The sequence below is a fragment of the Astatotilapia calliptera genome, chromosome 8 (assembly GCF_900246225.1).
Source record: "Astatotilapia calliptera chromosome 8, fAstCal1.2, whole genome shotgun sequence".
Classification (NCBI taxonomy): Eukaryota; Metazoa; Chordata; class Actinopteri; order Cichliformes; family Cichlidae; genus Astatotilapia; species Astatotilapia calliptera.
Genome location: NC_039309.1, coordinates 9,227,475 through 9,371,653, shown reverse-complemented (window position 1 = coordinate 9,371,653; position 144,179 = coordinate 9,227,475). Strand labels below are relative to the sequence as shown.

At 41.0% G+C, this 144,179-nt stretch overlaps 4 protein-coding genes across 10 annotated transcripts; 1 reads left to right on the top strand and 3 right to left on the bottom strand.

Annotated features, from left to right (window-relative positions):
* Nucleotides 1-34,038: 34,038 nt before the first annotated feature.
* Nucleotides 34,039-89,305, bottom strand: usp54b (ubiquitin specific peptidase 54b). The gene is made up of 20 exons (XM_026178623.1): nt 88,623-89,305; nt 77,890-78,487; nt 69,000-69,092; nt 60,954-61,088; nt 59,589-59,702; nt 59,371-59,453; nt 57,500-57,605; nt 53,926-54,072; nt 51,199-51,348; nt 50,447-50,639; nt 50,039-50,221; nt 49,489-49,708; nt 47,213-47,593; nt 47,003-47,130; nt 46,742-46,900; nt 42,091-42,238; nt 39,055-39,887; nt 36,837-36,964; nt 36,615-36,744; nt 34,039-34,289 (listed from the first exon to the last, which is right to left on the bottom strand). The coding sequence occupies exons 2-20, from the start codon at nt 78,043-78,045 to the stop codon at nt 34,039-34,041; spliced, it is 3,738 nt and encodes a 1,245-aa protein (XP_026034408.1). The 5' UTR covers nt 78,046-78,487; nt 88,623-89,305.
* Nucleotides 89,306-91,736: 2,431 nt separating this feature from the next.
* myoz1b (myozenin 1b) lies at nt 91,737-103,562 on the bottom strand. Of its 3 annotated transcripts, none has more exons than XM_026178371.1 (6): nt 103,400-103,562; nt 100,695-100,781; nt 94,248-94,414; nt 94,083-94,152; nt 93,783-93,966; nt 91,737-92,264 (listed from the first exon to the last, which is right to left on the bottom strand). In XM_026178371.1, exons 2-6 carry the CDS (start codon nt 100,777-100,779, stop codon nt 92,033-92,035), a joined length of 738 nt encoding a protein of 245 aa, XP_026034156.1. In that variant the 5' UTR covers nt 100,780-100,781; nt 103,400-103,562; the 3' UTR covers nt 91,737-92,032. The 3 variants fall into 3 exon arrangements, with proteins under 3 accessions (XP_026034156.1, XP_026034157.1, XP_026034155.1); XM_026178372.1 differs by having other exon boundaries at nt 93,783-93,969; nt 94,083-94,149; XM_026178370.1 differs by having other exon boundaries at nt 93,783-93,969; nt 103,400-103,561.
* Nucleotides 103,563-107,214: 3,652 nt separating this feature from the next.
* LOC113028235 (synaptopodin 2-like protein) lies at nt 107,215-120,207 on the bottom strand. 2 transcript variants are annotated; one of them, XM_026178346.1, is made up of 5 exons: nt 119,945-120,207; nt 116,280-116,431; nt 115,892-116,185; nt 115,170-115,558; nt 107,215-110,688 (listed from the first exon to the last, which is right to left on the bottom strand). In XM_026178346.1, the coding sequence occupies exons 1-5, from the start codon at nt 120,044-120,046 to the stop codon at nt 108,041-108,043; spliced, it is 3,585 nt and encodes a 1,194-aa protein (XP_026034131.1). In that variant the 5' UTR covers nt 120,047-120,207; the 3' UTR covers nt 107,215-108,040. The 2 variants fall into 2 exon arrangements, with proteins under 2 accessions (XP_026034131.1, XP_026034132.1); XM_026178347.1 differs by lacking the exons at nt 115,170-115,558; nt 115,892-116,185; nt 116,280-116,431; nt 119,945-120,207 and adding an exon at nt 112,363-112,682.
* A 2,150-nt stretch (nt 120,208-122,357) lies between these two features.
* Nucleotides 122,358-143,653, top strand: sec24c (SEC24 homolog C, COPII coat complex component). 4 transcript variants are annotated; one of them, XM_026178342.1, is made up of 25 exons: nt 122,358-122,573; nt 124,544-124,722; nt 124,989-125,069; nt 126,544-126,670; nt 127,964-128,130; nt 128,227-128,967; nt 129,052-129,182; nt 130,485-130,553; nt 132,487-132,595; nt 132,768-132,895; nt 133,606-133,744; nt 133,850-133,965; nt 134,855-134,979; nt 135,083-135,274; nt 135,378-135,471; nt 136,845-136,961; nt 137,047-137,217; nt 137,369-137,465; nt 137,549-137,694; nt 138,302-138,440; nt 138,798-138,916; nt 139,245-139,424; nt 140,029-140,214; nt 140,386-140,475; nt 141,756-143,653. In XM_026178342.1, exons 2-25 carry the CDS (start codon nt 124,563-124,565, stop codon nt 141,894-141,896), a joined length of 3,765 nt encoding a protein of 1,254 aa, XP_026034127.1. In that variant the 5' UTR covers nt 122,358-122,573; nt 124,544-124,562; the 3' UTR covers nt 141,897-143,653. The 4 variants fall into 4 exon arrangements, with proteins under 4 accessions (XP_026034127.1, XP_026034129.1, XP_026034128.1 ...); XM_026178344.1 differs by lacking the exon at nt 124,989-125,069; XM_026178343.1 differs by lacking the exon at nt 130,485-130,553 and having other exon boundaries at nt 122,359-122,573.
* Nucleotides 143,654-144,179: the final 526 nt, after the last annotated feature.

Below are 144,179 nucleotides of genomic sequence, written 5' to 3'. Positions count from 1 at the left end.
GAAAGAAAGCTATCATTTATTGAATAGAGTTTCTGTGGAGCACATAATTGGACTTTGCACTAACATTGGTACAGCTGCGATCTTCCTCCTTTTCTCACTTTCTCTTTATGTGGGTGTCTTGTGCATCTGTATTTAAGCATCATACCAAAACTCATAACTGAATAATTAGCAGAATAATAATAACGTATGGACAAATTGCCCTTGTTGATTTAACAGTGGCTTTGACTTTATTTAATAGCACTCTTTTATTTAAGTGTCTCCAAAATTATGAAGTTACTTACGGTAGCTACATTATTGGTGTATTGGTTTTAATTAAGTTGTTTTAAGTTGAATGGAAGGAGAGTGTTTGACTCCACAGGCCAACATCCAGGCTGTGAGGAACATGACAAGTGGCAACAATGTTTCCCTCTAATGAGCAACAAATGAGCAGCAAAGTGAAACTATACTGTCTAAGTATATCATATTTTTTAATTTATCCCCACTTTAACAGATCATAAATTTTGTGTCTAATTGATGTATTACTGGGTCTGTTTGCTGCCTAATAAAGAACCTTTGGTGTAATTTAGCACAAATGACTTGACAGTTTTAAAGCAGTTGTAAACTTACAGTTTACAGTAAATTAATGTGCACATCCATTAACTTGGATGATGTGGTGCAAGGCTTGTACAGTTAGGGAAGTAATTATTTAATCCCCTGCTGAATTTGTATGTTTTCTTACTTACAAAGAAATGAACACTTGTTCATTTTTAGGGTAGTTTTCGATTTAATGGCGACAGCAACCCAGTTTCACGGCAAAACGTGCAATAGACACGCCAGTTCCACTGTGTCTATTTCTCCCTTTGCTTCTCTAAATGGTGAAAATATACGCATGCAGAAGTTGCAGTAACATGAGAGGGGGATATGTTATTTCAGTCCAACGTGAAAATAATCACAGGAAAGTGTTTAAACAGACATTATTGACACATTTACACATAAATACGTATTAGCCGTATAGCTTAATCACCTCCAGCGATTAAGGACCCTGGAATGCACTTCATAAATTTTTTGCCCACTACCAACTTTGTGGCTTTAAATATATTATCTCCCCCTGCCGGCAATGCAATTTCCGCATGCATGTTCACTTCACACTAATGGACACACTGGACAGGCATTTCTATTACATATTTTGGCAATATCGAGTTGGAGAGAGACAGAATATAATATTCTCTCTCCATTAAAATTAAACTACTATAAAATAGACATTGTTCATTTCTTTGGATGTTACAAAAGCAAATAATTTTATTTCCCCCACTGTGTGATTAATGCTTCATTTGTATGTCTGTGATGAATTTATGTAGAGTGTATGAAGTGTTCGACACTGTTTAGTATCTGTTTTTCAATATTGGACTGCTCACTAACCCTCTTGACATTCAGCTCCATACATACTAATAAACTCAGCATTAATGATCATGTTTAGAAAAGGATGCACTCAGCTGAAAAAAAAGATCGCACTAACCATTTTGTTACATTTTGGGCTAATTTTTCTCTAAAATGAACCCTAATCTCAATAAACCCTCTTCAAAACTGCTACAACCCAATTATGTTTGCTGCATTGAATGTCACACTGACCCTTTTGACACTGAGCTGTGCGCATACTAATGAAATGTGTATGTTTAGAAATGGACACACTGAAAAAAGCCACAGGTAAAGACAACAATGTGCACTTGACTGACTGCATTTACGTAACTCAGGGGGAAAAAAATTAGATTATGACCATTTTATTACATTTCTGTCCCTTGGGTTCATTTTTCGTTACTTGTAACCTTATGAGTACTGGACCTGATTAGATTACTCAAAGCTTCCTGTATTTGTCAACAATTTAAGTATTGTACAAATTATGCTGCAGTGTAAATCTGCTCGCTTTCCTGCCCAGCATTAGTGAGGATTTACTAAGCAATCATTCTGGATCCTAAATTCTGAAGTATGCAGGTCAGCATTTGCCTACAGAGAGCTGGATTTAATTTACTAATTTCTAGGGCTGATCGTAATTATCTGTGCCCCCCTTTTTTCAGAATGTTGGTATTAGATAAACCAGCTAAAACAGACATCTAGTGCATTCTGCTCACACATTCTTGACTTAGACAATCAAGCCAGATGCTAACAGTAAAACTGACCTGTATTTGGTTGTTGTGTGTGCTTGCATGTGTGCACGCTTGTGCGTGTATTCCTATGTGGTTGCATAAGTGGATCTGGCAGAGGCAGCAGATAGATGCTGACACTATTAAGCTGCTCTGGGACCTGGAATCAGTCCAGAACAACCAGTTCAACAACACACCAGCGATGATGTCCGAGTTTCTAGGACACGACAGCTGACATTGACAGAATTATCTGATCTGTCACACACACGGCCTCAAAGTCCATCTAACTCAACGCATAAATTACTGTATTTTTTAGAAATACGTCAATGTTGCATAAGAATTTGATTGTAGATTAGATCTAGAGCCAAATTCTTGATGCTTAAAAACTTTGGTACTTAGAAAAAATACTTTTTTCTAAGTATCCAAGGTTGTCATATAAACTGTTTTGCCTTCTTTTTGACCAACAGTGTTTCCGAGGCTCACAGCCTCTTAAGCCACAGCGGTGTGTGGGTTGTTTGTTTGTTTGTTTTTTCATTTCAGTTCTACAGATGGGGCAAAATAAATTCAAGGAAAACAACATTTAAATCTTTCTCAGTAAGACAGCGTTTCTGTGAAATAGAGCAACATTCTTCAAAAACAAACTGTGCAAATCATTTTTTGTTTCTTCAAACTGTTTTCACCTCATGTGTTCAGCAGGATCTGGGCCTCATGCATAGAATTTTACTTAGATAAACACAATCACCTGTCCCTTTATTAGGGATAACTATTTAACTGCTGTTAACACAAATCAGTGATGCAAATGGCAGGAGTAGTTAAGATGACCTGCTGAACTGAGCATTAGAACTGGTGAGAGGATTTAAGTGGCCTTGAATGTGGCATACCTTAGTGTCAGATTGGCTGTTCTGAATATTTCAGAAACTGCAGATCTGCTGGACCTTTCCCACAAAATCATCCCTGAATACTTTTATCTAAAATTTACATCATCATGTGCTACCACATGCTACACTTAAACAAATGTTTGACATGGTCTGCCATCTTATTGTAGAACCTTTCCAGTTTCTTGCCTACCTGGAAAGATTGGTTAACTTTCAGCTGATTAGCTTCAGTGAAGTTTGCAAGCCACTGTTTACTGATAAGAGATAATTACATAAATTAAAAGGTATATCAAATGCCTCATGGATGCTGCTGCAGAATGCTGAGCACAGCTAAACAAAAGGCTAGTCTATTTAAGTCCAGCCCACAAGTCAGCGCACGTGCCGGCCAATCACCTCATTGAGGTTGATATGGAAACAGAGAGCGCCAACACAACAGGGGTAAAGTGTTGAAGAGAGGAAGTAGCAGAAAGACAGAAAAGCAGCATCTGCAGTCACAATAAAGAAGTCTGAACTTCTCTTTCATACATTTACAGTTTAGGAAACATGACAAACTAGGCAAACACTGTTGCTTACTGCTTCAGCTGTATCTTAGGAGAAAGAGCAGGTCATCTACTGATTAGAAGGTTGGTAGTTTCCTGGATCCGTGGCTGTTCCAGGCTGCATGATAAAGTATCTTTGGGCAGCATATTAACCCCAAGTTGCTGTCCGATGCATCCACTTGAATATGAATGTGTATCGGTGTTAGACAGAACGCAGTTACATAGAAAAAGTGCTTGTATAAATGGGTGTGAATGGGTGAAGGCAATTTGTATAAAGCGCTTTGAGTGATCAGGTCAAGTAGATTAGCATTATATAAGAACCAGTCTATCTTAAAATAAAATAGTTATGTATTGATTCTCCATCTGTGGGTGTTTTAAAAAAAAACCCCATTAAACAGATTAAAGATAAATTTTTAAAAACAGACTGTTTGTTCTCACCTAAAATTATTGTGAGCACTCAAAGTGTATCCAAGTTGAGATCCTCATATATCCCTATCTATATATATATATGTATATATCCAATGGTTATGCGTTGGTGACAATACTAACAGAGCATTTTTACACAGGGACTCGCATCTCCTTCAGATGCTGACAGATTGCTATTGAACCCTGTCAATCTGCCCTGGACACAAAGTGATGCTACATAATGCTCTCTTCAGTGCATTACAATATACACAACATGTGGGAGTGAGAGCATGCTGAAGTGGCAAATTTCCTAAAAGCATTGAGATTATAAAACAACATCTCATCTAATAGCATAACAGGAACTGTGGAAAACATTGTTTCATTAGAAGAAACAAGAGCACCACCAATCAGTAAATATCTGGAGACATTTTTAAAACTCCATGAATGAACTTTAGTGTCCAACTGCAGTGTCAAGCATCATCATTCCAATATATTGCATAAAAACCTGTTATGGTTGTTTATCGCTGTCATCATTCTGGTTTGCTTTAGTTGAACGTTATCATATAGGCTGCAGGCAAAGCTGTCTGTCATCACGTCCACTGGGTCCTGTGGGTTGTAGGCTGATGCCTCCGTGGATCAGCTTTGTTTTGGTGCTACTGTGGATGTTGGTCGGAGTGGGATGTGGGAGGCTGCAGCCATGTCAAAACCTCAGACTCTTTTTGTTTTGTTTTTGTGTTTTGGCAGGGCATGTTATTCTGCTGGGGTGCTTCTGCTTTCTTGTTAAGCCACAGAAGCATAGTGCATGTCAAAGTAAGCCAGGGCCCAACTATGAACTAAACAAGTGGCGTGCACATTAGTGACATTTCATAGACGGGCAAATTACAGTGATGTGGCACTCCTCAGTGATAACACAAATTAAGATTTTCATACTTGTAATTAAAGACATTATTGAGTGTCTGTTAAACGGGGTGTAGAAAAAGAGTAAATAAGCACAAGAGCACGCTCTTGACTCGAAATTAATTGCTTCATGAATGAGTGACAGCATTAATTATACCTGCATTTCCTTTTGTTGTGCTGTTGCAGAGCTTTGTTAGTGTGGCTTTTGCTGACTGACACAACTGGATGAAAGGAGCTACCATTACTGTAACAGGGCTGCAGGCACAAATACTCGAGACTTTGCTGCGAAAAATGCACGGATATTTAGAATGAGTGAAACAAAGCAGAATCACAGCGGTGGTCTAATGTCAGACATGAGAGGGATATAGCCATAGGCAAGCTGGCATTTGCAGACTATCTCTCTGCACCATTTATTATTGCAACATCTGAGGCAGATAAGCTGTAAGACTATGCACAAAAGACAAGTGGGAAAGGCAGACAGTTCAAGTCTGATGAACAAAAATCTGAGCTGTCGAACATAATTTTTCATATTATTCTATTATTCTGTCCTGTTATTATTATAATAAAGTATTATAAAGCCTGTGTACAGTATTCTGTACACCACATACTATTGATCAAAATTTGATCGTTTTTTTACAAAAAGGGAAAACAAGACACCGTAAAAACACATAATCATTTACTGACACAGGCACAGTTTAATTACAGACTTTTGGTAATAACTGCTACAGTTCATTTCATGATAGTATTCCCTGATAAAAACATTTTTAAAAAAAGCTTTGAGTCTTTATTTCTTTTCATTTCAACATAAAACAAACTCATTTCTAATGTCTTATTAGTCAAACATATGCAAAAACCTAAAAGTTTGCAGTGTGTTTAAGAGGATGTGGCAAAATATTATCATGAGAGAGAGTGGAGAAGACGGGTGGGATGGAAATATTAATTTGTGATACGTTATCATTATTATTTTTTACTGGGTTTATAACAGCCACAAATATGCCACAGTTCAGTAAAAAGTCATTAGATATATTCACCCCTTGCAGTACTGTCATCATTAGGCACATTTTTTAAGAAGTGTATTTTATTCCACATGGTTACAGACTGTCAGTATTGGAGGCTTCAAGTAAGTTTAACTGTTTAATCGTCAATTTGAGCAGATATACAGCAGAAAGGTCAACACATATTAATTCCTAGTGTTGTGACATGACAATAGCTCGGCCAGTATTAGTCACACTTCAGAAACTAAGGAGGCTAAATATCACTGGCCCTCAATCCACCTGTGCCAGCTCACCACCTTTCTATCTTTTGCTCTCTCCTTAGTGCTCTCTTTGTTCTTGCTGCTGTTGCCATTGTTGCTGGCACCACCACCCTGCCCGTTCCAAATAAGCTACTTACTTTGTTTATTCTTCTGAGCAGAAATCCCTGCAAGATCATAGAGCTGAGAGAAAAGTTTGGTGAAAGAGAGTCTGTGGAGAAAACGTACTTGTTGAATAACCTGCCTGTCTGGAATATCCACTGCAGCCTCACAGTGCACACAGACATATAGGGCTCACACACAGGCATGCAACTGCTCTTTCATATAAGTTCATGAGCACACATATAGTCAGACGATACTAAGCGCCACTCATGTCTACATATTGCACTCTTACTGAACCTTTCACCACTCCAGAGAGAAGAGGTTAACCAGCTATACACCCAGTTATACACCCAGAGGGTAGCTTTCTAAAAAAATTATCTTTTGTCATATATATAACCAAACGTTGATGACAACTCATTCTACCACGATTTTTTTATTACACTCACTGAACACCTAAATTGCTCACTTGTTCTTAAGGGCGACCTCAACTTTAGACTAAATGAAGAAATGGACAGGCTCAGTACAGCAGGAACTCACTGCAATTGTCAGTCCACAAATATAGTTAAGCCGTACATCTGGATTATTTCCTAGTCAGCAGCTCACTGTTCAGTGACATTTCAGACACTGAGATGCTCCCTATAGCTGTTAAAGATTATGGTCTTGTATCTTTAGCTCTAGGAAATAAGAAGGTCATTACGCCAAGTAAAAACTGGAGACTTTATTAAAAAATTTTTTTATAAGCATGGACTTTATATTTAGACTATAATTACCTGCCTGGAACATCAGAATCTGCTCTCTGAGAGCCAGGGAAAGTTGTGAAATAAGAAGGTAATTCCACCAATAATTTCAGTCTCATCACAGAAGAAAAAAAGAAAAACAAAACGTATTCAGGAATTAGAGGAAACCATTAAATCCTTAGCCTATGGCTCCTTGCTGGAATGCTGAGCAAAATACATAAAGCAAAACTAGATTAATTGAATTATTGATTTAAAAAAAATTAATTCTTAGTACAAAGACTTCGCTTGCAAAATCTTGAACACAGTAGAAAAAATCAGGTTGATTTCTAACTAACCAGTTAAAAATAAATAAAGAAGAAACAACTACATGTTCTGTTAAAGACTTAAGTGGGAATACAGTATATGATCGTGGAAGAACGCAGAACACTTTCTGGGACTTTTACAAACCTTTATATTAATTTTAAATAAGCCTATTTAAAGATAAAAGTTTTTTGATAGCATAACCCTTTCAAAATGATCAAAAAAATGTCATCTATTCTTATCCTTCTTTTATATGGTCTATATGTTTGACATTATGATTATTTCTATTTCTAATAGTGTTCTTATTGTTTTGTGTTGAAAGGCACCAAAATGCACTTATTAGACTAAATGAATCAAAAAACACAAAGAAAAACTTCAAACGACCTTCAGAAAGCCTGGAGAACTGTTGCACAAGACGACAGTCAAAATTCCAAGAAAGTCAAGCTCCTTGGAAGCAAAATATAAACAAATGAGTCATTGCTCAAGACCTTTGCAGAGTGCTGTATGTCGATGATGCCAAATGTGTTCCTGAGAATTATCACAAAGGTGGTTTTGAGTCCTCTGACAGATACTTATATGTCTGCCTGTGGACAGATTTAATGTCAGAACCATCCGAGATACCCACACGGGCTTTGACAGGTGTGCAGTTAAGATCAAAATAAAGGTCGAAGAGGGATGTGGTCTGAGTCATGACTACTGAGAACCTATAAAATAATGTAGTAATGACTTGAGTTATAGTGAATTTGATTGTCATGGGTATTGTATGAGGAAATATAAGATACTATACTCTCTCATGTTACATTAGATTGTTTGAAAAAAAAAAAACAGAGAAGTGAATAATGTAAAAGAGACGAGAAACAGGGAAGTCTCTAACCTGTCTGTTACATGGCCCACATTTGTGTTTCTTTTTTTAGCTGTTAAATTACTGAAGTTCAATTTTATATCTTTAATATAGATGCTTTTTTTTGCCATGGTTTGTAATTTTGCATGGATTTGAGTTGTAGGTATGTGTGGAAATGTATGAATATATATATATATTGGGACGAGCACTCAAAGAAGACTGATAAAGAGTTGGGAATGCACTTGTTACTAAGTGTTACTAAGGTCTCTGAGCTCACCAGCAGGGTCGTCACAGGGGATTAGGAAGTCCAGGGATTACCAGCAGAATGGCAAGATGGGATCTGTGCATTTTATCAGAATTGTCATTAATCCTGAGCTAAAACCGTCCACATCTCTGTGCGACAAAGACGCAGACATCTATATTCCCTATAAAAACACCTACACACTCACACGTGTGATGTATTGACAGAGACCACACAGTCCGATATTTCCTATGGTGAAATTTGTGCATTTGTGATTTAGAAAGCAATCCTTTTTCTCACTTAAGACAGAAAACGGTGTGCTTTCAGTGAGAAGAGAAAGAGAGTTTTTAAAAGCAAAGATGAAACGAGATGATTCATTTATGTGTAAAATCTGTTTCTTCTGTACCTGTAAAATAATTCTTCTTTTTTCTTTTTTTTGGTTTTATCAACTAAAGAATCTATTAGTGTCATGGACTATATCATGATTATTATTAGTAGTATTGTATTGTTGAAGGATTATTAATCTTGAGTCAGCTGTGGGTAGTCTGCTATGGTGCATATGCTCATAAGCATCATATGTGAAACTGTTAATTAAAAGTGGGTACACACATAATCATGCAACAGTATATCTGTGTAAGAAACAAAAAAACCAAATAAACCATTAATGGGAGGAAGATTGGCCTCCCAGTTTACAATTCCCAGAGATGCTCTTATAAAGGCCGGAATTCTTACCTACTGTAAACCAGGAGAACAATCGCATTTAATCAAGGGTCAGTATCCACAAGTGCTCATGCCGTAGCCTTAGTTTCATTGCACGCTTAGTAAAACCTCTGTTTTGCTGATGCTATGCTTTGGGTAAATTTAATATTGTATTAATAGATTTTCTCGGATGCTTTGGAGCAGCGATATCTTTAGATATCTAAACTCCTGGGGGAAATTTTTGCTAAACACTTGGCTAGTTGGCATTTCATCTGTCTTTGCAACAAAATGAATAGTCCCACATGCCATTAATCATAATGGCATGTGTCTGACATTCTCCACCCCTTTACAGTGGGGCAAAAAAGTATTTAGTCAGCCACCGATTGTGCAAGTTCCCCCACTTAAAATGATGACAGAGGTCAGTAATTTGCACCAGAGGTACACTTCAACTGTGAGAGACAGAATGTGAAAAAAAAATCCATGAATTCACATGGTAGGATTTGTAAAGAATTTATTCGTAAATCAGGGTGGAAAATAAGTATTTGGTCACCTCAAACAAGGAAAATCTCTGGCTCTCACAGACCTGTAACGTCTTCTGTAAGAAGCTTTTCTGTCCCCCACTCGTTACCTGTATGAATGGCACCTGTTTGAACTCATCATCTGTATAAAAGACACCTGTCCACAGCCTCAAACAGTCAGACTCCAAACTCCGCCATGGCCAAGACCAAAGAGCTTTCGAAGGACACCAGGAAAAGTATTGTAGACCTGCACCAGACTGGGAAGAGTGAATCTACAATAGGCAAGCAGCTTGGTGTGAAAAAATCAACTGTGGGAGCAATCATCAGAAAATGGAAGACATACAAGACCACTGATAATCTCCCTCGATCTGGGGCTCCACGCAAGATCTCATCCCGTGGGGTCAAAATGATCATGAGAACGGTGAGCAAAGATCCCAGAACCACACGGGGGGACCTGGTGAATGACCTGCAGAGAGCTGGGACCAAAGTAACAAAGGTCACCATCAGTAACACACTACAACGGCAGGGAATCAAATCCCGCAGTGCCAGACGTGTTCCGCTGCTGAAGCCAGTGCATGTCCAGGCCCGTCTGAAGTTTGCCAGAGAGCACATGGATGATACAGCAGAGGATTGGGAGAATGTCATGTGGTCAGATGAAACCAAAGTAGAACTTTTTAGTATAAACTCAACTCGTCGTGTTTGGAGGAAGAAGAATACTGAGTTGCATCCCAAGAACACCATACCTACTGTGAAGCATGGGGGTGGAAACATCATGCTATGGGGCTGTTTTTCTGCCAAGGGGACAGGACGAATGATCCGTGTTAAGGACAGAATGAATGGGGCCATGTATCGTGAGATTTTGAGCCAAAACCTCCTTCCATCAGTGAGAACTTTGAAGATGAAACGAGGCTGGGTCTTCCAACATGACAATGATCCAAAACACCCCGCCCGGGCAACAAAGGAGTGGCTCCGTAAGAAGCATTTGAAAGTCCTGGAGTGGCCTAGCCAGTCTCCAGACCTCAACCCCATAGAAAATCTGTGGCGGGAGTTGAAAGTCCGTGTTGCTCGGCGACAGCCCCAAAACATCACTGCTCTCGAGAAGATCTGCATGGAGGAATGGGCCAAAATACCAGCTACTGTGTGTGCAAGCCTGGTAAAGACCTATAGTAAACGTTTGACCTCTGTTATTGCCAACAAAGGTTATGTTACAAAGTATTGAGTTGTATTTTTGGTATTGACCAAATACTTATTTTCCACCCTGATTTACGAATAAATTCTTTACAAATCCTACCATGTGGATTCATGGATTTTTTTTTTCACATTCTGTCTCTCACAGTTGAAGTGTACCTCTGGTGCAAATTACTGACCTCTGTCATCATTTTAGGTGGGGGAACTTGCACAATCGGTGGCTGACTAAATACTTTTTTGCCCCACTGTATCTTCCGCTGCTCTCTCTCTCATTCCCTCTTTTCCTTGCTATATGCATGTGGGAGATGCTGCGTTTTATTTACCTCGATGGTTGGGTGTTGGAACTCGGACTGATAAGGCTCCCAAACTGGGGACGTTCCACTAGTAAAGTCGGAAAAGCAAGGAAAATTTTGTTCCTTAGCAAGATAGAGCCATTCATGCATCACCTGGTACCTGTTTTTCTGCACTTCAGAACACTGCTGCATGTTCATGGGTAGACCCTGGTCAGTGTGCTGTGTGTGGCGCATTTAGCCAGTAACAGTGAAAATTAGAAATTTTAAAGTTTCACTGCTGTTTACGTGTACTGCCCTTATCTTGAATTGTGACGTTGGGGTTGGTGGGGCTGCTCCGACTTGCCAAGTCTGATTCGCCACACATAAGATAGTGTTCCAGAGTCAAAGTCAGATATATATATATATATATATATATATATATATATATATATATATATATATATATATATATAGATATAACACCCTTAAATTGCTTCCTTTAAAGCATTAGAACAAAACAAAAATACGATAATTACAATAAAATTGTGGAATGGAATCATGGAAAGGCTTCGGAAAATACAAAAGTTTCTAATCCTGCACACCAGAGTTGTGAGTAGAGATGGACCGATCCGATATTACGTATCGGTATCGGTCCGATACTGACCTAAATTACTGGATCGGATATCGGAGAAAAATAAAAAATGTAATCCGATCCATTAAATATCACGAAAGCACCTCACAAAACTTGCAACACGCAGTAACTCACCTCAGAACGTTAGCACGTCGGAGCAGTATGCATCACGTGATAGAGCGGCTGTGGCATGCAGGACCGGTCGGTGGTCTGGAAAGCATTTGGAGCTTCGCTAGCAACCCGGCATTTCATCTCCGACAAAGTTATCCCCGAGAGAAGTAAAGCAAGTGTGTAAGTCCATCTCTGAATGTTTGTAAAGCATTCCTGCGTTAAGCTTAACAAACGACTGCCTCTCTCTCGGCTGCTACTTCAATCATGAAACTGCTTAATGATCAGCTGATCGGCTTTTCTGTCGCGAGTCCGTGTCTCTTGTTTGCTTTTGGCCCACTTTGCACCAGAAAGAGGAAACCAGTGGATAAACAACAGCAGCACGTTTAAGCTTGATCAGCTGTTGTTAGAATTTATTTATTATTACTTTCTACACCAGGATCTTTTTCTACGTAGCTGACGGCTGGTAACTGTGCAGGGGCGGATCTAGCAAAGTTTAGCCAGGGGGGCCGATAGGGCATTAACAGGGAAAAGAGGGCACAAAGACATACTTTTCTTTCTTATTCTCATTTAAAATGTCGAGCTTTTAATTATTTAATATTTATCTGAATCTTACACCCAAAGTTTTAATAGGATGTAAAATGTATAGAAGTCCATTATTGTATATAGTAACTGTTAAGTCTAATATACCCTAGTAAGCTATAGTACTTTTTCCTTTGGGAAGGTACCATCTGTGCAGTCTGCAATTTTGTTGAAGAAAGATGTTGAATCTATTTAATATTTCTTGAAAAATAATTGATTTCTGTGTATTTTTTTTCACACTGCATCAAATTAAGGTTGATTACGTCGATTAAGCATCATGAGGTGGAGCGTGAGGGGTGGGTCCCTATTTTTTATTTATTTATTTTTGTTGTTGCTGGGAGTTGGAACCCTATTAGTTAGGTTGCTTAATATTTATGCTAAGTACTCTTTAAAATACCAGAATAGGGAGGATGGTGTAGGTTTAAGTTTATTAGATTGATCAGTATTGCTGAACTATGAAATATTTTTTTTTGCATACAGGTATAACAGAATAGCTTTAGTGTAGTTGTTGTTTTAAACTTGAGTATGAACTTATACAAAATGCAGAAAGATATTTTAAAAACAGTTTTGTTGATTAAAAAACACTATATCGGATTCATATCGGTATCGGCAGATATCCAAATTTATGATATCGGTATCGGACATAAAAAAGTGGTATCGTGCCATCTCTAGTTGTGAGGGGAGATTATTCCACAAGTGAGACACATAAACACTAACCTTGTTTGGTTCCAGTCCCAGGAATATTAAGTACACCCTTGGCCAGGACCTTAGCAGCAGCATTTTGAATAAGCTGCAACTGATTAATCTTTTTTTATTATTATTAAGATCAGTAAAAACTCTAAACTATTACAATGATCTAACCTACTGAAAAAATGCATGTGTAAGATTTTCACTATCTTTCTTTACCACGCGACCCTTAGTTCTTGCAATACTTTTAAGATGGTAATAGGCTGATTTAGTAATGGTCTTTATATGGCTAACCATATTTTTAACTTGATCTGTAGTTTTGAGATTCATTAAAGAAATTTGGGAAATAACTTCAAGCCTTGCATTTTTTTTACTGCTGTTTTCTCAGCATTGAGCTGAGGAAAATTCTGGTTCATCCATACTCTAATTTGTTAAATACATTAACCTCATAAGTCTAAAAGACCAAAGTTATAAGGTGACACTGAAATATACTGCTGAGTATCATCAGCATAACTACGGTACAAGATATTATAATGCTCCATAATCTAAGCTAAAGGAAGCATATAAATATTAAACAGAGGTGTTCAAGAGCAGAACCCTAGAGGACCCCACACGAAACCTTTCTTTGGTCAGAATTATACTGTCGTTGCAAAGTGATACAAAATAATCTCGATTTGTCAAATAAGATTTAAGCCAAATAAATGCACCTTAGAACACACATGCATCAACACTACAATGAGCGGGTGGAGGGAGGTTTGGAGTCTTCTCTCACCCCCATTCTCTGCGACCTGCTGGAGCGGGGGGGCTAGGAGGAGGAGTTGGCCGTCCGACTGCGGTCTGGAGTGTGGGGCCTCCCTGCTGCTGCGGAGTCGGGGCGGTCTGCCTCCCCCCACCGCAGGGAAAAGGGTAACACCACCTGGGTCCGGGTGCAGTTCCCCCCCCTCCAGGGGCAAGGGTACCTAGACCCGGGGCTTAGAGTACGCTTGGGGAGTGTGATCGTGTGTACAGCGTCTCTTTATGTCTGTCTCCACGTTGGTTGAGTGTGGAGTAAGTGTATATGAGAGCATGAGGGTGGGAATGGATGTTTGTATATGTGTGTGCCTGTATTTCTGTGTCTATATGTCAGGTTGGGTGTCAGGCGCCACCTCTCTGGGGACATCTTAGGCCCTCCAAGGTATGGAGGCCTATCTCCCCCCACCACCACTTCCCCTGCCAGTGGTGGACTCCCTCAGACGTCGGTGCGTTGGTGGTTCTTTGTGTCCGGGGATGGGCGTCCAGGTACACACCGGCTCACTCCTTGGCGGCCGCTTATCGGGGCCTGGAGCCTGGGGCTCGCTCGGGCCACTTCGGAGGTGGGGTGCCCCCGGCCTCTCGGCCTGGGGCTCGGTCACTCAGGCACGGCTGGCTGCCGGCGGAGCTCACGGGCGCGTCACTGCAACTCCCCCTGGCTTCTGCTCCGCGGCTGCTGAGTGAGCCCTCATCTGGGACTCTCCTCAGCTCTTTCTGGGACAGTGGCGCGGCTGCCCCTCTGTTGGTCTTCCTTGGTCTCTTGTGTTCTGGGGGCCTCTGGATGTCTGGAGTTTTGATCTCCTCCATACCTGCTTCATGCCCTGGAGGACGGGGCTGTGGCCCCCCCACACCCTCTAGCAGATCATTACATGAAGGAACCTTTTAAAAAACAAAAAACAAAAAAAAAAAAACAAGCGCGTCCATGCTCACAGGTGTACACACGGGTGATCACACCCACAAACTATACCCTTTTTGGCTCCTACCTCAAAGCACACTGTGTTCTGTTGATCTTATGTGCTGCACAATAATGTTTAACATTTAGTATTTACTGTCATATTCCCATATATCATTGTGATGTTGTTTATTCTATTACTCTTGTTCTCTTCTGCTTGTTTTCTTTTTTCTTTCTCAGCAGGTGACCCAGGTGATTGATATATGCATTTTTTTTTTCTTTTTTTCTTCTTTTTTTTTCTTTCTCTGCCCGTTCTGTTGGTTTTTGTTTTTTGCCCTTCTCCCCCGTCCCTCTTCTCAGCTGTTTCTCTTTCCCTCTTTCTTTCTCCCCTTCTTTCCCCCAGTCAAGTCTGTCCCATGTTCAGTAAGTGAAAATAAAATAAACAATAAAAGGTGAATCAAATGGACCATTATGGCAAGGCTGGGATGGTCAATTTGGTAAAGTAAATCCGTTGGGCATCTTTCTTTGCCTTTAGACAACAATTCTGATGGCAAAAGAGCCAAACGGGACAGGCCAAAAAAAAAAAAAAAAGATTTAAACCAAATAAGCACAGTTCCTGAGAGTCCCACCCATTGCTCTAACCTGTTAAGCAGTACGTTAAGATCAACCATATCAAGTGACAATTCTGATTGGGAATTCGGAAAGTCTGACTTTTGATTCAAATACAATGCACCAAGAGTGGCAAGTTTCCCACTTTAGTGTGGTCTTCCTGGGGGTGTGGCTTTCAATCAGCTGCTAACAGTGTTTCACCTGTTCTCTGTTCCCTCATCAGCTGCAGTGTATTGAAGGACTTGTTCTCCCCTCTATTCTGTGCAAGATTGTACAGCTTCAGTAAATTAGGCTCATCTTGCTTTTTGGTTCTTGTTTACCTTATGTCCTCAACTTGGAGTCTCCATTGCTTCTCTGGGTTTCCTTTCAATGTGTTGGACAGTTTTCCTTGGCCTGCTCAGACAAATTGAGTTTCTAGATCCAAACTATCACTCCGAGGAGGACTTGAAATGCTCACTTATTTGCCCTCCACTCTGCTGTCTTTTAGTAAGAAATTCTTCAACTTGTCTCAGTTGTTCCATGTCTGCATTTGAGTCTACCTGTTTTAATTAAATCTGACAAAAGGAGACCTTGTAAGTATCGTTGCAACTGCAGCAGCAGCTGACAGAACGACAGGATGTGAATAGAGGAGTAAAATGCCTGTGCATCTACCTTAACCTCCTCTCAGTCTTTTAACAACAGAATAACAGCAGATTAAAGATCTTTCTATGGTATCCCACCCCTTTTTCACATCCACATAACTACCTGTGAGGTCCCAGACATCTGAACCTCACTAAAATATTTTTCAAAACAAGACAGTAAAAAATGAGTGTTGCTAGGTGGCTTTTATGGAATTCCATAAAATTGTTGCCACCCTACAGTGATTCAGATTAGTTTGTGTTTCAGGGATTAGGTTGATGCAGAACTCATGAGCAATGGTTTAGGCACAAGAACTGAATATTAATTGATAATCATAATTTAGGGAAAAATTATGATTTTGTTTCAACAAAACAAACAAAAAAAGGCCCAAAACGTACTTTTAATAGTTCCTAAGTGGTCAGTGGTCAGTAGCATTTCCCATTTTTGGATCATGCTGCTCCTAAGTTGTTTGCGGAATAAAACATATGTTTTTGCCACAAAGGTACAAGAAGCAATAATTATTCTTATGACTGGACACACAATACAGCTGAACAATGCCATGTTTTTGCACAACAGTGAAATTATTGGTGCTGAGAAAATTATAGTTTGCTCGGCGTCTGTGGTTTGGAATTATCTCAGAAAGATGGTTACGTTATCTTGCAATCAAATGACCGAAGCAGAACAAGTGGACAAAAGCTTTTTATCTTTGAATTCTGTTAAGACGAAAATAAAAAACACATCAGGATAGGCAGAGCAGGAGTGATGCCTGAGAATAAGTTAGGAAACTGAGGGTTTAGTTGGTTAAAGAGTGTAGATTGTGCCTGATAATGATTTTAAGAAAATTGCAGTATTGATGGTTGACTGTTTATAAAGTAATTTTCTCCTCTGTTGGAGATGTGTAGGTGGGTAGACTATTACACAGCTTTCAGCTGTTTGTGTACCTATATTACCACCTTTTGTTGAAACACTAATGAGGTACTGACTTGAAGGATGGCAGTGAATGAAACAGCTGACACTGCTTAATCACTACATGAGGACTGTGTGTCTTCATCTAATGGTGTTACCAGAAAAAAAGCATCTGCCCACCCTCTGTACTCCTCACAAACAGGGCAAATAAAAGGAAGATTAGTTTAAAATGGTGTACTACAGATTAAAATGGAACAGTGGGTGAAGAGATTTCATCCAGCTGGCTGTTGAGATGAAAAGGGAAACTAACAAGCGGTACCTTGGACTCTTTCTCTGCATGTATGTGTGTATGAAAAGAAGAGATTAGGTGAGAGGGACTGAATGAGCTAAAGGAAAAAAATAATCTCCAGGTTTTAGAAAAGAGTGGGCAACTAAATTTACGAACACAGATGAACAGGAAAGTAAAAACTGATTTTCAGTGAGGTTAAAGGCAAAAACTGATAATATGTTAAAGGGCACGCAGATTTTTCCAAAAGAGGCTTACCCGATAAGCCTTCCTGCCCTAGGTGACCCCTAAAGTAAAGCATTCTGGAGCAGAAAACATTGTGGCTAGTCGACATAATAGAATATGTTTATAATAAATTCACACTTTGTCATAGTCCCGTCCTGCTGTGCTGGCTCACAACATTGTATGTCTCTTTCCTGTCGGGGTGTGTGTGTCTGTGCGTGTCTGTTCATTAATCTTGCATTTCAGGGGGCAGGTTCAGTACCTTGGTTCCCACCTTCTGGTTCTACGCAACAAGAGGGAATCATCTCACCTGTTTGTAATCACCCGTCACTATGTGCTGTTTAAGATGGAGAAATTGTTTCAGTTCCAGTTGTTGAACTAACCCCGTGGTGTTGGTGAAAGGCTGACTCCTCATGTTCAGCAGTTTAGCCCTTGTGTTTGCTTCCTGTGCTCTTTGCTCACCCATCTCTCTGGTGTGGAAAAAAAAGAGATAATCTGCAGAGAATCCTGTGGAGAAAAGGAAACAGTGAACTTACCTGCTTCGCCCGGCCTTGAACCTCACTGCATGAAAGCTTCTCCATTGGATGTTTGAACTCTTTTGTTGCACGTAAACCTGTGAACGTTTACTCTACAGTCCCCTATTTGAGTCAACCTTTGACTATCAGTTGTGACAACTTCAGGGACTCTTTACTAAAACATTTGACAATAAATAAAAGAGAATATACAGTTGTGGTCAGACATACATCTTTAACGAATTTAAAAACCAAGAATTAGATTTTTAATTCATTTAGGATTTATCTAAACCACACAAAGATCAAAATTATGCATACAGGCTCAAATATACACATACACCCCCAATAATATTTGGTTAAATGTCCCTTAGCAATATGCATTTTCTCCAGACTCTTGTGGTAGCCATTAATAACCTTCTGGCATAATTCTGGCTGCTATTTGATTGCATTCCATCCACACAGCTACAACGCCATGCTTGACAGTTGGTACAATGTTCTTACGCAAGCCTCATCCTTACTCCTCCAACCACATGTCTTGTCATTGTGGTCAAATAGCTCAGTCTTTGTCTCGTCTGACCATGAAACTTTTGTCCAGAAGCCATTTGTCTTGTAGGCAGCCGCAAATTTCAGTTTGAGTTTGAAGATTTCACTTTTGAAGGACCTTCGTTTTTGGTTGATACCCTCTCAGTCCAAAACGATGTAAAACTTCCTTCACTGTGGACAATGACAGTGGTGTCCCAGCAGTTTCCAGTTTATGGCAGGCTTGAATTTTAGTGGTTCCTGATCATCCTAACCAGTTTCCTCTCATTGGAGGGTGACAGTTTAGGTCAATCAATCACACCATGGCAACATGGCGACACATCTGTATAATGTGTATTTTTGACCTCGACATCTGCAGTTGTTTAGAAATGACACCAAAAAACCATCCTAACTTGTGCAAATCTACAGTTCTTCTTAGATCTTTAATGAATTCTTTGGACTTTCTCGATGTTCTGAATGTCGGTCAGTCCAATGACTACTGTCAAATAAATCCTTTCTATGCTGGCAAACAAAAACTACCGGTTGTATTCAATCATGATCACTAACAAGAGGTTAATTGACCTGTAAGATACTGTGAGACACTGTAGAACCTTCATCACAAGACCAAAATTACTATTACATTAATTTACATGACACGTGTCTGTAAACTTTCGACCACAAAAGTAAATGAGCTCTATAGCTGGGATAATTTGGGTTATTTTTTGGCCAAATAACTTTCAGGGGACTTTAAAGGACATATTACAAACAATGTGAGCATTTTAATTAATTCCAAATTTAAAGCTGAACTAAAAGGCCACTGGATCTAGCTTCTTAAGTACTGGACAGATAAAAGAAGGACTGATCTTCTCATCTAACTCTCAGCAAGAAAATAGGTGTGTTTTCCAACTTGGTCCATTATTTCTTTAATCACTCATTTAAAAGCTCGCTTTACAATACTGACAGGCACGTGGCATGCAATGCCTTTTGTGTTCTTATAGGATCAGACAGCATTTCCTTGTGGGGTAAACGGACTGCTGACTTTATTTACATAAACAGATGAGTCAACTAAAAATGCCAAGGGTAAAATCTGGTTTTTGGCGTGATATCAACATTATCTAGGGCTCTAATGTAAACATATCACACTGAGGGTATTAAATGGGGTTTACAAGCATCCACACTGGAATCCTTATGTCGTCAAAAATCTTTTAGGCATCTTAATCCAAATAAAAATTGCCCGTTATATGTGACATGCACACTGCACACACACACACACGCAAGCGCACATAGTCTCGATGGTGTCCTGCTGCTCATCCAATTATGATTGTGCCATGGGGGATAGGGATAAGGGCAAATAAGCTGGTCAGCATAGATGAGTGGAAGATGGAAGTAAGAAGGGGAGATAAATGTCACTTGAGGAATAAGAACTGGCCAGCATGTTCTGGACTGAAAGATCCAACATAGTCAGTCATTAAGAAATAGCTAGAACTTTTTTAGTGCACCAAACTGCCTCCAGTGTCTTAAAGTGATGCTGTCACCCTTTGGAGGTGCCAGTATAGTTTTAAAACAGTCCAAAAGTAGAATTAGCACTTGGCATTTGTGTGAATCCATCAAGCAATTAAGATGCAGTTTACATTGTGAATGTCAAATATCAGCACTGTAGCTTCAATATCTAAGCAAATATGACATATGATAATAATTTAACCTTCTGTTCTTGTCACATGGTTATGGCTAAAACGAAGGGGGTCACAGTGATCAGCTAATGTTTGAGTTCAAATGAACATTTGTACTGGATGGATGGATGAGCTCTATCGCCTCTGTCGTGTGGAGTGCTATGGGTTGTTCTTGATGTGTAGCAGTTTGCTCAGTGACCTCCTGTCCCTCACTGACTCAAATGCCTCCAGATTCTGGCCAGTGATGGTTACAGCCTTGTGGATTAATTTGTAGATTCTACAGGGACTAGAAAGAGAGAACATATTTCTCCTGTTTTGGCTTCCCTTCATTGGCTTCCTGTTAAATCCAGAATTGAATTCAAAATCCTGCTCCTCACATACAAGATTAGGCTTAAAGCATATAGTTAGGGCTGGACCAGGTGACCCTGAATCCTCCCTTAGTTATGCTGCAATAGATGTAGGCTGCCGGGGATTCCTATGATGCATTGAGTTTTTCCTTTCCAGTCACCTTTCTCACTCACTATGTGTTAATAGACCTCTCTGCATCGAATCATATCTGTTATTAACCTCTGTCTCTCTTCCACAGCATGTCTTTATCCTGTTTTAGCTGTCTAATGTTTGTAACATCTAACTTATGATGTTTAGTCACATTTTTTTCTTCCAGAAGTCAACCATCATCTCTTTTGCAATGTTATCAGAGAGGTGGGTGGGTCATTCACTGTTATAGTGCAAATCAGGACTGCCCCCTGCGGTGCTGCAGGATTTCTAACCACTCCTTCAGACAGCAGGCCCCTCCAGCCGTACAAATTGAAGCCTCTCTGACAGACAGGCAGCAATCCACATGACAGAAGAAGTTAAGAGTACACAAATGGGACCAAAGATAATAAAAACTACTGAAGCCTGGTGCTTTTAGAAATGTCACTCATGTCCGCCGTTCTGCCAGACATAATTTTACATCTGCAAACTCACAGAGCGAGCACAATATCTATTGTGTTCATAATCACAGAATAAATTTACAATTGTAAGATAGGGAGCAGAGCTACAAGAGACAGCCACTTCCTATTTATTTCCTTTGAGAAGAAGAGATGTTAAAGAGTATGACAAAAATAAAAAGCAGGCTGCATGAAGAGCAGAGTTCAATTCATTGAACTGTGGACCAGAAGAGAAGGAGAATATTGGAGTAATAAATTATCACACTTGATATTCATCATCTATTTCTGTACAATACATGTGTAAATGTGAAGTGCAGTATTTTCAATGTAAAATCTTAATTTTCTTGACCATTTTAATTCAATGAGAATTAACTTGATTCTATAATGAGCGTCAAGTGTCCATGCCAGGAACTGCAGTTTTTGGCGCTTGCTCACAGGCATCATTTTCATAATGGAAGCTGCAACTTAGTGACCCATTGCCTATTTTTTTCTGACCCCCATCCTCTTTGTTTGAAGACATTAGAAAAATTCTTTGCAAATATTTTTTGTTTGACAGGAGAAACTAATTTAAATTCTAGCAATCACAGTATTCGTTTATGGAGAAATCATACATTGTTTATCCATTTTTATGGCTCCCCAGCAGCTCATCTGTGTTTTTTCTAGAAATAATTACTGTTGTTAAAAATATTGGCAGCGTAAAGTAGACTCAATTTGATCTCCCCTGACTTGTTTCCTCAGTTTGCCAATTTTAATGATAAAATAAGATTTCTTTGCATGCCAAATTTTAGTTGATGGCTTCATAATATTAATAGTAACATCTCTGGCTGTTGGGGCAATGTGAATGACAGGAAACAGCAAACCCACTTGTTCTGTGGGGATGAAGTGCAGACATGTGCAAGATGTTGGAGAATGCCTGATAATGGACAGGATGTGGGTTTGAAGATGGTGAGAAATGGGAAGGATTTTTGTTACATGAAAAAAGTGTTAAGAATCAGAGAGATTTAGAAAAGATTTAGAATGACTTAGAGGGCAAGGAGTGTGTGAAGAGCAAGTGAAACAGATTGCTGGAGTCACGAATGACAATAAGCCATACAGAGGTAAGATATTGATTAGCTGTCCTCTTTGATGTCAGTGTTATCCATTAAAATAAATGTCGATAAAATGTCTGGATTTTGGTGATGTGGTGGAAAACAGATAAAAGCAGGATTGATGGAACAACAGAGATCAGTCAAAAATAGAAAACAGTACAGGAGTGAATGGTTCTGATACGTTAAGGGTTTAACATCCAACTAGCGGCTCTCAATAGAAGAGTGCAATACATCATGCACACATGCAGAGAGAGGACTGACTGTGTTGCTGTGACCGAGGGCTGAAGTCAAAAGCAGCAGTTGTGATGATAATAATCGCAGTGATTGCTACTTGTTCGCATATCTCCCAGGCTTTATTCAAATGTCTTTCCCCCCAAGCCAACTGCATAGCCTCCATTAAATCTCCTCAATATCTCTCGCTCTCTCAATAGGGATAGCTGAAAAGAAAAAAAAACAATGCACTGGAATCACAGATGGACTGCAGAAAATGTCATCAAAACCCCTGAAAGGCAGATTTGACTTTTATTTTGTAAAATAAATAAATAAATGTCCAGTGCATGTGTGTATGTGTCAGTGTGTTTGCTATTATTGTGAGGACTTGTTTGGGGTTTTGAGCTTAGGGTTGCGGACATTGATGCAAATCCTTGCTTTCCAACATCAAAGGATGTTTGAGGGTTAGGTTTTTAAGGATTGAGGTACTTCATAAGTAGGCTTAGATTAGGGTTTTAGTGAGGAACTCTTTGTAAATTAGGAGCGATATAGAAATGTATGTGCAACATTATTTGCTTATGTTGTGAGAACTAGCAGCAACTTGTTGTTGTGAACACATTGTCACGGCCCAGCGGCACGAGGGAACAGAGATGGACACAGGTGCAGAAACCAACCCGGAAGCGAGACGGTAAGAGAACAAAGGATTTATTTCCGCCCGCAGGCAAACACAAGCAAAAATAAAAATGACGCCACCACACTAGTGACGCGTAGGATAACTAAGGGTGACCTAGATACCTCTAGGAGACAGCTGAACAGCAGAGGCAGCGGGGAGGTGGAAGCAGGACTATGTAGGGGCCGGGGCACTGGAATGAGAGGAGATCACGGTCAGTGGGATCCAGCAGACAATCAACAATCCTCCACAGTTAAACTGAGTTGCCTTACTTGGTTTCAGGTGGAGGGGACAGGTGGGGCGGAAGGCCCAGAAGCGGTCGAGACGTGGTGAGCGGTGGGCCAGCAGGCAACGTCGTATCAGCAGCAAGCGGCCCAGGTCCAGGAAAGCGGGAATGAGGGAGACAAGACCTCCACTATATACACTCACCAGCTATTTTATTAGGTACACCTCTTCTACTGCTTGTTACTACAAGTATCTAATCAAGCATTCACATGGCATCAACTCAGTGCATTTAGGTATGAATGAGGATGGAAGGTGATGTTGAACATGGCGTGCTTGTTGGAGATAATTGAGTTACTGTTACCTTCCTATTTGCTTGATGCCGCCTGGCCATTTTCCACCAACGTCTGGCATCTACAAAGCATTTCTGCCAAGAAAAGCTGATGTTTTCTGGATATTTTGTCATTTTTGGATTATTTTCTCTATAATATATGAAACACAAGATATAAGAGCATCTTTGAACATGCAACATGTCAAACCTTGAAGCTGATTGAGTAGGAACAGGAAAACTGAAAAAAAAACTTGTATCTGTCATGCAGGGAAAAGGGATTTTATTTTAAAAGTGCATTCAAGGTTTAGTGGGTACGGGAAACCTGAGATCAGTGCAGTGGCCCAGCACACTGAAAAGAATCAAAGCTCACAACAATTTCTCATGTGAGCTTCAGTAGGTTTTCTTTGTGTACATGCTGTGATCAGCTGACCTTTTGCTCTTTGTGGATTTACACAACAATTCAACAAGATGTCAGCAGACTGAGAAACTATCGTGGCTGATGTCCATCCTCTACACTGACACTCCAGTTTTTTTAAACTGTCTTTATACTAGACAGTATACAGTTGGTATAAAGTTGTAATTCAGTTAATTAATCTAAGTATCATTAGCTTAAATGCAAATTCATCTCTGCTGCACCTGAAGTAACCTAAATCTGACCATGAGGACCACAGCCACTGTGCTCCAGTCCACCACAGTGCTTTATTGTGAATTCACCCCAGTGCTGCAAAATAACCTTTTTAACCTGCACTAAACTACCCTGTATTTACATGCAACATTTGAATAACACAAGTTTGTATCGCTTAGTTTGTTTAATGTTATGTTTCACAATACAAAATTGCAGAATTTATGAAAACACATCATATACATAACCAATATGTAATTAAAAGTGTGACATTACATGCAAGGTTTAAATTTGCAGTTTATCAAGCGTCACTGAAGGGTCCTTACCTTTTAAATCTAACCACTCTTGTTCCTGTCCTGTCCTGTCTTTCTTATCTTTCTCCATCTATGAGTGAAGTTAGCGCCCTTTCTTTTCTCTACCTGGAAATAACTGTACCTTTAGCTAGTCACACACTGTCCAACATACTGCACACAAACAGTTTGTGTGTTTTCTGATGTTTGTTGAGCTGACAGGTTACATTTGCCTGCCACTTGTCAAAATCTCACCCCCTTCATGTTTTCTAAGGAGCTTGGAAAGAAAAGCGTCTGGACTTCTTTAAGTTGCTTGAAGACGTTTCACCTCTCATCTGAGTAGCTTCTTCAGTTCTAGGGTCAAATGGTGGAGAGTCCCAGATTTAAACCCAGTGGGAGTATCCCCCTAAAGAGGGACAAAGGACCCCCTGATGATCCTCTACCTAATCACATGAGCCAAGGTGTGAAAACGGGTGTGGGTCACAATCAGCCAGGGTTTCGGGTGAGCTCATTGTGAAACCTGGACCCACCCTATCATGTGATTTTCTGAGGTCAGATGGCCCAGGGTGTGAGTGGGCATTAAGGCGTCTGGGAAGGGATCTCAAAACTGGATTATAGATCGCAGACAGTTGGTGTCGTAAACCACCGCCTCTGTTCAAAGATGGTCGCTCACAGTGGACATAGATGGCTTCTTTCACTCCTCTTTCAAACCATCTGTCCTCTCTGTCCAAAATGTGAACATTGGCATCCTCCCTTCATGTTTCCTAGTTGTTGTATGGATGGTGATAAGACTGTATGTGCCCAGCTAAACCATGCCCTGCAAACTTTTCACCAGCAGAACAAACCAAATTTTGGTGGTGAAATCTTCTCAACCATTGTTTGGATTACCATACTCTAAATCTAACTAAGCCTGCCAACCAAAGCATGCAGCTTGCTAATATTATAACTCAGACAAGTGGAACGCAGTTAATTTTTACATTCTGTGACGCCATTATGAGTATAAGCCTCTACTCACATGTGGAAATATGCTTTATTTTGTTGATTTCATTAGAAAAAAAATTTCATTAGAAAAAAATGGGTCCTACATGAAACTGTTTCATAGGTTTGTTGAGCTGTTGTATGTGTGTAAGATGGTCATGAGTTTTCTTTTGGTGCTTTGAGGACCATTTGATTCATTTCCACTATATTTCAGAAAGGGAAAGACATCTTTACATATAACATCTGCAAGAGTAACCCTGACTCACACCTAAATAACTAAAAAGGTATATTTGGTTTTGGAGTGGAATGTCCCTTTAAGTCATCCCATTTTTTTTGACACTATAGCACCACAAAACTGGACAGTAAGTATTAACCTACAGTATTTTTCAACAGTTACAACATCGCTGCGTGTTTAATATAGTTCCACTTTTGTTTCAAACAAGTTCCTGCAACTGTCGATAAAACAAATACACTTCTAACTTTTGCAAATTTACAGCCAATGCACCTGAACAACAGCATACTACAGTCCCCCAAACAGATCAGCAGGCACGAGGATGAATGAACAGCCTCCTGACACTTCTTCACAAAGCTACCGTTTGAATTATTTATTAGATTGTCATCTATTCTTGCCCAGTGTCCTCAAACCCACACAAAACCTTTAAGAGAGAAGTAAACGAAAACTGAAAAACAAACAAAAACAAATGAACAGTTCAATGCATCAGTGCATTAAATATTACATTTATTGATGAATGGATAATTGAGGAGTGAGGAAATTGGAAATGAATGGCTGAGTCTGTGCACGTGTAGTGAGTTAATGGGTTTAAGTCGCGGTTGCTATGGTAACAATGCTGTCAGCTGCATGCATACTGTAACTGCGTATTTTACCCCCTTGTTAACGTTCATTCATTCAGAACTACACGCACACACATTACGGTAAAGTACAGTGTTTTGTCCGAAACCCTGAAACTGCAGCCTAGCCGTAAGATTATAAGAATGAGTCACCGCTTCATTCACGAAAAGAAAAATACAAGTTCAACTTTAAAAAGAATGTAATTGAGAAAAGACAAAAAACATAAATAAATAAATACTTATGGCACAGGGGTTTACAGAGGAGGAGAAGAAGTCACGCCTGGGTGCAGCACAGGGACGCGTGAGGTAAAAATACCCCAAAGTTTCTATTTCTTTCTCGTGTAGGCTCCTCTCCCTCCTCCGCTCTGCGCTATTTTTAGCTCACGATGACACGAGCGTCTGTCTGCCACCGCACCGATAACCGCACGTGAGCCCTCCGCACGTGCACCTCTCCCTATGACAGGCAGCTTTGGCGTCAGACACGACTCTCACCGCTGCCAGCACCACGGAAGACGAGAAGGGAGAGAAAAGAAAGACAGCGAGGAGAAGGAGGAAGAGGAGGAAAGATTACTTCTCATCAAAGAAAGCAAACAACTAAAAATATAGCCGGCATTTTCAGCCGTGTTTTAGCAGCTATTTGTGAATGTAGCTACATTGCTGGAGCCTGGCTACCTGGTGTATGAGGCTAATATACCATGTCGTGCTGTCGAATATAAAAACAGCCTCCTTGTGTAGACATGAATAAGTCATTCATGGTTTACAAAAGAAAGAAAGATAGATAACAGATAACCCACTTGTCTCAGTTAAGGTCACTTTTTATGAATTAACAATAAGGAAGAGACTGGACAAAAATAAAATCCAAGGAGAGTTCCAAGGAAAAAACCACTGCTGACAAAAAGGAGCACACATCTTATTGATCCCCAAAACTTGGGAAAATATTCTGTTGACTGATCTGAGGTCTGAGTGATTTCATAAAAAGAGCATCATACCAGCAGTCAAACATGGTGGTGGTAGTGTGATGGTCTGGGGTTGCTTTGCTGTAACTGATCTCTACAAGAAATTCCTGAAGCAGAATATCCGGCCACCAGTTCATTCACAGATGCTCAAGCGCACTTGGGTTATGCCTCCACAGTGCCAGTTATTGACAACACCTGCTTAATAGGATTTTGTAATGAAACACCTTTATATTTTGATTGGAACACACTGGGTAATGCTAAGTCAAACGGATGATCAATTATCAGTGGAAAATGCGGATGAATAAATAATAAATATGCAAATTATTTTTCAGGGGCCATTAATGCCACAGCTGTTGGTGCTTCGGGCAACAAATGCCAATAAAAAAAAAACATTGCCGCATCTGGAAAAACAACAAAAACAATCAAAAATCAGCACTCTGATCAGAAAGAAGGATTTTAAGTAAAAAGAAGCTCTTTTATGAAGTTAACAGTTTGGGGGCATCAAGTTGCAAAGCTGGCTTACTCTCAAACCGTGGATTGAAGTTTGTTTACAATAAAGTGCAGCTCTGTTTGCTCACTTAAGGGTTTGAGGTTCTCCCTGAGCCGGGGACCACACATGTCTCTCTGCATAATGTGGGTTGGAATTTGTTCTTTCTTATCACTGTGTTTTGATTTGGGTTCTTGGATTTATCCTGGAATTCCTGTAGGCCATTCATTTTCAAAGCTGATTTTCTATTTTGTGCACTTGCCCATGTGGAGTTTGCACTATGTGTGACCTGGTATCACGGTAGTTCCTTTAACTTCCACAGGACTCCTGCTTCTCTCTGAGCATATTATCTCTCCAGTAAAGAGCTTCTCCAGACATTTTTAAGCTTGGCTTTGACAGGTTATTGAGTTTGCTGTCATCTGTATTTGTGGTGATGTATCGTGTTCCCACACTTCATTACTATGTGCTTCCTTTAGCATGAATGAGAAATTTCAAAATTAAGTTGACTCTAGGCTCTTGAATCAAATCCTTCACTGTTCTTGTAACTTATATCCAAAATAGAAGCTTGCCTTCCAGGGAAGGTAATTTCTGTCGACCTCTTGAGCCAGAGTGAAATATGTGAAAGGTATTGGAGAAATTCCTATAAATTTTCTGGTCATCAGAGGGTAAGTGCTGTTGACTGATGACCCTTTGACTTGTCTACTATCAACACAGGTTGGCACTTTGGTGTTTATTCGAATATCCTGGCAGGTCAAAAAGCCTGTGTATTTACAGTCAGCACGGCTTAAGAGCCTGTGTAGGTTGAAGCTGTTTCCTTGCTTAGGCCTGCAGCATTATTAGAGCTCAGAACAGCTTTTACATATTATCACTGACTGTTGTTATACATACCCGACAGAAGTGAATGTGAGATCTCAAATGTCTAGCACAGTAGGTTCACATACAAGCCAGTTTTTAACCTGTGAGCTGTCTGTGATCTCTTTTTGTACTGTAGTCCAATTAGTGCAGCTAATAGTCCAGATCATTTAACTGCTAGCAAAGTGGACATTGTGTGATGTCACCTGGAAGGTCTTACCGATACTAAACCTTAAACACGAACCATATGTCCGGCAGTGGAAACTCATCTGAAGTGGATTTTTTTCCTGCTGTGGAGATTGTGAGAAAGGAAAATTCTGGAAAATAAACTGACCTAAGTCCCAAGTATCATTTTCCGGTGTGTAGACGTTCCTAAATTAGATGCTAAAGGATAATGGCTAAACTGTGTTTTTTTTCTTAGACTTAACCAAGTAGTTTTGGTACTTAAATCCAACCAAACAAGAACTGAACAAGAAAACCTAAAATTAAAAAAAAAACTTATGATTCATGCCACCTCTCTCCCCAGCTGTGTGGAATTGTTTCTCCACTTCCTCAGTGAAGAAAATGCCAAGATTGGGATTTTTACCCTGCACAGCAAAAGAAATTTTCTTCCTGCTGAGCTCGGATGACCTGATAGTGTCACAGATGTATTGACGTCATAGTTGCGTTTTTTTAATACAGGTGCAACAGTTCACACTCATTTTCGAAGTGCCTCATCACACCTCTTGTCTCAGTGCTGTGCACTGACCTCGGATCAGCATTCAGGAGTTAAGATGTTCCTAATTACCTTCAGGTTGTCTGGATTAGTTTCAGCCCATCGTCAAGTAATTTTATTTTCTCAGTTTTTTTCTTTTCTTCTTTGAATTGTTCGCTCTGGCCTTCTGCAAAATGGGATTCATGTAACTTCATAAAACCTCACACCAGTATGCGGTGTTAAGAATCAACACTAAGTGGGGCTATGAGTGTGAGCAAGTGAGAGCTTTTATCATTACAGACAATTATCTTCCCCAAATTAAATGTATTGTCATCCACAGTTGGAAGCTGGCAGCAGTCTTGTTTTTTTCCTGATGTAGATTTCATGGCTCACAACAAATTCTTTGACTTGCAGTTAGCTTTGCCTTTTCAGTGTTTGCGTTTGCTCATCCAGGGGCTCATCAGTCTTCTTAACAATTCTGTTTTTCCCCTTCTTTCAGTTATCCATCGGCGGCACTTTTGTTTAAAAGGTGAAAATGTGGCACTGCAATTTCCTTCAGTGTTTTTTGTTTTGTTTTGTTTTTTTCAGAAAACCAAAGCCTTGAAAGACACTTGAATCATTTATGCTAGTATCTTTGTTGAAGGCACCATCTCCATTTATTCTCTTTATTCTGACCCACTTCCTTTAGTGCAGCCTTATTGTCTTTACTTTTCCTTTCACTACTGTTCTCAGGTTGAAATTACTTCTAACTGCGGTTCTCACTTCAGTTCTATTGTTTAGTTTTATAAGAATGAAGAGATAAAGTGCTGCAGAGAGGATGCAGGCAGTCTAACAAGGTGTAACCGAAAATTAAAACTCAGAGTTTACCTGACAAACTGATAAAGATTAATCTTTACATGAATATTTTTCTGCAGTGCTGTGGTGGTCAGACTGCTTGACTAATGCTGAAGACATTTGCAAGGAAGATACACACTTCTCTTAGCAACATCTCATTAATTAAATTTGAAAGGATCCCACTTTCTATTCTGACTCCAACTAGAAACAGTGGCATGACATCAAATTAATGCAATGTTGTGTGTTTTATATGTGATCAATCAACTTTCTCTGAGTAGCTATATAAAAATATATTTTTCATGTGTTCATTATGGAAGCTCAGTTGTGTTCTTGATAAATAATCATCACTTATACAAAATTCACTTCATCATCAGTGTGCATCTTCTTGATTATTGCACTGTTCATGGCTTCCGTCATCTCTTCATCTCACTCTGAATCTTTTGCATTTGCTAAAGATGTAAAATATTTATTTCCTCAACACACAGTTTCATACGTTCAGTAGTAATAATAAAAGGCTGCCTGGGTAGGTGCAATGTGTGTGCGTTTGTGAGGGTGCTTATGAATTATATCAACACTACTGTGCATGAGTGGGAGTGACTGATTGTAGCGGGTAAATGCAAGTGGCAGGCCAGCGTATCACTGCTTACATCTAGTGGTAGGCAGGCTAACTGCAGACTGACCTAATGGAAGACATTAGTAATATAGCTTCACAGTTTCACACACATTTAAACACTGTTTAAGAGAAATATGATGCAAAAAAAATTTTGTAGCAGTTTTTTTTTCAAGTACTGCAGGAACTAACGCTGGTCAGTTACTGATCCCTAAACAATATAAATGATCCCTGAATAAATTAAAAAAAAAATTGTATTAGAATATACAGAATATTTTTTATTTCGTTTTTGAATATTTAAGTGATTAAATAAATCCATCAATAAACTTCTGGCATAATTACAGCTGAATATTTGACCACTCTTCTTGGTAGAACTGGTAGAGTTAATTCAAACTGGTTGATTTCTTGGCAAAAACCCCGCTTTTAAGCACAGACCATAAATTTTAGGTAGGGTTGAGAATCAGCACTATGGAACGGCCATTCCAGAAGTGTAACGTCATCCTGCTTGATGGATTTGAAAACCAGTTTTGGATCACTGTCCTGTTGGAACAGCTAATTATGTCTAAGTTTCAAGCATCTAGCTGTTAATTTGCAGTAAAGCTGAAGAATTTGGAGATCGTCCTCCTTCTTCATTATTCCATCCACTTTGTGGAATGTATCAAGATTACTGACAGCAAAAAAAAAAAAGTCTCAGAGCACGCTACCACCATGCTTGTCTAACCTTAAATCCTCCATAGATATGTCTTGTTTTTTATTTGGTTTGTCCATGTGGGCAGCTGGAAATCAAGCTTGAAGGTATAGAATTTGTAGCTGGGACATCTTTCTTGGTTGGCATGCTCTCGGTCCATAGTGATGTACAGAAAAACCTGCTTCACTGAGGACAGTGACGCTGGATTTCCAGCAGTTTCCAGTTCATGACAGACTTGAGCCTTGGTGGTTGCTGGGCTGTTCCTGAACATCCTAACCAACTTAATTTGAGGTTTTAGAGGGCAATTAGTTTTTTACACAGGGTCATGTAAGTTTGGATTTTTCCCTCCTTAATAATAAACACCTTCATTAGAAACTGCATTTTGTGTTTTCTTTGTGTAATATTTAAATTTGTTTGATGAGCTGAAACACTAATTTTAAGCATTACTATTAGTTTCACTGACCAAAAATTCTTAAATTTTCTATATTTGAGGAATATTTTAGCTGTAGATTAGTGTATTATATGTAAATATATGAAAAACACTGCTTAAGAGCTTAATTAGTTTTCCTGTTAATTTGGATTAAGACCAGACTGGTGTTGGTTTCTTTTTTCTTGAAAGTTAAGTTCTTTTCGCTCTCCTCCCCACAAACAAATAATGAAACACATGTTACGGTGGTTACGCCCCCTTTGGGAGTGCATTGTTAATAACTTTATTGCAAAAATACAGGTTCCCTCTTTCCCCGAGCAACACCACCCCAGAACTGACACATAAAGTCTACACACACCCACAAATAACCATCTTTGTCAGTTAGCTTCCCACCCTCCTCTAACGCAAACACACACTTTCATCCTTTAGTTTACATTCATTCGCTCTTTCTCCCTCTTGCTCTCTGCGTCCTCGTTGCTCTCTTTTTGCATTCCATTGGTTGAAACATAGCAGTAGATGCAGAACAACAAAGTTCACCAGCAGCAATAAACATGAGATCTTCTCTTCCTCCTCTCCGTGTCTCTGCCAGAGTCCATGAGAGCACCCGTGAGGGGTGGGCGTGTCTGCCTCCTGACTGTCTCCAGTAAAGGACTGTGAGGGAAGGTTGATTTGCATAGCGGACTCATGCGCTACAATTGGCTACATTCTCCCACATCCAAAAAAACAACAACAAAAAAAATCCAAAAACACAAAAAAAACGAAGAAAAAAACAAAAATACAACCACAAAATCTGAACCTAAATGGAAAAATAAATTCTTACTTTAACTCTCTGAGTTAGGTGCCATCCTTTGGTTTAGTTACAACGTTCATTCAACATCAGTAAATTCTTAAAGAACATTACATTGGCCTTTTGTTTAATAAGGACTTTGTTAGTTTATACGATATTTAACAGAATAAAGCATATAATAAAAGTACTCTACACACGTCAGAATGCTACCCAATAAAGGGAAGAGTGAATTAAGTCGTAATAACTGTTCATACAACTGAGGAATGGTTGACATCTCTGATAGCTCACTGGCTGAAAATATACCTCTAATACATATCTATCATATAAAGCATGTTCATATTAGACATGTCACTGTCTTAGGTTGAAGATGAGCATTTTTCTGAACACATCTGAGGTCTCAAAACCAGTTTCAGTGGGAGGAGGGAGGGGAATAATAAAGTGTGAATTCATAAGTGTCACTGAAGTTCACCTGAGGCCTTGGAGTGAAAACAAACGGCATCGACTTCTCTCCAGCTGCTCCACGTTCAAATAGCCTTCAGAAAGTGCACTTCTGCCGAGTCACCTTGCAAAGTGCACTTGAGTCATCTGTTTTCATTGTTAAAAGCCTAAGAGAAGGGTTTCCTAACCTACATTCTCTCATTCCTTCTAGACTTTCCTCCGCTGCTGGCCTATTTCTGGTGCTACTGTTTCCTGTTTGGAACAAAGAAAGCAAGCGAGAATATAAGAGAGCAAGAAAAGAGGAGCAGAAAGAAAAGAAGAGGGAAAGAAGCAGAGAAAAAAGGAAGCGCTTTTCTTGTTCAAGCTCCCGGTAGAAACGGGAGAGCTGTCATTAGGTCGGCGAGCGGTTTGGGGGCAGAAACTCCAGCTAGACACTTGTGAAGTGCACTCCACTCCTATTTGAAATGCAGACATGAGGAAGTATCACTTTAAGTTTATCAATATTTGTTAATTATCATTATCAACATTCCATAAGGTCTTATTAATTAACATACAGGTTTCATATGTGAGTTTTCTGTACACGACTTAGTTATTAGAGAGTTCAGTCTCGGCAGATTAACTGTGCGCACACACAGGAAGAAAAACAAACCCAAAAACAAAAAGAGAAAAAAATATGGCTGTCCATCTGAAACAGACCTAGTTCAGCTACGTGTGCGTCCAACAAGAAATGCCCGTGAAGAGAGAGGAAGAGGCGTGGCTACTTGGTTAGAGTCCCCCCCTGAGCTAAAGGTCCTGTGGGTTGGAGGGCGAGTCTACAGAGAGCTCTAGTCCTAGTTGGATGCGGCTGGTGAGCGACTGCTAAAAGCAGCAAGCTCACCTGGAAACCCTCTGAAAACCCCAGGGGGAGACGAGAAACAGTCCCGGAAAGCAGGGGGAAAGGTTGAGGTTGTAGTTGGGGGTCAGAGTGACTGCATAGACAGAATAGTAGGGGGAGGAGGAAGGGAGGAAGGCAAGAAGGGGCTAAAGCAGGGTGCTGCAGGCGCTGAGGGAGGCTCTACGTCAGTGCAGATGTGCATGTGTGCGTGCATGTGTTTGCGTGTGCATGTCGTCTGAAGGAGGAGGAGGAGGAACAGGATAGGAGCTGAGTCGATCCTCCTGAGCCGATTCCAGGTCCGTCAAGGTGAAGCGGTTGTGGACCCACGTGGACGGGTTGCGGTAAGATATTAGTGAAGCACTGAAGGACCATGGTCTGAGGAAAGCTTGACCCCCGTCAGACACAGCCAGAAACTCCCTGAACTGTCCGACAGCTCCTGGACATGAAGATAAAAGGTCAGATTAGTAAGAAGGTGCACGTCAAACATGACAGATGTGGTCATTCACAGGAATATGCACACATGCTTCGATTTTACACATGTATCTTCAATCATGGGATTTACAGAGTGTAAAAGACACAAACTGTCACACACTGATGCTTTAAACACAGTTTTCAAAGATCTCAAGAATTATTTCCCCAAGCTCTACTTAAACTTGTCCCATACAATCTGATAAACTATAGCTGTACAGCATCCCAGGGGAAATCCCTGTGGGACACCTTAAAAATACTACGCTATCTTTTCTTTTTGTACATCGATACAAAAGCAGAATCTTATATATCTATATATATATATAAGATCTATATCAAACAATGCAGGATGCAGTGACACCTCTTTTTAAGATGTCATTAACAGATATTTGACTGTTGATAAATAAAAATTTAAAAAAACCTGTGGTGATAGAGGCTAAAATTTCAGAACAGCCATGCTACTTCTTTATAATCAGCATTTATTTGCTTCTTTGGCCCAAATGGGGAGATTAAATTATAAACTGTGAGTATGGATGCAGAATTTCCCAATCAGTGCATCACCCTCAGCTTCATATAATCTAAATAGTAAAATCTGTTAAATTCCACATTTGATTCTTTTTATATGGAACATTTAAAAACTGGTCATTCTTCACTGTGTATACATGCATATTCTAAACAGTGCACGGTTTATTTAGGATCTTTTGTATCTAGCATATCCTGGTTTCTGAAAACAGCATATAGCACTGTTTATGCATAAAACTGAGGCAGTCTAAAGACCTGCACATGTGAATGAAGCGCAATGCAAGACAGCCAAGAGCATTTGGCAAGTAAAAGCATAGTGCCGGGAGGCAGGTTACGCATAATTTCACCTTGAATTTAAAACAGAAAAGATCAAAAGGACCAACGTGCATGCTTGTTGATTCTTTTTTTCCCTTGCTTGTTTATTATAAGCTAATAACAGCTCAGATGCATAACTTTTCCTATAACATACAACCAACCATAAGACATAAAGAAATTGTATGTTAAAAACTACACATATATTCCAATATTTAATGCATGTATATTTTTAGATTAAGAAGTTGAAGGAAACCTGATTACTCAATTGCTGACTTTTTTAAACCAATTGTTTTAAGCCATGATTTAGTGAGAATTTTGAATGCACTGCTAATTAATTACTAGAAATTATCATTTCTTCTTATGTTTTTCTCTGCTAAGAGAGACCATTGGTGTGTGACATGTACAGCAGCTTGTAAAAATACTTTGGATCGATGCGCATTAGCTTCAGCTCCCACAGCGAGGTGTTATTTTTGCACTGTGAAGCTGAAGTGTAAAAACCTGAAACGACACTTCTGCCTGTCAAACTATTCACCACAATTTGAGTTTAAAAACTAATATGATGCAAACAGAGCCGACACATCTGCAGATATGTCGTGTGTAATACTGACGTAACAGAAAACCTAACAGGCTGAAATGTTTTTGCTTCGGGGGCCTTTTTAAGACATCCCTCTTGTTTTCAGCTTTTTTCCTTATAGAGAGTGGGAAGGTGTCTTTTTTTAACCTCTAAATCAAGGTATCAGTGTTTACTTTTCAGAATTTCAAATTTCCTTCTGTGAATTTTAGATGAACTGGACACATGACAGATTTGCAGGCCAAATTTCTTTTAAAATCACCTTTGGGTCTTCACATTTTTTGCAAATCAGTGAGGATTCCCTGGTTTTAGATATATGGATATGCAGCCTACTTTTGTGCCAGATGAGCCCAATTTGCCAGGAGGCGAATATTCACGAGAAAAATAATAAAAAAAAAAAAGAGGAGAAGACTTTTACTTTGCTCTAAAACAGACTTATCTGGCACATAAAGTAGCCAGCCAAAAATCCACTCTTGATGCAGGCGAAACACACAGTGCAACATCATATGAGCCAGCGCGGTGTTTACCTGTGAAGCAGTGGAGGGAGGTGGTGATGAGAAGGTGTTGGTGATGAGGAGGATGAAGGAGATGATAGTGGTGGAATAGCAACAGGGACTCAGAAGAGAGGAAGTAAGCAAGGAGAGGCACTGACATCAGCCTGCTTCACCTTTGAGAGAGACAGAGGACAGAAGAGGAAGAGAAGAAGAGAGCGGGAGGACAGATTGCAAGTAGAATAGCAGGACAAAAGGAAGAAACAAGACAAACAGCGGGGGGGAGGGAGGGGGGAAGAAGAGCACAGGGAAAAGCAATGTGACCGCAAGACATCAGGCAGGTGCAGTTTAACAGCATAGCCGCAAGGAGGCAGCAGAGCCCAAGTAGTCACACTCACAAAGCTGCGGGTTGCAGTCAGGCGGCTGCGGCGCGAGGTCACTACTGTGCCGCTCAGGCTGCGTCCAATTCTCCTCAGGTTTTCCCCATCATCAGGCTCCACCCCAAAATCCCGCAACATCATTGGCTGCAGAGGGAGAAAATGTCTGTCAGACGCTGGAAAATGGATCCAACTGATGACCCATGAACAGTTTCTGCAAAGGACTATGTAGGTGTTGCCTTGTTGAGGTAGGTGGGGGTGCTGGTGCAGTCCGCCCCGTACGCACTCCTCTCCATGTCTGCGTTGGGGGTCTTGGAGCGAGCCTGCCCTCCCACCCTGGATATGAGCCTCTCCGATGGGCTGCAGCCTGGGAACACACAGATGGTGAAAATATGAACAGAGCGTGGTCTGCAAATTATGTCAGACTGACAGCTTACATTTCCTGTGTCGTTCATGAATTCATTAATAAGTAACTTAAACAAACTTTGCTTATGATTTGACAAATGTTTACATACAGTATATATCAGGCGTGTCAAACAGAAGGCCACAAGGGCCAGAATCATCCCGGAAAAGACTCAAATCTGACCCAGTGGATGGCTTTGAGAAGGAGGTAATACATTTTGGACTATATTTTCAGAAATTTTGCAACTTTTCCCACTAAAGCAGACCTCCCACATGGCCATTTATACTACACCAATGTAAATAAGTAATAGATAATCAGTTACAATCATAGAAATTTCTGGGGTTTTTTGGGGTTTTTTTTACAATGGATCCACGATAAAAACGAATAAAAAGAAATGTTCTGTGAATGAACAACCTTATAATTACAGCACAGTCTGGGCAATGAGCTACATTTTATTCATTTTAAACATTTATTTCTTACAATTTATGCCCAAAAAGTTATGCAGATTTCTTTCATTTGCTACGGCAGCATTTTTTTTATCATGTAAAAGACAGTTGAAATTGCACGTCTTCTTTTTTTTAAAATTGACATATTTAAGAGATTAAATGTGTAATTAAACTTTTTACACTGGCTAAAAGGGGAGTTTCACTGGTTTGTCCTATTTAAGATCAAAGTGGGAGATACAGTGTGGTGCCCACAATGTAAAATAAGTTTCACATCCTTGGTATATATTTAATGAGCCAGCGCGATGTTTACCTGCGAAGCAGTAAACAGACCGAGACCTTCACTGAAACTCCAAAGTTTTTTTTAAAGCATTTCTTTAATGTCTCTAAAATTTTACATTTAACACAGAGAGAAGTGACCCTATAGAAAAATCAATATAAAAGTGGAAAGCAGTAACATCTGCTGCAGTAGCCTGTTTACTGCAGTACTCTTTACTGTGTCTCAGTTCCATACTACATACTGATATGCACAGTATATAACATGAGGTAATCTCAACAATATACTGTTGTGCATGTTGGAAATTAACAGCTACCACTGCTAATTACAGTAAACAGACCAAAAAAAATACTGAAATTGTTAAATTGTCCCCATGTATAAACCAGTGTAAAATCCTCATTTTCAGTTCACAAAGTTCTGTTGATCGTACATATAATTTTGTAGCGGTTTTATACTTGAGGACATAAATTAAAAATGTGCTTATAGTTGGACTACAGCTGAATAAAAAAATCTATGGAGCATTTTAGCTTGCTTCAAAAAGTGAGCCTACAAGCAAAAAGAGTTTTCTATGTTGTAAATAAAAGACATGCGGTCACATTCCTTGTAGTCTCCACCATTTAGTTGTTTCCTGTGTTATTATTGTTTTCACATGTGCCTCGCTGTGGTTCTACATTTCCCTCCTTTCTGTCTTTGTATTTAGTGTTTTTCACCACTTTGCCAATTTTCTTAATCCATAAAACTTGCAGAGATTGTCAAAAATCTATCACAAATTTCTAAGATCTTAAGAGTCTATGTATGACATCCTTAATTCCTTTCTTTATCGTACATCAAAAGGCCCAAACACACTCACTACATGTATTGAATCAGCCATACAATATGAAAGCAATAAAACGTGGTCAAAAATGTGAACTTAAGTTCAAATCAAATATCAGAATGGACAAAAATACAAATCTCTTTAAATATGAGATGTTTCTGGTGCCAGACAGGCTGGTCTGAGTATTTCAGAAACTGCTGATCTACTGGGAATTTTCCCACACAACCATCTGATGGCTACTTCCAGCAAGCACAGAGCTCAGATCATCTCGAACTGGTTTATTCAAATGCCCTACACAGTCACCAAATCTCAATCCAACAGAGGCCTTTGGGATGTGGTGGAACAGGAGATTTGCATCGTGAATATAATTTAAGTTGATAGTGAAAATTAATAATTTAGTCATTACGCCACAACGGTATGTCATATTCTGAGCACAATTAATTTCACTGAATGGTGGGTTTAAATGTTCCAATAGTTACAGATTGTGTTATGGTGGCTATGTGTGTCTGTGTGTGTGTACCTGTCTTTCCAGCCAGCAGACTGGCCTGGTAAAGGGAATCAAGCTCAGAAAACTCAGCCTCTTTGCGGTCACAGCAGGGATTACTGTGTCGCCCTGGGGCATGCTGGGAGCTGTAGTGACCTGGAGAGGACTGGCAACTGTAGCTGTAGTTTTGACTGGATGCCTGCGGCCTGATGGGAATGCAGCGGTCTGGGGGTGTCTCGTACGGCGTCACCACTGCGTCGGGGCGGTCCAAACTCCAGGAGGACCAATGACGTGTCTCTGAAGCAGCTTCTTCCCTCGGCCAATGCTGAGCAGTGCCCGCGGGGGAATGGGGCCGCGGTGGTTGCCAGAGCGGCGTGAGAGGTTTCCTTTGCCCGGAGGCTTCCAGAGGGGAAGACAGGGGTGGATTAGAGGTCGGAGGGGGAGGAGGTGGGGGAGGCTGTGCGTGAGTGGGTTCAAGGTGTGCGGAGTGTGAGGTGTGTGTGACTTGTGTATCCCAGAGACGCAGAGGAAGAGAGGGCAGAGAGATGGCTAAGTGCTTCCCCAGTGGTCTGACACTCACCCCCCCTGCCTGCAGCAACTCACACAGCCTCACCCCTGTCCCCTCCCTCCCATCCTCCTCCTCCTCCCCTCTCCTGCCCGCGCATCCATCCTCCTCCTCCCCTTGGCTGGAAGGTGCGCAAGGGTGAGCGATGCTGAGGGTGAGCGGGGGTCGAGGGGGAGGGGGGCGATAGGGCGGAGGGGGCGGGTTCTGGCCTTGGCCCAGAGCAGCATCCCTGTTGGGCGTTGCCTGGTCCTCTTCCTCCTCCTGATTGGGCGTCAGCAGTACTTGGACCGGGCCAGGCTGTTCACTGGAGGACACAAAAGAGGGAGCGCGTCAGTCAGCCGGCAGCAGGACAGAAAAACAAAGCTGCTCTGACGTCAGGTGAGTTACTGCATAGAGGGAAGGTCACGACAGCACATCAGGTAAACAAACACACACACACACACAAGCTCACTTACATACCGGACAAACAGCCTTGTGCAAGCATCGCTTCGTGTATGAGATTTCACAGCCATGCTGTTTATGAATCAGGCACAAGCTCAGGTGCACTGACTGACTGATGACAAACTTAAGTGTCTGATTTGAGCATTTCCATCTTACACAGAATGTAATCAGATTTCCACTACTCTGCACTGGTGCAGTATATCAGCACTGAAAACAATCTATGACATAGACTAATTCAGTCTCATATCCTTTTATTGATTTGCATATATTGATAAATGAGGGATATGATATATGTTGAACATTAGTGGATTTTCTCAGAGACATGAGACACTATTAATGTTTGTGCGTGTGTGTGTGCTTGTATGTGTGAATAGAAAGTCTGTACATTTCTGTGTAGTGTGCACAGACACACGTGTGTCTATGTGAGCGCCCACCCCCGTCCCCCACTTTAACTTTCCTGTCTCTTTTCAGCGTTAGTAATTACCCAGCAGGCTTTGCAGCACTGAGCTATAAATCAGAGGCTTATGTTGATCAATAGAGGAGAGGAGGAAGGTAATAAAAGAGGCAGAACACTGAGAGCTTTGCCTCCACCTCCTCTTTTCCCTCAGTCTCGCTGTTAACAGTTTGGATATACAATTTATTATTTTAGAAAAAAAAAAGTTTTACTCCAGTTTAAGTTCAGTTTTAATGAAACACAGACTAAAATCAATATTAACATGGCTTAGTTTGCACATTCAATCAGTCTCTGGTCTGTGCTGGTTCTTCAGAGTGGAGCAGCAAAACTAATTACAAGATCTAACAAAAGAATATTTGAGGTTTTAGGAGTTTAATGACCGCCCTTTAAGGCACATTTGAGATTATACATCTAATTTCCTGACTCAGTAAGAATCTAAGATCCTGAGAAAAGACCAGAACTTCACAATAAAGCTCACTATATTCATTCTTTTTTTCTAGGACATTCTGTACATTTTTTGCACTTGCATATTTTTAAAATCTAAAGACATTCAGGTTACTATAAACAAATTAACAAACAAATGCAGTGAGTTTTCCTAGGAAAACAGTTGGGATGATTAATTGGCAAAAAATCTGCAGGTCAATAACCAAACTGACCTTTTCAACTAACTTTCAGTTCTATTCTTTTAATGTTTTCATCATTAAGCCTCGTGTCTCTTGCATGTGTTGCATCCAATTGGGAATTTTTAAAACTATGTGTGTTTGGCTATCAAAAGTCATCAGTGCATCTCAGATTCTTAATACTTTGATTTCTGAATATTAAAACTGATGAAACTGATGTTAAAACTCACTTTCCCCTCCTTACGCAACAAAACTAACACATCAGTAGGAAAGCAGACTGAATTTTTGTAACAGACAAACATAGAAGCAGAGAGCACGGAAACAAAGCGCGGCACAGGATCTGTGACTGCAGTCGCGTGGCAGCACACAGGACAGAAACACAGTGATGGACTGCAGCTTTGCAGTGCACAGAAGGACAGATCAGCAGCACACAAAGAGCAGAGGAAAGCCTTGGCAGCACAAAGCTACAAAGAGCAGCACAACAACAATGAAGGGAAGCAGTGAAGCACAGAAAAGCCGAGAGAAACTCTCTCTCCCTCTCCCTCTTTTTCTTCTTGATGGCAACACAGAGAACAGCAAAGCAGCTTTTTACTGCATTGCAACAAACACACAAACACAAAGCGGATAATAAGTTGCTGTATATAGTCAAGGGTGTGTGTTTGAGAAAACGTACACATTCAGACACACACACACACACACACACATACACAGAGCTGGATGTGAGAGTGCAGTGCTGGGGGAGTGGGTTACAAAATCAAGCTTTCTGGGATTTTGTCCAGCCAGAGCTGAAGACGCACACATGAGGGTGTTGAGGCGTTTCTACACAGCCAGCACCCAGAGGACACACACAGCGGAGTCCTGAGGTGGGTTTGAGGACAGCTTGAGCTTGGACAAACACGAAGTGAGGGAGGAAGGGGAGGGAAGTGAGGGGTGTTGAGGTGATTTTGAGACAGGCACCGCTGTGGATACATAAGGGTTGACAGTGGTGGTACCTGCGTGGGCCCTGTGGGCGGGCGCTTCCTGTCTCCCGTTCCATTTCCTGTTCCTGCCTGCGTTTGATTGGGGCCCCAGTGCTCCTCATGCACGCAGCTACAGCCAATCCGCTATGAGCGTTAGCCTCATGCAGGGGTCTGAGCACAGCTGAGGATGTTAACAACAGAGCAGGAGATAAAAAGGAGAATAAGACAGAAAGATATAACGACAGAGTGGAAGCGAGAGAAAGTTTGAGGAACGGAACAAGAAAGGAGACACGAGGAGGGATGAGAGTAAACGATTATAATACAAAAGGAGAGAGAAAAGAGAAGCAGAGCAGAAGGAGTGTTTGTGAGGGGGCCAGCATGCATTACACTCTGCTGCTGTAAATCAATGTGTGAGTATTTTACATAAGTAAAGAGTTGCAAAGTGGGATGTCCTCAAAACCTAACCTAACTTCAATCCCCAATCATTTTGGTGAGAAATATCCATTCACTTAGAAGCTTACAATTCAGGTTTTTGCAGCAATAACAACAAGTTTTTACTATTGTGTTCAGAAGAAACTGGATCCAACACTCAACAGCTGCAATCAGTGGCTTTTAGATAAATGTAGAAACCATAGTGCTGTGTTTCCTCCAAATTTACTGCAAATTTCTTCAGTGCCACAGCTACTGCTGCTGGTACCGAGGGTCACAGATGTCATAGCATTTTGGCATTTAGTGCCTATTCCAAAGCCAAACTGACAGAAAATGCTCTAAATAAAGCAAAAATCTCACCTGACTTAAATTTGACTGCTCCCTGTTTCAAGGCAGTCTACTTGTCAGACTCTTAGCTGCCTCAAAAGCTGGTCTTTACTTAAATCACTCTGTGGAGGTCTCATTCTGACCACTTGCATGTGCCCATAATGTTCCTTACACTACCTACCCTCACTACTATGCTCGCCTGATTTAAATCCTTGCAGCCCCTTCACCAAAATGAAACCCAGACAGAAGGTGCAGAAGGAGACAACCCTTTAGGGAAGATTAACAAATTGCACCACATAAACCTGTTAAATCTTTAAAACTGAGATTGTGAAACCATGAAAGAGATAAAAAAAAGCGAATGAAAAGTTATAGATGCATGAAAGAAAACAGACCCCCGCTCCGTTTAATGCACTCAGATGTTTTGCTTCTTAAGTCTTCCTTTGTTTGGTATGACAACCAGTTTATGCAGGCTCACTGTCAAGTCAAAGTTTGTGCCTCTTCTCTGCCTGGGCTACATTGTTTACCCTGATCCTGTGATTTCAACTTGCACAAAACTGGCAGTTATTTTTTCTCTGAGGACACCCTCTTGTTTTCAAGCTGACAGACACTGGCAATATCATAAGAGGAAACAATAGGAAGATTTCATAGCAGGGACCCAGCATCTTTTCCCACTTAGCAACTCTGATGTAATCACATTAATATACTAACTTGTACTGTTGGTGACTCAAAAATTGAACATTAGATAAATGAGTTGAAACTGGGGCTGCGTTCATGAAGCCACACACACCAGACAAGGGAATAAACTACAAAGATATTTCTAAGACCAAGGTTTTTTTTTAGTGTGCACTCTCAGTGGTGCTAGTTGGTTACAAAGAATGCACAAGTGGACAACAAAAGAGCAGCCATCATCCGTTTTGGCTTGAGTTTATAGACTTCAGATTGATAGAGGCAGAAGAAAGGAAGGCGGATGGCAGCTCTGTTGTTGCTGTTGGCTGTAACCTCTGAAACACTGAGGCAGATTGTTTGAAGTATGCCCGAATCCATCGATACGGGTGTGGGAACCCAAATTCTGTTACACAATAGCACTGATAGTGATGCCATCTGTTCGTTCACAACTCGTCCTTTCACTTCATCAAGGTTGAATGTGCACACAGGTGAGTGTCAGGTACATGAGACTAAACACAGTGAAGCAAACACAGTAGGGCAGACAGGACACAACATAATAATCCCTGATGTAGATTTAGTTAGTTCTGAGTAGGAGGGGAAAACCTGAACACCTGCGGTTTATATAAAACTCTCACTTACACACACCTAAACACGTCTTCACAATAAAACATGACAGAAAAATATCTTTTGTGGATGAACTGATCAAATATTCATGAAAAAGTCACACACACAGGAATATGGACACATACTTTGGGAACACCATGTGTTCCCAAAGTCGATCTAAAGTCAAGCCTGAAGTCACACAGACCGTGCCCAAGTCTTTAATTTGAATGTTGAGTCGAGACAAGATGTGAACATAATTCTTTCACTGCTATTTATAAAGCTGGTAGCTGATTTGCAGCTGAGGTTGTTTTAGGTATAACTACTTAAACAGCATGAATGACTTTGTAAGTGGTGCCCGACACGAGCTTATTTGTTTTTAATTGCATAAACAACATTTAAGATGTTGATTTTGTGTGTGAGCGTGTTAACATTTGCTAAATAAAGCTAAATAAAGAGGCTGAAAGTATGAGAAAACAAAACATTTGACTCAAGGAGCATGCTAAAGGAAAAAGTAACTGATGTCATCTGCTTTCAGCAGAAGTTATACTATTTCCATTAACACCAAAATGCCTAATTGACATTGCTATCCACAGAGCTGCATTGCTGTTGTGGCTAAAAAGCATGTGCAAAATATAATACTCAGACCTGATTAAAGGAATAACTGAAAGTTTTTGTGATTCTGTGTATAACAGGTAAAAATGCATGTCTGGCTAATTTCCAGTTTAATGCAGTCTCCCTGTGAAGCACTGCACCAGCACTGGGTGCTACTAGTATGGAAGTCCCATTCTGACAAGCTGCACATCTGCAGTGTGTGCTGGATCCCCAGTTCAGTTTAATTCAATCTCATTTCTATAGCCACAGATCACAACAACAATTGCCTGAATGAACTTTATATTGTAAGATAAAGACCCTGTAAAAATATAGAGAAAACCCCAACAATCAGATAACCCCCTATGATCAAACACTTGGCAAAAGTAGGACAGAAGACCTCCCTTTTAACAGGAAGAAACCTCCGGCAGAACCAGGAGCAGAGAAGAAAAGCCATATGATGCGACTGCTTTGGGGTAAGGGGAGGGGGGAAAAGGGTGAAGGATGCCTAGGCTGCATCACCTGATCCACTATAAGCTTTATCAATAAAGTGGATTTACAGGAAGCAATCTTAAAACCGAAGAGGTGCAAGCAAAAGCTCAGAAATGCACAAGGAAGCAACCTTAAAGTGAAAGTTAGCTGTACTTTTACCCACGAAATGAAACTCATAAGATTTAGAATTTAATTTCGCATGATTCTTTTTTTTTTTTGGCAGAAGAAATTGAAGCTTTCAAAGAAAACCGGGCATACACGCAGAGAACGTGCACGCCAAAGTTAGAATCCAGAACCCTCTTGCTGTGAGGGAATAATAACTAAACCAGGTGGAATTATAAAACTTTGTGATCCCACTTCATATGAGTCAGGCACCACAGTCTTCTGCTCTCCCCATGAAGCAACTCTGAGAGTCTAATATTAGAACCTCACGTCCTGGTACATACCCAAATTTTGAAGTCCATATGCACAGTTTATTATAGACATTTAAAGTCTCAGAGGGCATCAGTTGAGTAATTTATCCCAGAGCCGATACCGATTCTCCAGAGACGGAGAAGAAATCACAGAACGTTTTGTTACAGGCCACATAGCAATACTCATAAACTAACTGTAAAATTAATGGAATGACCCTTAAAGTGTGACTCGAGTCAAAGAAAGACACAATCTAAAGCTCACACCATAACACACAGATACCCACATCATTATAGACCACACAAGAACGAAAAAGGTAGAGAAACACATTTTTGGAAGCAGAGGAATACACACACTGTAAACTCTGGAGGATAGCCAGGATATCGGAGCACTGAACTTGGATTGTGCTTGTGATTCTAAATAGGAATCACCCAGAAAGAGTTTCCTGCTCTGTGCCGGTCAGTGAACGCCCCACAGGAGTTTCCATTTTTGTAAAAACTCTGCTCTGCTCTGTTCAGCTACACTGAACACAGCTGGAACTGCTAGATCCACACACACAAACACACACAAACACACACGTCCTCTGAAATAAAACACACTGAACTAATTGACGGATGAAAAAAAAAAAAACATCAGAGAGAGACAGATGGAGAGACAGACCAACAGATGGGAACGAGGACAAAGACGAGGTCAGACAGACACATGGACATACAAGTCACTGTGACTGTTAATCTAGACACAGGTGACCTCAAAACTGCACCAGGCAAGATTTTAGCATAAATATACATGTTATCAGCATAAAGCATAACATTTTAATACCAAAGATATATCCACCTTTTCTTTTTTGGAAGCACAAATTGAGACATGGAAGTGTCTAGATGGGCCTTTGCTATGCGGGTTTCTGCTTGGCGCAGCTTTAAATGCAATTTTGAGGGGTAAAGGTTTAAACACATTAAATTTACATAAATGGTTTCTTACTCATCAGCTGTTGTATAAGTAAATCAGTGTTGATGCGGGCAGTGAAATATCAGGAAAGATCAATTAAACATAGGCAAATGAAGCCCAAATTGCATTCCGCTGGAAGTATTTCATAAGCATATAACTCCCATACATATTCACTACCAACTTCCAGCTGCTGATTTTCTATGTTTCCATATTTCATCCATACCCTGGTGTTGGAGCTGGTCCAGGTCCATGAACTTGCTGGGTTTGGGATTAAATCCCATGGCTGCCTCCCGCTCCGCCTCCCTTCGCTTCTGCTGCTCCTGCAGGCGGGCTCTCCTCACTACCTCCTCCTGAAGCTCGTCTAGCTCACTACGCCCTGGGCCTGAAAACACACACACACACACACACACACACGAGAAATATGGGGAATGAAAATATTCATCAATTTAAATGCATGTTGAAGAAATTAAGCAAAAACACACACCTGCATTAGTGCCACCACTCCAAGTAGGTGGGGGCAGCTCCTGCAGGATGGCACTGCTGCTCTTGGACTTAGGCACTGAACGCCATGAAGGACCTGACATCAGCACCCGTTTTTGTTGCCCCACCTCCCTGTAAACAAAGGAAAAGGGTAAACGAAAGGCATAAATGTTGATAATGCAAACAAACTAATTTGTATCTGTAAGTTTCCTACCTGTCGGGGCTGCTGCTGTTCCTCTCGCTGCTCTCGTAGCCACTCTCCATCCTCTGAATCAGACGTGGCTGGTGCTCCACCCCTCTCAGAGGTGGAGGGGCAGGGGGACCCATCGTCCGCCCACTGCCCAGAGACCTGGGCTGCCCAACCAGCCCAAACCCTGCCTCCAACTCCCCAACTTCTCTGGCTTCTACTTCTTGCAATCCGAGCAGTGGAGCAGGTCCCTCTAAAGGGAGTGAGTCCTGAGGCCCTGGAGGGAGAGGCGGGCCAGGCACAGTGTTATAGCCCACAGAGGAGCCTCTCTGTCGGGTGAAGATGCTGTCGATGTTCAGCGCTTCTCTCCTGGGCCTCCAAGTTGGCCTGTAGCGGCCTCCAGAAGAACTAGAGAGCAAAGAACAAGGATTCAATGCTGAACATGTCTACTGACTGAAAAAAATTAGTCTTCTGGTAAAAATTATTTAAAAACTGCAAAAGAAAGTAAAATTTTCTGCAGAATGTCTACTTTTGTTTATGATTCATTCTTTTACTTAAAAGTACAACACGTATAATTTTTCTTGTGTTAAATCCCAATTTCACATTGCACAAGAGATGAGAGCGAACAGTGGTTGTCAGGCCACTGATTGGTCTTTAGGCCTCTATGATTGTCACAGTTTCTCATGACGTTAGTTGCCGTGTGTCTGCAGAACAGTAATACCTTTTTTTATGTGCCCATAATTTAGGACATGTTTTAGAGAAGATCCAAAGTGACATCTTTTCATAATATGGAGTACACTAATCACTAACATAACAAAATGACCACCTTGCATTACTTTATCAGCAAATTTTACAAAATAAGCACTGCAAGATTCAAGCGGTCTAGCTAAGCTACAACTAACTTACTTACTGTAGCTTTCTTGCTAGCTTACATTACTGCAGGCAAATTCAAATCTCAGTGAAAATGCGACTTGGCTAGCTTGACAAATTACCTGCTAATGTGATCCGTGATACTAACTTGTCTATAATGTTTTGTTTTCATGCAACAATAAATCTTGCAAAGGTGTATAACTGAAAATGTTTCTTCAAAGAACTAGCCCAGAGTGATGCAAGGCAGGGCCAGTTAGTCAGCTAGCCGTAACTCAGCTAAACAGTCTGGTGATCGATCTCAAGAGTGAGGTTACAGACTTTGATTGAGAAGCAAAAGCAATCTAACCAAGCACAAGTCTGTATGATATCAACCTTATCTTAACAAACGCACATTTTATTCATATTGTCACTACTGGAAAAATTGAATAGAAACAGCAACATTTCTGATTGGTGGAGGTCGCTGTTACCAAGAAAATCTGATTTCAGTCAAGAGTGAAGGACTGTAACATGTTGCTAATGAGGCTATACTTTGTTACATACACATCACAAAATACAAAATATATTCCAACCTTTTGTTATACACCAGTATGATAATGAAACCTATTAAATTCAAGAAGGTTGAAAGTCCTTTGTTGTGGAAACTAGATTTACAAAGGGTTGCTGGATGAGAAGTTCCTTTACCTTTAAACGTAATTATGTAAATAGTCTTGCACTTTTAGCCTTTTTTTTGTCGTTTTATCCAAATCAAATCTTTTTATGGTCACGACTCACCTCACAACTGTTTGGCTTGTTTCAGAACTGAAAACTCGTTATATAAGGAAATCTCCACTGACATTTCACAAATGCCATTTCAGAAATAAATTGAAAATTCACTTCCAAAACTCTTAAAAAAGTGGGCATTCACAGCCTTTGAGCATGTGCCCCACAATAGGATGCTAGCTACAGTTCACTTAACAGCCACGATTCTTGTGATATTGTGCATTTTATTTTCTTTAAGCTGTGTTGTGTTATTATCTCAAACTTTCACTTAAAGATCAGAAGGAACAGACTGCTGTGTGTCTCACAGTGTGCAGAGCTGTTTAACTATGAACTCAAAGCGAGGAATCTGAGATTTTTCCTCATCTGGATTTTTTTCTAACAGGCTGAAGGGCAGCGTGTTAACTTTTCAATTCAATCTGGGGTACAGTGTTGAAATATATATATATATATATATATATATATATATATATATATATATATATATACACATTATAGTTATATTGAATGAGTAGCCTAACAACATGAAAATAAGCTCCATATCTAATAAGCACTTCTACTTTTTCCCCTGAAGAGATGTGAGTATTTACGTGTGATTTGAAGAAGGCATTACCGTGAAATATTTTCATCTTGCTTTCACCTAATTCTACAGCCGATGTGTACGAGTGCTGCAGTACCTGGACTTGCTCTCACTGCTAGTGCTCTCATCCTCCCAGTGGGGACCCCCAATCCCCCCCTCGCAGCCCCCAACTCCGGAAGAAGAGGAGGAGGACAGAGGACGGGAGGAAGAGGAAGAGGAGGTCAGAGGCCTGCGGGAGGAGAGGAGGAAGACAGCCGTCTCCTTGTACTCCTGCAGCGGAGGAGAGGGAGGGCGCGGAGGACCCTCCACTGCTGACTCTGAACACGGGAGAAAAGGAAGAGAAAATAAATCCAATAACATTTTTATTTATCCCACAGGGGGCAATTATGCAGGCAGCAGTGCAAATAAATGTGAGAGTAACCACTAACGAGGCGCATAACCTGAAGACTCTGCAGAACCCATTTCCCTTCACCGAAACTTGAAAACGCATAACTGTTTGCTCTTAACTATATCAACAATGATACTTTCTGCATCTCCCTGAAAACACTTGAGTATTTGCTGTTATTTTTTAAACCATTAGGGTTTCTTGACTGAAGGTGCAACTGCATTTTTTTTAAGGGGAAGAACATTTGGACCAGCAGCATTACCTCCAGCGTCAGCACCAAGCGGCGGTGTGCCAGTGTCGTAATTACAGACCACTGTGGTCTGGGATTCACTGGAGAGGTGGCTGCCTGTAGACTGGTGGAGGGATCGGCTGCGAGAACCTCGGTGACTCGAGCTGTCTGTCGAAGAGTCCGTGCGAGTATCGCTGGATATGGATGGCTCCCGACCTGTGGGAGAAAAGAGAAAGAGAGGTGACCTTTTAGGTAATCCTGTATGCGCATATGTTTCCACTTAAAGGCATGATAATACTATAGCACAGGCTCTGCAGTATGCAGAGGCAGATTATAGGGTTGAAGGTCAGAGCTTTAAAGCTATAACCCCGCATGTTCTCAAATAATAAAGACAGATCAACCCGATCTGATATTTAGCAGAGTGTATCATCTTTGCTGTACCAGAGTCTTCACTGTCGTAACCAGCCTTGCTGCTGCAGTGCTGGAGCTCCAGCTGCGGGTTGGAGCTGGTACAGGGGTTTGGGCTCTCCTGCAGTATCACCGGCGTCCCACGGGGGTCAGCGTAGAGCAGCAGCAGGGGCTGATAGTGGCCTTTGATACAGCGAGACACTACGTCCTTCCACTTAGGGCCGATCTAGAGATGCAGAGCACACACACAAAAATATATATTTATATAAGCACACACACATAAAAAGGAAGTATAACTATCTGTTTTAGGATATAACGCTACTCATATTCCTCTAAAAGTAGAAGGTCAAATACACTTGGTGCTGCTGTGTCTTCATTGATATCATATTATCTCAGTCAATAATCTAATATGACCCTTATTGTGAACTATGATTGATAGTCTAGGACAGGTACATGCACACAAGTTCGTTCTCTTATTTCTGCTGAGTATTCATGAGGATTTTTTTAGCCTTTAAGAAAAGGACTCACACTTAAATTACATACATAATATGAACACAGTTCTTGCACTGAGATTTAAGCGCATAGATCTAAACAAAGACAGGGATTAAACCTTAAACACATAATCAATCTAAAGCTGCCTCTACTGCAAAAGACCTGACTGTGCAGCACTTAAACTAACATACAGCACAGCTCCTGTCATTTCTGCTCTCACAGGCACAAGTGAAGATGCAGCAGATGCTCCTCGTGTTGCAGCGTGCAGACTCGGGACTCAAACTACGTCTCACCTCTTTGACGTGGGCGTCGTCGAAGTACATCCACTTGCGTATCTTGGTCTGGAAGAAGAAGGTGGAGTAGTGCTTGCCATAGTAGCACACCATGCCCACCAAGTAGAGCTCCGCCTGGCGAGCCCTCTCCTCTGTCACACGGTAGAACAACTACCGAGAGAGAGAGAGAGATAAGAGGGAGGGGGAGGAGACAAGAAGGGAGGGGGGCATGCAGGGGAGAGGTGTGCGGTATAGGAGAGAGAGAGAGAGAGGGAGAGAGAGAGACAGAAGAGTTAGTTAATGTGAATACAAGCACATTTTTGCTCACCTAGTATATGCTGTATGCAGTAATTCTTCACTCTCCTCACTTTCCTCTGCTTGCGAAGCGCACACAAACCTACAGTGCTGCATACACGCTGCAGTTTTTCAAGCGGAAATGATGCACGGCTCTCACACTCATCTCTTAGTAAGGTCACTTGCTCCAGATGATACTGCTAGTAACATGCACAGACAAAGGCAGTGTATTGATAGCCATATGTATAATTCTAGCCATTGTGCTTTGATGAACCATATATCGATAAATAAATCCATGATTCAACATAATAAGCTAGAATAAATCTAGTCCTGCAACCAGCAAATGCTTTCATTATTTATTATTTTGAAATCTTTAAAGAATCAGAAAATACATCTTAACAAGTTTGCACAACCACAACTCTTTTGTCCAGCCAGCAGCCCATAAATCTGCAGATAAACAACGAAGATCTGTATTAATTCCTTTTAAATTTAACAGCTGATTTACAGTTAACTGAATATAAAGTTTGGTTTACTGCAGCAGCAGCACTACAGTTATCTAATCTGAGGAGAAACGGGACATAAAAGTGTAAAAAAGGGGGATGGGTAAGATACAGAAAAACAGCAAGTGAAAGTAACTGTGGAGGGAAATGCACACACTTTTAATAGCTAAACACAATTTGGAAAATTCAATAGATAACACCTCAGATTTTCTTATTCAACAGCTTGTTTTTTTTCCCCTCACAGCTGCAGGATGAAAACAAGAGACAGAGCAGCAGGCGGAGACAGAAGATAGAGGGAAAAACTTGAGTCACTGTAACACATATTCATATTCACTAATCCATTATTCATGGATATCACTTCGGAATGCGGCTGGAGATGTAACAGGGGCATTAAAATGCATCAACATTACTCAGTCATGACGCCGACTATCAGAGGTCGAACACGTGTGTGTGTGTGTGTGCGCGTGTGTGTGAGAGAGGTGTAAAAGCTGTAGCTGTAAATGGAGAAGTAGCGTTCTGAGTTCTTTATAAGAAAATTGAAAGTCTGGAAGATTACGTCGTATCTGCACAGAATTTGTTTTTTTAACATGCTGAACTTGCACATTATTGCAAGTTATTGTGTATTTGTTTACACACACACACTGAAAATACATATACATCCATGCATGCGCTTGTGTCGGACAGTTTGCATGTGATAATGTGCTGAAAAATAATTTATGCATGTGCTTACATCTAGCAGAAAGCAGTTTGCTGTAGATCAAATTACAAATTACTACTTTTGGTCCGGAAATCTAGGACTCTACTGTATTCTGATTTTTCACACCCTGGACCTTATTCACTTTTATAACAACTCTCCAAAAGGTATGAGATATGCATAAATATTTTTGTTTTATTGTAAAAACTAGGACTAGTAGACTGTGATGCATTTTCTCTTAAACAAAAGAGAGAAACCAATTTCAGTGTATGATTGTCAGGCTTGCGCTCTGGAGCATTGCCACTAATCTACCATGAACCCTTACTTGAAAGGACAGAAAACCAAAAAACTCCAGCACTCCTGCAAAACATTAGCATGCAAAAACACTCGGTATGCCAGTATGCATGCACTGTTAGCAAGAGATTACAATTATTTGGCTCTAAGCTTTTAAAAACATGCAAATTTTGCCTGTTGGTGGCACTACAGTAAAAGTGAGTTTTGTTTTTTGTTTTTTAATTGAAATCAGTTTGAGACAACCCAGCAAAAAAAAAAAAGGTTGAATTTACTGGTCCTTGAAATGACATCCCTTTATATCTACATTTGACTGAACCTTGAAAGGAGACCTCTTCTTCCTGTGAGACGACTCTATAAACCCCTGCAGCACTGTGCAACCAGAGTATCTGGGAACAATAGGCTTTGACTGTCCAGAGTGCAGTACAAATAAGCTCTGCAAGCAAACATTTTTAAGAAATCCCATCCAGCACTAGTTTTTGCATTTGTTTTGTTTTATTTGTTAATAATGTGTTGCTGTGTAATTGCAAACCTTTCACACCCAAATACAATGCAAATAAGATAAGATATGCATACGTTTGCATTTTTGAACAGTAAAGTGTCATGCAGATGTCAACTAAACTTTTTAAATTGCAACAAATTTAATCTTAGACGTTTCCATTGTTCTGCAAAAACAACAACAAATTTTCACCTTCACTTCAATAAAATTCAAGTATTTATGAGTATTTTTACCGACCCTGACTGGTTTTGAAATTAGACTTGAAAAGGCCCAGGGGCGTCTGGTGCTTGCTGGGAGTTAACAGCCCTTCTGATTCACATATACACACTGCACACAAAGCTATTTTCGCCACAGAATATTAGGGAAATTACATCTGTGTATTTATGTCAGTTTGGGCTCAGCTGCTTGGATAGAAACACACGATATACGCTAATTTTGTTCAAAGGAGTGTATAATGTGCGGTCGCTTACATCTCCCAGACGCAAGCAGGTTCCCAGGCTGTGTATGACATCCTCTGCTAGGTCAGAGTGGTCTGAATCCCACACCAGCCCGATGGACACAATCTCCGGTGAGTTCATCAGCACCCGGCGGATACGCAATACCTCCCCACAGTTACTCTGTGAGAGCGAAAGGACGAGAGGAGGTTAACAAACAAAACAAAAAAAGAGTGCGTGATTAAACAGCTTTATTCATCATGTGTGATGAGGCTACAGAGTGTGCACGTCACTAAAGCCATCCCTATTTGGCAGTAATGAAGACGCACACACACGGAAAACCTGAACAGTAGGAGCGTGAGGGACAGAGACAAAAGGCTAAAAAAAAACAGAGAGATCATGAAAGGACTGTAAGAGAGAACGACAGAGGAAGAAGTGCTGTGCTGAGTTGTATTTGTCCCTTGGGCCTTCTGTTGAGTTCAGAACCGTGTGTTCTGAATCCTTCCTTTGAGTCATGACCCACCACAGAGCTGGTGCACACAGACACACACACAAACGTACACACATGTACACACGCAAGCATGCACGCAGTGCTGGCAGAGCAGGCTCGGAAACAGCCTGAGAACACCCTGGCAACCAGACACTTTGCCAAACACAGCACTCGCACACATAAGCACAATCGCACACAGAACTCTCCCTTTGTGGGCGGCGGGCTGTCTTGCACTGGCACCAGAAATGGCAGGAAGGTATTTTGCCAGGGTCTGCTTCTCAATTCTCAGAAAGGGACACAAACACAAGCCAGGGAGCAGCAGCCAACCAGCACAGCACTGAGACACGAGGCTATCTGTATGCTTAGGACACATGGACGGGACACACAGCTTCAGTTAGCTCTCAGCGCTGAGGGGAACAGCCGCTGACAACATCATTCATCAAACGGTTGTGCAAACAGATTCGCTCTGCTTCATAATACAGCATTGATCGGTGCAGCCTCATCGTTGAATTTTATATGCAAAGATTTTTTTCCCCCACCATTCTTTTTCTTTTTTTAAATCACTGTGGCCATGCAGACCTTTCCAAGACACGGAGAGTTATATAACAGGGCTGCTGGTCAAATGATACTGTAGGATCGCAGTATGCTGATTGTGGCATTCTTCAGATTAAAATGACACAAAGCTTGTTGTTGTTGCTTCCTGACAAATCAAAGAGCAGCGGAATGAAAATGCTTTCTCATCTTTAATAATGGAGTCACTGAAGAGATCGTTCATGGAGGATTGATAAACGCCTAAACCACCACAGCTGATGAGAGAGGCTGTAAACAAGCCAACAGTTTAGCTAGATTATGTAAACCGCTTTATTATATCAATACGGATCACAGCCAAAACTACAAAAATCCAACACACAGGCCCATTTCACAAGTCATTTGTCACCACCATGGTCACTGACTGCATATAATAAATGTATCATTATAGATAATGGATATCTGAAGCCATAAATCTATGATCACTTATATACATACATTTGAATCCTGCACAGCCAGCAGCAGCCAAGTATGTTAAATAATAATTCTAATTTTTTTCTTTCATTACATTGGATAGTGACATGTCTTATTTTTTCTACCAAATGAACAATCACAGTAACTATAGTAATGGATTACTTTGATGGGGTAACATAGCAATGCACTGCCCACGGTGTGTAGAGTTGTTTAAATCAGCTGCAATATAAAAAAAACTGCAGTCTAATTCTGGCTGGTTCTGAAGAAACTTGGTTACTAGTAAAAGTTTAAATGTAATATCTTTTAGTGAAGCATCACAGATTTATTACAGCACAAAAATATAGTTTGAATTTGGCGCCCAGGCTGGCATCCAGGATGGGTGTCATGTAAATATGTTACATAAAAATTGGGGAGCGGGTGGCATGGAGGTGGGGTGTTTAGCGCGCAACACCACACCACATAGATACTCCAGCATTCTCCCACAGTTCAAAGACATGCACGGGATTACGCTAAGTGGTGACTGCAATTTGGCTGCCGGTGTGAATGTGACAAATTGGCGACCTGTCCTGGATGGACCGTGTCTCACGCCCTGTAACAACTGGGATAGGCTCCAGCCCCCCTGTGACCCTGAACTGGATAAGTGGAAGAAAATGGATGGATAAAATTGGGGCATAATAAGTAAACAGCCCTCCCGTGGGTGGATGCTGAGGTGGTGGAAGGGTTGAAAATAGCAGGCAGGGATGCCAAGCAACAGCACTAGTACATCGGAGGGGAAGATAAGAATTTCTGCAGCTTAAATAGTGCATTTATGTTATATGTGCTCTGAAATAAATCACAGTATACACTCTGTAAGTCTTATAAGATCTAAATGTTTCATATAGATATATACACACCATTCCCTACTCAAAAAACATGAACGGGAGCACTGAGTAAATCCTATGAGTAAATAACGTGTCACATTAAAAGACTACATAGAAAACATGAACATTTTTATTTTGTTGTCACATGTCACAGTGATCCAGTATAATGTTTACATTTTGATGAACATCTGAAGAGCTAAAACACTGATCATCTCATCTACATATTCACTTTATTGCACTGATATTAGTTCACAACTCGCCAAATTTCAAATCGCCTGTGCAAAACTTCGCCATCAATCACATTATCCAGTCCCTGCACTGTCCTATCTTCAATCTCACACTTACAGTATCATCCAGCAGCCTCGCTTCCATCCAAATACCATCACTTTGTTTGAGCAACGCCCAAGGTGGTATTAACAAAAGATCAGCGCTGCAAGTGATGAAAGATAAACACAGACAGGTTGTGTGTCTCCCGTGGGACTGCGCACACAATGCCAACGTTTACCGTGGTTAAAGAAACACTGGGTGTGTGTTAGTGTGGCTGCAGCAGTGGAAGTGGTGATTGTGCTGTGTGACGAGAGGGGCAGCTGCTCGCCCGTGCCCAGAGAGGAGGCTCTTTGTACAGATACTTTGGCAGACAGAGGTGGGTGTGTGTGGTCAAACTGGATCTATTCAGCAGCAGCACTTCCCCATGTGGCATCGCAACACACAAGCCTGCAGAACAAAGGAATCATTGAAAATTCCTCTGTTCACGTGCGCCATTTTTTTTCTTCCCGTTATTGCTTTTACAGTTCGCATTTCGTGCACGGCTCTTACTCCAAAAACACTCCGTCTTCATGTATAATTTCAAACCGATCTTCCTCTGAACAACCAAACACAGTTTTCTCCCACAAGAAGAAACTGATGATTGCCATCATTTACTGTATGGGAGGTCGACGAGGACAACTTGGAAAATGCTTCCCGTAATAGAAAGAGAGATGAAAAACGGGAAGAAAATGCAAATGAGCCGCTGATTATGTAACAGAGACCCGCCGTAGCGAGAAGGAGGAAAAATAACAAAGAAATGATGAAACAAGTGCAAATTATATTTTCAGAATGTGATTTTCACCCTGCTTTAGTTTCCTGATTACATTCTTCTCTTGATAAAAGGGAAGAAGTTGAGCGTGGAAGGGCACAAAATGAAATGCACGTTTTCTGTGCACGTTGAAAGGAGTGCACGTGCGTCATGCAAAAGTGTCCTGTGTGTGCACGCTCTCACGGGGCAGTTGCGTAGGTCTCCCATGTTGCTGGCGTTGCGGAGCAGTTCTCCAAACATGTCCGGCGTGGGTTTCTCTCTGCACTCCAGCATCCTCACTGCCTGGTTACTGCAGCATTGGACACACACACACACACACACACACACACACACACACACACACACACACACACACACACACACACACACACACACACACAAAATAAAATCAGACACCCGGTGAGTGAATGCATCCCAGAGTTAGACCCAAAAGAAGGAAAACTTGATAAGTTTGTTTGTTTGTTCCTCTGCATTTAGATATTGATGCTGGTAATGAAAAATCCCTCTACAGTGGTTAACTTAGCAAGACAAGCACTCATTAGGCAAATGTGCAACACACTATACTACGAAGCCAAATGAAATTTACTCCAGTATTTCTCTCACTTCACAAACGTTATATTCTTTAAATGAAAAAATAATAAATAAGAAAAAGATGTAGATTATATAGACATGCATGTCAGCTGTGAAAAAACCTTTTAAGTCTGAGAACATTTCTAAACCCTGTCTGACTGATGCTGATCTTTGACCCCACTGTAGTAATTGAGCATTAACCATATATCAGCATTACTGTTGAAGAAGTTCTTCTACAATTATCCACTCAGAAAGCTTTACTTGTCCACCATAAATGCATTTTTCTCTGACAATCTCCTTCACTAAAGCATAAAACAATGACACTTACTAATACTAAGCTCTGTTTATCCCTTTTAAGTACAATTGTCCTCTGAAGGACAAGCTCAAATATATGTTATAATTCTCTGTGAATACAAAACAAAATTTACAAATCTGTCTCAGGCTTGGTACCCAGTATGGGATAATGCGTGCATTTATTCGGCATTGTGCTTTTGTTTTTATTTGTTTGCTTTTTGCTTTTTCTAGCGACATATTTCTTTCCTTTAAGAATAACAATTTTAAAAACCTGTCCTCCTCCTAGCCGTTCTCCTCGCCTCCTCTCACCTCTTCCATTAGCCTGAAATGAACTCAACCTCTTCTCTGTACACTCTCTCACTCGATTTCAACCCCTTGCTCAACCTCTCCTCTTCAGATACACAGTCAGATGAGGAGTCTAAGAAAGCAGAAAATACAACGACAACAACACACCGGCTGGGTACACTCTTGCACCGTGTGCTTGAACCACACATTTGTTTTCTCTTTTTGGTGCCCTCTGACTATCTTACTCATGCTGACTTTTGCATATTTGGTTATCTAGACTGTAAACAACAGGCTTCATTAAGGGTAAAAATAGCTTGGCAGCGCTCACAGGCACAAACAGAGACCTGTGGTACCTCTGTGCCCCACAACTACTTTGACATGTTTATTTGTACTTTTGCCCCCTCCCCGCCATTCATTCCTCTATTTCCTCAGCTGTGTTTCATTTCCAAACGCGATATAGGAGGATCTGTCCTCTTATTTCTGTCTTGTTTGGCCTTTCCGGGGCCCTCACTTCCACTTATAGATTTATGTCGGCCCCTGGGTCCGCTAAATCAAACACCTGATTGATTACTTTCCCTGCACCTTATTTCATTGACTCGGCACATGTGCTGGGTTTTTTTGAGTACGCACACATCCTGCATGTGTATTTGTCAACACAACATCATCTACCTGTACATGGGGGAATCGTTTTGCACATCCTCACCTGCCCTTGCACGAAGATACACGTGTGTGGACGTAATGTGTGATTGCCACTCACGGTTCAGTAAGGGACCCGTTCAGGGAAGTAGGGAACACGCTGTACCTTCCTTTACTGCCACCCCGCCACAGCTTGCTGCCAGATTTACTGCAGTGTGTGTAGGTGTGTCTGTGTGTGTTTAGGTGTGTAGGTGTGCGTCTTGTCTTACCACAGGGATGTAGTGGAGATATAATGAACCATCTGAATGAAGGGCAGGGGGTCTGATGTGGCTCCACAGCTGTTACACACACACTGGAAACGAAAAGCATTCTGAGGTTCATACCAAGACGTCGCGCTCATGTTGTTTGGACGGTTTAATTAATGCATTCAAAAAGTGAAAGATGTAGCAGCTCTTTGAGGGCGCAGAAGGGACAAACATCCCCTTACCTGTTCGAACAGAGTCATGGCAAACTTCTGGTGTGGAATACAGTGTTTTGCTGTGCAGATGTCCTCTCTACTCTCTGCGCTGATATGGAAGTGGATTCGCATCAGGAGGTTCTCCTGAGAAACACGTGGGAAAGACATCAGTTAATGTGTGTGTGGTATGTACGGGAATATGGTCGGTTATAGTGTGGGTGCGTGCGCGAGCGCGTGTTTGATCGCTCCTCTCTGTTGGTGCTCTTGTTAATCTGACCGTGGGAGCTGCATCTATATTTCATAAGAAGCCGACGGATTCCCTGACTGAACACATTTACTACCAATCGATCAGACACCGCCTCTCAGGCACACACATAAAACGCACACGAAGAAAGAGAGAGGCACAAAAGTGGCGAAAAGAACGCAACAAGAGGGTTTGAAAAGAGGAACGCGCCGAGGAAGTGAAGTAACAGAACCTGTGGAGTGTCACCAGAATATTTTAGCATCCGCTGCACGTAGAACTCAAATATTTTGGAAAGATCAATCATGTACTGTACCGTTTCATGAACCCGATCGGGAGTGATTGCTGGAGGTTGCTGGCCGTCCCTAGGTGTACTATTCTGAACCAAGACCTCCTTGTAATTGTTTTGTTTGCTAGCACACAGTTTGAAGACTGCAAACACCTGCGAACTACTTACCAACTGTGAAACCAGAAAAAAACAGAAAGGGAGAACATTAAATTAAATTTGTGCCTCTTGAATCGTGTTGGCTGCAGCACATTCAAACTGAAGATGAACATTCTCAGTTTCCAGACGGTGTTGCACATCTTCAAGTTACACTGCCACAGTAGACCAACTGTAGTTACTGTGGGTAATGCATGTTTTTCCCTAGCGACTGAACGCTGCCAGGGGATGTTTTAAATGATTATGTTTTCTTCAGCTATCAGAAAGGAGTAATGATTTTATCTTTTGGTCAGATTGTTGGCCGACAGAATAAGATAGCTGTTTAAGTTTGGTTGCAGAGCTCCTGAAAAGGCACTCAGGGGAGATGGTGTGTTTTCCCATTAAGTTCAATGTTTTTCGTAAGCTTGAAGATACATCAGATGAGATGACAAGGAATCCCTCACAGCATAACAGTGTAACAACCCAACAGGCACCGGCGGTGGAGTCACAAACACAGAGAGTCTAAACAAAAAGTGAACACTCCACGCTTGTCAAAAGGCATATTTCTTTGAGGCTGCTGTGCTCGATATCTCCTCTCCCCTGAAGGCTTCCGACTGCAGTAAAGATGTGGGAGTTCCTCAAACACTCGCTCAGATCAGCCTTTAGGCATCCCCTCACCTCTTATTTATGTGTGCAGGTGTGTGTGTACGGATAAATGTTGTCGCAGACTCACAAAGCACTCAGCAGCATCGTCCATGATGCCCAGCTGAAAGCGCTGTTCGTCCTGGAAAGTCTTGGCCAGAGCGCTCCGCAGTGCATCTGAAGGCAAGACGCGCTCACTGCTGAACTGGAACTGAGCAAAGATACTCTGCAAACAGAAAGACATCCACGAATCTGTTAATTTCTTTTCTTTTCCTCAAAGATCCATTACTTTACTTTTTTACAGAGCAGATCAAAAACCTCTAAACACAGCTGCCCTGTAAAGAGGAACCATGTTCTGTCAAATGACCCATAAAACAAAGAAACACACAAACAAAGCTAGTTGTGATCTTGTCAGGGACAAAAGTGCTGCACAACAAAGTCCGAGTGGACTAAAACAAACGGCACAGCTGGCCTCGATATCAGACAGTATCAATAATAAATGGCATTTGTAGTTCACTTTTCTCTGACAAAAACAGCTCTGAGAGTGCTTTGGAGCCGTAAAACCAAATCAAACTGTTGCAGGAGGCTCGGAGGAAAAGCTAGGCCACCGAAGTGTGTTTTGAGGGCAGCGATCAGAGTGGAAGGGAGGATCTGTCATTTTGAAGAGGAAGAAGACGGCAATGTTTATGCTCGTGCAGGTGTAGCAAGTGTTAAGTGTTAAAATTGTGTCTCTCTTTATCATCACGCAACGTCTCAGACTTTAGATGGTGAGCCACTGGAGTCCTGATCCCCTGATTTAGGCATTATACTATTCTTCTTCTAACTGTGCAGCTAACTTTTTAAATACGTTTGGAAAATTAACTGCTGGGAAAAACTGATAAAGTGTTTCTAATTTCTTTATAAATATTCCAGGTAAATAATTCCTGCCACAATATCATAATTCTGTATTTTTTGATCAGATTAATTTTAACAGGATTATTTAATACAATTAATAATTGATGTTTTTGGCATCAAATTTGTGCATTAAATTCAACAAAATTCATCTGAAAACCAAAGAATCGGCAACTGAAGATGTGGAGCCTGGCGGGGGCTGTATTTTGGCTTTTAGGAAGTCATTAGCCGTGTTTATAACACAGAGTAAGGCGAGAGAATAACGGCACAAAGCAGTAACACTGATCGTCTTGTTATTTCGGAATTTTCGGAAGCCTAACTCGTATCTGAAAATAAAATTAGATTAATGGCACAAACCTTGTTACCTTATTTGGTCAGCTCATTTTTGTAAAATTGCCTGTTTGACTTAAATACCTTAAATCCTACATGGGATTGTGAAATTTCAGCCAAATTTTAGTGGTTGACAGGTTCGCTCCAATAAAATTGAAAGCTCTATATATCCAGAAATAATTCCACATACAGAATATTTGTTTTAATAATTTGGTAATATAATATGTGATAGAAAATATATATATTTTTGAGTAATTTTGTAGATATTTGTGTAGAAATAATAGCGCTGCACTTACTTGGGTCATGGGTCAAGGTTGAATTAGATTAAATTAAGGGATTAGATGAACAACTGTCAATTCAATTTCCATTCAATTTAATTTATATGGCACCAAATCACAACGGCTGCTTCAAGTTGCTTTATGTTGTAAGGTAAAGACCCTACATTAACACAAAAAAAAACAGAGAAAAACTTAACAGTCATATGACCCTCTGTGAGCAAGCACTTTGGCGAAAGCGGGAAGGAAAAAGTCCCTTTTAACAGGAAGAAACCTCCAGCACAACTAGGCAGGGAGGGGCCTGAGACAGTTGTAAATAGTGGCAGTAGCTGCAGAAAAAGTAGTGGCACAAGAAAACGCAGTCTGAAACTTAAGCGTAGTGATGTAGGTCTTAACACAAGCACTTCACCCAGTATTGAGTTCAAGCAGAGGCACCGAGAGCAACTTTTGACTGAAGCTGGACGAAGGAGAGCTGCAGTGTCCAAAGAGGGAGAGATAAAAGCATGGATGGACTTCCTCCAGACTGCCAACGGATAAAAATGACCTAATTTTTTGATGGTAAAAATTCTCAGTAGGGGGAAAGAAAAAAAAAAAAGCAAAACCGAGCAACTATTTTTGACCAACGCTAAAACAGCCCAAAACAGAAATAAACATAAGTTGCTCTGACGTGTCGGAGCAGTGGTTGGTGCTCTGCTGGTTTCCGTCCCAGTGGTATTTCAGTCACTGATTAGATGGCTGCGCTGAAACGCAGCGGGTGCTCTGTGTCTGGAGGACTTAGAAACAAAAAATTTAAATAAAAATATTCTAACATAGTCACAGTTCATCAGCATCCACGTGTCATGATTATGTCCACGTTGGTTCCATTTTTGTTTGGTATACAGAAATATAAGATCATGAACACAGTTAATTTATCTTAAACACCAGCAAGTATTCCTATTTTGTGAATGTTTTTCCATCTATCCTCATGTTACTGAATCAGTGCAGATAAATACTGGAATTGCTACATGTGATAAATTGCACTATGGTAAAGGTTTTTTATTCGCATTCAACAAATGCTTATCTAGTTCAGGGTCCAGGGTGTGCTGGAGCCTAACCAAGCTGACAGGCAGGCTCCAGCTTGAACAGGTCGCCAGTCTGTTGCAGGGCTAAAACACATTTGACACTTAAAGTATTCTGAGTGGGTATAACTTTAAATAGATTAGAGCTTTGGGAAGCTCTGGATTAGAGCTAGGCAAGCTAAAAAAGTTAATCAGTTAATTCCTTAGCTTCTTAAAATCCACATGGACGCCAGCGAACCTCCTCAGGTTAGTTTCAGATTGAACTTTACTTTTACCTACATGCAAAACAGAAAACAGAAGCTGTTGTGTTTCAAAACTCTTGCATCCATTTCAGCCTAACAGTTCTTTAAGTGTTTGATACTCATACTGTAGATGAAGATTCTGTTGAACTTGTAAAGACACCTTCATAAAATTGTGACTTTTCTGACATTTTACAGGCAAAACATAATAAAAGATAATTTTTTAATATTAAAACAGGCATTAAAACTATATTTTAAAAAGTGGTAAGATTTTCTGATTGATCCTTGAGGGGAAGCAATAGAGTACTTGTGGTAATATTAATTATATGGTAACACTGTATTGCATGGAGTATTGCACATTGTGTTGCAATGCCATTCTGCACTTCAACTTGGCAAATATCACATATAGCACTGGGCAAAAGTCTTGACTGTGTCTTTTTTTTTTTTTTTAACTGAGGAAACTGGACAATTAGGGGACAAATAAAGAAGTGGCAGACATAAAAAACTGTCTGCTGCAGTCCTTAAGAAAAAAACTCCAGAAAAACCTGGAGAGATGCCCTTCAGCTGATCCTCAAGCCATTCATCAACTAGGGAAACGGGTATAAAAGAGCGAGTTATGCTAAATTACTCAAGGAATGGACTGAAAATCTGTGGCAACAAGTCTTACAGAGTGATGAATCCAATTTTGAAATTTTTGCTTCAATATGTACAGAGTAGATAAGGAAAGAAGTACAATAGTGAGTGTCTACATGCTTCTGTGGAGACTCTGTCTCCATTTTAACCAGTGGTTTTGGGGATCTTGTAAAAATGCATGGAATCCAGAAAAATACCATCAGATTTGGACCCAGCCTCTGATTGATAGGCAACATTTTCCAGCATGACAGTCATCTCAAACACACCGAGTGAAAATGTGTTTGAAAGCATACCTGGGTAGAAAAACACGCAATGAAACACTATCAGTCAGAGCACAGACCTCAACATTATGGAAGCGTTATAGAGAACAGAACAAAAGGCAGCCAACATCCAAAGAACGTCCAAAGAAGAGCTTTGAATGTCCTTCAAAGGAGCCTGGAAAACACTTCCTGAAGACTACTCAAAGAAAGTTTTCCTGAGAGAGCTAACGCTGAGTTGCAGAATAAAGGCACTCAAACCCAATATTCACCTTTAAGCTCATTAGAACTGTAAAAATTGTTTTTGCCTTATATGCTGTATTGCCATGTTTGCACATGTTGGACCTATTTCCTATATAAAGAAAAAAATTAGGGGTGGCTTGAGCCTTTTGCACAATACTGTAGGGCTATTCTTAAGCTGCACTAGCCTTCCCACAGTTGCTGCTCTCTTCAAGCTACTTTGCAACCCACCTCAACCTCAAATCTGCCTTTCATGCCACCCTTTGATGTCTGCTCTATTCTGTGCTGAGTGCTGTTCTACAAAAACCAAACTATAACCACAAATTGTCTTTTGACTATAGTGGTCCTGACTGAATTACAAAAGGGCGATTCAGCAGAAAGAACAGAGGGAAATTTTATCCATCAAGTGTAAATCTATCGAAGACAGAAAAATGTTGCATTTCAGTACAGACTGTGACGGAAAACGTACACTCATTTGATTAAATTGCGTTTGCTGGAGGCTGCTCAATAATTTTCTGAAGCTTCAGTCAGCAAGAACAGCAAACAGTAGAAAAGGGAAAAGTTGCTTCTGAAAACACAAGTTAACTTATCAGGCAACTTTTTTTTTTAGTAATTAATATATTAATTTGCATCAAGCAATTTACCTAAATTAATTATATCTTTAGAGGTTATTTTTATGAAATGTGGGGAAGTGGTAAAAATCCTAAATGAAATAAATATAAATAATACAGACTTGATTTCTCAAACTGGCTTTCAATTATTATTATTAATGTCGTATCAAATTAAAAGTCAGATTCATTGAACCCTGCAATAACCCTCCGGGTTCCTTCAAAATGTATTTGCCAAAGCAAATAAGTCTGTTTGACAGACAGCTGAGAGTTCACTTCCACCAAACCTAATCTTCCTGCGCCTAATCACGGAGCAACCGACTTCAAACATTAAGTTCACAACAAAATTAATGTGAGTTTAAACTGGATTTTCAAGCCTGATTGCAGCACTAATCTTAGGTTTAGCCTAAATTAGGATCTAATTAAGCCAAATAAGCATTTAATGAAGCTGTGAAGTGTGATTTAGTCTGGTGCTATTAAGTTAATGATTTCTTCATTTCAGGTGTTATTTTTGAAATTGTGGACGCACGATCTAGCAAGATGGCTGTGATCAGGTGGGCCGGGCATGTTATAAAATAATAGGCAACAATAGGCTTCGGTCTGTGTGTGTGCGAGCCGAGGGTTGGCAGTGGGAAAGGTAACGCAGTGAGGGAGAGAGCGAGCGAGAATAAGAAAGGGAAATAGAGAAAGAGAGAAGAGGAAAACGGAAAAGTGAGAGCAATAGGGTGTGAGTGTGTGTGCTGACTGCAGCAATGCACCAAGGAGAATGGAGGGGGAATATACCCTACAGAGAGAGGGAGGGAGGAGAGAAGGAGGGAGGGGGAGGAGAAGGGGGAGGGATGAGGCAGAGTGAGTAAGAAAGGAAGGTGTGTGCGCGTGTATGTATGTTTGTGTGTGTGTGTGAACTCAGTCCGAGTGTGAGGGCAGGAGCAATCGACGCAAACTCCCACATTCATTCATCTTTCTGCTTCCCTTTTGCTCGTTTTTCTCCTCTTCACCTTCTTTTTTCTTCCTCTGTCTTCTTGCTCATTGCAGCATGTGTGTGTGTTTGTGTGTGTGTGTGTGTTGCGTTCGGGTATATCTGCATCCAAGTGTGCGCATGTGTTTGTGTTGTTGTTGAGAGAGATAAAATGTTGCAGTGATTTCTAAGGGGATAGCCACAGGCAGCCTCTGAACTTATGTTTACTACGAAGGCAGGCGCCTTCATCTGCTGCAGAGATCCCCCTCCAAAATAAAAGGATCCACAATCTGCATTTATGTCTTTGGCTCTTTAAATGTGATGCGTGAAAATTTAAGCAACCATTAAAGTTCATCTGGCGTGTGTTTTGGCTAGTTGCTCAGAGACTTTTATCTCCACTGCTGTAGGGACTACAGCCACAGTGTAAGAACAATGTTACATCTGTTCTTTGGTGGGACGGTTAATGGAAACTGACAGGAAAATGTAAACGCTTAGCATGGTGACAATACCTTTGATTTCTACAGCTGTTGCACCGCACCCCAAAAAGCTTGAGGGTGTGTGTAGGTGTGTGTGTAGGTGTGTGTGTTAGAAAGATTTGTGAGCATCTTAAGACGTACGTGTGTAGCAGCATAGCGTGTTCGGCATACAAGTAGGACCTTCGTGTGTGTGTAGTATCCCAGCGTGGGCTCTGCTAGCTCAGCGCTTTCAGTCAGCCAATTAATTACAGAGAAGCACTGGAGACAGAGCAGCGTGTGGAACACACACATCGACACCGCTACACACACACACACACACTGAATCACACCACACCACATTACACACAGCACTTCTCTTCACTCAGACACATATTTGTCATCACTGATGCAACAAATGGCGGAAACAGTGCTGCATAAGACTCGTTTACTACGAGGGTCTCACGATTGCACCGATACCCTGTTTCTGTTTGATTACTTTGCCACTGCTGAAATGATGAAATATAATAAATATTCATACATATAAATATGATAAATTAATTTAACCAGTACACAAGTCTATAAATGTGCTGCTTCTAAACACTTAATAAAATCTGCTCTTCACAGAACCACATGTTGTATTTTTACACTATGTGCAGAAAGACAAAATACTGCATATGAGCAAAAGCCTATTTTAAATGCAGCCAATAACAAAACAGGTAAATTGTGTAGATTAGTAGGTTTGTTGTCAAGTTAAAACCTCATCTTCACAAGCTGTTTTTAATAGTTTTTGAAGAAGAAAAAAAGAATAAAGGTCACTAAGTGGAAAGAAATCATACAAATACAGGCAAGAAAAAAATATATATAATGTAGCAGCACTGCTTATACATTGCATGTCTTTGGCTTGAGATAGACTAGAGTAAGTGTTGAACCCTTTAAAGCGTGAACCATTAAACCATGAAATTGCCAAAAAAAATCAAATGTTTTATTATAATGGACAGTTTATTAAAGTATCCGACTAATTTGTTTAAAAAACAAATTATATGTATAATTCCATATATGACTTTTAATTTGTATCGTATTTCCTACATCTGCCTTTTTTTAAATTGCTTAAAATGTACTGTGCAATTTATTTTGTCTCAAAAACTGTATGTATCAAATATTATACACTAGGCATTAAGGGGTTAAAGTGATCTGACATGAAAATACAAATCTGTGATACTCATTTTATACACGAACACCTGAGCTGCTTCTTACTCCTGCTGCTTCAGATACCTCTTTTGCACAAGTCCTGGAGCCTTTTTGAGAACAGGGTAGCAAAGAAATTGGACTTATTTTCATGGCAAGAAAATCATGGCTAAAAGAATCTGCAACTGCATCTGCAAACCGTTGCTGAATTCTCTTCAGCAGTGGATTCAGCTTCTTGGTAGAAATGTGAACATCAAGTCTGGGCGACAGCACCATGCTGGTTGTAATGGCATGCCTTGAGGTACAACCTTTAGTAACAATGAGGCTAATGTCCAAGACCAAACCTCCTTTGAAAATGGTTGTGTTTAAAACTTTTGTTCATCTGGTGTGCTTTTTTCCCTCTTTTAAAGCAAATAATCAAAAGTATTAGAGTGTTACATAACCAGTTGCAAGAATCCCCCCTGCTGAGTTGAAAGAGATAGGTTTCCCCGACCACTGCGTAAATCCATAAAAGAATTTAGTCTTTAATTAGCTTAAAAAAACCCAAAATGGTTTTGGTTGTTATATAGCATGAATAAATGAATATAAGGACATGTAAAAATAAACATTCCTGTGTGTGCAGCTCTAATTGTTTCTAATAATCTTCTGTTTGCTGTTTATTAGTTTGTCTTATTTCATTTGCATCATATCTCCCTCTGTTTATCTGTCATTTACTGTAATTAGTCTTTTCGTGATAACAAAAAAGGAAGGACCCAATGAAAAGAAAACACAATAACATAGTTTTGTCGCCCTACACTGGTTGGCAGATAAATGTAATGGAATAATAAACTGTTTGCATGTTAAACCATTAAACTGAAGTATAAGTGAATTGTGGACCATAATGGACCAACAGAAACTGTCAACCAGGAAAACTGCCACAATGAAATACAGCAGAGTAATGGGCACTGCTTTAGGTTTACAGTAAAACCACTACAAGCCATTAGAGGACAAAAGGAGGGGATGTTTTACCTTCAAAGCACAGAAGATGCACGAGTCCTCCATGCACTTATGAGTGGTCAGCTGTCGAAAGCTTCTGCGGAAGATGTCAAGATGCCAAAGAACCTGAAAGACAGTTAATGAATTTATTATTTATCCAGTGTTCAAACTGGAACCAAGTCCTTTGTCCCTTTTTGTCTTAATTTTATTGTTTATTCCTTAGATTTCAGTTCCCTCTTGTTCCTTCTTTGAGCTTCAGCATGTTTAAATTTCTTGTTTTTATTTATTTCTGCGGGTTTGATCCTGCTCTGCATCACCGAGAGCTAGATTTTTAACACATCTGTTTTCTTATTTGTTTGCAACTCATGTGCTTCACATGACTTTTAATCAAAGGGTTGTTCTTGAAAAAAGGCAATTTTGGAGTCTCCCAAAGAGCCAAAGCAAAACATTTAGTTAATTTGCTCTTCATTTACTAAAAAATAAAATGCACTTTTGATTATTGAGTGATCAGAAATAGCAGGAAACTGCATTTGATTCATGTCATCTAAAATTAAATCATTCTGCTCCACTACCCACACAGCCCAAAGATCCATGTTACGCAAGTAAAACCCATAAATCAGATGTTAATTGAGCAATAAGTAAAAGTTTGAATACACCCTTCTTTTGGTTACTGATTTAAAAGCTTCAGTATGTTGGAAAAATTCTTAAAAGCTGAACTTTCATTATTTAGTTCTTAAAGCATGCTTGGAAAAGCAACACTTTGATCTATGTCCTTGAAAAAGATCCAATAGAGACTTTTTCTCTTTTGTGCCATCATATACTACCTGCACCTAAAAGCAAAATGCCTGCTTGTGTGCGCACTTTGTCTGTACTGATTTAAAACCTTCTGTCAGGACTTCTGGGAGAAAGGACGCAAACGCAGGACACAGAGGCAGGTTGAATAACAAAAAGCAAGCCCTTAATGGCTGTTATGAAAAAAGGAGATACAGGAAGTGCAAAAGACTAGAAAATAAAAACAGGGGATTAAAAATGGAACAAAAGAGGAAAAAGATGAACAGACAGTGAGGAAATTTATACACACATGCAGTCGATTAAAGATAAAGAAAGTTGAAAACAACTGACACAGGTGAAAGTAATGAGGGTGGGGTATGCAATCACAAAGGAGGGCAAACAGGAAGTAAAGCAGCTAAAAACACACACAGTCATTACCAGAGTAAAACAGGAAGTGGGAACAAGAAAAGAAAGAACACACTGGGAAAACATGAACTCTATAAAAACACAAGAAAGAATATCAGTTAAACCAAAACAAGGCCAAACTTGAACAAATACTAAATTAAAAACCAGGACAGCCAAATTATTGCGTGATTAATATGAATTAAATCTCGATTTGGAGCGACCTGTTTTCACAAGATTTGTTCTCTTTATTTCTGATGGTTTCGCTGCTTAGAAACTGCAATTGCGTCAGTCGCCATAATCAGTGGAATTACCATTTTTGAATATGCAGTAAGGCTAAGTTTGGTGGCGTGACAGCTCGTGGCTGCAGGTTGGCATAGTAACACAGCATGTTTTCTGGTATGTTGGTTTTGCAGGTACACAGCAGCCAAAAATAGCGACTGACAGCACCGCTGAAAAGAAAAGAGCAGGCCAGGTGCTCTGTTTTTCTGGAGTTAAAAAGTTTGACTAAAATCTAAAACAAATGAGATCCGTGAGTTTAATCTGCACCCAGCAGTGTGGCAAAACGAGCGCTTTGTTCTGTGTTTGAAGAGATGAGGCTGCTCACTAATGCTTTTGATGCATGGGCTCAAACAGACAGTTAAAGATGCAGCAGGGAATCCTCTTTTACTTCTTTCAACATGTTTTTCAGGTATTAACGTGGAAACCTGCAGTACATACATCATTTATATATGTGAGAAAGGATGCTTCAACCCCACGTGAACTATAGTTAAGTGCAGTAATTCATGGCTTAGTGTGATATTTTAACTTTGATTTAAGAGAAAATGAGACTGATGACATATTGAAAAGCTAAGCAGACATCAGATTGCACTCAGCAAGTGGACTTCCTCTTTTGCCATCAACCTGATCTGTTTACCTGCATCCAACCAAAGCCTGCCATCCTCAAGAAACCTCTGGTAGTAAACCTCTTCCCTTGTCCTTTCTGAACAGTTCTGCGTACAGATTTGCAAAATCTGTTTATAGAGGTTACTCACACTGTAGCTTTGAAAATAACTGAATCAAATGACTTTCAGTAATGTGAAATGATTGCAGAGAATCAACACCCAAGTCTGCAGCGCGTGATGGCTTTCAGCCATTTTCAGCTAATTGTTTTTTTCCATCAGCTTCCACTGAGTGTGCTTTCTGCTTTGTATATTTTCAGCAATAAAAGACAGTCAGCAGACATGGCGATGGAAAACTACCAGCAAAAAAACTCAAAGAAACTAAAGAGAAAACAAAAAAAACTTGCAGAAAGGGAAGGTAAACCAGCTGTTGCCGTTCTCCCTCTCTTCAATGCATAACTGGAAGAAAGAGCTTTGAATGCATTAATTCAGCATGATGTTAAAAGATAATATTAACATAGCAGTGTCCCTTAGGCCTCTACAGAGATCTGCAGAACAAATGCACAAGACTGCACGCACTTACAGTATGATTGCAAAAGAAACCTGAGCATTACACTGGAATGTGTGTCTTATAAAGAGAGTGATAAGTGGAAGAAAGAAAAGACAGCTGATAACAGACTGCATGCTGACGCCAGTGTATCCCTTCTATCTTCCCCTCCTCACTGTTTCTCCTCCTCTTTCTGTAGTTTATTTGGTCGTGATGAATCGGCTCCCTGCACAGCACTGCAGCAGCCACAAGGAGGGCACAATCTCTCCATGCCCATCTCTCTTCATCAGCATGTATCTATCCATCTCATTTTTCTCCTCCTCTAAGCACATCCCTCGCTTTGTTCCTCCCCCTGTCTTTCTCGCCCCTGCTATCATTTGTATCATTTGTTTTTCCTTCCTCTTCGTTTTTTCCCCCTTTTTCATTTCTTTGTCTTTCTCTCGCAAACAATGGTGAGACTGCAGGAACATCTTAGGGGGGGAAAAAAAAAACACCAGTTCTATGCATGACAAAAACGATGACCTCATCAGCTAATGCTTTACTTGGTGTGATAAGTGACAGGATGATACCTGATGCACGAGTGCCAGATTTATGATGCCTTGGAAAAAGTTTGCACAAAGTACGCTCATGTGTTCACTGCATATTTGTGAGATTTATGGTTCCCTGAGACAGCACTTCTGCTCAGACCTGGTGCAGTTTTAGTAAGGCTACTTGTGCTGCCTCGGCTAAAGTCAAGAAACGCAAGATTACACAGATTACATGAAAGACTGCAACAATATTGGCTGCGGCTAAATGTAGATACAGACAGGTGGCAAATCAAAGGAATGTCTACTGCAGGAAGGAAACTTTATTCATCTATAAGATTTTGCTGCTTTGATGATGGTGGTGAAGACCGCTGTCTAACATCACAGAGGTGGTGATTGGCTTTAGAACAAGGGCCATAGCATCAATCAATTTTATACTCATCAACTCATTCAGTGAACCCTTGTGCCCTATGGATTGGGGAGCCTTGCCATATATCAGAGACAAAGGCGATCACTATCAGCAATGTCGTATTGATTTGGCCCAAAACATGCCAGCAGAATGGCCCGCAGGGGTACGCAGGGCCATCAGGACCCCTGACAGGAGAGGTCACGGGATCAGGATTTTTCTCCTTTAATGTGTCATTCCACTATATCTGTGTTATTTTGGCAAATACAGTACCACACACTCATGTAATCTTTACCATTCTACTTATTCATGATTCACAGGAATAATACAGCTTAAATGCTCATGTTAAAATCAGTGTGTGAGCTCATGGCTCATTGCCTCATCTTGTTGTGTGCATCTTTATGGGATTTGCAATTTTTGGGGGTTGTGGTCTGTCTCTGGCAAAACTCCCGTATTACTTAAAAAACATGCAGATTCACCTTTTTTAAGAAGTCAAAGTGAGTTGAAACTCCAAATAGATTACATTTTTTGGTACTTTCTTTGAGTCATTATGGCCTGAACAACATAAAATGAACTGACTATGGTAATACCCAACGCCTTATTTTCATTCTTGGACTCACCTTGAGTAGTTTTGCATGATTCACTGTTCAAAATAGCTCTAATTCACTGAGCCTTGGTGCTATTAATCATCAGTCTGAACACTTGCTTTAACTTGCGTCTAATTGGCTGACCCTTACAAACAAAAGGTTCAAACAGCAGGTGGGTGGAGCTCTGTGACCACTTTTTAATGAAGCCTACAAATGTCAATTGATTTGCTTATAAAGAGCTAAATAAATAGGTTACCATCACATATAAATGGCGTTGGGTTGTGACTTAGAAGCCTTGATAAACAGTCTTATTATAAATTCCTGTAACTTTAAAGGCTTCCAAAATGTACATACACACAGCTGCTGTCATTAATAATTGGAAACACTGTCACACTGAGGCATTTCCTGCACGTCAGCTGATCAGCATCAGCTGACTCTCTTAAATACCAATCACATTCAAACATCCCCCGGTAGTCTTCAATAAAGACAATAAGGAGGCCTTCATAATCGGATAACCGGAGCACCACCTGCCTCAAAGTGCTCTTAGGACTCTGTTGGCTGAATTCTGCCCTCCATGTCCCCAGCTCCTCCTGTTCCAGTCTCCTATTACCACATCTGGTAATGCCATCTCATTTCCTGTGCTTTTTGTTTAACACATGATACTGTTGTCATCGCAAAAGCGAGTTCATAATATCCTGTACTTTTGACTCGTGTATCTGTCATTTAGAACAGCAGTCCCCAACCTTTTTTGCGCCACGGACCGGTTTATGCCCGACAATATTTTCACGGACCGGCCTTTAAGGTGTCGCGGATAAATACAACAAAATAAAACTAGTACCGGTACCGAAAAAAAAGAAGATTTATTCATAACACACGTGAAAAGACCCAGGAAAACCGAGTTAACGATAAAAACGATAACAAAATAACGCTGAAAACCGATTAAAAACCCTGAAAACCACACATTTCACACCTGAGCCTCAACTCTCGCGGCCCTTTTGAATAGTTCTTAAGCTACATACAATTGTAGCCACACTACAATTTTTTGCTCTACCTTCCCAATGCTGATTTTATTTCTCAAGTTTAATCATCAACTGAGCTCTGCTCCAACACTCAAACCTGCTCTGAATTCTTTCATTAAATGATGACTTTCAATAAACGCCCTTCGTTTTAATTCCCCCTGCATCAGTGATGAGTTTGCCTTTTGCATCAAATCACAAATATCGGAAATGCTTCAAAAGCCTGTTTTGTTGTCTGGTTCCTAGGATCATATTCAAACAAGTGCAAACCTCAAACTTGTCCCCACCGCTAGACCTTGAAATTGAGTAATGTTTTCTTTTTGAGTGTTTTTTGTATATTGCCTTATAGGGCTACTGGCATAATAATAACAACCATGCTAAATTTCTCCTGTTATTTGAATATTTAAAAAAAGCAAATTCCTTCAAAGTTACAAGTCAACACAAAGAGGAGACATTGTCTCCCAAAGAAAACACTGCTGCTAAACTACCTCCAATCCCTTGTTTGCAGTCCAGGCTTTTCTTCTATGACTTATCAGTGTCACTATGTAACACATTTCCATAACGCTCACGTAGCGGCTAGTTTGGCACAGCCTCAAACAAAGAATAAGCAGCTACCTTGCACTCCGGCCTCTTTATTTGCTTGCCAGAGTCTGTAACTATAAAACGTCTCAGCTACAAATGTTCTGCTGTTGGCAGTCAGAGTGAACATAAGAGTCTTCGTGCACTCACAGCAACCAAGGAACTAAAGAATCAGTGCATTACTTTGATTTTTTATGGAAGTTTCTCTGCAATAAAATGTCCAAATGCTGAACATTAGCGTTAGCTTTGACTGTATGCCCACTGAACAGAAGCTAGAGAATGTCAAAATGTTAGAGTTGAGTGCAATCAGAAACTGCAAAAATCTTAGGAGTCAGCAAGAACTGTGTGAATTTTTTCTGCTAAGCCACAACCTCAACTCGGCTGGCTTTATTCTTAGCGTTCCCTGATGGTGAATACGTGAAAAATTAGAAGGATCACTTCCACCTAGTTTCAAGGAATTAGGCTGGGAATTTTCAGAATAATCTTGCTGACAGACAGACTAAAGGCAGCGGAAACACCTCTTCACTGAAGCTTGAGCGTCCACCTCGACAGGATCAGAGTGACCAGTAAAGCATGCTGACCTGCACCATGGCATATTTAGCATACTGCGTCTGTTTGCACACACTAAATATTTTTCTTTACTATTAAGTAGTGTGGCGTGCTACAGCAGTCTCTACTTGTTCAGGGTCAGATTCTGATTCAAGCAGGTAGTGCTGAACTCTGACATCAGTACAGGTCCTGCAGCAATGTGCAGTGTGAAAAATCTTACTTTACTTTCACTTCAGCTGTATAACTGCAGGAAAACCAATGCAAGCGTATGATAAAAAATTTAACTTTGCAATCCATACAGACATGTTTTGTTTTTGATAAGAGTCATGTAGAAAACGCTGCACATCTACAATCTTAATTTTGCTCTTCCCTACCACTGCATCACACACACACAAGCACACGCACATGTGCACGCTGATGCCTGATGAGTGAACCCATGTTTCTTTTTTATCAAAGCCAGCATTATCCATACATCCTTTAGCTATGATATTTTTTTACCTGTGTTTACACAATGAAAAGTTGCTGAACATGCGCTTTACCTCGGAGCACCTCGCTCATTATACTACATAAATTGATACAGAAAAAAAAAACACTGATGCAGCTGCTGTCACACAGCAGCTCCACTGCAGCAGCAGCAGCAGGAGGTTAACTTCTTTGCCCAAGGGGCCTTGAGGAGCAGGAGAGAGAGTATCTCACTTAGTATCGATGCACAATAGCAGTAAGACACTATACAGAACAAAGAGCAAAGCTTTTTTTTACAGCTAGCTGCTGAATGGACTGGTTGACAGTGTTTTTTTTAATGTTAACAAGATCTTAAAAACGTGATTTATAAATATTCATGAAATAAATGAACATAAATGAATAAATAATATGTGATAATGGTTTGTTTCAGTGTAAAAAAAAGAATATTTTTGGATTTCAGGCAGAAAATGTAGGGCTCTGTAAAAATAAAATGTTTCCCTATTAGAGACGTGGCATTTGTACATTTTTACATTAAAAAAAACTAAAATAATTTCTGCAACAATAATGTTTGGTTGCAGGATAACTGCTGATGAAGCAAGTTGTAAAGCTGAACTCTGATGTCTAATTGTTAATCTCACCTGCCAACAGACAGTTAATACAAGCAAAAACGCCCACATGAGCACCCCCCCACACACACACAGACACACACAGTAAAGTACTGCCAACTGCAGCTCAGTTCTTTAACACTGCCTCAGTTTATCCTCACTCATCTGTGTCCTGCTAAAAACATCCTCTCCCCATTCTGTGTGTGCATGTGTGTGCACATGTGTGTGTGTCCTTGAAGTGGCCCACTTCCTTTGGTGCTGAAGCTGCACTGCATGCCTCTGTTGAGGCATTTTCTTTATTTCGCAAAAAAAACCAAACTATATGTCCTTCACTTTGTCTTTTCATCTCTCTCCCTCTCCCCCCACTCCCTTCTTTGCTCTTCACAAACATTCTGTTCTTTCTTCTTACCTTATTGGACTCTTTAATTCCTTTATACCTCTGAGCGGCATCCCCTTCGGTCTTCTCCTTGGTTTTTTCATACTGCATACTCCTCATCCCTTTCTTCTCTACTCCTCCTTCAGCAACTTTTCCTCTTCACATCTATCCCTCTGCTCTCTCCGACTCTCCCTAAGCTTCTGCCCCGCCACCCCCCTCCCTCTTCAGCTAACTTCTCTCTTTTCTTACTCTCTCTCTCTCTCCGTCGCTCTCTTTCAAGCCAGTACTCAAGAGGTATTTACTGTGTGTGTGTGTGTGTGTGTGTGTGTGTGTGTGTGTGTGTGTGTGTGTGTGTGTGTGTTCATGTGAGGGCAGGTATGTTTGTGCCAGCTGGAAGTCTTGGGAGGAGGGAAGCAATCTTTATGTGTGTGTGTGTGTGTGTGTGTGTGTGTGTGTGTGTGTGTGTGTGTGTGTGTGTGTGTGTGTGTGAGGAGATGCAGCAGCACAGCATAAGCATCCACATACTCAGACTGGATGTCCACACTGAAGCCAGACGGTCAGCCATGCCAAAACCAACCGAAACACGCAAACCCTCGTTAATATGGCACTAATCTCATCCCCGTCGCGCTTTAAGAGTAATTTACTGCAGGCTTCATGAAAGTGTGTGTTAGCATTGTGCATTATGTCCTAAATGTGAAAATATAGACACAGATGTTGAAAAATGAGTTTTTATATAAGAAAGTAGTTGCTATTTTTTGCCAATAGTACACAAACTTAAACTGAAACATTTTCACTGTAAAGGCTTTCAGAGAAACACAGATTTGGAGAAATAATCACCTGTATTTTGTGCTTTTCTTACATAGAAGAGTGAGTTGTTAAGCAGCCAGAAAGTATTTGGAGCTGTGTAATTTATTATTCTTTATCACTATAGATAAAAATGCAGCTTTTCTTACAGAGTCTACATATTTTAGAGGAAGGTAAATGGAACAGCAGACAAGTTAAAGTGACAGATAATCAAATAAAGTCAGATTTTTTTTAACTTCTAAGAAAACCTACGAATTTAGAGCACTTGAACTAGTGTGACAATTACTCATGCAGGTGGATTAAGATCAGGTGCCATTGAATACTGCTTTAGTCGTAAGAATCTCCATGAAAAACATTTTAACGCCTAAAACTTTCTGCCCAGAAAATGCTTGTGCATGTGTTTATCTGACTGACCTGCAGGGCGCTGTTGAGGAAGCAGCTGTTCTGTCCCGGCTCGTTGCTCAAGCCTTTGCTGGGTGCGATAGAGGTCATGGTTCTCGGGGTCACCAGCCCCTGCACCCCACCTACCGCTCCACCGCCCGACGCAAAGTAGTTCCTCTTCCACGACATCACTACCTGGACGCCCCCGTTTCCACGACAAGGCGGAGAAGGGGCGGGGCAGCAGACCAAACAACGGCCTCTATGTCACTCCCATGAGAGAGAACGAGGGAGAATGAGAGAAAAGCAGAGGAGGACAAAATGGACGGAGGAAGAGGAGGGAGGTGGCGGCCGTAGATTGAAGAGACGCGGTGTGTCTTAGACGGGGATTTGGCACCCATACAACCCTGCCCCTCTCCAGCCGTGTTTTTACTTTAAAATCTGTCCACTTGCATGAGCCAGCGGTTGGCTTTTTGTTTTTCTGTTTTTAGCTCCTCGGATTTAGCAGTTTGTGTTTAAAGACATGAGAACGTTTCCAAAGCGTCCTTTGGCAGATTCTGTCACATGGATTAGACAGCGCTGCTGCTCCCATGTGGGGACTCCGTCGATGCTTTCTTCTCCTCTTTTACTTTGCCTGCAAGACACAAAGACCAACCTGTTAGGACTCTGCACACACAACAACGAGCAACAAGAACCTTTATCAGGTTTACCAACAGGTACAACTGTGGTACTAAATCCTGTTGACTCCATAGACAGAGTGATGTTCCTTTAGTACCAATGCAGCTGAAAAAAAATGACGAGGACTTGTAAAGACTTAAACAATAAACTCTGTTCCAGGGTGTTAACCAGATAAATGAAAGTGAGACTGGTCTACCCCTCCTGAGAGTTTGTTTGGCAGATACAAGAATATCACTGATAACTATTCCCTCTATTGCCTTTATACTTATTACAACACGCTAGCATGGAAACAACATGAACAAGTAATCACCACATTCGATCACTCAAAGCAAAACTGCAACTTTAACCTAGATAGCAGCAACATTTGGTCCTAATCAGGATACTTTGGCACTTTGGCTCAGACTTTGAGACTAGATGTGGCCCAATAGTCACAACATACCAACCCAGTCTCATGGCATGGGAATAGTCCCACGTTTTGCCGCGATATCAGGTTGAACACACCTATTGTCTTGCACATGTTAAGTAGATCCTTTGGGTCACATGGGTTGCAGGTTGGGAACTCTGCAAGACATTTACAACCAATTTTTGCAAGGCCATATGATGTTGGAGGGTGAACTTGGTCTATAATTATGATTAAGTGGGTGGTTTGTGTCAAAGTATCATACACATGATTGCCAGGACTAGGTTTCCTAGCAGAACTCTGCGTGGTAACAAGATGATTAATGTCATTCCCTTCACATGTCAGTGGTATCAATGTAATGGCGGATCACTGTATACTTCTGAAATCTGTCTTGGCCTCTTTTATGGCATCAACACATAAAAAAGGCAAAATAAAATAATGAAATACATTTAAACCAGCAAATTTTAAAAAGGCGGTAAAGGCTGTTGCTTTGCCATCATGTAAACATCATACGAACACAATAATATGAGGGAGGGTAGCAGTGCATCAGTGGTAGGACACAGGAAGAAATCTGTTATGTCATTTCATAATCAGTACTTAGGGACATTATCTGGAGCTTATGCTGGTTCAAGCATCAATATGCACGGCTTCTAAACATGCGTGTGTGAGATGATAAAAAAAAGGCAATCTGTGTGTTTGTTACTCTACAATATGTGTGCGTGGGTGTGTGTGTACATGAAGTTGCATAACACCACAGGGCAGTAGCTAGCATATCCGCAGTGCCCCCTCCACCCTCCCTCCCTTCCTTCCTTCCTTCCCCTATAGCTTCCCCACTTTTGGCAATGCTCCCTCGCCTGATTGCTGGGTTGCGTTACTGCCACAGCACCCCCTTGGCGAGAGGCCAGAGGGCGCAGGGATGCTGCGGCGAGCAGGTGAGCAGCGTGGGCAGTTGCTATGGCGATGGCCACATGGGATGGGTAACAGTGGGGTGGGGTGATGGGGGGTGGGATAGAGCTTGGGGAGGGGACATCGTGACAAGGATGGCAAGTGAAATGCATCAGAGCGAATACAGAAGGAAACATTATGCAACTGTTAGGCAGCAACATTGTCAGTTCATCCACTTGTCACAGTCACAGAGTTCTACTGCAAACTCTATCTATCTATCTATCTATCTATCTATCTATCTATCTATCTATCTATCTATCTATCTATCTATCTATCTATCTATCTATCTATCTATCTATCTATCTATCTATCTATCTATCTATCTCTTATATACGTTTATCCCTTAACAAACAAATCCAAATTGCCTGAGGATTTAAAAAGGGATTTGGTGTGCCATTTTTTTCTCTACAGAACAGCATTCTGAGCTTCTTTCTCAGCATACAGTGTGCATGTGTGTGTGTGTGTGTGTGTGTGTGTGTGTGTGTGTGTGTGTGTGTGTGTGTGTGTGTGTGTGTGTGTGTCCCGCTGAGCCTGTGTAGAGTGTGTGATCACACATCCTCTCTCTGACTGCACCCTACAGCCCCACACAGCCGAGATCGCTCTGGCAAGCCTTCGCACAAGTGCTGTTTATGCGTGTGTGCATGTGTGTGTGTGTGTGTGTGTGCTCATGCGTTTGTGTGTCCCCACATCTTCGGCTAGTTACCATGGAAATAGGCCAAGCAGCAGGCACGCGGGGGAAAAGCCGAACCATGTGATTTTACAGAGAGACACACTGTGCTGCACTGGTTGAGATAGCGCACACACACTCACACACACACACACACACTCACACATGGGGCTGGCAAGTGATGATGATGATGTGTATTGATGCTAGAGACTTCCTGGAAGCCAGAGTGAGTCAAGGCACAAGTCATTCAAATTCCCTGACCCCGCACTGGCAGGCATAAGGAAACCAGGACCTGTGGATACAGCACAGACAGATGGAGGAGATTTTCCACGTGCGATGTTGAGGTGAGGACACTCTTTGTGTCGTGCACCAAGACACTAACCTGTGACCTCATGTCCGCCTTATCAACTTGGTGGAAGTCAGCGCAACCTGGCTTTGAGCATGAGGCAGTTGTCACAGAGTGAGCAGTCACCTTTTCTCAGCAGTCAGTAGTCATTTTCAGATATCCATCTCTGCCAGCTTCTGATACAAATAAGCAGCGAGGGCTGTAGTGCTCTACTAATAATTTCACTACATTTCTCAGTGGTGTTGTGGTAAGATTGCAGATTTCTAAATTTAATAACTTTTCAGCGAAGCTTTTTCTTAAGTAGTGCATTAGCATCCATTTTACATTTACAGAGCATTTCAGAAGCTGAGGATCAGCAACGGGTTCTGCTGCAGTCTGAGAGAAAACTAAGGGCCAGATTTCCTGCTGCACCACCGCAAGTTGGGTTCTGCTGTGAAAAGTGGCAAGGCTGCATGTAAGAGGTGGGAAGATTTTTGTAACTGACCCTGTTGCATATGTATTTCTGGGAGTTCTTTTCTCAAGGCACAAAACTTAGAGAGGACAACATTTAACTGAAGAGTGCAAAATGATTTATTAAGATTTGCGACACGCAATTCTGCTAATTGCACCAATATTTAATGCCACAAAATGGCATATCTTATTTTTTGTGCTTCATATTGAGATGAATTGTCTGCAGCTGGGTTTAGAAAACAGTAGCTTTTATCAATTACCCATAAAAGTAACCCCACCTATGAGTGCTATTTGGGAATCACACTCACATGCTATTTTGCCTTGTTTAGTAAATCTCTCCCTAAAGGAGGATTCGGATGTATAAGTTGCTTCAACATTTTCTAGTGCATGTGCCTGACATTTAGCTGATATTGTTGTTCACTGACCTGTTGTAGGCAGGAACATCATTACAGCATTAGCAGTTGGCATGACCTAAGCCAGCTGCCTGTGTCTTACAGGGTGATTACTCACCACAATGATCAACTTGTACTTCATTCTGATGTCTAACAACAATCTGCAAAAGCCAGTTTCTCACCACAGTCATTTCCACAGGATTGCAGAGAGAAAAAGTAAGTACACCCTTACTGCTTCCATAGAAAGTAGATGCTGGTGTTGATAATAGCGGTGCTGATCTTTAGCAAGTGTGACGACCTTTATAAAAGCTGAGGTTTTGGCAGTTTGCAGGTCTGGAGCATAAAGGTGTGTGTTAACACAAAGGTATGGGGCAAAGACATCAGTAATGAGCTTAAAGAACTAAGTCCTAAGCGCTACCTATCAATGTGGGAAGCGTCGTAAGGCCATTAGAAAACAATTTAAAGTCCACCATTCTCCTTAAAGTTTATCCACAACTGGAAGCCATTCAAGACAGTTGGCAGGAGTGGACCCCGAAGTCTGACTGTGCAATTCTCAGAGAATCTGCAAAATAACAGGTTTCCAGGAGAAAATATCTTTTCTCTAAAAAGAATGTGGCAGAACAACTTTGGTTTGTAAAGATGTATCTGAACAAGCCGCAAAACTTCAAGAACACTGTCTTCTGGAAAGACAAAACCAGAGTTAATATCTTTGGCCATAATGCACAGCACTGTTTGGTGAAAACCAAACACAGCATATCAGTGCGAAAATGTCAAAGCACCTGTCATGCACAGAGGCAGAGGGGTGATGAGTCGCACTTGCTTTGTAGCCACTGATCCTGGATGCCTCACTATCATCAAGTCGACCATGAATTTCTCTGCATGCCAAAGATTCAGAGTGGCTAAAAAGAAAAGTATCAAGGTGTTGCAACGGCAAATGTGATTAAAATAAACTTAAGAGAGCTGAGCTTAAACAAATGCCTTCAAAGCACACAATGATGTAGGAGCGCAATTATTGTACTAGATCTTTTCTCTGTGTAGCTACTTGAATGATATTCATCATCCATTCAATTAAAGGAACAGTTCACTCCTATTTTTGAGAACTGCAAGGAAAAGGCCATCTGCTCCCATCATATACACGAGAAGGCATTCATTTCTATCTCAAAAACTGGGTAACTCACACCAAAACAATCAAGATGAATAAAAAGCACTTTTGATGAATGAAAAAATTGATTTAATAGTAGTTTAACTCTATTGAAATCTTCTGTTCTGTTCAACTAGTATCAACGCTGTTGATGAATGACACCTGAACGCACACAGCTGTCCACTGTCCCATGTAGACCTGTGTAGTGGCTCCATCAATGCCAGCCTCCATTATACTAGCACTAGAACTAATAAACTATTACCACTACTGCCACTAGTGCTGTTAATAATACATTGCTTTCAGTAATAATATTTTTGATGTCCCTTTCTCTTGAACTGTCTCGTCTTCTTCTGTCCTTTATCTATCTTTTACTCTTCTTCCTGTTTTTCAGCTTTACTTCAGCTCATCAAGTGATACGCAGGAGGTTTGCAGAAGTTTATCCAAGGACAGAATCTGACGGATGGATGGATGCCTGTTTGGTCCCCGGTGCACTGTGGAGCCTCGTCTTTGATCCATATAAATGTTAACATTCGATGAAAAACATTCCTCTACGTTCATCTGCTATTCTGTCGCTCTGTCACGTCAACATTTGACACTGTATGGCAAATACAGCAAGCTTTTATTGAATTTTCTCTTCTAATCTCAGTCCTGTTCTAAGACTTCTTTCCATCTTTCTTTGCTTTGGGAAAAAAAGTCCACAGCTTCACTGTGGTCTGTATTATAGCCGTTGGGTTTCATTCAAAGTATGTGAGCTATGATGTATCGACCAGGAAAAACTGAATGGACATATCAACACTTCTATGTCCCTCCTCCCTATTCAGCTAACTTGGGCTTCATTAGTTTTCCAATTAGGAATAAAAATTATTTTATTATTGAGAAGGTCAGGATGGTAATTTTAGTCAAACTGTGGACCCCAAGCCTTTTTAACCTCACATGTAATGAGGTGAGAATCGTCCTTAGAGGGATTTTTTTTTTAGTATGTTAATCTTTAAAGAATTCATGCAAGAAAAAACAATCAAACCAAGTAAAATTACATTAAAAACAAGCAGTTTATGAAGCAGAAATGCAGTGTGCTCCCTTTTGTTTATACCGACAACCTCCAGAGAAATCAGATAATAGAAAATGTTATAATATGGCCAAAATATTAAATATATTAATATTTAACATTAAAAGTCGTGATATTTTTCTGCATCACATTCAAAAACCCTGGGTATTACTACACTGCTATTACCGCTACTCTTCAGATTTTCAGCCACTTCAGTGACGTCTGTATCTGTTGGGTGATGACGTCTGGCCCACAGCTCTCTCAGAGGTGTTGGGATTGTGCACAGAGCCAGTTTGGCTCTTCTACACCCAAGTAGGAAAACTATTAATAGAGCTCACTTTGTGAACAGGGCTATTGTCGTGTTCAAACCAGGCGGTGTCTTTCCCAAACTGTTGCCAAAAACTTGGAAGCAATAAGCGCACTACAATCTGAGCAAATTATACATCAGTAGCTCTTCTGAAGCTTGTGATCGCATTTTACACAGATGGAGTGGCCAAGCTTTAAGTCAGCAAGATTTCGAGTCCTTAAAATGTGTTTAAATTGCTTGGAAATCTGAACATTTGCAGTTTTGTCAGAACTGAAAGAGCTCCATCTGCAGAGTAAGACTGAGTGATACGTTTAAAGGATGCAGAACAACAACATCCATCCATTTTCTTCCACTTATCCAATTTGGAGCCATGGGGGCTGGGGCCTTTCACAAATGTCATAGAGCGAGAAGGTACACCCTGGACAGGTCACCAGTCTGTCCCAGGGCTAATACAGAAAGACAGCTTGTATTCCTCTCTACAGCCAATGTAGACTCAACAAATAATCTAACAGAGAGAACCCACGCACCTCTTAAACAGTTTTAGACCTAAAAATCGAATATTTTTAGGTCTAAAACTGTCTACCATGGCTGACTCCTCTGATTACAAAAATATAATGAAGCAGGGGAAGCTTGTTGGCAAGACTACCTTTGTGTCTGACAAGTCTCTACTAAATGAGCCTGCAGTGACTCTCAGTTTCACAGAAACATCCTATCTCAGTTTTAAAATACCAAGATGGCAATGACAAAAGTGTTCGGTTTGGGCCTTCACAACGAAACTTCACTAACCAACAGATGATGTCACAGTGTCTTTGTCTTTTAAATACAGTATATGGTTACATTCACATGAATGACAAGTCCCAAGTGGAACTGATGGTGAATATTGGTATTTATTTATGTTGAACGCAGAGGAAGCGATTCATGACAACCAGAGATCACAGAAAGTCAGCGGTATCTGGCGTCATCAAGCAACAGTTGGATCCTAAGATATGCTTGTTTTCCAGTACCACGATTGTGTCATTTTGATGAGAGCCTATGAAGAGGGCTTTTCAACCTACGCAAGCATGCTCCTGTGAAGTCCTCCAAAAACCCAACAGCATGTAGCTCGGCTATGCGTAGATCGAATGCTGGTTGGTTGGCAAGTGGGCCAAAGAGGTTCAGGGAGTGCCAGGACACTTTTCACTGTTTTTATCACTCAGTTCCACTTTAGCTAGTTTACTGTTAGAACTTTGCTCTTCTGCAGCTGGCTGACAGACCAGCAACAACACAACCAAGAGTAGCCCACAAACAGGCTGTTCATACCTCGCCCACGGTCTGCACTGCCAATGGTCAACAATGTTCACCCCATAACTGCAAATGTATCGTACAGTTGCCGGTTTGCATAAGCAAACCACCGACTGATATGGCAGGATGGTAAATATTGTTAGATGATTACCTAGGCAACCAGAAACTGTCTCATTTTATCCTGTTTTTTCCTTTTAAGTTGTATTTCCCATCTTAAAAACTGACTGGGAGGGTATTACTTGACACTATTTGCTGTCTCTCTCTCTCTCCCTCTCTGCTGTGGGTTAGTATGGCTTGGTGACAGTGACACTGGTGTCAAGCAAGCTGAACAAAGAGCTGATACTGTCCCCAAGGACAATAGCCTGCCTCTGACGCTGTCTTCTTCCCTCTGAAGCAAACCTACAGGCGAGAAGTATATTTAAATATTGCTGTAAAAGAAAGACTCGATCTTTCAGAAACTACACGCTGCCTTTGTTTGTCCTTTGGCTGCACTTTCTTCACTCCTTTCCATTCACTTCATTCCTGTTCTCTGCTTCTCACTTTCTTCCACTGACCTCTATTTTCCATTTTCATTCACTCTCTCCACTTCTCTCCCACCATTCATCTCTGTCTCTTTCCTTTCAGTTTCCAAAAAAACCCCACATGCATGTTCTCACATACACGCGCACACACACACACACACACACACACACAGTGGTTTCCCTGTAATTGGGTTATGTGTAACTTCAAATAGCCCCGGCTGACAATAGGGAGAGCCCAGAGTTCATCCTCCCCTCCGTGCTTCTCCTTCTCACCCCTCTTTCCCGCTCTAAACTTATATTTGTGTGTTTCATGTGTATGTGTGTGTGTATGTGTGTATGAACATACTGTATGAGCACGTGTCGCTGCATGTGTAAGCATATTACCGAGAAGTGGGTCTTTTTTTTTTAAAGCTTCAAGGTTATTTTCCTGATCACACTCTGCAACATTAAAGTTTACATGTGAAATAATACATGTAATTGCATGCACCCGCACAAAAACACACACACGACCCATTATAGCTGTGCACATGAGCTCACCCGATCCTGTTAGTAGAAAATAAGAAGAGTGGTGAATATTTGCTTAATATTTAGGCTATTACATAACCATCAATATTTACAATGCATTCTGGGAATCATGTGCGATTTTTGCGGTTTTGGTGAGAGAGAGAAAAGAGAACGAGAAACGGCATTCAGGGTTGATGGAGGACAGGAATGGAAAGGAAAGGAAGAAGAAAAAAGAAAAGGAAGCAATGTAAGTAAATGAAAAGAAAGGAGAGAAAAGATAAGGAAATCAAAGAAAGGAAAGGAGATAAAGAAGAAAATTAGAAAAAGAAAAGAAAGGGGAGGAAAGGTAAGAAAATCAAAAAAGGAAAGGAAAGGAGAAAAATTAAGAAGTTAAAGAAAAGAAAGCAAAGGACATTAATGAAAAGGAAGGAGAGGAATGAAATGAAGCAAATGGAAAAGAAAAAAATGAATAGGAAGTCAAAAAAGAAAAGAAAACAAAGGAACTAAATGAAAAACAATGATAGAAAAGGAAACCAAAAGAAGGAAAGGAAAGGAAAGATGAGATCATAAAAGACAAGGCAGAGATTGAAGAAGAGAAAAAGAAAAATAGAAAAGGGCACTGCAGACTTGGAGAAAAAGTGGCAAAAGAAGGGAAAAGAAAGAGAGGAGAGGAATAAGTGGGACATTACGCTGAACAAACAACTATGGGGAAAATGAGAGAAAGAACACTCCAGCGGATGGTAAAGGTCATGGGAGACATGCAATATAAGCGTGTCGTGTCTTTACTCTCCTCCTTCATCTTCTCTTTAATCTCCTCTTCCTTATACCTCAATCCTCTTATAATCGCATGCATGTTGATCCAACTCTAACCACAGAGGCAGAAACACTTTAACTGAAACGCCAACAGCACACAGGCCTATGCTCTGTAAAGCCCAGAGAGCCTAGTGTTAATAAAGGCAACCTAAAAACAGACCCAAAACTCAAAGTTAAATGCAAGCATGAAAGAAAACCTTTAGCCTTAGCTCTGAGGATGTTCATATCACATGTCAAGCTGCTCAGTCACATAAATCGCCCTGATTAGTTTGAGTACTTAAATAATGCCAAAGCAAAGTAAATTCTCTCAGAGGGGAAGCCAGCATGTCTCTCTGGCTTTGTGTTTGGGGGCAATAAAGACAAAACAGTCAGAGTTATCTTTCGCTGCATCCCTGCCGCTTGGAGTGTGTCACAGCATACAACATCAAAGCAATCAGGTCATAAAAACACAGAAAAATCAGTGCATATAAGGATACGGCTTTGAGATGGTGTTTTTAAACTGAAATAGTGAGAGTGGCCATGAGTAGACAGCAAATAAGCAGGGATGACATTAATACATAGACCCTTATGTTTATATTAACCTTAACTTCAACTAAATTTGGAGCCTTGCAGAGCTTTTCATCTCCAGAAAACAAAAACTGATGAGAAAGACCAACTTAAATGTCAAGGCGACATTTCAGCTCAGTTTGGAGGGTGACGGTGGGCTTCTGAGTGCAAGAGAGAGAGACACAAAAGAGAGAGAGAGTGGGATCTGAACTCCTCATGTGGAGGCTTCATCCTGTTCAACCAATGCTCATCTCTGCAAGGTTTGCAGGTTTCGGGTCAAAGCATAAAAGTTGGGACTTCAGGAGTCACCAGAATGCAAAACAGACACACAAAAAACAAGTCTGCGTGCTCCTGCGTGATGACAAGCCTATATGAAAACAAGGAGAACTGCCAGCAGCCTGTACCCTATTTCCCCCTTTTTTTCTAAGGTATTCACGTGTGTGCGTGCGCGAGGCACGCGGCAGAAGGCTGTGTCACCGTCTCTATAATGTGACGGTGCTGAGGGCCGGCGCTGATGCGGGCCAAAGTCATCAATCACGCAGATCGAAGCCGCAACATTAAATCACTACAGACCCCCACCCCGAGCGATGACAGCGGAGCGTGAATCCGTCCCGGTAAAAAGCCGCGGTCTCTCGGTCATCCATCTATCAACAAGTACACGAAAAACACTGCCAACGCCAAAACATGCTCTGGCGCACAGGAGCCACGCGCTCAGTAGTGGCATGTAGCTTACCTGAGTGGACTTAGTGGGACGACCTGAGCAATAACACCTGTAACTCTGGAGAAACGAACCCGGGGCTGGTTTGATGGGGAAGGCTAATTAAAGCTGTGAGCGCCGTGCAGCACGAGGGAGAGCAGCTGCGCAGAGAGAATTACTGACCCGAGACCACCTGATAAAATAATAAAACTGACACGAGACAGAGCAACAGAGCGAGCTCCGATCCCGCCCCTGCTGCTGCTCCTGATGATGATGATGATAATGATGATGATGAAAGTAGTGATGATAATCATGGAGATTATGGTGATGGGGAAGAAAAAGATAGCCATCCTCTGAGACTGTCACGAGAGCGCATCTGGTGGTGGGGGGGGGGGGGGGTGATCACATCTGGCTGACACGCTGACTGCCTCCTCTCAAAATATCAAAAGAGAGACGCACGCACACCTACTCTGTCCGGTGCGGTCACATGCGTTTCGACCCGGTCTTTGTAGCGGTGATGCAGCCCGTGCGGTGCGCAGTGTGCAGGTTTTTACTCACCCCGGCTGCTGTCGCCGCCAGTCTCCGTCCGATCGCGTGTCCTACCGTGTGACTTAACGGGAGAGAGGGCGAGCCGTGGGCGCATCCAGCCCCCATCAGCGCCATCCAGCGCTGCGGTCGCGGTACACCGCTCTCGCGATACCATGCCATCTCCTCCAGCTCTCTCCGCTCCAATATGTGACGTAGCGCTTTTATCACGCTGTTTGCTCAGCCCGATGCCGCCGCCTTCTGGGCACGAGGCGCGTGGAGCGTGAGGATGGTGATGATGTCATCCCACGGCTCACCTTCTGCCCTTACCTGTTTTTGATCTCCCTGTTTTTCTCTCGTATCTGACCCGCTGGCAGCAACACGCAGAGGACATCTGTTTAGTTTTTGTAGCTGGAGACGTGCCAGCACCAGTTTAGAGTCACTAGCAGGGACTGCTGGTGGAGCAGGTGAGAGGTCACGTGGACACCGTTTAGTTTGACACTGGGAGGTGCGCGTGAGAAAATAAAACGGTTTGAAGTCTTTCAAGAACATGTATGATTAGAGATGTGTTTTACTCGTGTTTGGCATCTTTATCTTGAGGGTCAATCGAATTTGCCCGCCAATAGCTATCCATCCTCTGCGCATATCCAGACCATCTCAGTCCTGCCTCTCTGACTTTGTATCCTAACTGCTCAACCCTGACCTGTCGGTGTGATGTACTAACTAATTTCTAATCCTGACCACTGAGGTCACTCCAAATGAAAATATTAAGTAGCTGTAGTGTGTTTTAATACTATTGTAAAAGGTATTGGAATATTAGGCTACATGTCAGAGAAAGGTGGACTTAAATATTTCTAGGGATTTGCCTTTTGTTGAGTTAGATATAACTCCCATGTTCCTTTTCCCAGTAGCCATATGTTGTTTTTCCAATTTTACACATTTTCTACTGATGAAATCATTCCTGTTATAATTCTTATAAGTATTGCACAGTTACACAGTTAAGTAAGTATCCTGAACCTTGCTGCACAACATGGCATCATTTATAACCTAATCAAATTTACAACGCCTGTCCCTAGATGTGCTTTTAATATACCTAAAATAATATGATCCTAATCTTGTGTACAGTGATTTCAGTTTGCACATTTTGCAGGCTGGGTGTTTCTTTTAAGCTACATGCATCAAAGCTTCTCATTACTGAAATTACTGAATTATGCTACTTTACATTTTTACTGTTGTAGCATGCCCATAGCTATTGGTCAATTATGCAAAATCATCCATAACCACTTAAACAGTTATGGGTTGCAGGCTGATGGAGCCTACACCAGCTGCCCTGGGACAGAAGGGGTACACATTCAACAGGTCACCATTCTATGCAGGGCCAACAGAGAAAGACAACCATTAATGGTCAAATCAAATTCTCATCTACAGGAAGTTTAGAATCAACAATTAACTTAACATGTTTCTGGACTGTGGGAGGAAGCCGGAGCACCGAGACAGAACCCATGCAGGCACGGAAATAACATGCCAACTCTGTACAGAAAGGCCTCCCTGTATAAAATGATCCAAAAGCTAAAAGTATTATTCACTGCCTGATTGGTCTATCCAAGGACAATGTCCTTGTCATAAAGTCTTTACAATGTTTACTTTGTAATTACTGGAATGGCTGTCATTACATTCCTTCTATACTCCACTTACCCCTTCTCAAAAATGAACTGCACAGTGGTTTACTTACATACTTTATTCAGGAACATTTTTTGCCAATTAATGTAATACATAATTTAAAATTGGTATTTTTTGTTTTGAGAAGACACTTTGTGTTAACTGTAAATATACTCTCCTCACTTTTTGATGGATCATTGTGGATAAAGAATAGTCTCAAATAGTTTTAACAGGGGATCTTGTTATTTATAACTTGTTTGTTTTGAGCATGAATATTCTTTCTCATGTAGTAGTTTTCTATACCACAAACTTTAATCACTATTAGATGGGTTAGTTTGAAAAAAAATTTTATATATGTCATAGTCTGTGGGAGTGTCTGGGGTTTTTCCACCCGTGGCCGTTGGTCTCCTGTCCATCCCTTAGGGGTGGAGCTTCCTGTACCTCACCTGGGCCTCTTCTGCAAGCAATCAGCGGGAGAGCTACTTAAACCTGTGCAACCTGCCTCTAGTTCGTTATGCTCTCCATGGAGGTAACGAGGCAGCTCCCCTATGTTTAGAGGAAACTGTCTCCACGTTTTGGACCCCCCCCCCCCCCCAGAGCCTACAATAACTCCCTCTCCGTCTATTAGGACGAGGCGAAAGGATCCCTTTTGCCTCTCTGTCTCTTGACATAACCTCCTCTGTGATCCAGTTTCCTAGGGCCGCCCTTCTCATTTCCAATTGCCACTTCCCCGTAGCCATTTCTAATCTGTCTCACAATCTCAGCTATCAAATAAACACTCTTGTAAATAGTTTCCTCTGCTTCTTGGTGTCTGCATTTGGGTCCACTTCTTAGGCGAACTTTCAGTTCATGACAATATCATGTTAGGTCATTAAGAGTTAGTGTAAAAGTTTTCAACCTTGAGTTGCTTTCTTCCTTTTCTATTAATTTGTTACTTTCACATATGGAATGAGAAGCCAGCAGACATTCTCTAAAGGGGAAGTTTATTGTATAAATTGTTCTAAGAGTGCAGAGTGTTTGTCTGTTTTAGGTCTCACAGTATCTCATAATATGCAAAGTCACAGACATTCATAGGTGAAGATGTAAAGGCTAAAGGCTAAAAGCTAAGACAGCACACAGTAGAGCAGGGGAGATAATTTGTCCTGTTCCATCACATCAATTTTAATAATTTATGTTTGTTTATTTTTTTTTACAATTAAAGTACATGTTGGGAGTTCTCACTGGACTTATGAGTTATTAGGTGCTGCAAATTTAAAAGCTCATCACAGGTCATCTGTCTCTCCGTCAAAGGGGATCTCGAGATCTGTGTGGATGTGTGAATTGTCTTCACTGCAGACCCAGCCGATGGGCGTGCGGTTGAACGAGGGGCGCGAGCGAATGTCAGGCTGCAGTGTGGGCAGAGGTTCAGGCTCCTCGGTGGCAACATTGAGCTCTGGAAGCTCAAAGGTCAGCAACTTGGATGCCTTGTCATAACCGCCGTATGGCAGTGCCATCCTGAGAAAAAGGATGACAAGTATTTTTGGTGTTAAGCAGTACAGTAAAGTAACTTCCAAATTAATAACTTTCAAACACAAAATGCAAAAAAAAAACCCAAAAAAACCCCATTTTCTTTTAAGGTTGACATACTCATTCCACACAACATATTTTGCTGACTGAATGAAAGAATTACTAGCTTAGAGAGTGGTAAGGTGAGGATCCTCATGTCAGAGTGTACCTCTGCCACACAGTCAACTAAACTATGACAAAGACATCAGCACAACTGCTAATAAAACCTCTCTTACTTCAATGCAGAGCCGTGTCAGCACCTCATTGAAATTTACTGGTTTTATCAAACTCAGCAGAGATGTAGATTTTACCTACTAAACAGCATCTTTAACATTTAGAAATGTACTTTTCTACTTAACTGTGAGCAAACATTTTGCCCCAGATGTCATTATCCTAATCTTATTTGAACCCTGGATCTCAGTCCATTGCAATACTGTTTATAATTCTTTCGAAGCACCATAAGAGCAGCTGTATCCTTTGCCATTACTAATGGGTCTGAATAAGCAATAAACCTTGATTGTATTACAACACAACAGGCTCCTGGACACAAATATGTAAAAAGGCCTCCTGCATGGGAGAATCAATGACAGCTAAGCTAAAGTTCACTCTATCTTCAACTCTGCAACATTTGGCTCAAATCTGTTGAAATGTGGGCCGATTGGCAAAAGGACAACTATCCCTATCTATGTCTGCACCAACATACAGGCATAGATAGAGGACAAATATACATAGAGATACTAAATACTAAAAGGGAGAAGTCATTCACACTCAAGTAAAATGAGAAAATCAAGCCAAGCCTGCTGGCATGTAACAAGATCCAAAATAGCCAAAGTCCAAAACTAACCTCAAGGAGTTGGAGAACAACCTCAATGAGTCTCAAAGTAACTTCAAAGAGTCTCAGAACAACCTTAGTCTGAAAACAACCTCAAAGAGTCTCAAACTAACATCAACATCAAATAGTGACAAAACAACACCTCAAAGAGTTTTAAACTAATTTCAAGAAGCCTCTCAATGACCAAACAGAGATTTAAAAGTTTCACAAGACACAAAGACATAGGATCCATTCTCATCAGTTCTCCCATGTATGAGGGACTTTTACATATTTGTTTCCAGGGGCCTGTTTTCTTATTATACATCTGAGATTGATTGCATAATCAGGTCCATTACTAATCACAGAGGACACAGCTGTGCAAGAATTATTAACTGTATTACAATGTACTGAGATCCACGGTTCAAATAAGATTAAGATAATGACATCGGGGACCAAATGTTGCTCAGTGGTAAGTGTTAAAGTACATTTTGAAATATCAGGAATGTTATACAGCAAGTAAAGGCTGTGTCTGTGGTGAGTAAAGCCATGGAAACAGATGGGAAGTAGGAAACTATTCACTGCTTCATGATTAAGGGGATAAAGCACTGGGTGTTGTTGTCATTATATACTTGAATAGTCATTCAGTAATACAGTACCTGTTGAAGCTCTTGTACTGATGTAGGTCTGGGTGTATCTGGATGGGTCCAGGCATGCAAGGCTTCATCGTGGCCTTCAGCTCCTCATTGTCCTTCATGGCCCGTTCCCATGGGGATATGTAGGTGCGTACATAGTCCTTCCTCTTCTTCTGCTTCTCCACCTCCTCATCCACAGTCTCCTTCACTACTGGGACATACAGGAACGGGGAGGAAAGAGGTGAGCACCACAGATATGACATGCATACTTTTAACAGAAGGAAGGCATCACAAATAGTGAAAAGAGAATTTCTGTGATCATACTTTCTTCCTTTGGCATCTCAGGCTTTGGAGGCACAGGGGGAGGGGACATAATCAGGTTCTGAAGGTTCTGCTGAAATATATTTAAAAATACAGAGGATATAATCTTATCAGATCACAAACATATATAGACAACACAAACACTTAGCGCCTCATATACACAGTCACCATGTTCTCGTTGGTCACAATGAACTTCTCGACTCTCTGCTGCCTCATCTTGAACATCTTGGACCCCTTGTTCGTGAGGAGGGAGAGCTCTTCGAGCATCACATCTTTGGGTGCCTTGATCTTGGTACCCAGATCGAACTCAGAGGCCTCAGGGTCTGTCTCATCGTCTGACAGTGTGCAGAGAGAAGATACCGTTACCCTAACTCACACATATATTATAAAAATACAGTGCTGCAGTGCTTCAAGGTGAATGTCAGTGACAAGTCATTCAAATTAATTGTATTTGTTATGGAATAGTGGTGATAGTTTCTTATTTATTTGTTAAATATGTGCAATAAATTAACTACAAAGAAATTTATAATACATTACATGAGAAAATTACGTGTAGTAATGTAATATTATTTTTGGATTACACTGCAATACCAGAAATGCCATTAAATCAAGCTACTGTGTCTTTCAGCGTAATACAATGTTGTAAGTGTAAAGCAACCAGTGATAATCAATGAAATTATGGCAATGCTGAAAGCAAAGACTCATCGAAATGTCAATATTTCAGCTCAAATGGATTTAATAGTGTTGCAATGGTTGGGTGAGTAAATAATGTTGCGGTGCAGGCTCTGGAGAGGCCAGTCCATGACTGATAGTCTTCCACTGTGTGTTTTTCTGTCCTGGTATGGTTTTGCTCTATTGGCAGTGTGTTTGGGATCGCTGGCATTTTCCAGATGGTTTTGCAATGTGGATCCAAATTTGACTTTACTTTTCTACCTTTATGACTTCATCTATTTTGACAAATTCTTCACTGGCCTGAATCCAGCACCAACCATGATGAAGCCTTCACCTTGTTTCACAGACAGATATAGCATTTCTCTCCTGAACTCCTCCATACAAACTGACAATGTTTCACCATCCAATAGACCTGTTGTCACTGATTTTTCAGTAATTTCAACAACTGGCTCAGTGGAAGTGAAATCCAACAAAGCTTAGCTCAAGACTTTGCTACTTTAAGATTGACATGTCGGTACATGTTTGTAGGCGGTTTCTCTGTCACATCCATCCCTTACCAATAATATGCTTTTGTTTTTTCAAAGATTGAACTCGGGGTGGGCAAAATGCTCAAATCAAGCTCCAAGTGTTAATTTCACAAAGTCAAAACAACACAAGGCTTCAAAAAGTGATGTGTGATATCTTGGTGGTTATGTTCATACATATATTTATTCTTTTGTTGCAGGGAAGTTATAAATAAACATTTACATTTTTATCCACATTATTCTTAATTCATATTATTTTTTATTCTGAAAAGTATCCTATATCTTGTCAAAAGTGGTAGCTATCGTGTGGGAAAGATAAAATTGTTCAAAATGAGCCAAGGGTGGGAATGGCTGGATTAAATGAACATGTCTGCGTGCCAACAGAGAAGAGATGACTTGCTCAACTTTGCAGAAATGCTGCAAATGAGAGGGAAGAGTCTGCTTCTGCCAGAATGAGTGTAAGAATGTCCAAAAAGTCTATCCTAAGCTAAGCTAACCACCTCCTGACGCCCTCATATTTAAAAAGTGGTCGTTTGGTCAAATATTTGGCAGTGAATAAGCATATTTCCAGAGATTTTTTTATTTAATTCAGTTTTATTAACATTTTCTTCATTTTCCCATTTGAATAAAATAAACCGAGCTATGATTTTTCGCCTTACACAATTTTTAGTCATTAACATTGTGGATTCAGAGGTTTGTACACCCATGTCAGCGGTACAGTTATTCTCACTTAAACCCATTTGGGAAATTAAAAAGTCCATTTAAGTGCCTGATATTGAATGAAGGATGTACAGCACAAGTCTCAAAAGTGTAGGTTTTTATTGTCAGGCTTCCAGATCATTGTTATAGTGATAAATTGGAGTAGAAACCTGCTGTGTGGTGTTAAAGGATGTGTTCATGTGAAACTGTGGGAGTTCTAGGGGCTAAGAGGCCGTAGCAATATGGAAGAAAAGTGCACTGGGGGATTTCACTGCAGCTTTTGTGGTAGAACTGTTTATGGAGGGAAATCCTTATAACACACTGCCTCCCTCTTGCTTCTCCTCTCTCTGTGATGGAGAGATCTGATAGATTTTACTGCTCCACAGAGCTCCTCATTAAACACTCTTCTCATCCACTACATACACTCTGATATCACTCATAACACCTGGAGTTGAGCCATAAACCAATGCACATTCTCACTCACATACACACACACACACAAACACAAGCACATCTATAAAGCAGGGAGTTGGCATTGCAATGCTGCAGAGAGCTGTTAGCAGTACCTCGTAAATCAGACTTGGGCAAGTAGGTGTGTAGACTGTGTGTGTGTGTGTGTGTGTGTGTGTGTGTGTGTGTGTGTGTGTGTGTGTGTGTGTGTGTGTGTGTGTGTGTGTGTGTGTGTGTGTGCATGCGTGCACGAGGGAGAGAGAGAATAACTGAGACTGCTGAGCAGAGCGAACTCTCCCATGGGGATATTGATTAGAGTGTTAATTCAGAAGAATGTGAAACTGGAGCTGGCTGTTGCTGACTGGAAGAAAATTGGAAAGACTGATCGAGGCAGGGGGTGGACAGATGGACAACATAGAGACTGACAGAGATATGACACAAACAGTCAGAATGACACAGCAGCAGGGATGATGGACAGATCCAGTGGAATTAACCAGAGCAAAATAAGGGATAAGCAGGATAAGCCCTTGAATGAATAAGCGACCAACTGAAAACAAACTGGTGGAAAGATACAGATGTGGCTGCAGATGTGACAGCAGAAGGACTGATAGAGAAAACAGCAAGGGACACAAATGGGGAAAGAAGTCAACAGATTGTTAAATGACACATACAAGCATGTGCCCAGACAGAGCAGATTGCAGAGTTCATATCCAGAGTTTAGCAAATAATATTTTGTGGCTGTGTCTTTTTTTTTAAGTAATACTGTATTATGCAACAGATACGTGTAATTTTAACATTTTTGAAATAGCTTTAAAGGTTGTAGGTTTAAAAGCCTGCAGAGAGGCTTTTGGGAATGCTGTTAGTTTGGGTTACACCAACCTCCAACTCCGAAAGATGAAGTCAACATGAAAGTGGCTTAAAGTAAGCAAGTAAAATTTGTATTCATGTAGCAGCTTTAAAGATAGGTATCACAGAGTGCTTCACAACAAAAACGTTAAAATAGTAATAGGAAAGTTTACCTAGAAGCAATTCTAAAAAGATCCGTTTTAGCTGCTTTTTAAGAGACCACCAAGTCCACACATCTCGGGCTCAGGGGGAGAGAGTTCCAGAGTCACAGTTGCAAAAGCTCTGTCACCTTTAGTTTTCAGCCTTGTATGATGCACAGCCAGCAGGCCCTGATCACTTGTCCTCAGGCCTCTGATGAGGATGTGATCCATGCAGAGCTCTAAATGTCAAAACCAGAATCTGAAAGTGAACTCTGAAGTTCATTGGGGATCTAGTGTAACTGAATTAGCATTAGCGATGTGTGACATGAGAGTAACTAAGAAGACTGAGTGAGAAATCTGCAGGCATTCCAGGGAGGTGAATGGTGAATTACAATGTTCCAGACGTAACAAAATAAAAAACATGAATAACAATTTCCAATTCAGAGCAACATAGCAGAACTCAACTCAAGTGAAAAGTTACCCCATGGTTCCTCTCTTCATTAAGCTGGAGAAAATTACCGGCCATCCAACTTTTAATTCAGCATCTATGTAAGATCGGTAGCCAAGAAACATGGTGGGGCCATAAAGAGGCAAACAGCTTGATACCATCTAAATAGCAATAATAAGAAATGTCCTTAAACGTGCTAAAAATGAACTGAAAACAGTGCAGGTATAACATAAATTATAAAGGCCCCAAAACAGCCATCTGTGACACACCATCGGTGTGTTTTCTTCTGTTTTTTAAATGGGTGGATGACAGCATCCTTAAAATAAAACAAAGACGCAGCTAAAATAGAGATTAGGAGATTTGGAGAATGGTTCCAATGAGTCTACTAATTTTACCAGCTCATATAAAGAAACGGGTAAAAAACTTTCTAAAATAACAGTCCGAGCTGGAATAGGAACAGACAATGAAGATGTGCCAAAGGAGAAATATTTTTTCTTCTCTCTATCTATATATATATATAATATTCTAACCTCCCGTATACTTTAATATGTTTCTGCTTCAGCTTTTGGTGGGTGAAATTCTAGCAGTTTAATTTTCCACTACTTAGCGTCAATTAGCAACTATCTGTTTGATTCCCAACTAAGCTAACTAGCATTAGCTAATAATTTAGCTAATTTTTTTAAGTGTCTAGCTTTAAAAAACAACACAGCCGTGGCCAAAATGCTAACATGTGGGGTCATAGTGGCTACATCCATCTTTTATACTGTTTAAATTGCCATATATTGCCATGTTAACATTTTTTTCTCTCTAGAGCTAATTTGGCCCAAGTTAATAACTATTTGGGTAAATTGTGTTGGTTTATGTTATGCATGATTCGAGGCCAGGCCCCTTTTGGCTGACACGTGAGTCACTACGCAGCTGATGAATGAGGTTTTGCAGACACATGAATGTTAACCAAATGACATTGAGTTGTCCATCATTTTTGGAGAGTGTAAAATTTGCATTCCTCAGCCAGTTCGTCGAGTGATGTCGCTGGAGGGTGATGGTAGTCCCTGGGAAACCAGTTGCTAAATGCCCATTTATACAGACCTAGGGACTGGTCAGTGACCCCCAGGCGATCACTAGTTGCCAAGGAAGAATTTCCCAAGAAGTTGGTAAACCTCCTTGTGATTGCTTTGATCACTGGCAGATATTAGTGTGCACAAAAGTTGCCAACTTGCCCAGAAAAACATATTGGCTACTCTCTGAACAGTTGTGAAACCGGGAGAGGAGACCATTTGTCACCTCTTGAAACTTGTTTGCTGCAACCATGCATCACAGTTATTCAGGTTTCACTATCGTTCACCTAGTAGTTAGTGAGTGCTTTGCATGCAAACTACATGACAATCTGCTAGCAACCACAGCAAGGAGATTTTTTGTAGCAGCATCTTCTTTGTGACTGATTTCACCTAGTGACAGCCAGCAACCTCAAGGGACCGATCACCAGTGGGTGAACTTGTATCACATACAATACAGCAGACAGTTCTCAAAGAAAGATGATTTGTTAAAATGGTAGACAAATAAACCAGTGGGTAATACCAACATCCAAGAGGTGTTAGAGGAGTGAGAGAATCTCCAGATTCACAAGGACTCAACTTCTTGATACACGGTTAGTCAACAAGCTCTCCATGAGCTGTAACTATCTTTGTTACCACAGAGCCAGCCAGCTGTCCCCCTGTGAGAACAAACTATGCCCGCTTATCCTTTGGAGGTTTGTACGAGATTGGAATCGATCCAAACTGACATTAGGTTAGAGGCGAGGTACACAATGGACAAGCTGCCAGTCAATCACGACGCTGACACACAGATACAGACAATCATTTAGACCACGAGTAAAAGCAGTGCAGAGTCACCAGTTATCCTGGATGTCTTTGGATTGTGAATCTGAAGCAGAGGTGCAGCATTTTAACATCACAGCGAGTTAAAGTGTAGCTTTGAAATGAAGATCACACGATCAACAGTATACTACTCTATCAATGGAGATTACAAAAAACATCCTATCTGCCGAGAAGGTGAACTAAACTAAATAAATATTGCAACTATACTCTTCCTTTTGAATATAATAAGGCATTTCCTGCCTTTATTTTTATGCTTCTGGTGTTTTTGGAAACTTTGGAATCACCACTAAAATTATAAATAATGTTTATTGACTTTGAATAATTTTAACATGCACAGCATAACTTTGAACAGATGGACTGGTGGATCTGGCATAATGAACATATTAAACTTTCTATTTTTAAAGTGTCTTTCTTACAGAAAGTAAAATCTCATTACTTAAGCAGCCAATGTAACAAAACAAAGAAATGCACACACATTATAAAGTTTTTAGCTGTTGGAGCTTACACACATCCTCAGACAAACATAGCAGAGTGAGAGCAGAGTCGCCCTCTGATATTTTGTGTTGCCCATAATGGTGACAGATTTGTGGTTGCTCTGCCATCTGATAATGACCCACATCCCTTCAGGAATTGCTGCGTGCATGTTAGATATTGTGTTACTGCTTGGAACAAGTGTGCATGAGCGCGGGTCCTTATTTAATTGTGGTATCATACAACCGAATGCAATGATTTACACCCACAGAGTTCAGTTTATATGAGTAGAGTGGGCTGATAGCAGACAGGCACTAAAGATTTGACATTTACTAGATGGGATAATCACATCATTTGGGAAATAAAGTAGTGTTTGAGGAGCTGGAATGACTAGCAGAGTGTTTCATGTTTATACGCTGCATCTGAATATTTTGCCATTGTGCTGTATGTGTGCGTGCATGCATGTGTGTGTGTGTGTGTGTGTTTACCATTCTGGCTGATGTTGGACAGGTCAGTGATGATTCTGTTGGCCTTGTTTCCCTTGTTAGAAGGAGCAGGAGTTGTAAGGGACATGGCTAAAATACAGAACAGACAAAATATGTTTGAAACATTAATCACAGGTCTACCCTTCCACCACTTTTTTATACACAGAGAGAAAAGTACATGGCACAGTCTAAAAGAGATACTGATGGTAAATATTTCTCCCTGATCTAATAGTCAGCATCAACTGTTTAAAAACAGTCGATCCTTAAGGACTTCCTATCAAACCACTTCTTGCAAAGTCGGGTTCTTAAACATGAACAGAAACAACAATATATTAAAGTTATGATATATTTCTTTTTTCTTTTTTTTTTGTTTACTGTACTAATGCAGATTTTAAATTAAATTATATGGCATATGTGTAACATGCAGGTTCTCACATGTATTAGAAAAGTGGACAAATTATCACCAACTTCTGGTTCCACATTCGAGAATCTTTTCACTCACAGCAGTTTTACAATTTGGTTGAGTCTCATTACTCCTTTAATCAGTCTGGCCAAGGCAAACCGTTGCTTTCTCCTAAAAATTTGTAACGAACAGATTGTATGCTTCTTGTCTAACATATTTCCACATTTCACTCAGGGGCTGGTGGAGACCAAAATAGAGCTAAAAGGAGAGCTCAACATCAATCCATACAAGTACTGCTTTTGTATGTAGCAGAGGTGGAAGATAGTTAGCTGTCCAAGGTAAACATTTGGGGTGGATACAAGGGTCAGCTTGAAATCAGACTCATCCTTTTGATATTTTAACTTAATTCAGTCACTTAATCCATTCTTGTTTTGAAAGGCAAAGACAGTTTATACACAGTTTACAGCCTGTTAAACCACCCCAGGAGGTCAAAATACTTATAATATTTCTATAATAAACCACTATATGGACCAATAAATACACACCAACATCACTGGTTCCATGACTTCACTCATTTTATACTTTTATTTCTTTGCTTTTATGCTTCTTTTTCTTTAATTTAATCATGTCTTCCTTTGTTTTTGTCTCTTTTGATTATCTTAAATGTACAGCACCTTGGTCGACAGTTGTTGTTTTAAATGTGCTATATAAATAAATATGACTTTGACTTTGACTATGACTTTTGAAAAAACACCAAAAAGGCGAATTAATAACTACCATTATTATTGACATTGGCATAATTGCTTTTATGTTCTGTGTTAGACTTTGTATCCTAGGAATAAATTGTCATGACTCATTTTATACTTTAAGAGAGGTTTAAATGAATATTAAGAATTACTGCCCAAAGTTTGGATTACATCATGATAGGATTAGCAACAAGATAGTGGCTGGCAACGAAATGTAAAACAGCAAAAGTGTAAAATGTTTAAGAAGAAGATGCAAACTTAAGTTGTATATCAGCCCCAACAGAATCTTACTGGGCTCCCTAATTAAATAAGGTGCTCTTTAAACATAAAGTGTATCTCCTGCATTCCCTTATGGACACTAAGCAAAGGTGGAAGCTCATGCCTGTCTTGACTAACCACTCAGATCGAGCCTGGCAGTATATCGTTGTCAATTTCTCAGGTCGAAAGCAATTAAGCGAAGCTGGAGGTGAGTCTTACTAAAAGAAAAAGCAGGAGGGCCTGTCTACAGGGAGACAGTTAATGTAATTGCTTTTCATCTGCTGTAATTGAAGCTCGTTTCCTAGCCGGGGATTCAGTCCTGTGTGAGCTATTTTTATGAGCCCATGTTCTATAGCACTCTGGTGAGTGGGACTGTCATCGACATAAAACATACATAGAAATTCAGCACACACACACACTCAGACACATCAACAAAAGCACACTCACACACAGATTTGCACTCAAATAGCTCTACTCTTGTGATTAATGTGAGTCAGTGGCTGGTGGATTAAAAACTGGAGATTACAGGTGTTTTTGGATGTTCTCTGGGAAATGCAAGATGGAGGCAAACTGCTGCGTTGATGCAACTACAGGAGCTGAGAGTGAAGCCCTGGGTCCTGTTACTGCCTCTCTAAGTGAAGACACGCTCCTGTCCCCAACGAGCAGCCTGTTTTAGCTCCAGATAAATCTCGAAGGGACAGCTGGGGAGGAAGGCTATCAGTCAGCACATTCCCAAATGCACACATACATCCTCGTGAACTAAAAACTCCACCGGAGAAGGCCAGATTCCTCAGGGACTACAGTGTTAGGTAAGAAGTTTAGGAGAGGAGATGGAATAAGCTGTCCACCAGCTGGCTTTCATGATCTGACATGGTTTAACTGATTTTTCAAGACTTAAAGTGAAAAAGGGTGTAAACAGTAACACAACTGCTAATTCATGCACACAACAGTATTAATTTAAAGGCTGTCTTAAACAGTTGCTGTCTTTTACCATAGCAAACAGTCCAGTCTGCAGTATACTGCTGAGCATCTGCTGCTGGCTGATACTCATTAATTCATCCAGCCACAGAGGGCTCATAAGGCCTCAGATGGGACTCCCTCTTGTAGCCAGAATCTGCTGACCACAGGACATCAGCGAATTTAACTGGAACTGTCTGCTTGTTCTTAGAGGATCACAAACTATCTGACAACTCAGTGGCCATCAATACCAGATAATCCACAAACATTCAAGGCATGTGTGAGAAAGGTTTTAATGGGTTTTGTCGACGCTATCGCACATTTTCACTTCTCCGGTGTCTTACCTACAAGACCCAGGGTGTCCGCACGAAGGCAAAAGGTCCCGGAGGATGAGGAATCTAAATTCCCAGGTAGATTTGTATCCCAGTGCTAATATTGCACTGCCGGCCCTGCTGTTCGCCCTGCAGAGAGTGAGACTCTGTCTGGAAGGCTGCAGGAGGGGTGGGAGACCAGGGTGAGGTGGTGTGGGGTGGGGTGAATTGAGTAGGGGGTCTAGAGGGAAGTGGGTGTGGTGTTGGTAATATGAAGCACAAATAATGTATTTTTTAGTATTAGGTATCTATCTAACTATCCGCTCTACCATAATTGTTCCCATCTGTCTCTCATTTTCCAGCAACTTCCAAGAAAAGCAACTTAAATGATAGCATTTTGCTGGTAATGTTCAGCACTGAAATGCTGACTAACAGCAAGGTTTCTGTTTATGTGTTTTTATGTGTAAGGGTTAGTCTCATCAAGACTGTTGTTCCAGTTTTAAAAGGTCAAGCTGGTATTGATGCCAATGCCATTATCAGACCTGCTTATAAGTCTGAGTCATCGTTGATTCCCTTGTTGATTCTTTAACACCTTTCTCCGCTTAAAGAAGCAAGCTTACATAGGTTTTTGGGATTAACACTGTTTTATTTTCTGAACGCAGTGTCGAAACAGAGCTGGAAAAATGCATCAGGGAGTCTACTAAAGTCTTGACTTCAAAATTATCAGAAAAAACCATGCCAGCATCCACAAAAGGAGTTAACAAGCTTGGAGACAGGTGGTTTGATTTGAAACAACAATTCGGATCCAGTCCGTGATTCCCAGAGGAATTTCTGATTGTGTCTCAGGCAGTATTCTAAATCTTAAAAGCAACAACATTGCCAGGGCAATGATACAAAGGTTGCAGAGATGAGTAATTCAGTGAATTCCTCCAGCCTCTTTAGACTGCAGGTGAATGTGGGCTTTTGATAACAAACACAAAAGAATAGAACAGGTTTGTTGAAGTTTATTTGCCTGAGGCCATTTATCCTCTTATTTATATCTTTTACTCCCCCTCTGACAGGCATTTGCCCTTCACCCCGCAAACCTTTGGGAGTGATCAGCAGCTTCAAGCGTTTGAAGAAGTTAGCAGAAGTTACAACTGCATCCACCTCAGTTTTTTGGAATCAACCATTAAGACATTATTTTATCCAGGGAGGTACATCTCTGGGACAAGACTATAAAGGCTCTGTATTTTAGTGTTCTGTCACTGAGTTTTGTGCAGGTAAGAAATGATGGTTGAAAAGCCCTCTGGGATCGACTGATCATCTGGAATAGACAAAAGTTTCTGAAAATGAAACAAAATTTTCAAAGCAGCTATAATCCATATTTGTAACAGTATACAATCAAGTTCTCTTGTGCTAATGAATATACAGTTTTATACAATTTTCATTTTTCCATCAGCTTTACAGAACAGTTATATTTGAATGTATGTATTTTTCCAAGCACTGTTTTCAGGTGTCTCCACATATTTCCCTGGAGCTGGCAGAGAACAAACACAGATCTAAAAGAGTTAAATATATAAGAAACTTATTAAAATATTAGAGCCGTAAGATTTCTCCTAACAAAACTCAAATTTAAATGTTTAAGCATGTGTTTAAACATTGTCCTAGCATGGTGTTATTAGCTTTTCAGTAATAAAAAAAAATTACAAAAAACTGAAGAAAAAGTTGTTAACTAAACTTCATGGCTATCCACTGAATTGCTGTCAACATGTTTGACTTAAAAACCGAAAATCTCACAGCGATGCTAGAGGGAAAATGTCATGCGACGGCTGTGTGAAGGCAAGAGAGGACCCAAATGCACGGCTCTAGACACACGGGGATGAACTCAAAGGCCGGTCTTTATTAACAGGAACATAAGAAGTCATATAAAACTATACTGGGAGCAACTAAAAGCTGAGGCGCTGGGAAGACACGGAAAATGCACACAACCTAGAGGGACGACGCAACACAGAACAAAGGGACACTCTGACATAAATACACAGAAGGTAACGAGGGAAGTGGGAACACACGGGGAACACAGCTGAAGACAATTACTCATGGCCGAGCAGGGAGGACACGAAACTGACGATACTGACACCAAGATGTGGACCTTAAACACAACACAGTACACAGAGATGAGCACGGAGAGAGAGAGGCAGAGAGAGAGGCAGAGAAGAAGGATGAATACGAGGGGATGAGGAGAACACAGAACACATAGGATGGGAACACGGTACCAGAGCAAACACCACAATAAAAACATGGACACAGGGGGAATCCAAATACCAAATCAAACAATCCAATGGACATAAGAAACAAAATACAAAACTACAGAAAAACTAAGAACACTGGGTCAAAATGACCCAGGACCATGACAGAAAATCTGCAAAATTCATCCAGTAACCTTTGAATACAGTCTGACTGCATCACAGAGGTGACATATCCCAAGAGACACATCTCTGTGGTGATCCTAAAACTGAATAGGTCAAGTGACCTCAACACAAAAGTATGTGTGTAACTAGCCTTCTAATCCATCAGGAATTCAAACTCACACTTTGAGCATCTACTAACCTTGTTTTTTTATGACTAATTTAGCTCTATCAATACTTTAACCAGGAGGATAACAAAAAAGAAAACATTAAAGGAAGTGTTTATTTTTAAATAACCTAAAAATGAGTGACCCAAACTTAAAAAATTCAACAATGTCCCTTAAACCTGGACCCTTGACCCTAAATGGTTGACTCTGCTGACCCAGAAAGATGGTGCAGGGGAACGGCCTCTTTAGCAGAGAAACAAGAACAGGCTGGATGTATGAGGTAGCACTTCCCCTCTCTCAATCACATTGTAGAAAAAGCCATCAGAATTAAGAGTCGAGCACTGGGCCAAATAGCTGGAGATTAACGGCTCCAAAAATAGGTGAAATGGGCTCTGTATGTGTGTGCCACTGAGCAAGAAAGGAATTAACAGGGAAGAGGATGGCAACCAAAAGAGAGAGAATTATAGAACTCATTTGGTAAAAGGACATTTAAGTCCTTATATAGGTGCGGTTGCAGCTTTTATGCGGTTTAAATCCAAATTTAAAAATTGCATGAAATTATCCACTTACCTGGTAAGTAGAAAAAAATGTGTGTTTCCCTTCCACGCAGCATCTAAACTTACCTTCAGACCTGAAGAGGACTAAAGTTTACAGCTAAAGTTAGCACTGTCTGTCAACTGATCCCAGTCAAGGGTTAAAGGTTAGATCCCTTTCTGGTGCCATGGCTGGGTTTCACAGCTCCAAGGCCATCATGTGACTGTCAGTAAAGCACTTTGAAATGTATGCTATCAAAACTACAAGGACACTATCAAATACAGCAATCAATCATTGGAGCAGAAATAGCAGGTGGGGAAAAGGAATATGTGTTTTTGAATTGATTTGTCTTCATCTTAGTCAGTTGATTAATTAAATATTCTGCATACTTTCAGGATATTGAAGAATAAGGGAGTCAAGACGAATTACTGTTAAGATTTAATAGCAATGAACTGTAAAATCTAGGAAGAGACATAAACTGTTGTGGTGAAACATGTTTGCATGACAAATCTTACTGTGCCCCCCTGTGGTGGAAGTTTAAACTACTACGGAAACCACTTTCTCAAAGCCAATACTGCTGTTTTAATACCTGGCGTCAACGCTGCGTGAAACCTTAGAGAACAGCTGTGCTGCCGGAAGGATCAATAAATGCTCACAGAAGAGGAAAAAATTGGAAAAAGTGATGGGTGGAGGAAATAAGGGGCACCAGTGTGGGAGTGGGTGGTGACGCGAGGGACACAGGGAGAAACCGAATGACAGCTGAGGTGAGTCACGTCTATTTTTATTCAGCCGCATGTCTCTGTGGGAAAGAATCAAAGCTAAACAGACGTGTTATCGCTCTCTTGTTTCATATCAACTGATGAGAAATCAAATCTACTGTAAAAAGCATTTCCCTGGAAAACTACAGCAAACAAAGCACACACACACACATGCACGCTGCTGCAGAGTGAAACTACAAAAACACAATCACTGAACACAAATTCTTAGAATATATTTATCAGAGCGAGAGTAACAGGAGCTACTTCCTGTCTGTAAAGCAGGATATCTAATAGGATAGCAACAGGTTTGTTTACAGAGTGTCAAAGCTGCACTTTTTACACACGTCAGACATCTTTTCATCGTGTCACTTCATTCTACGCTTCCTGTGTTTCCTTTTCATCCTTTCCCATCTGACATTTCTGTCACACCAGTTTTATCGTTACACATCCTCTATTCTTCAGTTTTTTATGTTTTAATTTACAGAACTTATTGCAGTTTACTCCAACTTCTTTCTTTCAGCCTTTCTAGCCCGTAGTTGATTTGCAATTCTTAAATCTTCCACACGTTCCAACTCTACTTTTATCGTTCAGAACATAGTTTCTTTTAATTAGTATATAACCAAATACTTGAGATGAATAAATGAAAGTGATTAAATGGTCAAATTTTCTACAAGCATGGCCAATCCAAGCAGATGTTGTGATTTTTATCACCAGCCCTTAACTGCAGCTTTAAAAAACAATATTACAACACTAAAAATGCATGTTTAAAAAAATATTGCTCTGTGTTCCTATAGAGCCCTTATTCATTTTGTCCAGTGCGGCTTCTTTTCAGTGCGTGGTGGAACTGGGACGCCAGACGCAAGGCTGCAGACCCAGGTTGGACGTGCTGAACCTAGGCCTGGGGACCCTGCTGGGTTGAGTGCTGCTGGAGGCCAGCTGAGGGGGGTGAGCAGGTTGTAGTGGACTTAGATTTGGAGTACTCTTAATCTGCCTGTTAGCTTGTGCAGCACTGGAGGACTGGGAAAATGTAGGAGAAGCATGAGCAGAGGAGAAGGTAGGTAGCCTAGGGAGTGGGGTGGTAGGTGCAGGAGGCGGTGGGGGAGACAGCAGGGAGGTGGCCCACTGAGGCTGGCTCGGAGGTGAATAGCACTGGAAGGGTTTGGCACCTTCACTGGGTGGAGGAGACATGATATCAGAGCGTCGGAGGGGTTCCCCAAGTGTCGTAGCTGATCGAGGTGCAATAACTTTGAGGGTGGGCCCTGTGGCTGTCGGTGGAGGTGTGGAGAAGCGTTTGACCTCACAGACTCGTGCTGTTTTCTGAGGACCACCTGTTAGTCCTCTATCCTGCTGATGGGTGGAGGTGTCTTGGAGAGCCCCACTTCCATAGCTGAACAAAGAAGAGTTGAGCTGGTAGGGCTGGTGGCTCATGATGTCCACAGGCTTGAGGCCTGCTTTCTGCCCCTTAGGTCCAGCTGCCCTAGACTTCGTGATCTCAGGTTTCTTCTGTGCCTTAGGAGGACAGGAGGGAGATAGGAGAGGGTTGTAGTTGATGGGAGGTGGAGCACGGATATTGGATGAGTACTTCCATGTGGCAGGGAGGGAAGGTGTGGGTGAGGGGTCCCTTGTCTGAGCAGGAGAGTAAGGGGCAGCAGCAACAGATGGAGATCGCTCTACAATGTACCGATCCATCCTGTTCTGTCTCCGAGCAAACAGCTGGCCTCCTTTCCCTGCCAGCTGTGGCACTTGAGGGGTCTGTGGTTTGGGGGCTACAGGGGGTGCTCTGGATCCACGCTGTGCCTGCATAAAGTTGCAGGCCTCTGCCCCCAGCCTCAGCCAGTCCTCTTCAGGGCCTGATTCATGCCCAGCCTCCCCACTAGGTGTAACTCCAGATTCACCAGTCGGGGTTCTCTCAAAGCGGTCATCCATGTTTTGGACCATCGACAGCAAGTCCGGGTTTGGAGAGACATCTCTGTTCTGGACTGAGTGGAACATTGGCTTCTTGTTGCTACGACGACGGGCATCTTGCAGGATACCAGTGCGAGACGCTGGGACTGAGATGCGTTGCTCACGTGTCACCGGGGAATCATTGACAGGAGCCTGGGCAGGTGATGTAGCATCTGTCAAGTTATTGTAGGTATGGAAAGATGGAGAAGGAGGAGGCTGGGGTGCAGTAGGAGGAGGAGGTGGTGGGGTGTATTGGCCATGGAAAGAGGTCTGATTAAAATTTTGGGGGTGAGGTGGGGAGATGGGAGGAGCTGAAAAGCAGTTGGAGGGGGGTTGATTAGCAGAAGCAGGGGGAGAGAGATATGACGGTGGAGCCAGAGGGGAAAAGGTTTGAGCTGGTGAGGCACATGGCAGAGAACCTGCAGAGGGAGAAAATGGGATGGAAGGGGAAGCATGCACTGTAGGCTGTGGAGAAAATGTGTGTGCAGGAGGCTGCGTGAAAGATGCAGAAGACAGGGAGGAGGGAGGTGAGAGGGCTGGCGGGGGAGCGGTAACAGAGGGTGAAGTGTTGCTGGTGCTATTTCTTGGCGGGATATACAAAGATGTGCTAGACACTGCTCTCCTTGCATCTGATGGAGGGTGAAAAGTTGGGATATTCATTGTGGAGACAGCGGCCACAGGTTTGGATACCATCGTTATGGGCGTGGGCTTGGGCTGGGGAGGCCGAAACATCACAGAGGTCACAGACGCACGAGAAGGGGTGGAGCCAGAGTTGAAAGGCCTCGCCGTGCGGTTCAGAACTGCAGGGTTAGGAGTGAAGCTGGAGTTATTGTGTGAGTCTATGATTGGGTTGGGACTATGATTAGGAGAAGGATCAGGGTTGCCATTTTGACTTTGGAGGGGTGTCTGTGAGGGCATGCTCAGCACAACACTAGCCCGACTGACAACTGCTGACCCCCCATTGGTCAGAACCACAGCTGGTGGAGACATGTGTGAAGGGGGGTGGTTGCTGTTTGGTTTCTTTGTGAGGCTGCTTGATTCTTGATAGGCTGAGCTCTCCAGTCGTGATCCTTCCAAACCTGGCCTTAGATTTGCAGAAGTCACACGTCCTGGGGTCTGATATGCAGAGATGTCCAGTTCTGCACCCTGATTGGTTGTTGGAGAAGTCGGTGTGGTTGATGGGCAGGCAGAGCTCCTTCTGTCCAGCAGGTCCAGATAACCAGTGTCCCACGTAGGGTCAAATGATCCCGAGAATCCCTCTTCCTCAAATTCTGAGCCACTTAGAATGGAACTTCCTCCTTCTTCCTCAGTCTCTCCTCCTGTCTCCCCTTCTGTGTCCCCTCCTCTATCTCCCTCAGCTTTGCCAAAGCAGGTGAGTGTGTACTTTTTGGCTCTCTGTCGGCGTTTCTTGAACATAAGCACCCCTTTCGAGTTGGGGTTGGGAGCATCAGTGAGCAGAGATGCAATGGAGCGGCATTTAGTACGAGCTTCCTTCACCTGTTTTTCCACCAAACTCTCCCCGCGCTGTAACTCTGCAAGACAAGAAGAGTACAGAAATAAATCAACTGAAAGAGAGCGGAAACAGAGGGGAGAAGCAGCAATGAGATTTTTGATGAATACAAAAAAAGACACAGGCGACAAGTACAGGAAACGTAACAATGTGATAGCGTGAGTAGTGGCTGATTAATACAGCATTATCACAGTGAGGAGCTGCGATGAACAGTGACAGACAGGAGTGCGTGTTGTGGATTTGGAACAAAGAATTCCTGCTGCTCTCCAGAGCTGAGTCACATAGTCCAGGAAGGTTAAATCACAGTGTCTCTCCTGCACAAATCCTTGACTGTGCCTGTGTGCGTCATGGATTTTTGTGAGGGACATTTACCTGGTCACGTTTTCATGGCAAAAGCTTGGCCCTGTAATTACAGCATTTTAGGTAGAAGGCTAGTTTTAAGGTTGAAGTTAAAGTAATAGTAAATGATAGTTTTAGGTTAATGCAATCCAAAGCAAAATAGTTGAGGTGATGGAAGTGATGGAAACTGTGTGGAGAAACTGCATGTGCACATTTGTGTATCCCTGCTTAGTGCTATGCTATTTGTTCGTCTTAGTGTCTGGCTCACCTCACGTAAATATGCTACTGACATAACTGTAGACTGATGACTGATGACTGACCCTGGCACACACAACGTTGTGTATTATGTTAAAAGTAATAATGAAAATGCACTACTCCAGCACTTTAAAATATAGTCAGCAACCTATTGTTTAATTTTCTAACATTTAACAATAACTATAACATACTTACCATTTCTTAGCAATACTGCAACAGTAAACAACAGAACAAAAGCCTAAAAATTTTAGGTTTTAAAGAAGAGACGAAACAAAGAACAATCTAAAAGTAAGTAGTGGTTACACATGCAAAGGCTCTTCACTCTTCCTCCTATTTGTTACCCTTAAATGCAATAACTGAAGCGCATCATAAGCCAAAAGCCCACACCCCAAATACTAATAATATGTCATTACAACATGAAAAGAGGAAACACTGTTGTCCTATCCTCATGTTATGTGTCTGCTCTCCTGTTACGCCATATGTCATTTCAGATACTGTGAATTACACTTTAAATCTTGAAAAAAAGAGATGAAATGACACCACAAGGTGCTACTGCACAGTCTGTATCACATTTTATGGCATTCCATCCTAACAAAAGACAATCTGCTGGCACTGCGAGAAGAAAAGTCAGAGGGTCACCAAAGCTATTAGGGTTCAGCATCAGGGGACCATGAAGGAAAGAAATAATAATAATAAATAACCATTAGGTAGCTGTTTGTTTCAGTCTGGTCCACAGTGCTGGTATCCTTTGCCATTCATAAAGCCATGCCAACAGTATGCAGCATTAAAAATAACTATTAATAATTTGTAACTTTTGTACCATTTATTATTTGCATCAAGTCCCACAATAAGGAATATACACTGTTCAGATAAAGCACAACTGCATGAGCTGGTTTAAATTGTCTTTACAGCGCAGAATGGCACAGAGTTAACATTTTCAGTTGTTTCAGCATAATCAGTCAAGTCTGCTTACATGACTCAGAAATTTGGTAATTCTTCTTGATCTGAAAATAAAAAAACAAACATTTCACTCCAAAGTGATATGTCTTCCAATGCTTCTATAGTAGCTTATGTCTACTTCAAAGGGTGTCATTGATCTTACCTGCGTACACAGTCCGTGGGACTGTCTGTCCACCTACATCTGAACCTGCAGAAGATGTGAGGTCCCTCATCTCATGAGTGTGAATGCACGCTTGTCCTTGACCACCCTCAGACCCTCCCACACACACCCTAACAGTGTCCAAGTCTGCTGTGAGTGGGGAGCCGTTTAGTCTGTGTCTACCAGCCCTTCTCTCAGGGCACAGCCCATGTAAAGACCTTTGTCTCTCTCTAGCACCAAACCAACACATGATGTCAGCCCTCTATTCCTGTCGGTGTGACAGGCATCAAACACCTGTCTGGTCTCTGTCACAGACGCGCACACACAAACACACACACAAGGACGGGAAGACCCCATCACCAGAGGATATTTAGACACCAGTGTCAATGTGTGTGTGTACGTGTATATGAGTTCATAAAGCCAAATATAGGTTACAAAGAAAAGCGTAGTCATAACTCTTTGCTGATGTGCTGACACCTCACACCTGACTAACACTGCACACACAGACGCATAACTCTTTAGAGCTAATAATCCCATACCTAAAACCAATGGCTGTGTGTGTGTGTGTGTGTGTGTGTGTGTGTAACATGAGAAAGGGCAGATCTCTGGACGCCACAGTCATGATTTGTCCTATAGCAAAGGCCTCACCATACACCAAAGTCATTCAGGTCTAGGTCCTCTTGAACTGGATGACAGATCTTTCATTTCTGCAATGTTTGCTCATATTAAATCTGAACTCAGTCACTACATAGCTATTAGGTTTAATCAGCTATCATCCTTATTGCCTTGTTGAAATGATCGGTTAGCTAGACCGACTAAAGAACGCTGTAAGGAACAGTTAAGCACGTTCTCATCTTAACATCCCAGCAGAGCAATAGTTGCATTCTCCTATGAATCAATCTAGAGTCCCCAATAAATGTAATCTATACCGATGTGTATTTGGGATGTACTATATATCTGCAGCTGAGTACTGCAGTTTCAGTGCCACTGCCCTCCTAATGCTTCATATGCTGCTTCAGAAAGTTGCTGGAAGGAGACACAAGTCATGAGAACATGGAATTGATTAACTTAAAGTGAGACGTCAAATCCAGCGTATTGTGGAAATATTGGTAAGCAAAGGATAAACATTCAAAATGACTAACAAGCTGCTCAGTAGATTGAGGACACTCTCAAGTAACTTGGAGAGTTTGGATTTTCTAACACAGAGCGCGCTGTGTGACGGCTCTATACAAAAAGAAACTACAAGCAGGATCAAGGATGAAGCAAAGAGCTTCCATGATCAGACTGTTGCTACGAGAGTACCACAAGACCTGAGGTGAGTGCTGCATAGAAATACAGAGCAAAACTCAGGTTAAAGATTGCCTGGCAGAAGCTCACTACCCCAAAAACTGTGCCAGTTAGCTGACAGTAACATCACATTGGCACAGGGGGAAATTTTTATCTTCATCGGATATCCATGACATCATCATGTTGCCTAGGAACTACCAAGCAATGGGATAAAATGTGCCTGTAGCTTTTGTGCACCCACAGCATCCTCGCCTTAATTCCACAACTCATTTATGCTCACAGAAGCTGATGCCTAGCAATAGGATAAAATGACACTTTTTTCTTTTTTCTTTTCTTGTAATTTAACTAATGATTCACAAAGTGTGGACTCCAATTAAACCCCAGAAAGCCATTTAAATTTTTTAAAGTACATAAAATACCTAAATTTTCATTGTAATTTAGCTTGAATTTGCCTTTCATATTTTCATTAAAAGGCAATTGGATCTAAAAACAAGATGTCATTTTTATTTTTTATTTTTTTACCCACTTTGTTTTTTTTTTTTTTAGCTTGGTGGTCATAGAAAACTAAAATGGAGTAGTGTCATTCAGGTAGAAAGCAGTGCTATTAATGGAGCATGAATGAGTCAAAACTCTAAAAAGAAAATATTTCATTGTGGGCTGTGAGAAGATCAGGGTGGAAAGGTTTGGGTGGAACACAGAATTTCAGAATTTAAAATATGTTTTTAAAAGTGCAATTCACGACTGAACCACCAATTATTATCTGATGAACAGAATCACAGAGAATTTACTGGATTTACTGATACAAGTAAAAACACATCTGTGTGACTTTCATATACACACATAATCACACATCTAGTCTGTCAATCAGAGGTTTGAATAGTTATAAATACACCCATCGGGGCAAATGCTCAGCATACAGTGGGGATATGCTGCTGTTTCAGGGGACAGAAGAGGGGACGAGGGGAGGTGGAATACCTCATGAGTATCTGGTTTATCTCACCCCATCACCACCAGCCTGTCAATATACACTTCAGTTCCAAGAAATGTCCACCAGAGGGTGATTTAAGACTACAAGCTAACTGCAGTTGGAGCCTTTTTAGACACACCAGAAAGAATCTTAGGAGTTGTATTTAAAATGCAAAAACACAGTGGTAGCAACTGAAATAGCTGCTTTACCAGGACACCGGCGACACTGGTGGATTGTCGTGAAACTTAAAAGAAGTTTAGCAACAGCTACACGATATTACAACGGAGACCAAAAGCTGCTGGTTAGAATTTTAATGAGAAGAAGTGCCATTCACATACACAGCATGCCTTCAGGTATTAGCACTCTGATGTCAATTATGGATAATTTTCAGCATCAATGTGATTCTTTGTTTACGTCATAACAACAAATGCCCAAAATCCCACTTTTTGTACACATAATCAAACCTTAAGTTAACTTCTTTTTTTCAATTCTTTAACTGGAACTGATTAAAAAAGTACTTGAAATGATATAGATTTAAATAAAAATATATACTCACTGGCTTGCCGTGCTTTGTCCATGTAGGTGGTGGAGAGTTCATCATTTACAGGCATCTGCTGTGGTCCCACCATAGGCACCAGATGTTTCCCAGACACTAACATTAGAGCCTCTTTCGCCCTTTCTGGAGACACTAGGGGTGGGCAGGCAAGCCCATTGCAGCCCCCTGCCTCCTGGAAGCCACTGTCTCCTTCTTCTTCTGCTTCCACCAACCCCTGATCGGGAGTCGGGGTGATCGTGTGAGGAGTCAGCGAGTGGGGTGTGTGTGTAGGAGTGGTCCACTCTGTCTGGCGAGGCTGATAGATGAGCTCTCTGCGAGGAACACCAGCAGCACACTGGCCATCCCACATCGCCTGCGAGGTAACGCCTGTATCTGTAGCACTCTCATAGCTTGTAAAAAAAAACCAGGATGGAACAAAGCTAATCAAATTTATTATCGAGATTAGAAAGTGAAAGACTTTCATAGTGGGTTAGCTAACTGTATACATCTTAGACTTTAATCCATATAATCCAATAATATATAATGTGTCGCCCTAAAAATGTTATTAAAATACGACAGGATGCCGAGTTTTCAAGGGTTTTTAGCAATTTGCTGCTGGAGCTCCACTTCTAAACACTAATAAAAAGTTTAAAATATTACTTTTTAGTCAAACTTCTTTTAAATATGTTAAATTTCTGGGAAGAATGATTAAAGGGGTGGAACGTCTGCTCTCCATCTCTTACCCACTCATCTCTGAGGTCTCCTCCTCTTCTTGCCTGTCGTAGCGTGAAGGTGAGCGTGCGTGAGGAGGTGTGCGACGATGTCGGCGGTGTGTGCGCGAGTTTGTGTCTGCGTCACTGTCTGTTTCTCCATAATAAGCCTCACTGTCTGGAGGGGAGGTAATACCCTGGGGTATCTCGACAGAGGAGAGGATGGAGAAGCTGTTGGAGTCTGCAGGAGGTGACAGGACCCTCATGGAGGAGTGGGGGGATGCAGAGCAACCAGAGTAAGATGAGCACTGCAAGCCAGAAGGGGCCCTAAAACCACAGGGATGTCAAGGTGTGAAAATACAGTTGGTACGATATGACAGCAAGACTGTTGTTTACTGTATGTGAGTGTCCCTGCTCTGACCTTTTGACTCTGAGCATTAGTGTGTTGCTCTGTTTATCTATGAGGCTCATGGCCTCAGCATGACTGAGCTCTGCACAGGCTTGATCACCAATGGCCACCAGCTCATCATGTTCCTTCAGTCCAGCTCGGCATGCTTTGCTACGCCTGCGTACCTGTAGAGAAGAAAAAAGGTGAGTGAATCATTTATATTTGTGCCCATGTAAAGGCAGAGCGGGCACGTTGTTTGATCATTTCAGGCTCTGCTTTGCATCATCTTTTACACTTTATTAGTTATTTGACCTTTTAGGTGTAAAACTGTTCTAAAATGATCTATATCATCAACCTGTTGTTACCTATTACATTATATTTGACACAGAGCAGGTCACTGAACTCTGATTCCTTCCACTGGCTAAGCCTTGAATATGCTGCCACTAGCATGGATATTAACAATACTCAACCGAGTATCCCAGAGTAAGATGTAAGTAAGACATCCCACAATGTTGCCCACAAAAAACAGTTTTCTAATAAAGTTTGTCTAAAATAATATTTTTATGCTTTCTTTTCCATTACTTGAGGGAGATCTATAGTGGGCAGTATATCGTCTTAATGTTATTGTTGCACACATTCCTGCCTTTATATTGTCTTCTCTCATGCTTTTAAAATAGAGTTTAATCTGAAGCTGTGTTTCATAGAATTTAGAGCTATAATCCAGATTTCTTTCATAAAAACTTAGAGCTTGAAGTTTGGTTAGAAGTGTAATCTACCTCCTCCATCTCAACATTTTCTGCACTGGAGGACACTGAATTTGGCTGAAAAGAGGCACGTTATTTTTTTTCCTTTTGGGTTTTACATGGCTGTCGTCTAAGTTTAAGTGTAACTATTTCGTTTTTTTGAGGGGACTACTATGCATAATGTATTTTATACAAGAACTTTAAAGTGAAACGATCTTGTACGTCTTCTTCTGTTTAATTGTGTTTTTTAAATAGGATTTTTTATCAGTACATACTGAACAGCATTTACACGGATAGTGATATCTCTGATAGGCTAATATCAGCCATTAATACCAAACTATATGTCAGTCTGGTTCTAACAAAACATGGTGACGTGTATGAGGTCCCTGCACAGTCGTGCCTTAGTATGATACTATATTGTTTTTTCCTAATAAAAATCTTTGATTGCTCCTGCACAGGCACAGAAACGTTGTCAAGTATTTGTTAGCTTATTTTTTTATGTCTGACTATATAAAAGTGACCAAAAACATTCTGCAACATGCAGCTCTCCTTTAGCGGCAGTCATTATCGTCCCTGCATCGGAATTAACTTGTGAAGTCATGCAGCTGTTGCTGAAGGTCACTAAGAGATGAGGTCATAGGATCCTTCAGGAAATATGTCTGCTGGGGGGTAGACGCTACTGCGGGAGTGATAGATTGTATAGATGGAAAGGCGACTATTCTTGCCTGATAGATTATAATTACTTCTAAGAGAAAAGGATAAAGCTATCCAATCTGTAGCCTCACATAAACACACTGATACACATACTTTATTGCTGCTGAAGGTAAAAATGTTAATTGTGTTCAAGTGCCTCCTTTGCCTTTATCAGTATCTCCTGACCCAATAATCCAACTCTGTCGTCATACAAGCAAAGCAAGGACAAGCTATTTATCTCCAGCCAATGTACACACACATGTACACACACAGCTCAAGTGAGCATCATGAAAGAGGGGGTTTGAACAGCTGCTTCACCAGTCTGGACCATGGGGCATGCCTGTCATTCACCATATGTCACCCACATACCCGAAATAAAACCTTGCAGAAAAATCTCCCACATTCTTACACAAATGGGGGAAAGACAGATGCTACTATTATGGATAAAACACACACACAAATACAGACATGCAAAAGTAGAATTAATTAAAAAGGAAAGAAAATGTGTGTGTTTGTGTGTGTGCCTGTATTTTTTTATGTGACCAAGAGGTCGTCCTTTTTCCATGCTCAGCTTCCAGCTCCTCTTAGATGAGCTATTCTGATCCTCTGGTCCTCTCCATTCCCAACCTGGCTTATCTGAGGTATGCCCAACCACACATAAACACACACCAACAGACTAAAGCACACACTCATCACTGATCAACCTCCCATCAAACTCCCTTTTCCACTTGAAAGTCTTCAATGAAAAGAAGCACGTTTCTGAATCAGACATTTTGGCTGCTCGTGGGTGAATGATGGACTTTCAGTGTGAGCGAGTCCACATTCCTGCTTTCCAGAATAGCTTTTCCCATTAGAGAGCACATTCTGGACTGTCATCAAAAATAAACAGAGATGCAAAAAGCCTTTAGAGAAACCCAGCCAGAAAAAAAATCTCTTAGGCTTAAAGATGGATTAATGTGTCACACAAATATGTGACAGTGAGAAATATGAAGCAAGTTCATTACCTGTTGTAGGTGTGTTCACAATAGCCGGACGTGTACTCATATACATGGATGACATACGAACCTGTTTCAAAGAAATCCAGGGATGGAACTCGAGTCAAACCCCAAACATGTGTTCACGCTGCTCACTGACCCACTAATTCACTCAAAACAGGTGAGGCACAAAGTGAACTGGGCCACAGCCAAACGAGTGTCAGGAACAGTGGCCAGAATTCCCTTCCCCTCTGTCAAGTATTGTAATGCAATTATTACATTTTTTAACTAGTTTTGTTTCTTTGTGTTGTTTTAACTCAAGCAAAGCAGTTTGTAAAATGACTAGAAGCAAAAGGAAAATGCATTCATATATTTCAATAAAGTTTTTTTTTTTTTACAATCATTCATACAGACAGGTAATCCTCCTTCCCCAAAAGCCAGTTTGGAGCCAGGAAAAATCCTGAACTGTCAAAACTGTGTGAACTTGAAGGGACATTACTTTTGCTCAGAAGTTTATATACGATTACACTCTGATTTAAATCATTTTTAAATGAATTTGCCCATCAAGGAAGTCACTCTTGCCTTTCTAGTCAAGAACAAGTAAATGTAAAATAGCAAGTATATTAGTTTAGTTTAGGATAGGTGAATTTACTCACTTCAGTTTATCTCTTTATTTATTTAAATATTTTGTTAGATGCCACTTACTGTACTTTAAATAACATTACTGCAGTTTTTTTTATTATTATGTCACAGTAATGCTATTTGTTAGAGGCAAAGTTTCATATTTTCAAAAAAATACAAACATTGACTCACAATCACAATCAATTCATGTAAGTTATATTGGAAAAACTTCACTAAATTGATGAAGGCTGAAATGTAAGATGATAGTTTTGTAAGTACATGGAATAGTTTTAGTTTGTTTTGTTTAGATTCTGTGTTAATTCCAGTTAACTGAAATGTATTTTTGCTCCTAGTTTTAGTTCAGTTTTATTTAATTAGAATAACATAAGGACAGCACAGTGAAACAGTTTCAAGCCAGATGTAATTTAGCTATTCAAAATCCTAAAAACACCTACAAGAACCAGAAAGTAAAATCTCTAGTGACTCTAGTGCAGCTGATTCATTTATTCGTATTTCAGGTCAGATTACAAACCACAAGACTCGCTGAGGGCTGAGCCTACAGTTAACAGCTGCAATCTCCATCAAATCGTCTACTCACATTACTACCTTGGCAGCAAACTTGACTGCAACATACTGCATGCATACACATATATCAGATCTACTGTACCTTGGCCACCTGTAGAGGTTTTTGCTGCTCAGCTCCTCCCTGGAGTCTGAAACCCCACGGGGCTCCTCCTGAGAGAGACACCACAATCTCCTCAGCTACCATTCCTGCTCTCAGCTCACAGCCTGCTGTGTGCCTGTGTGGTGGTGTATATGCTGCTCTCCCCTTCTTCAGTTCCTCACACTCTGTGAGTATCAATAGGTATCTCACTGCTTTCCGTCACTCCACCCATGAGGAGACAGAGGGTGGCTGGCTTTCATCTGCTCACGCTGGAATGCTGTGTCAGAGGGTGGGAGCTCAGCAGGGTGAGAAGGGGCAAAAGTGTGTAGCGTGCTTGTGTGTATGTGTGTGTGCATTCGTCCTCACTTGGATTCAACACTTGCCATGTCACTCTCCAGCACCCTGTCCTGCAAGGGGCACTTACTGATATATCCTCCAGAAATAACCATCAGCACCACTCCCTCTTCAACCCCCCCAGCTCAGCAAGCCTGACCAGCACCCGTGGTACATGGATCAGTCTTCTTAATGGATGACTATCCAAGCTGACAGTTTCAGAGTGGGTGCTAAAGGGACTTCTGGCTCTGAGGAAGTAGAGGTTTGGTGCTGTAGCTGACTTTGTGAAAACTGTTACAGTTATTTCAATAAATGAGGAGCTTGGCTGATGTATTAAAGCTTCATCACATCAGACGTCGCTAAAGGAAGGCAAACGATTAAAGAATTTGTACTTGACTACCTAATCCAAATTGCAAACCCATTTGAGATGATTCAAAAGAGAAATTGTCCTGCATTTTGCAAGCTCAAAATGCGGACAGATTTGGCAGTTCTACAGTGTATTGGCTTCTTCTGGCTTACATTTAGAGGCGCTGGAAGTCGGCCGCATGTGCTCACACATATTCAGATGGCTACCTCATATCACATTGTGATTATTTGATGAATAGCCAACACTCCTAACCGAGCAAGATAAAACCAGCATCCCTGAAAAGGGTAGCATGGGCTATCAGGAGAACTTTTTGGTGTATGTTCTGTATGTTCTGTATGGTCTGTTGTTAGCCAGAATGCTCAAAATGCTACAGAGGACAGGCATTTAAAAACTGATGGATTGGGGGTTTGTCGTCTTACATTTTTTGAGGTTTTTACTGAGATGTTTATCTATTTATTTATTTTATTTTATTTACTGGCTGTACCACAGCGATGATGATTTACACCAAATGGCATTCCTGATGTATCCAAGCTTCAGACTGGAAGGAGTAGAGTGGCTCTTGGCAAGAGGGAAATGGAAGGTTTACAAGATGGTGAAACCTGCTACATTATATGGTTTGGACTTGTTAGCACTGAAAAAAGACAGAAGGCAGAGCTCCTAAGGATACAACAACACCACTACTATGTACATTTATAGCTACTTTTACTTTCTAAGTAGGTAAAATACTTATTCCACCAAAGGGGAAAAAGAATACTCAATATAAATAGATTCTGAAACTCTTTTTCAGTGCAACATTTGCATTGCAACTGTTTTGCAGCACCTATGTTAACACATAATATAGGTGCTAGAGTTCCATAATACAGTGTCTATATCAGGGAACGAGTTTTCGACACTAGTTTAAAGATTTTCCATATGCCAGATGCCACAAACCAAACCTGTTACCCCATGGGGTAAAACTTTAATTTATTTTTATTTTATTTATTTATTGGTATTATTGCAATGAAAATTCAGTTATTCTTAATGATGAGATATTGTCATGTATGTTGCGGGTCCTGAGGACAAATTTCATTTTTATGTGGAAACATGTAAATGAAAATGAAAAGGGACTAAATTTAAACCTAAATATACATTTCTATTTTTAAATGTTTTGCCACTACATACACATTTTTATTGTATTTTATTGTAAAACTGAGACTGAATAAACTCCTCAGGAAGTTGGCATGAAACTCACCATCCTGGAGGAGATGGTCGGTGACTTCTATATTTATATTGATATCTTTATTTCGTTTTCTCTGTTATATCTCTATTTTTGTATTGGATTTATTGTGTGTTTTATGTATACTGCTGTGACATCTCAAGTTCCCTCTGATCTGACCTTATCTGAACAAAACTGCTCAAAAGTGACTCTTTTTTTTTTTTTTTTAGTAAGGGTTGATTACCCTGACCCCAGCAGTACCCTTCCTCCACTGGTTTTTGGTCCCCTCTGGGCCACCACAAATATCATGAAACAGCCCCTGTTTAATAACTTTTTTTAATAACTATCAATGCTTTGATTAAAAAGACTCCCATTTTACATGTTAAATAGTTGGCTGCCGATACCGTATACCAATTACACCGCTGCCTTGTCAAATTCCCGAAGAAAAGGTGAAAAAACAAACCTCAATTCTTACAATGAAACCAAAACTCTCACACAGCAGCCTGAACAGCTTCCAGCAACCACTGCTGCGCTCTCTCGGAGGAAGTCACTTTGAGGAGTCCGGATGTGGACGTGGCACAGCGCTGCAGCAGTTCCGCTGAATGTCCGCTTCTGATACCGAGAAGGGATTAGTGAGCAACACCCCGGTACGACATCGGCGTCTCAGTTTGTCGACCACCGGGCTTCAGAGTTTGCATCAAATCTAGGACAGCCTTACTATTTACATCACTTTGGAGGTAGGTTTAGGTTTTGATACGGTTTATTCTTTGCCCTCCCGGCTTCGCTGGGGATCTTGGATTTCGCTACGTTTGCTAATGCTTGGCTAATGCTAAGGCACTGCTAGCACCGCTCTGACGAAAAGCTAGGAGATTACGAGCTAACTTAGCATTTGGTCACAGCTGATGTGCTGTCATGATTCAGGCTGTGTGGTTGCTAACATTAGCATGCTGGGGTAGCTGGAGTGTGGTTAAATAAGGAACGTGTCCTGCTTTGACCCCTACTTAGAGTCAGAACAGTTACTTGTATAATAAGAGAGGCAAGTTGTTTTTGGCTCTTGGTTGACATGTTGTCCGGCTAATGTTAGCATTGCTAGCGAGCTAATTATAATGCGGCGGCATTACTACTCGCCAGATTTCACACTTTCCTCCTACAAAACAGTCTTTTCCCTACCTGGCACTTGTTTTTTTATTCTCAAACACCCTATTTCTGTGTGAGTTTTAAAAAGTTCTCCGATGTTTGGATAAAATTACTAGCCCAAACCTTTAGCAGTGCACCTTAGAACAGATGTGGGTCACTCGGTAGGCCCGACATAGTAAAAGAACAGTTACGGTTCCAGCGATTGTGTTTCTCGCTGTGGCACCTGCACTGCTGAATTATTCAATGGCCCCGCTGGTTTAGCTCGTGTTTGTCTGTCAGACGATACTGATCACTCATGTCTTATATTTTAGGCCTGTGTCCAGGAACAAAGTGAATAAAAACACCACTCACCCACATCTGTTAGCAGGGTTAAAGTTGACATGTGATGGAGTTATGCTCATAAAGTTGGTTTTCATAATTCAGCATTTGGTTTCTTCTCACTGCTTTATTTAGTTTTTATTTTATGTTATTGACGATTTAGGATTGACTTACTTTCCATCTTCTCATTTGAGATATTTTGAGTGTGGTTTTCATCACTTTAAGTATTAGATTTTATAAGTTGTTTAGAAAAGTCATGGCAAGACAACACTGACTTTCTGTGATGCAGACAGCATGAAAAGTTGCTTACATGCATTTTATTGGCTTATTTAACCAGCTTGACAACGTCTAAAACCCATTTCTTAAATGGTTATTTTAGTTTTCTAACTATACAGTCTTTAGATATAACTAGTCATAACTATTTTTTTAATCCTTTTAGTTGTCTACAATACTTTCTCTTTAATAACTTGTAAAACCTGTACTCAGGTATTATCTGATACTATCTTTAATACCACTTTCACAGCTGCAAAAGAGTTGCATAATAATTTTGCATTTTGTGTCTTTTTAGCAATAGGTGTTCGATATTAATGTTTGTTTACTTTCTTTTGGTTGTAATCTTTTTATTTAATGTTATTTAATTTTTGTAGCACATTGTGTAAAAACTCAAAAGGCTGAGGGTGTGGCCAAGTCAAACATAAAAAGCCAATAAAGGTTTTGTCACTGAACCAGGAAATGTTAATGTCATAAGTCAGTGGGATTTAAATAATAAATAAATAATAATGTCAGACTGTAGACAGTTAGAGTTTAGAGTCCTGCAGGGCAAAGCTCTTCTGTGTCAGTTTGCCTGTTTTTTAGTTCAGGTGCTTGGTGCCAAAAACTTCATTTTGGATCCATTATGTTTTATGTGGGTGTTAAGATCTTGTTATTTTAGTTAGACTTACTGTTTAAACTGCTTTGGAAAAAACGTTTTCTTAAACATGACAGTTGTCAGTAAATGTTCTAGCAGTATGTGCAAGCACTGCTGTGGACAGATTCCCCCTGCTCTTTGAAAGAGTCTGTGTCTTTGTTTCAGAGAAACACAATACCTTCACAACAGCCTTTATCAGTACCGTCCTTATTTCAGGGGCTTTCACACTACAGGTGCCCTGGTTGTATTATTGTTCACACACACACGAAGCAGGCGAAACAAGTTTAGTCCTTAACTATGACATCTAAGTAACTAACTGTATTGTTATTTCACAATTTCATCCAGATTTAGGGATGAACTGAGGATGAATGTAAACCAGCACACGCCAATGGCCTCTCCATATGGCCAGCCCCAGCCTAGTTTTGGCCAGCCTGGTTACGCTCCCCTGGATGGGAGCTATCCAGCACCCTACGCACCCTACAATGGCCCTGCATCAGCCTATCAGCCTGGGGCTCCACCGCAAGGTAAAGTGCAGTTTGTTAAAAAATGTGCGCATGAGTGAGACATCCAGCAGTTCAGGTAGGCTGTACTTTAAGCATTCAGAGGGATATAACCTTGGAGTGTCCTACATGCCTCCTGCCATGTGAGTGATCATGTATGTGTGAGAAAAGCACAGCACCTGTGCATACTAATCTGATTCTCAACTGCCCTCTCCTTCCTTCACTTTGCTTCATGCACTTCTCTTCATCTTCTTGTATTTGCCTCCTTCCCCTCTTTTCTTCTATTTCAGGTTACTCTCCTTTCACAAGCTTTCCCTCTAAGGCTTTGGCAGCCAACCCAGTCTCTGACCTCCCCTCTCCTCTTGACTTAGGTAACCAGCTCATCTCTGTTTCTCACTCATTTCACACTTCATATGCCCTGCAATCATCAAATCCTCTCTGTACCTGCAGGTATTATTCTTCCTGCTGTGTCATTTTTCTCAGCATATAATTGAACATCTTTCTGAGACTAATGCCAGTGACGTTCAAGTACAGCAGCCAACTCTACACCAACCTTTGTGTAGGCCAGAAATATAAATTATATCTCTGTTATGTGAGAGACATAAATTTAGTCTTTGAATCCACTGGTCATTACTTCTTTTGCTTTTGATTCGCTGCCTTTTGCACACAGAAGGTTTTAACAGCAGGTGGGGAGGGGGTTTCTGCACTCAAAGCTAGAGCTCTGCATCTCAGATGACCATATTAGAAATATCCCCTCCCTTGTTGACATTGTACGTAAGAGTAGAAAAAAACTAATTGTTGGACTTAGTCGTACATATGTTGACTTGATATTTGGTCATGTTTGTTATGAGCATCCACCTTTGCAACAATAGATATTTGGCATAATAGGTTCCCTTTAAACAAACTATTAGGGTCAGATTTACAGTCTGAATGGTGAAAAAAAAGTTCCTGTATGAACTTGTCTTACAAATCTGGTTGATACTCCTCAAACACAGCATTTGTTATCTTGGTTTTCTATCTGTGCAAACCCACGAGGGAAAAATATGTTTGGCTTATAATAGTGTTACCTCAGTTAGGGGTGGGCGATATAAACGATATACGATAGAAACGATATAAATTTGGCCAACGATAGAGATTTTGACTATACCGCTCTATCGCGATAGCGCATGTTGATGATGTCATCAAGCTGAATTAGTTTCAAAAATCTCTCAGTCAGAACATGGTATGTCATGTTTAGGTGGAAACTAGCGAGCTAACTTCCTGCTAACTTCTAACTCCGTTAAATTTAATAAATTCTGTTTTCATGGATGCCTGGATGTTAAACTTAATTGTTACAAAGCAGCAACGCTGATGATTTTATTAAAGATGAAAGAATTTAGACCGTTTTTAACTCTTAAGTGTTCGTTTGACTTTCGGACCTGACGGAGTTTTGGACCCAGATTACTCCGCAAAGCTCCTCACTACGGCAGCCGTAATGCTCTGACAATCCATCAAAACATTTTTAACAGATTTCTGCACTCCAAAATCAGTTTGAGGTCAGTAAGCACAACCAGAATTCATACATAAGGCACACTCGATTTTTGAGAAAATTAAAGGATTTTAAGTGTGCCTTATAGTGTGGAAAATACGTTATACAGAAGACAAGAATATATCGCGATATATATCGTTACCGCACGTGCTTCAAATTATACTTTTAAGGGATATGGATTTTAGACCAAATCGCCCTGCCCTAACCTCAGTTATCTCAACATACTAAGGTTCATACCAGAGTTGATTCACGATTATTTGGTAGCGAAGTTGCTTTTTGTCACTATATGTAGTAATTATTTGGCTCTTGCATTTCAGGTCCTGTCAGGGGTCCTCCTACCTCTGGACCCCCGCCTGTCTCAGCACCTCAGCAGTACAATCAGTACAGTCAGAGTCAAGGGAGCATGCAGAATGGACCCCCACCTCCTACACAGGCACCACCCAGGTAATTTGTTTTCGCCTTTGCTGTACAAGTTTATTGAAGCAGTTGACAGAATCCATTATAATACCCCAGATACTAGTACTGAGACTGTCAAAATCTGGTGCTTTCCTTACAGGAGTGACATGTAGACTACAAACCAACCAAAGCACATTTTTAGAAACAGTGATGTGTTAAGGCACTCGACAAACTGCACAGAAACTGAAATTTAAGAAAGCAGGAGGTACCTTGGTTGCCAATACTCTGCATTTCTTTTTGTGTTTATCTGCTGTTTAAAAGGCTGGATTAGGACAGGTGATGTTGAGGAACCAGGTGAGCTTGTCATGCTAGGATATTGTTATCCTGATTGGATTTGCTCCAAGATACGCTAATAATAAGCTAAAAATGTGCATTCCTTGTAAAAACATGGACAATTTTGTAATCAGGTTGTCCTAATCAGTATGTTAGTTCAGTTACAGTAAATTTGAGGATACAGACTGAAAGTTTATATTTTATTTTAAAAACATGGCCACCTTATACTGTTTAATTGATAGAAGAAGCTGTGTCAGTCAGCCCTGACCTTCTCTGTGTGCACGTGTCAGAGCAGAGTCACAGCTCAGGGAGAGGACACTGCACAGCATATCTTCACAACTCACATGGGTATGACATTTATAAATATTCAAAGGTTAGATGGTAGAGGAGGTGAGGTACATAGTGTGCAGAAGTTGTTAACTTTCTGCAGAGTCTATCACCTCCAACCTTTATGTAGCCTTCAGATTAGCTCAAGAACAGTGAATAGAGGGCTTCGTTGAATGGGTTTCCATGTCCAAGCAGTTACATCTTAGCATTACATCACAAAGCATGATACAAAGCGCCGGATGCAGTAGTGTAAAAAATGCTGGGAGACATGTTTTCTGGAGTGACGAATTACACCTGTCTCTCTGGTAATCCAGTGGATGAGTCTGGGTTTGGCAGTTGCCAGGACAACTGTACCTGTGACTGCATTGTACCAAATGTAAAGTTTGGTGAAGGGGGGATTATAGTGTGCAGTTATTTTTTCAGTTTTTTTTCAGTCACTCGGCCCCTTAGTTCCCGTGAAAGAAACTCCTAAAGCTTCGGCATATCAAGCCATTTTGAACAACTTCATGCTCCCAACTCTGTGGGAACAGTTTGGGAATGGCCCCTTCCTGTTGACTGGCCTCCACAGAGTCCTCACTTCAACTTGATAGAACACCTTTGGGATGAATTAGAGTGGAGAATGCAAGCTAACATCAGTGTCTCCTAGTGCAATCAACTACTGAAAGAGCTTTGTGTTTTCAGACCTGCTGTCTCTCAGCCGTACAACCAGGGTGCTATGAACCTATCGGGGCCGCACCCTTCTTATCCCCAACACTATGGACCCCCATCCACAATGCAGCAGGTTACCAACCAGATGACGGGGATGCAGATCACCTCTGGACCACCAACCGCTGCTGGGCCAGGATATGGTAATTTGAATAGATTTGTTTTTCAGTTTAATGCATGCAGTCTTTTATTCTCTTTATGATATTTAAAGATTGTATTGTCTTTCACTCTCTATTCAGCTCCACCTCACAGCTCCCAGCCTCCTGTCAGCACTGGGTACTCGGCCGCACCCCAGGCCTCCTACACCCAAGCCCCACCCCCTGTGTCCTCTGCTCCCACCCAGCCGCCACCTCCCAGCGGCCCCGCAGCTCCTCAGCAATATTATAGCGGCCCACCGCCTTCTTCTCAACAGCCATTCAATTCCTCTCTTCCCCCTACCTCTCAGCAGCAGCAGCAGTTCACCTCTTCTGTACCTCCACATCCTCCTCCTCAGCAAACCTTACCTCCATCCTCCTACTCGGGTCCGGTGCCTACACAAAGTCAACCTCCTGTTCCCCCAGTGTCCCAGGCACAGCAGTCCTTCCCTACACCCCAGCCCCCTTTCTCTTCAGCACCTCCACCTGTCAGTCAATCTTCCTTTGCCACTGGCCCTCCGCCTTCTGCCCCAGGCTCGTTTCCACCTCAAGGCCCCCCTCCTAGCTCTCAGCCTGGTTCTTTTCCTCCTCCTGGCCCCCCTCTAACCTCAGCCCCCTCTTGCCAGTACCCAGGTCCCATGCCACCCCAGCAGCAACCCCCTCCATCTCAGCCATCCCCCTATCACTCAGGGCACCATCCTCCTAGACCTCAAATGCCTCCCACTTCCATGGCTCAGAGCAATCACCTGCCTCCAGGACCCCAGGGCCCGGCAGGTCCTCCTGGGCCACTACAGCAGCCTCCATCTCAACCTGGGATGCAGACAGGATACCCTCCTCAGCAGAATGGTTAGGAGACGGCTGTTAAAGTAAAATCAAAAAGGCTTATCATTCGTTTTCTTTGTATCTCAGCTGTTTTGCTGTTTTCTGCAGGTGCTTTTGGGCAGGTGAGAGGCCCTCAGCCTGGGTATTCAGGCCCTTACCCTGGGCAACCAAACTATGGAGCACCAGCTCCTGCTCCACCTGCACAGAAAAGACTTGACCCAGATGCCATTCCTAGTCCGGTGAGCTGACACAAATACATATACTGTTTAATTCTCAATTGTTTTGGTTTGCCACACAAAACCAATTCTTAAATCTCCAACTTTTAGAATCTGTATTTGGTTGTAATGATGTACTGAGCTGCATTATATTGCGAGGCTTTCTCAATGTTCAACCCTCAGGGGAAATAAATAAATGTAACAACTAGGCCATCTCAAATTCATGGCCCAGGCTACATCCGGGCCTTTGCAAGTTTCGACCCACATATGGGTTTAGATTCTTTTTTTCTAAAATTTCACTCTTGGTTCTGATCCACACTTCATATGCAACAGTCCTATGAAATTAAGTTTCAGATTTTTAGTCTTTGTTCCTTATTAGATCTTATCTTTTATCTTTCATCTGGTTGAATTAAAAAGTTGTGTGGAAAAATCTCTTCACATGATGGATCGTAAACAAAAATAATGAATATTTATGATGCAATTTAGTTCAAATCTTTGCCCATCTGTCTTTAAACATTTTACCAAAGTAGCGTTAGCAAGGAAGGTGGAACAAGTTTCTCAGTGTTAGAATTGTTGCATATTAACACATTAATACAGCGTAGTTAAGTATAACATCACTTTTAACTATGATGTTCATATAATCTATAAAAGATTTCCCTTAAAAGTGGAATTTATGCGAAATCTGATGGTATTGCACTTGATTTTATAGGCCTAAGTGGACACTGAGTGTGAATGATTTTTGCATGCTGCACCTAGAGCTGTGTGATAATTCTGTTATTATGTGTTCTCCTTACAACTGTTATTTAGATTAATTTAATTTATTCTAAAAGATTCAGAGTTTAGTTCAGTAATAAGAATTAAAATATCTCAGCAGTTTATTCCTAGAGTAAGTTTTTGAAGTGGGACCATTTTTACACCTGACAGCATCTCTCTCGGTCTAGAAAAAAGATGGCAAGTTGGTAAATAATGTGATAAATGCATGTGTGTTTACTCAACATGGTCATAAATTTGGATTTCATTGTAAATGTATTATTTTCATACTGCAAAGCTCTAGAATGGAAGAAATCTAACCTTTTTTAACTATGTAACCTCAGATTCTAAGCATGTTTGCTACCACTAGTTAGTTTAAACTTATTTCCACTTGAGCTTACAATATTACTAATAACTAATCAATAATACTGATGTGTTTCTGTCTACATAAAAGCAATGCTACCTGCTGCTGAGCTCAGTCTTGCTGATCTTTCTCCTCTCACACTCCTTTTTATCTTTTACTCTTTGTATTTACTTGTTTTGCACAATTTGCTGGACAAACATTTGAATGTAAAGCAAGCGTCTGACATGCCGGCTGTGCAGAAACCGAGACATAGAATAGATCCAGACGCTATCCCAAGCCCAGTAAGTTTCCTGTGTGCCTTTTCCTCTGCTTCATCCTCTCCTTTGTGCCTGACTGCAGTAACCCACTGCCTCCTCCTCCTGTCTTTTTCCTCTACTCCCTTAAAGTTAGCGATCATGACAGTTTTTTAAAAATTTATGTTATGATCCAGTTGTTGTGTCACAGATACATTTTGATATGCCGATATCTGATATGTTTTTAGCAGAAATGCCCAGATGAAATTGTCACAGCCCAAACAAGACACAACAAAGACGTAATATTTCAAGGGAAAGTTTAACATTGTAGAAAATGTTTCTTTGTGTTTTCTTGTTAAGAACTGGATGAGAAGATTGTTACGAGGGCTGTTCGATATAACGATATGTATCGGATGACGATTTAAAACATCTATCATTTTACGCTATCGTTTGTTTCGTGGTGTCGCAAAATAAACTGTTTACGGCAATATTTTTTTCATCGTTTTGATGGCCACTGTAGCGGCTATATTAATTTCTTAAAGTTCTCTCTTTCTCTTATATTTTATATAACCACACTACGGACGGACAAGCGCCTGTTTTTATGTGTTGTCATTAGCAACAACGACGGTAAAACCATCGCGTGTCCACTTGTTTATTTTCCACATAAACCTTTCACAATAGCTCAAGATCCTGTTGAGACTTTTCAAAATAAACTGAATTACGTGAAAGAGTATGCAGAGTCTTTACGGATGAGAAGCAAAAAAGAGTCGTCAGGTGCTAAAAAAATAAACCTTCGACTCAAATGTTAGAACAGGCTTTTCCCCCGCAGCACGCTGTGTAATAAATACTCACAAAGAAAACAGCGGCCTTTACAACTTGTGTCTAAAAATGTATAGTTTCATGCATCGCTTACAACACTCGACTCCAGGTACATGACGCCCAGCTGGAAACACTTCACGCAAGTCGAGCTGCCCGAGATTCACAGAATTTTCAGAAAATGTAAAATTTTTGTGATTTATATCGTTATGGGGACGATAGATGTCTTATATCGGGATATGAGATTTTGGTCATATCGCACAGCCCAAATTGTTACCATTCTCAATCTGGACAGTAGGTGTGAAACCAGTACATTTATCCTGCTAATCCTTTAACATAGCACAAATACATGAAATAATGATGAGTGTGAGTGTATTAGTTCCATACCATGACCTTTAGAGCTCCTTAAGTAACATGTTATTCTTTGTATAATTCATTCAAAAACTGAATGGTGAATATGAGGCACATCTGTGCCATGACCCTTTAATCTTTAATGGTTTCCTGTCTGACTGATTTTTGTGGGATCTTTTCATCCAGTTTGCAACAATAAAGAAAAAAAGCATTTTCTAAAGTCTCAAGCTGTCTCAAGTTTTCAAGAGACTGTCAGGAAAAATGACTAAGATGTAGTGCAACTTTTTGTGAAACTCAGATTACACATTAACAGCCTGTACACAAGGTCGTATAACCATTGCCCACCTCACTGTTTGTGTTTTTGGTCAGGATTTTGAGGCAGCTGGTTCTTAAGAGAACTTCTGTCTTTCAAAGTAAACTTTATACACCCACACAACGCCTATAATCCTTTTCCAAGCCCTGCATGCTAGCCTGGATTTGATTTACCATCAAGTCTCTTGCATTTAAGGCATGCCTTGATAAATCCTTCCCGGTTCCCGGGATTTAATTTTTTGTTTTAAATTCTGACAGAATGGCTTCAGCATGAATTGACTTTGTTTTTGTCCACTGATCAACACAGGGTATAGTTGTGTGTTAGTGGCTGCAAATCTCTGTGTGGGGGAGTTGTATACAAGTCTTTTCCTGCATGAGTGGTTTTCATGTGCCTCTTTTAATTTTTGTGAGACTCGGGGATAGTGTGTCCTATAAATGTCTTATATTGATGCTGTGATCATGTATGAACGTGGGCCACCTTTTGTCTCCCCCTCTTTATTAGATCCAGGTAATAGAGGATGACAAGGCTAAAACTACCGAGCCATTCACCACAGGGGTCAGGGGTCAAGCCCCACCACTGGTCACCACCAACTTCCAGGTTCAAGACCAAGGTTGTTCTCCTTTTTTTTTTTTTTTTTTGTCCTCTCTGGTTTTCTCAGCCACAATTATCCTGGAGTTCACTTCATTTGTCCAAATAGTTAACAAGATAACACTAAACTCATTCTTGAAAATAATTTTTACATTTAGCATTGATAATAATGGAGCAACTGTGCTTGTGTTTAGGGAATGCCAGTCCCAGGTTTATTCGTTGTACAGCCTACAACATGCCTTGCACAGCTGATATGGCAAAGCAGTCTCAGGTGCCATTGGCTGCTGTCATCAAGCCCCTCGCCACGCTGCCACCTGATGAGGTGAGTGATTCCTTTGCTCTGGCGCTCTCTCATATCTCTTTTGTGTTGTGAATTCTGTAAGTTACGATTAGACAGGGTTTTTTTTTTCTCATTTGGAAATGCAGTATTGTATTAGGAAGAAAATCTTCTGCCTAGAGATTGAACTTTAAAAAAAAAAAAAAAAAAAAGGCAAACAAGCTCTGAATGCAAAAATATATCTTTGAAAATGCTGAATGTCTTTGAAAATTAATATTCTATTGTTTATTTGTCCCATTAACAAGCTTCTTTTGCATTTCATCGTCTTCATCTCATCGGTATCTGCGGCTGCATCTTCTGCTGCAACAGTGGAACAGTTATTACTCGGAGCCAGATTTGATAAAAGATTATTTTTCAGGAAAAAGCCTAATATGTAGATAGTATCAGAGGATGCATGTAATGTCAGTGGGATAATCTCTTCAAATCAAAGGTGGGAGTGGCTGCATGACCCTGTTTCATGCTGTCATCACGCCTAATATATATCCATTTGGATTGGACTTTCATGTTGTGTCATCTGGGTATGAAAAACAGCTGTAGGGAAAAGCAGGCATGACTTATTTATTTTTAACTGATAACAGTTTGGTACATATTGCGTCTCGGTTGAGTAATTGTGTCCACATTAGGGTGTTTGAATCCTTTTTCTCGTCCTGGTGAAGTTTAGTTTCATCTTACTCTTTTCGCGAATATCTCCTCAGGCCCCTCCACTCGTGGTGGACCACGGCGAGAGCGGTCCGATCCGCTGCAACCGTTGCAAGGCCTACATGTGTCCATACATGCAGTTCATAGAGGGAGGTCGCCGCTTCCAGTGTGGTTTCTGCAGCTGTGTCACAGAGGGTGAGCACATGTGTCCATAGTGATATGTGAAAAGATGCAGCGTTTGAGAGACTATAAATGGTACCCTGATGTGCGTTGATATCATTTCTGCTTTTCCCCCCACAGTGCCTCCACATTACTTCCAGCATCTGGACCACACTGGTAAGAGGGTGGACTGCTACGACCGGCCAGAGCTTTCACTGGGCAGTTATGAATTCCTTGCAACTGTTGACTACTGTAAGGTAAGACCCACGATTGAAAGCTCCATGAGGGGAAAAAAGTCTTACTGTGGGGTTTTCATGCTTTAAAGTACCTCATAAGTCTGCAGCTGACTATTTACCATGTATCAGTCATCATTTTTTAAAATTAATTTTATGGTTTAATAATAAGTGATTAATTCTCACTAAAACGTCTCTATCTCAGTATGATTAAATTATTAATGGGCCTTGGTGGATACGATATTAATGGGATGGGATCTTTAAAAAATATATATCACCAATGACAGTGGCTGATACTTATACCATCATAGCGCTTATCTTATTTTGTATTTATTTTTAAATTTTCAATTATTTACCTTTTTAATATGGTGATATTAACAAAGAAACTGGATCTATTATGAGTCTTGTCTTAGTAAATATCATAATTCCTCTTATTTAACAAGATTAGAAACATATTGACTTAATAGAAGCTTTTAACACTTGCTTTGCTATTTAGTTTTTGTAGTTATTATTTAGTAATTATTTGGATAAATACATTAGAAACTTTTCTTCATTTGGTTAGATGTTGTTGATAAAGTATGAGGTTCTCTTTTTGTTATCTTGGCTGAACTTAAAAATGTGCAGTGGCTAAAGAAAAAGCCTGCACTAGATTTAGTATTTTTGAGCAAAAAATGTGAGTGAAGCACAACGATCACCATCAGACGGCAGCTCTAGTTTTCTTTAACCCAAGTAAGGGATTCCAGATGTGACATGCTTGATCAGGCTAGGACTGAGGACATGTAAAGTGGAAAGAATCTGAAAAAAAAAAAATGTTGTATAAGTCTTGGTACTAAAGTCCGAGACCACATCCAATTAAACAACGAGTAATTCCTGAATGTACCTGTGTATCTATTTATGGCTTGTCTGTTTACAGAATAACAAGCTCCCTCCGCCTCCAGCCTTCATCTTCCTTATTGATGTGTCCTACAATGCTGTGAAGAGCGGCATGGTCAACATTGTCTGCCAGGAACTCAAGACCCTACTAGACTGCCTCCCCAGGTACTCAAGCACACACCTGAATGAAGAAAAGTACTGTCAGATTTGTAGCTCATCTCAGGGAATGTGGTTTTGATTTATTTATGTATTTATTTTTTTGATTCAGGGAGAATCCCGAAGTGGAATCTGCAGTGCGAGTGGGTTTTGTCACCTACAACAAGGTTTTGCACTTCTACAACGTCAAGTCGAGCTTGGCCCAGCCCCAGATGATGGTGGTGTCAGACGTGTCAGACATGTTTGTACCCCTGCTTGACGGGTTCCTGGTGAATGTAAATGAAAGCAGACAAGTTATCGAGAGGTGAGCAGCTATAAAGTGGACATTGACACTTGGACAAATACATGAATAGACAGACGGTCAGACACATTGACCTGGGTTAATTACTTGCTGCTTGTTTTTCCAGTTTGCTGGACCAGATCCCAGAGATGTTTGCAGATACCAGGGAGACGGAGACGGTGTTTGGACCCGTCATCCAAGCGGGACTGGAGGCACTAAAGGTAAACGCCTGTCGTGTTTTGTGTCCAGGTCCAGAAATCTTAGAGACTTCTTGAAGATGAACATAAAAGTTAACTTTCAAACTTTGAAAACCTTTAAAATGTCCATTTTTTCTCACTTGGTACCAAACTGCTTATGTTATTAATGTAAATAATAAATAACCTTTTAATGAAATTTGCTTTTGCTGCCAAATAGTAACCCTCTGGGGTCCCGGGTATAATTGGCTGCTTTTTACTGCTTTTGATTTGATGTCTATCTTTCACCTTTAAAAGCAGTTTACCTTGCCTTGTTTGGTATCATTCTTTTCAGCACAACCTCACATGTCTGAATTTCCAGTTATATTTTCATTTTCACTTACTGTATTAACACAATTGATCAAAAAGTAGAAAAAAGTTATATTTTTCTGTAAAAACCACAAACATATTTAGCTAATTTCCCTTCTGTGGGACTAATAAAGGTTATCTTATCGAATCATTTTAATAACTTTAAATGCAAATATAAATTGTACATTTTAAAAATCTATGCACGACTTTGGCAAACAACAAAATTATTTGCAACTATTTACATAAAAATGCAGCCAAGGCCTCAGGCGTGTTTTATATAACCTCTTATAGGAGAACACCACAGGCCTTAAAGCAGGAGGTGTTTCTTTCGCTCGCTGTGTCATTGGTAAAACTTATAAAAATGCCACATGTGGCCATATAGTTTTTTGAAAAGTCGATATGGTACATTTTTCCACCAATAGCAAGAGGGTGTTTTTTGTCTGTCCTCTTTTTTTAGAGTGCTTGCTAGCACTGAAATGCAGTTTTTAAAAAAAATAAAAAAATTTCCCACCAGTGAACACGACGACAGTATTCAGGAAAAAACATTGTGTATATTTTTTATCATAACTCTGGTTCTATGTGGTCTATCGACACAATTTAAAAACTGCTATGTATTTTGAAGTCGGTACTTTCAACACAAGTTGAAATGGAGACTGTATCTTGTTGCCGTGTCTTCTTAAATTGGTCATGTGATTTGGACGCCCCGTCGCGTACGTTGATCCCAGAGGGTTAAAGCTACAACGATGGGCAGCTCTGAAACAAAACATTTGTTTATATTTAATTTTTGACTAAATCGATCTTAAAAGAGGGGCCTGTTACACTTATTTTCAGTTCCATATTTTTATTTTTGGACTCTTCTAGAGTAGCTTTGTGTTCACTGTTCAAAATAAACCCTGTTTATCTTATACTGCAGCTTTGTGGAGCCCTTTAGCTTATGCACTTTTTGAAACATTTTCCTAATGACAGCTTCTGACACAGAAAAGCAGTAGGTGGTGCTCCAGTGCCATTTATTTGAGTCACAGTCTGATGACCTGTGTCTTCTCTCCCCACAGGCTGCTGACTGTGCTGGGAAGCTGTTTGTGTTTCACACCTCTTTGCCCATCGCGGAAGCCCCAGGAAAACTAAAAAACAGAGAAGACAAAAAACTGATTGGAACAGACAAGGAGAAGGTAGCATGAGACATGACTTCATATTGTAGCAGGTCAACTTCTTGTGTTATTTCGCTCACTCTCTTTCCTTTCTTGTCGTCCACAGTCGCTATTTCAGCCTCAGGTGGGTTTCTACAGCTCTCTGGCTAAGGAGTGTGTAGCCCAGGGCTGTTGTGTGGATCTTTTCCTCTTCCCCAACCAGTATGTGGATGTTGCCACATTAGCTGTGGTTCCCGTCTCCACTGGAGGTTCAGTCTATAAATACACCTACTTCCAGGTGAGCAAAAGTCATTCTGCTCCTTCTTCAGTGTCACTCCAATAGATAGCATGAGAGTTTTGTTTCAATGTTCTACATCCAGCCACTTTGAAGAAAACATTGTGAGTCAGCACCAGCTGGATTGTATAACTATGTGCTTTCTTTATTGCAGGCCCAGTCGGATCAGGAGCGATTCTTAAACGACCTCAGACGAGACGTTCAGAAACTAGTTGGGTTTGATGCTGTTATGAGGGTGCGAACCAGCACAGGTGAGACTTCAGCACTTCAAAACCAACAAAAAAGGGCTATAGATGTAGCATGTAACAGCTGACTTTAATTTCCCTCCCCTCAGGCATCCGAGCAACGGACTTCTTCGGCTCCTTTTATATGAGTAACACCACAGATGTGGAGCTGGCAGGTCTCGACTGTGACAAGGCCATCACTGTTGAGTTCAAACACGATGACAAGCTCAGCGAGGAGACGGGGGCACTCATGCAGGTGTGCATGCTTGTAACTAAATCCTCAAAGGAGAGTGTAAACAAACCAGGCTTTTCAAAGGGTTTAAAGTTCTTACAAATGGCAGCAACGATGATTTAGTAAAGCATCTGGCATCACACTGTGTTTATGTCAGATGGATAGAGTTCTCCTCTGCAGATATTTTATTTAAAAAGGGGCGAGTACAGTTCGCTTGCTCTCCTGTGAGTTATCTCAGTGAACTCCAGGATAAATGTCATGCACTGCAGCTGTCGGCAGCAGTCTTTGTTCTGTTCTGCAGCCTTGGTGAGCTCTCATTGAACCAGTTCTCCACCTGCTACAGGTGGTACTGGTTAACGTCGCCCTCAAACTCAAAGTGGATCTGCAGAATAGAACAAGGGCTTGTCCTCTAGATCAAGGATAGGAAAGACTGAGGCTAGCTGTTTAGAAATGAATGTTCAGATAAAGGTAATATAGAAAGTTGCCAAATATACTCGTTTGATGTGGAGGACTGGTGATTGTGGTTACGTTTAAGTGGTTTCAAGAAGAGGCAACGTAAGTCGCACAGCATTGCTGAAGTATGAAAAGTTTTGTGTCTCTGTTCATTCTAATAAAACCTGTTTCCTCGCAGTGTGCCGTGCTGTACACCAGCTGCAGCGGCCAGAGACGTCTCCGCGTCCACAACATGGCCGTGAACTGCTGCTCTCAGCTGGCTGACCTGTACCGCAACTGTGAGACAGACACAATCATCAACTACTTCTCCAAATACGGTGAGTTTTTGTGCTGTGGAGGAGTGTGAACTCCTTAAATGCTCTCTCTCTCTCCCTCCAGTGTTCTCTAACGAGGTGTGAGTGGAGAATTGAATGAATAACATTTTCTAAAAATAATACCAAACAGTGCTGAGCTGCTCCTGCGGAGCTGCAAATTGCCTAACAGTAGTAAGCTGTAGCTCCTCTTGAGAGCTTGCTGTTATCAACAACTTTCTAAGGTCACTGACTGAAGGGAAGCAAAGACGGTAAATGTTAGATATCTGAGAGAAAAGTGGTTGCAGTTAATTTCATTTAGATGTCAGTGTAATGCACCATAGCAGGTGATACATGAGTGCGTGTGTTTTTGGTTTCTTCCAGCTTTCCGTGGCGTTCTCAGCAACCCCACTAAGGCAGTGAGAGAAACTCTTGTGAACCAGTGTGCTCAGATTCTGGCGTGCTACAGGAAGAACTGTGCAAGTCCCTCATCTGCTGGTCAGGTACTGTGAAAGCATCCACATCCACACACGGTTCACAGAGAGACTCAGAACGGAATGTTTAAAAGCTGCACTGCACTCAAACGAAACACAAGATGATGATTGTAATCACTGTTTTCATGACGCTTTTATGGATAAAACAACAGATGAATAATGGAAGATAAAATACAAATGAATCAAATGAATCCCTTTCCTCGCTATAATCTATATCCGTTTCATATCAAACCCACAAAAACCTGCCTTTCTCATAAACTGATTCAGCATATTTACTCGTCATTAGGCGTTTGAATTGATGACAGTGGGTTTTTGTTTTGTTTTCTTCGTTCCCCAGTTGATTCTCCCAGAGTGTATGAAGTTGCTCCCAGTATATCTGAACTGCGTGCTGAAGAGTGATGTGCTGCTACCTGGAGCCGACGTTTCATTGGATGACCGAGCTTACCTTAGACAGCTGATCAGCTGCATGGATGTTGCAGAGAGTCACGTCTTCTTCTACCCCCGCCTGCTGCCAGTGGTGAGACCGCAGACAAAGGCCCCCAAAAATCTAATCTGTTCACGTTCTCGGCTGGATGCTTTGGCCACAAAAGTCTAAAACTGGGGGTAACACTAGAAATAAGTTCATATATGATATGGCCACTCTGATGCTGCTCACTTGGTCAGTGCAACAGCCTGTTTTATGAAGCCAAATGCAAACAAATGAATACAGTGATGCTCTCAAAGAGCACACAGTGAAATTGCTTTGTGTTTTTTGACTATATTGGCTTTGATATCTGTCTGGTATCATTCGTTTAAATATTAAAATTTTAGTGAGGTTTATGGCTAAATAGTGTATGAATACAGGATTCAGATCATCAGAAAAACCCAAATTCTGTAACATGTGACCACTCTGAGGTAGCTGTGGCTCAGGACGTAAAGTTTTGAGGTGTTCTTGGCAAGATGCTGAACACTGCATCCTTGGTGGTGTGTGATATGTTAAAAAGCCCCAGAAATACAATTCAAATGAAATTATTTCTGTTTGTTGTTAAAATGTAAGCTAGCTTGAACTAAATCTACCACCTGATCAGCAGGCTGAAATGCCAGCAGACAGTAGCATCTAATTTTTTTTGTTCATCTTCCAGATGAAATTGGAAAGCGGTTCGTTGCCAGTGGCAGTGAGGGACTCTGAGGAGAGGTTGTCAAAAGGAGGAGTTTACCTGCTGGAGACCGGGCTCCACCTTTTCCTGTGGGTGGGAGCCAGCGTTCAGCAGGAGCTGCTGCTTAACATCTTTGGCACGCCGAGCTTCAGCCAGATCGACTCAAACGTGGTATTGAAGAGAGTTCTAATGAAAGGCTAACAAAATCAGTCATCCTGAATGTTTAATGTGAATTTTACCACAACATAAACAGTTTTATAATAGTGATATTACAGTTGTTTCCTGTATTGTAATGGTTTAAAGTATAATATATTTTCTGAATGTTTCTGCTTTTTGTTTCAGACAAGTCTGCCTGTCCTTGACAACCCCATCTCTCAGGCTCTCAGAGAGCTTATTTATTCTTTCAGAGCACAGCGATCACGATACATGAAGGCAAGTTTTCTCTTCCTTCTTTTACCCCATAATGTTTCTGAAAAGGAGCCTGTTATGGTTTGGGCAGCTTTGCATGATTCATAGTTCAAAATAATCCTTATCTCGCTTATACTGGCTCTTAGTGCTACCCCACAGGCCATTTTTAACTCCTCTCCTTTTAAGCCTGCTTTTCCCTGATTGGCTGCTGCTCCTAAACAGAAGGTTTGAAAAGCAGCTGAGTGGAGTTTTCTGTGATGCGTGACTGAGAAGACTGTTTAAGGATACCATCTTTGTGGCATCATTCAGGTCCAAAAACATAAAACAAACTGTCTAAACTGAGAATTTAAGGCAGCTTGAAACCTGAGCTTTTGGTCAACAGGAGTTATTTTTACATCTGCTGACCTCATTATTGGAAACTCTGGCCATGTTAATATGAGAATCCACCACTGCAACAATGTCTACATGACAGACAATAAGAAAATGTGCAACAGGTGCACTTTAAACAATTTGCATGCTACTACCTCTGTTGAGAAATAGATTTTTCATCTTCTTCTTCAAGTTGCCCCCATCTCACCCTATCCCTATTATCCTCCTCTGTCACACCACCGCTCTGCAGCTCCTCTACTGCATCCATTAATGTCCTCTGTGGTCTTCCACTTTTCTTCTTGCCCAACAGCACCAGTATATTCACCATCTTTCCTCTGTACATGTTAAATCCATCACAGCCTTGCCTCAAACTTTGTCTCCAAAATGCTCAACCTGAACTGTCTCGAGACCATCTCGTAAACCTTTCTTGTCGCTCTTTGTGCTATCCTTTTGTCACAAATCACTCCCAACCCTCGTCTCCACTCACTCCACCCTGCACGCACTCTCTTCTTCAGTTCTTTTGTGCACTGTCTGCTGCTTTGGGCGGGTCAGTCCAGTTATTTAGGTGGATAAATGTCTTTTTCTAACTTCTGTAACGCAGACTTCCCGATACGTGTATCTAACCTAGTGTTTGGTCCTAATTGGAAAGTTAGGAGATAAACAAAGAATTAAAAGGCAGCTATTTTTAATAATTGATGAAACATTTAAGTGAATATTAAAACGGAAAATCTCAAACTCAATTTTTTTTAATTTCATGATGTAAGTTTTAGGAGATGCTTTGATTTTTTTTTTTTTTTAATACACTTTTATGTTTGTCTTGTTGCAATAATTGTGAGCTGGATGCTCAATACGTTATTTAATTGTATTTTTTATGGGCACATTTTGTATCAAGTCTGCCTCCTCTTTCTCACACACCTTTCTCTGTCATTTTGCAGCTGATGGTGGTGAAGCAGGAAGACAGGGCCGAGCTGATATTCAGACACTTCCTGGTCGAAGACAAGAGCGCCAGCGGGGGAGCGTCATACGTAGACTTCCTGTGTCACATGCACAAGGAGATCCGCCAGCTTCTCAGCTAGGCCCCCCCCACCGCAAATTCCCACCTTCACCTGTATGAGCCCCCACCACTACCACCACCACCACACAGATCCATCCCAGTCACCTTTCCATGTGAAAGAAAGCGCTTGATCTTTTTTCCTTTCCTTTTTTTTTTTTTAAACCTAATAAACTAAAGCTCCCCTTACTGTCTGTCAGCTGAGCACCAGAGACCAGCTGGTAGATCACATGTGTGCGTGACAGTGCGAGTGTGTATCTGTGTGTGAGTGAGAGAGAGAGACATAGGGGGGATCTGATGTTAATAAAGCTTTACTCTGCCTCAAATCTGCTGCTCCACAGCAGCAGGAGCGAAATAACTTATGAGGGAGAGTAATGTACATACAAAAATGAACAATTACGTATGCAACAGACTGACGGAGAAGGCGGATGCCGGCTGTAGTTGGTGTAATGTCTGTATTAAAAGCACTGAAAGGCTGTTTGGGTGCATGAATGACTCTTGGATAGAAAACACTTTTTATATGACTAAATCCCATTACAGTAAAGGACATAGGGAATTGAATAAATGCTGTTCTTTCTGTCTCTCATCCACTATAATCATGGCCTTAGTACCCCCTTCCTCCCCTTCTGTTCCCATGCTGCTCCAATCATCCGTAATGTGTGAGTGTGTGTTTCCAGATGTGAGAGGATTAGTGACCCATTGCCCAGTTTTGTTTTTTAAATCTCCTGCTGTGTCTTCAGGTGCGAGCATCTGACTTTAAGCCCTAGATTAACAACTCAAACTGGAGTCTGATGTGATCTTACCAACAGTAAGCACTGAAAATAAAGGTGCATGTAATTTCTGTGACTGCTGAATCGCTACAGTAATCGGCAATTCAGATTGGTTTCAATCAGCGTCAGTTGAGTTTCGCTCACCGGGGCGAGCATCTGTCTCTCGAGACTGTCATGAGAGGAAGCTCTCATTATTTCCAGGTCTATGCAGCACTGAGAAAAGCCAGAGACAAACTGAAGGGGAAATGAATGAGGCGTGTGAATCTATTATTTTAAGCGTCACAGTGAGGGGAAACGTGCTCCCGATCGCTTTGTTTGTTGGGCGATTGTTGAAGGCGAGTAGTGCTGCAGACTTTATATTAACAGAAGGCGTTGATGTCCGGGTCTGTCTGAAAGCAGGCAGGGATGAGCACAGAGCGGCAGCAGACGTGTGAACACCAGTGAATGTTTGCAAAGTTTTGGGTTGCCTCCACACTGAGAAGTTGACAAGCTGTTCAGTGTGTAAATAAAATATATAATCTGTACAGAATTAATAGAAAAATAACGATTTTAAAGGCCTGCCTGAACGGCTGTGGTTTGTTGATGGTTGATTTGTGTCACAAATAGCCTAAATATAAAATCATGGCTTTTACTGAGGAGAGGAAGACGTGGCTTTTCTCTTTTTTTTTTTTTTTTTCCTTTTTCTTTTCTCGATATGTCTGCGTGAATGTGAGGTGTGCGATTGTGTGAATGTGGGGTCGGTCCTGGTGAATTTCTCCTGAGGAACAGAGGGATCAGCCAACACACACACACACCACCCGTGAGGTTAAACTCGGTCTTCATTTATCACTTTGTTCCTTTTATAACGACGTGACTTTGTGCTCTGTGTGTGTGTGCAGCCCTCTGTTCCGTCTTTATGTTCACTTGCTTCGATTGACCCGCCGTCTTGACTGTAATCATAATTTCTGTTCCTTTTATTCTTTTTTTTCATTGCCTCTTGGGACTGCTAATAAAATGATTGTTTAAAGTGAAACGTTGTTTTTTTTATTCTTGTGTTATTGCTGAAGAGAGTCTTACTTATCCATCACTTTGTGGGGGGAAAAAAGCTAAATTACAAAATATTGTCACTTCCTCTTTTTAACAATATGATACATTTATGACGGGTCTGCATTTTTCCGCATGCTTTCACTTCTCAGTTTCTGGATCCACAAAAATTCTCATAGTCTAGGGAAGTGTAAGTTTAGCATTGAAAAATTACGCTTTCCTGTATATTGCCTAACTCAGCATTTTATCAGGACCGCTGTACTAACTGAAAACCTCATGAAACGGTTATTTTTAATGATATCTGCTTTATCTGATGGCGCTAATATCTGAGCAGATATTTATCATGATCCCAAACGATTAAGTCTGCAGGTAGCTAGTGTATCTGAGGCTGCCTGCGATATCATGTGCTTGAAGTTTTCTTGCTACTTTATCCGTCCGTCACATTGTTGTGAAGGAATCTGAGCCCTCTTTACTGCATTACTTGAGTTCATTGAAGTTTGCAGCCACTGTACTTC

Excerpts from the sequence above, each read along its gene's own strand:
- LOC113028235 (XM_026178346.1), bottom strand. The coding sequence starts at position 120,046 with ATGGTAGCTGAGGAGATTGTGGTGTCTCTCTCAGGAGGAGCCCCGTGG. Across the intron at positions 116,432-119,944 it reads AACCTCTACAGGTGGCCAAG|GTACGCAGGCGTAGCAAAGC; the intron begins GTACAGTAGATC and ends TCTTCTCTACAG. Across the intron at positions 116,186-116,279 it reads CTAATGCTCAGAGTCAAAAG|GGCCCCTTCTGGCTTGCAGT; the intron begins GTCAGAGCAGGG and ends CTGTGGTTTTAG.
- myoz1b (XM_026178370.1), bottom strand. The coding sequence starts at position 100,779 with ATGTCCCTTACAACTCCTGCTCCTTCTAACAAGGGAAACAAGGCCAAC. Across the intron at positions 94,415-100,694 it reads GTCCAACATCAGCCAGAATG|ACGATGAGACAGACCCTGAG; the intron begins GTAAACACACAC and ends GCACACTGTCAG. Across the intron at positions 93,970-94,082 it reads TGAGATGCCAAAGGAAGAAA|TAGTGAAGGAGACTGTGGAT; the intron begins GTATGATCACAG and ends TGTATGTCCCAG.
- sec24c (XM_026178342.1), top strand. The coding sequence starts at position 124,563 with ATGAATGTAAACCAGCACACGCCAATGGCCTCTCCATATGGCCAGCCC. Across the intron at positions 129,183-130,484 it reads CAGATGCCATTCCTAGTCCG|CAAGCGTCTGACATGCCGGC; the intron begins GTGAGCTGACAC and ends TTGAATGTAAAG. Across the intron at positions 138,441-138,797 it reads CAACTACTTCTCCAAATACG|CTTTCCGTGGCGTTCTCAGC; the intron begins GTGAGTTTTTGT and ends GGTTTCTTCCAG.
- usp54b (XM_026178623.1), bottom strand. The coding sequence starts at position 78,045 with ATGTCGTGGAAGAGGAACTACTTTGCGTCGGGCGGTGGAGCGGTAGGT. Across the intron at positions 69,093-77,889 it reads TCCTCAACAGCGCCCTGCAG|GTTCTTTGGCATCTTGACAT; the intron begins GTCAGTCAGATA and ends ACTGTCTTTCAG. Across the intron at positions 49,709-50,038 it reads GCTTGGTGCTGACGCTGGAG|AGTCAGCAGTGGAGGGTCCT; the intron begins GTAATGCTGCTG and ends TCCCGTGTTCAG.